Below are 118,192 nucleotides of genomic sequence, written 5' to 3' on the forward strand. Positions count from 1 at the left end.
GCAGAGGAGAAATCCAGGCCTGGACATTTGCCTGAAGGATGCTGCAGCCGAGCAAGAGTTACCGAACTCAGCAGAGGGACTGCGCCGTGATAATCGGGTGCTCGGAGCAGAGGAACGAGGGCTCCTCTGAATTTTAAAGGCTGTGAAACATCAAACTCTCAGGGTCCACGTGGAATGCTTGGAGCATGGTGTCCAAAGAGATTCCTGCATATCAGAGGGAATAACCAGGAAATATTGGGCACTCAAACATTTTCAGCAGTGACAAGGGTTACAACACACGTACATGTGACCTGATGGGACTGGCGGGACACAGCGAAACTGCGAGGCTGAAAGGAGCAGTTTGACGCTGCAAATGCAGGCGGCTTTAACTGCCTTTCCTAAGCTGCCATTTTTTGTTTGCCCACTTTTCCTCTCTGTTTTGCAAAATAAGATGCAAGCTCGGCGATCCTGCAGTCCTTTGATATCAAGATCAGTGTTTTATGTCTGCCTCTACTTATCTATCCCATTCAAATTATACAGTCTCTGAAGACCTAAATATTTTTTGCCTGGCACCAAATCTGGCTGAAACAACTGAGTACTGAAGACAGCTTTATGGCTCCTTGTCTTAGATTGCTCTTGTGGAATAGTAATGAGGGTGGGAAGATCATCCTGTTTTCTGATTTACAAGGCGCTCGGAGGTCTCCATTGTATTCCAAGCCCCAAACAGCAAGAAATTATTATAAATCATTGCCCCAACATCTCCAAAGACTTATCGACAGTGAGCGAGGAAAGGGGGATGCTCTAAGTTCTCGCTGGAATGATGTTTGTCATGGTGACATGCTGTGCTGATAGAAATCCGGCTGCGTCTCGGGCAGAAATCTCCATCTGACTTGCTGGCTGAGTAATATCCCCGTGATTTACGGCAGACACGCTCGGTGCGGTGTTGAGGAGGCCGCAGCGAGCCTTGCAGCTGCAAAGGTGAAGCTCGGCCTGGTGCGCCCCCACGGTGAGGGCACGGCTCTTCGGCACATGCGAAGAAATGCATTTTGCAAGCTCTAGACAGCCCTGTGAAACCCAAGACGGAGGTTTTGTGTACTTAAAAGCATAAGGGTGTTCCCAGCCTTACATTTAAGGTCGGGACCAAGACCATCACCCAAAATTGTGCCTGTGTGTCCATATCAGAGAGCAAAGCAGAAGAAAAGTTGACATAGCCCGGACGTGAGCTCCTGTGAGGTGATCGCCTTCGATCCTATGCCCTGAAACGGCTCCTAGTTTTTCTCCTAGAAAGAGGGAAACGTCACTTGCTTTCACCCTTCCCACAATATCTGTGACCCTACAGGCCTCTGTTATACGTATTTTATAGACATTTATAGGCATTGACTCGTATATACTGCGGCATTCTTAGCCTTGTGAAGTCCTGCTAACTCTTTGGAGCTGTCTTTAGCCCATCCCGAAATAATCTGGGGTTATTTTGAGTGACTGCAATGAGCCCAGAATGAAACACAGGCTATTCCCCTGGGCTTCGGGGGGAATAACCCACCAGCTTTGATTTCTAGCCAGCCTGGGGCCGTAGGATCTCATTTGCTGGTGAAGACGATGCACCAAGACAAGTAAAATGAAATTAGCCCCTGGAAGGTGATGTGGTTTTGGTTTTCTTTTGATGGGGACTGAGTGAATTAGTGCCTCTTGACAAACAGTGACCACAGTCAGAATAATGAACCTGAAACCCCGTCGGAGAAATATCCTAGCGGCGAGCGGGATGTTGTTTTCTCTCTGGTTTTAGTGCCGTTGAAGCAATAACGTGTAATGATGTGAGCCCTGCCATTTCTCTGCCGCCTCCCCGCAGTGGGGATGCCAGCTGACCTGAGGAGAAGCGGAGGGTGGCTAATGGACCATTAGCAGGCGCGATCAAATTAGGATTATAATCCAGTTTGAAGAGGGAAAATGAAACGTCTCAAATTGCTGGCCTTCTTAATTGCATCTCCAAAATTTGGCAGGAAATTAGCCCAGGAGATGCTCTCTTGAGCGGCGGCGCCACTTCGCGTTTCTTGCTTTGGACCTGCTGCGCGCTGTCAATGTCTCCTTTCCCATGTGCCCGTGTTTTGCTTGGTGTTTGGAGACGTCCTGGCTTTTCCTGTTTGCAAGGTGCAGCAAAATTTCTAAGTTGAATCGGTTTGAGGGGCTGTTGTATCACATCACCTTCCCTGCACGTTAGCTTTCCCCAGCTAGGCCCGAGAGGGCGATGGATGTGAGACAACGAGCGAGAGAGTCGTCATATTATTTTTGGCTGTTGAGCATCTGAGCACCTCACACATGTAAAAATAGAAATTAAAGTAATTCTCTCACCCTGCCACTGTCTGTGGGAAAGGCAGGCTGATTCATCTGCGCGTTTTTTTTATTAAGCGCCAGTTATACGTAAGAGGATTTGCTGCAAGTCCCTGCACAGGTTTCTGTGCCTTGGTGGCGCAGCTCAGGGGTTAACATCACTGGGACACGGATCTTCAGTGTTTTGGAGCTCATGGAGCGACTCGTTTGGGTAGCGGTGACTAGGAGTTGCTGCGAATTCGTGAGGATTATATCTTGTAATTCTGGGATCGCAGAGGCTGAGGTAGGTCTGGGCTGGGTGACGTGCAAAGAGCTCCAAGGATACCACTCTTTTCCAGGAGGCGTTTCTGTTTTCCCCAGTTTACAAAGCATTGCTTCCTTCTAATTCTTCTGGGATCAGCCCCAAAATGAGCTTTTCTCCAAGGTTTTGGGGCATGCCTGCAAAGCGCAGGAACCGCTTCCTTCACACAAAGTCTAGCTGCTCCATTTATCTGCCCGCCCCCGCAGAATATCCCTCGAAGCAGCACAAATTCAATGTTTCCCACAGCATCGGGCCTTTTTTACTACGTTTCCCCAAGGCTTATTTGCTGCCTGCTGATGAGAGCAGCCCTGGGGATGCAAAGAGGAGGATCCGGAGGATTTTCCTCTTCGGGATGCAGTCTGCCAAGAGCCCGGATCCCGGCGCCGGGCGCTCGCTGCGGTGAAAGACCCCAATTACCCTGTGTGGGTTTTCCTGCTGCCGTTCGCTCGGCAGCGGCGAAGACGTGACAGGCCACCACGTGCTCCAAGATGGATTTTTTCCGAGCCATTTAGCTTGTTTGCCCAGCATTACCCAAATGAGGCAAAAGCGAGGCGAGACGACGAGGACAGGTCCCGCGAAGCAGTGCGTCTCCCCGCCTCCTCTGTGGCTTTTGGGGACATCCGGGGGGGAAACACACCTGGACCGAGCACCCCCAGTGCACACAGCCTTCGGGGGAGGACGTCCCACAGATGCCGTAGACGGAGCAACCGAGCCCTTCCTCTCGGCATAAACGAGCCAAACTTGCGCAAAAAAGCCCAACTTTGGGAACTGTTTTTTCTCCCTGACTTTCCAAGCGGGGCATCACAGCGCCTTGAAATCAAACCGCAGGCAGGTGGCCGGGGCTGAAGGCAGGCCGCGGTAGCTTCGCCCACGTTAATCCCGTGGGCGATGCGTTTTTATTCCGCTCTTAAACACTTGCGAAAGATAGACTATATTCCTTTTTTTTGTTGTTGTTGTTGGTTCGGGCGAATTGGCTGCGAAACATCCTTGCTGCTGCCAAGAAGCGCAAGCTGAAGGCTGCAAAGTCATTCGCGGCCCCACGTTATTCCCGGAGTGTGGGTCAGGCCGCGTGAGGAGGAGGAGGAGGAGGAGGGCATGGTGGGGCGTGGGGGAAATGGCGTGTTTCGACACGACGGCGGCACCACGACGCTCCCGGCCCAGCTGCCGACCTCTCCCTTTTTGCTTGCCAGCTTCCCAACTGTGCGATAAAACGACAGAAAAGGTGTCCGCAGGGCCCGGAGGGCGCCCAGGGAGCTGGGAGAGGAGGGCAAGCGCCGCCGCGGCTCCCTGTGGCGTCCCCCAAATCCTCGAGGGCGGGTGCTTCCTCGCACCGTGGCGTACTTCAAACATTTTGTTTTACGATTTCTTTTAGCAGTGCAGATCCAGCGCCTTCGTTTTGGATGTGGAAAAGCCATTTCGATTTTAGCTGGGAGCTTTGATAAAAGGCAAAAATCCATCCCCCCCCCCCCCCCCATGAAGAAATGCCCCAAATACCTGGGTGTTTCGGCTTCAGGAACAGGCTCTCCCGGAGAACTGGGGAGTTGAACGCCGGCCGGCGCTGCCTGCGGAAACGGTGCGGGTTGGTGATGCTCGCCGGCTGGCGCCCAGGGGTGTTGGGGGGCACTTTGGGGGATATTGGGGGGCAAATGGTGCCTCAGAGGGGTGTTGGGAGTGAATGACGCCTCAGGGGGATGTTGGGAGGCAAATGGTGCCTCAGAGGGGCATTGGGGGGCAAATGGCGCCTCAAGGGGATGTTGGGGGGCAAATGGCGCCTCAGGGGGATGTTGGGGGGCGAATGTACCTTGGGGGGATGTTGGGGAGCAAATAGCACCTCAGGGGGTGTTGGGGAGCAAATGGTGCCTCAGAGGGGTGTTGGGGGGCAAATGGCACCTCAAGGGGATGTTGGGGGGCGAATGGTGCCTCAGGGGGGTGTTGAGGACAGATTGTGCCTCAGGGGGATGTTGGGGAGCAAACAGCACCTCGGGCGGTGTTGAGGGCGAACGGCACCTCGAGAGGACGTTAGGGGGCGAATGGCACCTCAGGAGGGTTTTGGGGGGCGAATGGCGCCTCAGGGGGATGTTGAGGGTGAATGGCATCTCGGGGGGATGCTGGGGGGCAAATGGCACCTCAGGGCAGATGTGGGGGGCAAATGGCACCTCAGGGGAGATTTGGGGGCCAAATGGCACCTTAAGGGGATGTTGGGGGGTGAATGGCACCTCAGGGTGGATTTGGGGGGCAAATGGTTTCAGGGGGGATCTGAAGGCTGCCTGAGCTGTCTGGGGGACACCTGTTTTTTTGGGGGGGGGGTCTGAAGGCTTCCTGAGGGCAGGGGGAGCCCAAACGGCACCTGAGTGGTTGGTTATCAGGGGGTCTGAACGTGCTGAGGGGACGTTGTGGGGTCTGAACGCCGTTTGGGGGGCACGGAGGGGTCTGAACGGTGCCTGAGGGGACGTTGGGGGGGCATGGAAGGGTGTAATGGTGCCTGAAGGGGCGCTGGGGGGGGCACGGAGGGGTGCGAGCGGTGCCTGAAGGGGCGCTGGGGGCGGGGGCTGGGCGGGCTCCCGCGCGCCGCCGGGGGGAGGGGCGGCGGGCGGCCGTTGGGCGCGCGGCGGCGGCGGCGGCCGTTGGGGGCGCGCGCGGCGGGGGCCGGCAGGGGGCGCGCGGCGGCGGGCGGCGGCGGCGGCGGCGGGGGCGGCGCGGCGCGGCGGGGGGCGGGGCGGGGCGGGGCCGGGCCGGGGGGGCGGGGCGGCGCGGCGCGGCGGGGCCGGGCCGGGACGCGCGGCGGCGGCGGCGGCGGTGGCGGTGGCGTGAGGCCGGTCCGGTGCGGCGGGGATTGGCGGCAGGTAGGCTGTCACTCACGGCGGGGCGCCGCGCGGGGGCGGGCGGAGCCACGCGCCGCGCCGCGGACAAAGCGGCCCGGCCGCCGGGGCACGTGCGGCGGCGGCGGTGGCGGGTAGCTTCTCTCCTCTCCCCCCCCCCCGCCCCTTTTCCTTTTCCCGGTGCGGGAAGTAACTTGCCGTTCCGCAGCGGCGCCGCCCCCCCCTCCCCTTCCCCGCGGCTCCCGGTGCGCGGGCTGCGGCGGCGGGGCATGGCGGCCGCGCGGCGCGGCGGGGGGGCGCCGAGCCGAGCGGGCAGCGGGGGGCACGCGCACGCCTTGCACCCGCTTGCAGTGCCCCCCCCCCCCCCCGCCGGTTGCAACGCCCGCCGGCCCGTTGCAACGCTTTCCATCCGGTTGCAACGCCCGCCGGCCCGTTGCAATGCCCTCCGGCCGGTTGCAACGCTTTCCAGCAGCTTGCAGTGCCCTCCAGCCGGTTGCAACGCTTTTCCAGCCGGTTGCGGTGCCCTCCTGCTGCTTGCGGTGCCCTCCGGCCGCTTGCAGTCCTCTCCGGTGGATTGCAGTGCCCTGCTTCCAGTTGCAATGCCCTCCAGCTGGTTACACTGCCCTCTGGCCGGTTGCAGTGCGCTCCGGCCGTCGCAATGTCCTCTGACCGGTTGCAATTCTCTTCAGCCGGTTGCAACGCTCTCTGTCCAGTTGCAATGCACTCCGGCAGGTCGCAGTCCCCTCCAGCTAGTCGCGGTGCCCTCCGACCGCTGCAGTACCCTGCAGCTGGTTGCATTTTGCGGGCACAAAGTTGTCCCTCGTGCAAAAGGTGGATGCACGCGTGGGGCACATGCGCAGGGCAGCAGAGCTGCCTTGTCCGCTGCTGCCCAGCTTTGCAAGGTGCCCTTTGGCCTTGGGGCGCCCACGGAGCGGAGTGGGGGCCGTGCCTTGGCGTCGAGGGCCGAAACCGCCGCCCGGGCTGAGGCGAGTGTGCTAAACCCGCCGTTTCACCCTGTTTCCGCCGCGGCGGGGTGCCCGCGGGCCTACGTTGCGATCTTTATTACGCAGGGGGGTGTGTGCACAGCGGGGGGAAACCTTAGCAGTTCAGCAGCTCTTTTTGGGGCGTTGGTGGGTTTTGCTATGGTTTTTTTTTTTTCCCTCCCTGCTTCTCTCCACCTTTGCATCTGCAGGAGATCCGCTCCGCTGCCGAGTTTTTGCAGCTAGTTGCCCGAGAAGTTTGCGGAGGCGCTGCGAGGAGACGGCGATGCCGCCGGCGGGCATCGACGCTCCACCTCGGCCCGGTTCGCTCGGCTCCCCGGCGGCTCTTTGTTCGGGCTGTGGCGGGAGCAGCCCTCCGCGGTTTCTCCTTACGCGGAGCTCCTCCGATGGACCTTTCCGCTAAAACCTGTCTCGCGAAAAACGCGGCCCTCCGTGTAACGAGAAACCCTCCGCCGAGCCGGGTATTTGCAAACTGAAGCCGCGGAGATTAGATTAAGTCTCCTGCGAACAGCTCCGTGCGGGTATTATTTTTGGCTGGAACGCGGGGGCAGCTGTCTGCTGGGCCGGGGGGGGAGGTAGGAATGAGGGCGGAACGGGCGCTTTTGGTCTTTCGATTTTTTTTTTTTTTTTTTGCTTTAAATAGTAAAAATGGACTGTTTGGAAGTGGTGACGTGCTTTGGTACGGACGTGCTTTGATTTCGCCGGGGAGCTTTGGAGCTAAACTTTGGAGACGCGGCCTCGCGACCGCGCCGCACCCTGTCTCGTTCCTTCTCCCGAGCGCGCTTTATGCCTCCGGCGCCGATTTGGCATTTTTTAGCTCTTCTTTCTCCGGCTGTCCATGAAACAAAACCCACCAAAAAACACGTGAAATCACTGAAGTTTTGCTGGGAGGCTGCCTGTTGGCAGGCAGCGACTGAGGAGCTCCCGATCCGTTGCTGCTTTCCCCGAGTGGCCGGCACCCGCGAAGCAATTTGGGTGCTGGGTCTGTGAATTAAAAACAAACAAACAAAAAACCCCCACGTCCCCATCGGGGTTTTTCAGCCACCTGGCTCTTCTGCAGGGCAGGCAAACGAAGGCGGCGGGCTTCCTCCTCTTCTCCCCCCACCCCATTTATTTAACTCCCCATGCTGAGATTCCTTTATTAGGGGCAAAAGTTAATTGATCAAGTCTAATTACGAGCGAGATTAATTCGAGACGTGGCAGCAGTGGGCTCGCTCGCTTGCAAGGAGCTGCCTTCGCCCGAGGCTGGTCCTGGACCTGACTGCCGTCGTGCCTCTGGGACGTGCCGGACTCCCCGGCCTGCGAAACGGGGCTCTTGGCGCCTGGCAGTGCTTAACGGGGGAGGTAAGACTTTTTGCTTCCCCTGGGAGGGCCGTCAATTTTTTTTTTTTTTTTGTAACCCTGCAGTGATGCATCGTTTTCGCCAGGGAAAACGCGCCGTACCCTTCGTATCTCCAAATTTTGAACCCATAACACTAGCCGAACCTCCCGGTTTTGTGTTTCCTTTGCCTTCCCGGTGAACTTTCTAATTGCTTAATGGTTTCTTCGGGTTGATTGACAGCCAGAGAGCTGCTGTTTGCCTTTCATCCCGTGCAGGTTTGGAGGAGCAGCCTTTCAGGAAGGGCTCGTCACTCTCTGAGCGCTAACAGCTTTTCCTGTGTGATGAAGCAGCACATTCGTCTTTCTCGCGGAAATGTCAGGAAACATTAAGTCGGACCGCGGTGTGATCCCCCCCTCTGGGAAAAGCGTTCTTTAGTTGTCAACCCTTGGGAAACGCAGGCTGCTGTGAACGCTCCCCGTGGAGGGACCCGCTGCGATACCTGCGCGGATGTGTAGTCCCCTGTTAACCACCGCGGGATCTGCTCCTTTTTCCTTGGTGGCAGCGGACGTGTAAGTGAAGGGAAACGCTGTGAATTTGTGCAGAAACGTACCATGCTGAGCCGGGACCCTGCCTTGCTCGCCCAGTTATTTTCCTCTTTCTCGTGCATTTCTGATAGCTGCTTCTGCTGCAAATATTTTTATAAAGAGGCTGCAGTGACTCCTGGTGATGGGATCGTCCTTCTCGGAGTTGGCGGGCAGGTCACGATGGTGACACCAAACTGGCCTGGGAGCCCAGGACTAACATGTCAGTGTCTTAAACCAGCGCTGCCAAGACTTTGCTGCGATGGGAAATGCTCATTTAACATCTCAAGCAAAAGGTTCCTTTCTGCTGAGCTTCCTTTCTCCTGGCTCCAGATGAAAAACCTCTTCAATGTGGTGTTCTTCCTTGCAGAAATACAAGATGAAAATACCAAAATGTGTTTTCTGAAAATACCAAAATGTGTTTTCTGAAGTTTAGAAGGAAACTTACGGGGTGTTTAAGTTGACGGGAGATAATCGGTGCAAGTCGGGGAATAGTTCCCTACCTCTACTGGGATGACTGTGTTGGTGAGATGGATTCCTCTGTCACAAATCTGGGAAACCCCTCAAAGCGCCCGATTATTTGAAATGGCCCATTGCCCTCACCCGTCTGCCCTAATCCTGCCAGAAGCTGACGTTCATCCTGCAGACCAAACTCAGGGAGACTTACTTTTTATTGAGAGCTACCAGAAGGTGATAAATGGTCTGAAAACAGCTTCTGCATCTGCTTGACACCCCGGACCCCAGCGGGTGAGCTCATTAGACATCAATATCTCCGCTTAGGCTCGAGGCTGCCCCGTCCGAACGTTGCTGGCGGAGCGGCGGCCTCGCTTGCGATGGGAAGCGCAGCTTTACTGGCGTCCGCCGGCGTGCCGAATGCTTTGGTGCTGCGTATTTCGCTCCGGGGCGCGAAAGGCCGTGCTTGTAGCTGGATGCGGATTGTGCGTGCTGCAAAATGCTGACCCCTTGCTGAGTCCTTGCTCTTCCTATTTCTGTAGTCGCTTAGGAGATGATCCTTTCCTACGCTTTTGTCAGCCGTGGCCTGCTGGCTTGGAGCGGTGAGGTCTCTTTAATCCTTGGCTCTCCGCTTTGGACGGGCCACCCTGGGAAGCTAATCATGCTGCTGCAAATTTTGCTGTACTTATTTTGCGGCCGAGATGAAGCCAGCAAAGATTGCTCGTAAACTTAGGTAATGGTGACCCTGAGAGACGCTTTCAGAAAACGCGAGGCAGAGCGGTGTTTTGGATTAATCTCTGGGGTGGGAAGTCTCTGGGCTGAGGCTCAGGAGAATCAAAGCGGATTTGGTCTTGGGTAGAGGAGATAGGAAGGTCGCAGCACAATATTTTGTCTCCTCACCAAAACACCATGCTGTTTTGTAGTGCTGGGCAGGGGTAGAGGATCAGGACCCTTGTGCGTCTTCAAAAGAAGAAAAATGAGTGGTAGGAGATTTTGGGAGAACAGCCAGATCGCCTCACGCCTTCTTATCCACGTAGAAAAGCGTATCCCGAGCAGCCCTGACCCTACATGTATTGGTGCATGTGAAGGTGCTGGGTGTTTCGTGCTGTTTTTTTCCTCTCTTTGGTCTAGTTTCTGAGCCTTGTATCCACAGATTTGCGCCAAGAGCCTTTCCCTCCTAGAAAAGGAGGACCAACACACTCACCTTCTGCTCTCCTTGCCTTTCTGTTTGCCCTGTGACGAGTCTAATCCTTGCTTTTTTGGTGGTTGTGGAATAATATGATGGAGCCAGACCTGTTGCTGGGAGAGCAGCGCGCTAGCTGGTATGATATTGTGTCTTGGCTGCAAGGGACTTCTTCCTAGACAACCAGTGCTAACTCCTAGCAGGTTAACCCAAGCAGAAATCGGGTGCATTTTTAATTGTTTGGGGTTAGGCTCTCTAGGTTGAAGTTAATTTTGCTTATGCCGTTGAATAACTCAGTTCTAAAATAATTTTGCAACCAGCCTTCATCGTGCTGAGGGTCGTAATGATCATTAGGTTGATCGTGGAAAGCTTTTACAGAGCTGTGGAGAGGACTAAATATGTTCTTAGTACACACAGAGCAGATTTCCCCCTAATGAGAATTGGAATTGGAATCCTGTTAAGAACAAATGCCCTCTAATTAGAAAAAAATTATTTCATGGCATCATTAGTCAGACTGTTGAGATTCCAGCTCAAAATAATAGTACGAAGGGAAAGTAATTACGGGCCCTGAGAACAACTGGCAGTCTTGTCCCTGGTCGGAGGCAGGACTGACTCATCCGCGATAAAATCGAGAGCCATTTCCCCCCGCTTCGTGGAGACCGATAGTGGCGAGGACCCGCCGGGCCGTTCGCGCGGAGCTGGAGCAGTGCTGGGGGACGCCGGTGCTCGGCGCCGTCTCCGTTGAGCAGGTAATTCCCTTCGGAAAATAACCTCGCTGAGGCTGGCGGGGAAGAGCGGCGGCGGTGAGCGCGGCTCTGGGCTCGCTTCCCCGGGGCCGGGTCGGACCTCGGCGACCCCGCGCGTAGCGGGTGGACGAGGCCCAGCAGGGTCCCCTTTGTGCAGCTGTAAATCTGGAGCGAGTCTGACTCTGCCGGACCAAATGTTGATTTGCAGCTGTGTAAATAAGATGAGAATTTGGCCTTGGCTCCATCTAGCTGATTACATCTTTTTGTGTTCCCTCCTTGCTGCTTCTGCCAAGAAGAGCGGGGAGGAAAGCAGAGAGCAGTGGTGGCGGATGAAAATAAGCGCTTGTTAGCATGTAACATTTGATGATAAACTTAAATCAGCATTTGTTAAATATTTGCGAGTGTAGCGAGATGGGACGCTTGTGGAGGGCTGTGTCTGGCGTATTAGCGTGATTATTTTTTTAAGAGGCTGCGCAGAGGCAAACGGTGCCTTTTTGGTCAGCATTGCTCACGCATGATGCTCTTTGCAGCTAACGAGATGCAGATGCTCGCGTCCAACTCCAAGCGGCTGACGCTGGAGGAGCGAGCTGGGCTTGCGGGGAAGGGGGGGACACGCCAGCCGCTTGGGATCCTTCCTCGATAATGCTGCGAACAGGGGAGCCAAATTAGGAGCAAAGTCAGGCGGAAGGCAGTATCGTTGGTTCCGCCGCTTCGAAAATTAGAGTTGACCGTCCCCGAAAATCGTGCGAGAGGTGCAATGAACAGCGAGATCTGAAAAGCGAGTTGGTTGAAGAAGGGCGTGGGACAGGGATGAGCTTTTTTCGTATTTCTCAGCTTATTCTCTTAACCTCCAACAACAGGCAGTCGGGGAGGCTTCCTGAACTAGAAGTTGTTTCTGCGACCCTCGATTAGGTTTCTTTTCCGGTCTGTCCTTGAACTGGTCTTTTAGTATCCACAGCATCTCGCGGCGGGGATTTCCTATGTGTCATGGGACAGGCCAGCATCTCCCATTTGCTTTGAACGTCCATGTGCCGACTGGACTGGAAGGAAAATACCAAAAACCCCGTGTTTCAGATAGGCAGTCCAACGCAGCAGCACGCAAATCTGGACTGAAACCGTGTAGAAATTCGCGGGAGAGATGCTTTGCGGCGATGCACGGCTGCCCTGCGCCAGCACGTGCCTCCCAAAAGCCAAAGCGCCTCTTCTCTGCGGCCGAGCTGAAAAGAGAGGCTTTTCCTGGACGTGACCGAGCACGGCCCTGCAAACGGTCGCCCTGCACCCGTGCAGCCGTCGGCTTCGAGTTTTCGGCACTGCGGGCGCCCCAGCGTGAGGCAGAGGCGCGCTCGTTACAGAGTTCGTTAAGCTTTTGCCGCGGCTGCCAGGTTTGTGTGCCGCTCGAAGGAGACCTGCCCTTGGTTGCAACGCACCGTAACGAAAAACCCCTCCGGCAGGTTTGCTCGCGGGAAGCGGCGCAGGTGGAGGAGCCCCCGCGGGTCCTGCACGTGAGGCTGGGAAAGGGCAGAGTGAAAAGGCCTGGCCGTATCGCCTTCGTGAGGAGTTGTAATGAAATACTACTTCAGTGGATTAGGAAAGTGCCACCAGTAATGTTATATATGTAGCTTTCAACTTTAATAAGGTGTTGCAAAAACTATGAAAATAGTTATAACTGAAACCACATTTTGCAGCGAGCACCAGCTCTGTTCTCCTTTGCCCCGGCTACAATATCTCGCTTTGTACTGTCGATAAAGCTGTTAAAGCCAATTGGAAAATGGTAACTGAGCGATCTGTGGATTTGGGGTTAATCTACGCGATATTGATAGCTGAAAATCCCAGCCTTATTTTAAACCCTTTCGACTGGTGAATGTTTTATTTTGCGTCAGTTGTACGCTTCTTAAAGAATGTGTTTCCAAACAGGATTTGGACCATTAAAATCGCATCACCCGAAGTCAGGAAGCTGACCTGTAATTGCTTCCTGTAGTAGCAGTGGCTGCAGTAACATAAGAGATGCTGCTGTTGCGCTAAAATTAATGCTTTGAATTTAGTTGTAAAGCTCTAGCCTCCCTGCATTTTTCCTTGGTAGAAAAAGTGGCTTTTTCCTTTGGACCCACCATCTGACTGCCTCCTGGCATCCCAGGTAATAAAACCTGCGTGTGGTGGGACGAATGAACTTGGCGTTGGCTGGCTCCCGGCCACGTGGGGCAGGATGCAGGGACGAGACCGTGTTAGGGTGACGTGAATAAAATGACCCCGGATGGCGTCCGGGGTTGCCTAGGCACAGTTAATTTCTTCCGCAGAAGCGGCGTTTTCTCTTACTCCGCTCTCCTCTTCCTGTTTCTGCTGTAAAAGCTGCCATGTGCGATCCAAACAAGCAAAGTCTAGGGTGAGATTTGGGTTTTCCAGGTGCTCTTTGAAGCCTTTTCCCATCACAAAGGGACTCGGTTGCTCCAGAGGTGCTGCACACCATCGCGACGGTAGTCCCGGACTAAACAGCTCTGTGAATCAAACAGCAAGTCACAACTTTTCAAAATCCTGCCTTTAATCCCTTCAGAAAGGAATATTTCATTTCAGTGGTTTTATCTGCGAGAACCTCGTATTATCTGATCAGCTGTGCGTTATTCCTCGCCTCTTATTTTTCGGAGACAGGACTAGTCTTTTTAGATATATCACTTCTAGGTTTGTTGGAAGGCACTTTATAGCTTTGTAAAGCCCTTAAAATGTTTTTTAAACACTACTCCAAGCTTATAAGGCTAGTTTTAGAATAGCAATTACAAGCTCCCTTATCCCCAAGCGAATTCCCGCTGTGATGGTGTATGTAAACCGTTTTAGACGTTTTTAATGCTTGCAAGCAATAAATTTGAAAGGGAAAGCCAAGCCACCTCAGCCTGTACAAATGAAAGGCGTACTGTCCTAATTTATGTGGCGCATAAAACTCTTGTGAAGTCGCCTTGCGTCTTTCTGCGGGGAAGTTTATATTTTTACTGATTCAAGCTGTTAATTTTTCCATTCGGCCGGCTGTTCCCAGGGTCCGCGCGGGGATGCGCGAGCCCCGGGACCTGCTGGGGGTGTTGCGGGGCCAAGGGTGTTGGTCCACCGGGCTTTGCTCTTATTTCTTGCGCCTTTCCAGGGATGAGACCGGGAACATTTTGGGTATAAAACAGCTCAGTCTCAGGCTTTCCCTGCCGCTCTCCTGAACGAGGCTTTGCGCTCCCCGTCTGCCACGCTGCCTCCCCTCTCCCAGCCGTTTGCCAGACCTCTTGCTCCTCCTTAGGAGTCACCCCTTTCAGACAAAGAGGGGGAAAAAAAATTCCCCCCCAAAACCCCAAACTCAGCATCTGGATCCTGAGTGCATTAACTTTCCTTCGCTTGGGGGGGAAAAAAAAATTGCATCTCAGTCCCAGAGAGATCACATTTGTGCAGAGTGCCCGGAAAGGTCTTTAATGCATTTGTGCAGAAATTGGTTTCCTTATATCTTAGTGACAGATCCAACATATCTAACTACGGCAATTAATTTAGCGGCATAAAAAATTAAGTGGGGCATTTTGTCAGCGGAGCAGTTGGCTGTTCGCGAGCTGTGTTTATGCACTGCACCGAGGCGTTCCCTTTGTTTCGGAGCGCGTTTAAACATTTAAAAATAGCATTTAAAATGCATTTTTAAGTTGCTCGCTAGATGAAAATGGTACTTTTGGCAAATATTTAGCACAGAAAGTGTATGCAAAAACTATTTGGCTCTAAGCAAACGCTCTATAAATTGGAGCGCTTTGTCAGCTTGACAGCACAGAACAAACTTAATAAACGGTATTGGTGGGTTATTTTCCTGTAAGAATCGGAGCTGTCATCACATAATAGAATGGGTAAAATAACCGGGATTAGGAGACGGATTTCTGGGCATAGGCTTAATTGAATTAATCTGGCACAGATTTACTCGGGAAATCTTGCCTTTATTTCGCGTCGCTCTGTGTCAGGCTTGAATGATGGGGTGGGATGTCTGCTCCCCCAAGGCCCGCATGTCCCTCTTTTCCCTGGGATTTGAACGGTGCCGTTGCCTTTCAAATCTGACGGATAATGCCAGGACGAGGAGGCTGCGGGAAAGGACGTGCCAGCAACATCTGGATTTGCACCAGTAAGTAGATAACATTTAAGGAGAGGACTTTTTTTTTTTTAAATTTCCCCTTCTTTTTTTTTTTTTTTCTTTCTCGGGGAGACGCGTGCGTGTTCGATTCCCGTGGCGGCATTGCCCGACTTTTCGCTGCCTGTTGGCAAAATTTGGACACGCAGGAGCTAGGAGACCCTTCGGTCTTTGCCTGGGCCTCCTCCCTTGAAGGAGCGATTCTGCGGCGGATAAAGGTTAATTTGATAATTGCTGCTCTCTTAATGAGCTAATAATTAAAACTTCTATCAGCGGTTGCAACCAGCCCCGTCGTGGCTCTCCCCGCTGCCTCGCTCCGGGGAGGCACGGGTGATTTTAGCGCTGCTCCCCCGGCTTTTTGGATAGCATCGAGGCCGAACCCGCTCCCCTTCCCTACGGGCTTCTTGCGATTTTGGCGGCGTAAACGCAAACCGAGCTCCCGAATCCCCCGAGAAGGGGCACGCCGCCTTAACGCGGGCCCCGCTCGAGCTTTCCGCCTTTGGCAGCCGCTCGGCTTTGCCCGCTCGTCTCGGGAGCCAACGCGCAGCTCTCGCCGTTAGGGAGCCTCTCCTTGTATTTAACGTAACCTTTTCCATTTTAATGACATCTTGCGCGCTAAATCGCTCCTCTTTATCCTCCCCGTTCGCACCCTGCGAGTCTTCCCAGACGGGAAGCCTTCGAGACGTACGTTTTTTTTCCCCCTTTTTTTTTCCCTCCCTACCCCCTTCCTCCGGTTTTAAAATCTAACATCCCCAGCAGCTCAGACGGAGGAGCGGGGGGCGAGAATACGTCTGCTAAAACCCACCAAATAAAGCTGTTTCACTGGGGGGTAGTTAAGCGAAACGGCCTGGTTTAGTAGCGTGGCTGGCAGAACACCTGGAAAGCGGCCAAGGTTATCTCAAGGTAGGCATCGGATTGATTCCCGGCAACCGCTTACGCTGGGATTTGGGCTTGTGCGGCGACAGAGAGTGCAGGCGGTCGCTCCTGGGGAGAATCGCCTCTTCGCGCTGCGCCTCCGCCGGCTCCCGCGCTCGTCGAGGCCGCCGCCTGTGTGATGAGTTTTGCGAAGGCTCAGCCCGAGCAGGCAAAGCCTCCCCCCCTCCCCGCGCTGCATTTAATTGCCGGAGGTGGAAAGCAAATCCAACCCTGGCAGGGAAGCGGCACCTGCAATGCAGGATGGTCAGGCGAATTGGGGTTTTTCTTTTCTTTTTTTTTTTTGCCTTTCCCTCCGCACCTTTGAATTTCGCTGCAAAACCTTTGGCAAACACAGAAGGAAAAAAAAACCTCGGCAGCGGGCTGTGCCGCGGCCTGCGCAGAGCAACGACTTTGGCTGCATCGACCGGGCTTTTGTTCGCCGTGTGTTTTTTTTTTTTTTTTTTTTTCCCCGGCCTGGCCATGCCGAGAGATGCGGCGGAGGCTGCCGGCGCGGCGGTGCGGCCGCTGGCTTTCGCGCCCTCGGCGCCGCTGACTCGAGACCTCGGCGGGCTGTTCGAACCAAACTTAAGACCGCCGTTTGCTGCCTCTTAGCGCCTGGCGGAAAAACCGTGCGAAGCCATCGGGCTGCTCAGGTGAGCAAATCCCACCGGCCTGGTTAGAGCGGGGAAGAGCAGAGATTTCCCTAAGCCATGAGGGGATTTAGGAGGAGAAACCTCGGCGAAAGTCGGTGCCGCCCGAAAAGGGGTGAAACACCCCCGAACCGTCGCTTCGCTTCAAGCCCGCTGAGCGTGAGTACCGGACAAGGGAGGTGGGGGAAAAAAAATAAAAATACCCCGAATGCGAGTTGCAAAATGCCCTTTGGAGACGGGCAGGGACCTTTTGCGCGGCGGGGAGGAGGGGAGCGCTGGCCCCGCTCCAGCACCTGGCCGGGACATACAGCACCCTTCATGAAACCAGACAGAATTAAACCCTTTGTTTCCTGTTTGCCGGCCCGACTTAGCGAGGCTGCGAGCGCTCAACAAACCCGTCTTTGTGCTAATTTAATTAATCGGCGGGGCTGAGGGCGGCGAGGATGAGAGCGCGGGCTATAAATACCTGCTTTTTCTTGGGGCTCACCCCAGGGGTTAAGGCGCCGCGTGGCCCCCTCCCGCCGCAGCCGACGGCAGCCCTGGAGCCAGCTCTCCCGGTGCCATTGGCTCCTTCGCCTGCGGCTTTTTGCAAATGGGCAAGGCAGGCCCGGCCGACGGCCGCCACCGCCACCCTGGCGTCGAGGCCGCCGGTGGTTCAACCACCTGGCCTGCCAAAGCCTCCGTCTGGCTGGAAACGGGCTTTTCTGCGAAGCTGGGACCCGCCGGCTGCGCAGGAAGGGCTGCGAGGCCGGGTCCCCCGTTGCGGCGGCGGGCATGGGTGGAAAACCCGCCTGGGTGGGAAAAATCTGCAAAAAAACAGGAGCCCCTTTTTTGGAGAGGGTGCAAAACCCCGGGCTTCCCCCGGTGCGTGCTGGGGCTGCTTATCAGAGACGCCGGAGGCTGGGACAGCCCTTTTCCCTTCCATTTTTTCTTCCCTTTGGAAAACCGCCTGACAAATCCTCTGCTTGCATAGGGAGGATAATCAGAAAATTGCAGAAAACCCTGCACCGAAACACCTGGGAGCTCAGCTGCCTCCTGGATCCTGGATCCATGAGGAGATGCCGGCAGCTTTTGGGGTGACTTGGGTTTTCCCCCCTATTAATATACTTAAGAGTAACCAGAGAAACTTCGTTAAGGGGCTGCAGGGTGAGCAAACATGCCAGTGTTATGCTGGCTTGAGCGTTACAGCAACTTCCAACTTTGTGTTGGAAGAAGATCGTTCGGATACGCGTGCCGGCACGCTCCGGCCGCGCTTTCTGCAAACGTTTGAGTGCTCGAGTGTCACCCATGTACATGCTCACGGAAAGCAAATGTTTAGCTTGAACGCTCAAATATTTGCAGAAAGCAAATTTGGGCTTGGACGCTCAGGGATAAAATTAGCAAGCCGCGCGCGGTTTGGGGTGGCTGCATCCCGTGAGCTCGTTTCTGGTGGCAGATTGGATGGTTTAAAGTGATTTACCAACACAATGCAAATGGCTCGTGGTGGCTATCATCATTTTCCCGCTCGGAAATTTGCCCTGTGCTGCCACTGTTTTTCGGTTAGAGGAGGAGTTTCAAACCGTACGGCCCGTTTGCATAGGAGGAAATTCGTCTAAGGGCGTGAGTTTGCTCCCCAAATTTGCAGGTACAGAATAATAAATATTTTCAAAATGCATTTCTGAACAAGTTTTAGGTGAGAAAAGTGAAATGCGCCTCCTAAGTTGCAAGTGATATCTAATTTCTGATACCTGATTTAAACCGAAAAATCCGCAGTGGCTGTTTTAGTGAAACTGTCCCTGCGTGTTATAATCTAATTAGTATTAGCTTGGTGGCGTGCACCTCATCTTTGCTGCTGCGTAGGGTAGGGAAGCCCGACGTACTTGGACGGGGGCCCGAAACCCTCACGAAAGGAGAGGAGAAAAACCCCCAAGGCCGAAGGCGCAGCGAAGGATCTCCGCGGCTGCTTCGCCCCCGCTGCCCCGTTGGACATTACAGTGGCGGAGACGCGTGGGTAATTTTCTGCGTATTCGGTTTCTTCCACAGCTACTTTTTTAATGCCTTTTTTTTTTTTTTAAAGATAAAAGAAGCCTTATTTGGCATGCAGGCTTAAAGATTTATGAGTGTTACACGTCTTGAATAATTCTACCTGCAGGATCCCCTTCGTGCTACTTGCTTTTCATGTTACCCAAGGCGTTTGAAGACGACAAGGCTGATAAAAGGAAAGTCTCTGAAGTCAGGTCGGGAATCGTTTCCCGGGGATTCACCACCCGGACTGGGAGCGGGGCCGGGCACCACGGTGCCTGCCGGGCTGCTCACCAAGCCCCGGCGCTTGCGTTCGCCTTGGGGCATTCAGTGCCCCCCGCCAGAGCTGCAAAATTTGCTCTAAATTATGAGATTTTTGAACGTAACGGATTTTGGGCTCCAGTCTGGCAAGCCGGCCACTTCGGCTTGAAAAACGTGATCCCGGCGTTTCTGCTTGGTGCCGAAAACACGCTCTGTTTAAAAAGCATGGAAAGTTGAGTTTCTTGGGAAAATCTGTTAAGGCGGATGCTGAAAAAAATCCCCCGGAAAATCAGGATAAAATGGAGAAATCAGCAGCACTCTCAGGGTCCCAAACAGATTTCTTTCTCAAACTTTACCAGCAGAAAAGCATCTGTTAATACATTATACAGGGCTGCACACATCCTTCACCTGCCTGATTCCCTTTCAGTCATTTAATTAGCTGAATTTCAAAGTGTTTTATGAAATATAAAGTGTTGCGGGCCTTTGGAGGGCTTTTATTGTCACTCCTATAAATAACAGACAATAAGAAGGTTTGGCAATAGAAATTCTTTCGGTGTCTGGGTTATGATGCTTAACACTTGTATTATTTCTCCCGCGTTCAAAACGGGCGAGCGCTTGCTCGTTTATTTTAGGGACAAATTTCAACACGGAGTGGGGCAATGTCATCCGAACCCATGAGAAATAGTTTGTGAAACAAGATCTCGTCGAAACCTTACTGGCCGGCTTAAAATAGCCGCTTTATAGCCTGGCAATGCAATCTCGCCGCAGAGATGAGCACCTGGCCGGAGCCTGCGAAATGAAGCCGTAACGTATCTCGGTTGATCCCTCGCCTGGCGTTCAGTCCCCCGGGGGGGGTTTCCCATCGGACGGACCTCTCCGACCAGCTCCCCGCGGTCGGAGCCGCGGAAAAGCCATGGGAAATGAGTGTTTCCCTGCGCCGTGCGGCATTTCCGCTGTTTGCCTCTGTCCTCGTCGGGCAGCTCCTCGGCGGTGTTTTACCCGCGTGCCTTCGGCTTCCTCTAGCGTCCCCCAGGTTTGGCCCCCAGCATGATAAATCCACGTTTTGGGGAGCAATAAATCCCCATGGTCTCACAGGCTTTTGCTCTGGTGTTGTTTTTTTGCCGGGAGGAGCAGGCTTTCCTGGGGAAGAGAAAGCACCAGGTGAGAAATGCCCTGCGGGGACGCGCTGGGACGATGCTTTTGCCTTTCCGACTTGGACTCCTCACTCACCAACCTTGAAATCAGGGCCAGCAACCTCAAACCGGGCTCGAGCCCTGAATTTGGAGTGCCGAGCCGGGCCGCCCACGGCAGAAACGCTTCCCTGGCCATGCCCGAACGCCAGCGCGAGAGCTTTTTATAGCACAACACGCGGCGACGTGATGTCAGTTGTAAATAAGCAGATAGCGGAGAGGACCTGCCTTTCGCTCGGGCGATGCCGGGTGAGACGCCGGGATTCGTTGTTAAAGGGGTATAAAAGGTGAGAGGTATTTGCACGGCCGTAGCCCCTCCCCAAAGCCTGCTGTTAACCCGCTTGCATAAAATTAGCATTTAATAGCGGCGCTCCAGCTCGCAGCGTAGATTCAAATGAAAATCCCTCTGCGCCCAGGCTTTGAACTGAGTCGCGCCGGCGGCTGCCGCGGCATCTTCCTGCGCTCGCCGGCTCTGATCGCCTTTTGCGGTGGCAGTTCGACACCGAGCCGCCGCGTGGGAGAGCGGACGGCGAATGTGGCCCTCCGGGCTTTCGGGATAACCTCTCTGTGCTCGGCGGGGACCGGCGTTTCGCTGGCGCGGTTCGGGGCCTTGCACCGTTTTTTTACCGGTGGTTCAGTTCCAACGTGTTTGGAAAACCCCGGGGTTTTTAACGTCGCATCCTGTATCTGAGCTGTTGAAAAGCACTTGTGGCATCGCGATGACTTTTAGCGGCTTTATTTACACGACTTTGTCTAAATACTCCCCTTCCGCTTTTAATCCTGGCTTTCCTGGAATTTAGACGGCTTTGCTCTGGCCAAAACTTTCCCTGCCCGTTTTGTTGGGCGAGCTTTTTTTCCGAAAAGAAAAGGCCGCGGTCGCGTTGCAGAAAGAAACGCTGCCGTTTCTGACCTGCCGCCGGTCCTCCCCCTCCGCAGTGACCCTTCTGCCTTGATTTCACGTTGCTTTTTTTGTTTGTTTTTATCTTGTTTGTACAACAAACAGCTGGGAAACGGGATGCTGCATCTTACGGAGGGCAGCCAAACTCGGGCTGCGGCTGACAGGCTATTTCCCTCGCCCGGTCGAGACGCCGTCGCCTTCCCAGCTCTCCGAGCCGTTTTTAGGAGGACGTGACTTCATGTTTTGGGGAAAACCATGCATTACCAGCAGCACGGTTTTCATAAACAAAGTGGTACCTGTAGCTTGCTTCCATGCACTGAGTCGTCTTGGCTAAGCTGTTGCAGCGGGGATGACCCTGAGTGAAAGCTTGGCTGGGTTTAAAAAAAGAAATTATTGGAGCTGCTGGAAGCAAAAACCATCAGCAGCGATTAAATGCTGGGGTTTTTGGGTGCTTTAACCGCGTGCCGAAACTGCTGGGCTGTTGCATTTCTGCAACTTTCACCCCGAATCTGCAAGATAACGTTTCCCTGCAGCGGGATCAGGGTGGTGCCGCCAAGGCAGCGTCCGATTGCTTCTCCTTTGAAATCCTTCCAATGGCTGATGGCGCTGCAGGCACGCAGCTGGGGGAATTTTGTGTTTTCGGAGGTTTTTTATTTTTATTTTTTTTCCGTAAACGTGGCGGAGGCTCTGCAGCGCGTTGTTTTGGCACTGTGATCTCCTTCCAAATCCCCCTTCCGGCTTGAAACTGGGAGCCAGCGCTCTGCAAGTTGCTGCAGCCGCCGAGGCCCGAGCATCCTGCGGTTCGGCGGCTACCGCTCTACAAGGGTGGGAATCAAGCGGAAACAAGTAAAAAAACCAAAAACCCAAAACAGAGTTATTTGTCCCTGCTTGCGCTTCCCAGCTATGTCCTTGGTGCTGGCCTGGCCAAGCCGAGCGCCGGCGGCGTGTCCTGCCCCATGTCCCTGGGTGCCTGGTGGGGAGCGCGGGGACAAGACGCGGTTGTGCGTGTGGGTAACAAGTTTTTTGCAAAACCTTTCTGGCCCGCCGGGCTCCCCGGAGGGTCGTGTGAGCTTGGCCAGTGTGTGGCCTGCTTTGCCAGTGATTAACAGCGGTGTAAGCAATCTGCATATAGAGAAAAGCCCCGTTGGTATTACATTATTCTATTAGAGTTTCAAAGCTGGTATTAAGTGGACATGATTTCTGCCCATGGTCCATTAATTTTGCTTTATTGCTGGCCTGATGGCCATTACCCTTTTTTGCCAATGCGTTCCCCCATTAGGTTTGTACAATTAACCAAATTTGAGCTGTTAAAGCCATGTGGGTAACAAGGGGATGGTGGGGGGGGGATCTGGCAGCGGGGGGTGCGTGTGGGGGCCGAGCACCCTTCCGGGCCCCCGAAATGCCCTGGCTGGAGGGGTGGACGTGGCCTGCGTGCTGCTGAGCCCTTGCCCGGCAAGGCTCGTGCCTCTGCGGGGTCCGCGGTCTGCTTTAGGAGCGCGCCGGGAGCAGAAGCGGCCGTCGTAATGCCACCTCCGTTGCCTGCCGGCGGCGGGCGCTGCCTGCGGTCTGCATCGCTGCTTGCTTTCTGCCTGCCCAGGCACCCAAATGAGCCAGGACCCTATCGAGGACCCCCAAATTAGCATGGGGAGGGCACCAACAACAAGCAAAAGTCCTAGGAGGACTCAAAAAATTAGCAAAAACTCTAGCAGGCACCAAAAATTAAGCAAGGCACCAAAAATGAGCAAAGACCCCAGCAGAGACCCAAAAACTAGCATTAGCAGGGCACCAAAAATGAGCAGAGACCCAAACGGGGCACCACATGAGTAAAGACCCTAGCAGGGTGCCCAAAATGAGCAATCATCCTAGCAGACTAGGATCCAAACATTAGCTTTAGCAGGGAACCAGAAATTAGCAAAGACCCTAGGAGGGCCCCAAAAATGAGCAAAGACCCTAGGAAGCTACCAAAAATTAGCAGAGACTCTACCCAGGTACCAAAAATTAGCCTAGCAGGGACCCAAAAGTTAGCGTTAGCACAGTGCCCCAAATGAGCAAAGACCCTAGCAGGGCACCAAAAATGAGCAAAGACCCTAGGAGGCCCCTAGATGAGCAAAGAGCCTCAGAGGGCCCCAGAAATTAGCAAAAACCCTTACAGGCACCAAAATTAGCGCTAGCAGGGCATGAGAAATGAGCCAAGACTCTAGCAGAGACCCAAAAATTAGCACTAACAGGGCAGCAGAAAATAGCAAAGACCCTAACAGGGCACCAAAAATTAGCAAAGACCCCAGCAGGGACCCAAATGGATTAATGACCCTAGGAGGGTGCCCAAAGTGAGCAAAGGCCCTACCCAGGCACCAAAAGCGAGCAAAGGATGCTAGCAGGGACCCCAAAATTAGCCCTAGCAGAGCACCAAAAATTAGCAAAAACCCTAGTGGGGCACCAAAATGAGCAAAGCCCTTAGGAGGCCCCCGAATGAGCGCAGCTGCCGTCGGCGGGTCCTGGCCGCTCTTGGCAGGCTGCTGGGCCGTGCCGTCCCCCTGGGTGGCCCTCGCCCCACTCCCTGGGGAGTTTTGGGGACCGGGGGCCACCACGGCGGCCGGCAGCTGCTGCGGGGGGAAAGCTGAGCGGAGCCGGGGCGGCGCAGCAAGCCGACGCGCACGCCGCCTCTCCCGGGAAGCCCCGGCTGACAGATGGTTGATCTCCGTGTTGACAGATGATCTCCCTGTTTCGTTTCCCAACTCCGGCCCCATAATTATATCCGAGCTCTTTTGCAGGAGAACCTGGAGAGGAAAATCAGCAGTTTCTGCTCGGCTCCGCCTGGGAGCCCAGGGGCTCCGGTGGCATTTGAAACGCGCCGCGCTCGACGAAATTCAGAGCAACCCGCTCTCCCCCCTCCTCCCCGAGTCACACCACGTGCAATGCTCAGAGGTTAGGATGATGTTACTTTATATTTTCACATAAATCAGCTGCAAACGGTTGTGCCCGCGGCTATTTTTCTTATCTAGCGTGCCGTTCCACCTGTTGGTCAGCGCTGAGCTCCCCTCTCCCTTCGGCTTTGGCGCGGGCTTTTTTTTTCTTTCGCTACAGCAGCGGCAGGATGCATGGGATTTGTTTTTTATTTGGTGCGTGAAATGCTCCCTCTGTCGCTTCGGGGTCCTTCCTGAAAAGCTGGGTGTCTCTGCACCCCCTCCGCTTGCAGCCTGCCTCCCTGGAGCCACCCGTTTGCGTTTCCACGCCGCGGCGCGGCTTTGGTGCTGGGGTGCTTGTGCTGCTCCCAGTGCGATTTGTATTTTTGCCATTTAAATTGAGGAAAGGAAGCAGCAGGAATTCCCTTTGCAAGCCTAGGAGCTTCCCGCGCTGCTCTTGTTTTCTTCCGTCGGGTGGAAACTAATTTCCGGGCACGTTCAACTTCCAAGGTCTGAAATTGCAGTCTGCGTTTGGTGCCGATCGGGTGGTTGTCGTCGAAAATGGAGCCAGTGCATGCCAAAACTGATTTTCTTAATAAGTGAGTCTAATAAAATCAGTTTTTCAGTGTTCAGCTGCAAGTTTCTGTCCCGAGCAGCGATGCAATCAAACCCTTCCAGGTTCATTACAATACAAAACTATTTTTCTGTGCCAAGGCTGCAAGCAGTTAAGTGGGTTTTGCTCAAGCTTTGTAGCGAATCTGTACTTGGACAGGAATCGGACAACGGAGAATTGAGCCCAAAAGGTGGGAACCTGATGAATGTTGCAAAGAATTTCAAGCTCCTTTTAAGAGGGACGCGTGCATCGCTCGGCCCTGCCCGCGACACAGCTGCTGCCTCTTTTTATCCCTCCTGCTCAACGCTCCTGATTTACAGCCGCCGTTTCGACCTCGGACCGAATCCGGGCCCGATTTCCTCGGGGGCTCTTCGGTGGCACCCACTTGCCGTTAACGAATGCGTAAGACCGGCTTCAGCTTTGTAATCAATGAACATAAATTATCTCCGGAGAGCTCATCTTCGAGCTGAGTCTCTCGTCCTTGTTAGCTGTAATTAGAGCTGCCGTTTTTTGCTCGTCATCAGCCCTCGCCCTAAGGACAGCGCAAGAAAGCGCCTTTTTCCCCAGGCTGGTGCCTTTTGGGCGACGGTCCGGCTGCCAGGCTGCGAAGCCTGGCAGGCTTCGCGAACCCCTTTCGGATGCCGTGAATGAATGCAATTTCCCTAACCCTTTGCTCGTGTAATCCTAGCCCTGCTCTGCTTGTTTTCCCAGGGTGAGCCAAGTCAGATCCCTCTGGTTTTCCCTGGCTACGGGGCCGACTGCCTTCCTGATTTAGGAGGGACAAACAATCCCGTCCTCCTGCTCCGAGACACGGAGGAGAGGCCCGTACGTGACACTGAGTTAAATCGGTTTGTTTTGTTTTTTTCTTTCCCCTCTGCCTTTCCAAAGCGTGACGCCAAGCAAACGGCACATGCGGCCCAAGCAGTTTTCCACCTGCGGCGAGAATAAAGCGCCCGCCTCCCCTCCGGTGTGCTGGCGCCGGGGAGCCCTTTTGCTGTCGAAACGGGTTTTCGTTTGCCGACGAGCATAGCGGCGCTGCTTGGGGACCGACCTGCCTCTTCGCCGTGGGGATTTACCCGCCCGGGGTGGTTGGTGCTTATTTTGGGGTTTTTTGCTCCGAACCCCATGGCTGGGGGTGAGCGGAGGAGAGGGTGGACGACAGATTAAGCTCTCCCGTGGTTCAGAAAGTCAAGGAGCAGCGGGGACGTAAAGTTGGCTTTCAATATCAAGGACGTCGCCCAAAGGTGTCTCTCAGTCCTGGCCCAGCCACCGCTGCTTCATGCGGACCTGGGCATCTTTTCGGGCCGATTTGATGAAATCACGCAAGACAACAGAGGACTTTCTGAGCACGTCTTGTTTTTGGCGACGGTAAGGAATCGCTGCTCGACCCCAGGCTCGGGGCACCATCTCCCTTTTACGTGGTCCCTGGCTAAACTTTTACTCCCTTCCCATCATCTCCTGCCCTTTGCGGGCCGTGCCCGTTCCCTGGCGCTTTAATGGGACAAAGCGCCACGAATAAAAGTATCAATTAGAAAATAAAGCAGGGCTTTCCAGTAACTGGTAATTCCACTAAAGGCTCATTAAACTGGGGACAAAGAGTAAAGTTTGGCAGCTTTCCCTCTCTCCAGATATCGCTCCTTCCGAGACCTCGCTCAACTTCTTTGTTGCGAGCTGCTGGCTCCGGCTCGGCGCGCGGGCTGCTTCCTTGGCGGCGCGGGACGTGGCCGAGGCACGGCGCGACGTGGCAGCGTTTACCCGGGGGTAAAAGGGCCGACAGACCTTTGCGATGATTTTGCATGCCGCCGGGAGGAGAAGGCGAAGCGGCGATTCGCACTTCCCTCCTCCCCGTGCCGGAGTCGCTGCATTTCCTTCTCCCAGCAGGATTCATGGGCGTCTCTTGCATACTTTTCCTCCAAACGGTCCGGGAAGGTTTGGGGAAGTTTCATGCGATAATCTTGGATTAGATTTCTTTTGCAAATGCAGCCAGTCCTGCTCTTCTTACCCTGCTAGCCCTGGGGGAAAGGGGAGGTTAAAACAATAGTAATTTAAAAATCTCCACTCCAATCTGTAAGCGTTTTTGTTAAATGCTTCGCTCCCCCGGTGGGAAAAAGGCTGGTGAGCTTCAGGGTGCTCGAGACGCCGATACGCGGGGTGTGAGCGGAGGCGAAGGGGGGCTGCGTCCCAGGCCGCCGGGCAGCTTGCTCCTCCTTTGCCCATGCCTCGCGCCCCGTGTGGCGTTTGTCCCAAAGCGTCGTTTTTTTTGCCGTGATTTCTTGCTCAATTTGCGATACGGTTCTTTATATAAAAGGCTTCTTTAATGTCAGCAGGTACCTTCTGGGGTCGCATCCTGAGGCTTCGCTTCCCTCCACGCGCAGCTACCGGAAAGGGCCTGAACCGTAAGTAACTTTGATTGGCATTTTCTCTTCTCTTTCATCGGGGTTACGGGTTAAAGCTCAGGCCGGGAATTTGAGATTCGGCTGTGCTGCGTTATGTAAAGAAGCGTCCAGCGGCGAGCCGGCTAGAATCGAAAAGCCGGCGTCCTGCCAAATCGATTATGTGCCGCCGAGGAGCCCGGTTGAAAAGCATGCCGTTTAATTAATCCTCGTTGATTATGCACGAAGGTAGACCTCATCACTTACAGGTGTGATTAACTCCCCGGCGGTAAGGGGATGGCCATGGCTCCGCCAAGCCTGATGCTCTTGGCCGAGGCGAGAGGCTGCCGCGTGCCAGCCCTCCTGAGGCCTCTTCCAAAACCAGCGTCCGTTGTTTGCCGCCACTCCGCTGGCGCTTGCCTCGCTCTCCCTTTTAATAGTACGTCGGCTGGCCCGTGGAGTTGGAAATGTTAAAAACGCTCCCGCTGAGCGTCGTCGCCTCGGTGTAAAAATAGATCGGCTGCGCTGAGTGCCTGAATAAATCAGGAGAAGGGCTGACCCGATAGCGTCTTAACGGCGTGCAGACGGCTGGGCACGAAGCGTTCGGAGCCTTCCTGCCCTACGGCTCCCCAGTTCCCGGGCTCACCGAGTTAGCGGTTGAAGGTTGGGCTATGCCGGTGCGCGTCGAAAAACCCTGCCCTTGAAATCGTCTGTAATTACAGCAGTGCCGGAGTAACTCGGACGAGCTGCCGTGTCCGGGTAGGTTTGTCGGATGTCCCTCCTGCTGCACTCCCGTTGCGTTTTAACCCCGCGGCCGTTTCGCCTCGATCCGCTTCCCCTGCCTTTCGTACTAGCCCGGCAGGAGGAAGAGGAAGGAGTTTCGCCTCCGGGATGAAACTCGGCTCCCTTACTGAAGGCTGGCACGGTGCCCGAGGTTCACCGGGCGCAGTTTGGTGCTCGGCGATGACCTCTCTCTGCGCAATGGGAACATATGTAAATATATATATATACACACACATATACACACACACACACACACACACACACACATATATACAAATATATATATATATATTGTGAGCTGGCGGCTGCTGGCTTTGCTGTGCATCTTCCCTCACTGCGGATTTAGCCCTTCATCGATGGCAATGGAGGCGGGCTGCTTTCAACATATCCCAGGGAATTTCTCCTGCGCTTTGGGGGTCAGCGCGTCCCGTATACGCGTTTGCGTGCGGTTGAGTTGTTGCTTTGCTGCAACTCCCTGCCTGCATAAGGGTGTTTTCTCCCGGTGTGGGGAGCGGGGCGTTGTGGCAGCTTCTCACCGACTGTATTTTGGACCTGCTGCGTGGGCTCTTTCAACCGTCATCTTTCACCACATCAGATTTCACAGCTTTCCCCTAATAAACCTCTCCCGAAACAACAGCGTGGGATTTTCCCCCCTGCGTTGCTAACCACCGAAACCAAGACGCTTATTTACTCCTGTTTTCCCAGGCGTTGCGGTTTTCATTGGTAGGACGCGTTTACGACGGGTAGCTACGGAAGAAAATCCCTTTCTCCCGTATCACCTCTCCTGGTTTATCCGGGAAGTCTGGCAGCGCGATTGCCCCTTGCAAGCAGCACCAAAGGACCTTCCTGGCTGGCAGGTGCATTAACCCAGTTTGGGGAACGGCATTTTTGTAGCCTCCCCTCACTTTGGACACATCTATAACATCTTCCGATGCGAACGGTGGCTCGTTCCTTGTTATCCCGGTGTGGAGACATGCCACCAGCTACGTTATAAACTTCCCAGCGCGGTGCCGAAAGATAAGCTGAGGTGTGCAGCAGGGTGCAGGGCGGAGGGGTGAATTGCCAGGAAATTTTGCCGCACCAAAAGTTTTCTGGCCAACTTCTCAGGTGTCAGCGCTGCCGAGATGTCCCCCCAAAGGCAAAGGAAGAAAGTCGTTACTTGAACGTCCCCCTGCGGCGTGGGGAATGCGTTAGGCAGGACGGGGCGGACGTAATCTTGCTGCTCTCCTGAAAACCCCGAGCGCAATGAAGGCTGCGCAGCCTGGGGGGAGCTGGCACCCAAAATCTCCGTTGCAGCGGCTCCGATCCCTTCCCGGCGTCCCGGCCGGGTGCTGCGTGCGTGTCGCCCCTCCGCGGCCGGCCGGCCGCTCCGACGTGCCTCGTAAAGCGAATGGGGTGGGCCAGGCCGGCAGGGGAGCTTGCAAAACTATTTGCTCCGTGTGCAAAGCGTCGGCGCTTTTGGGAAATTGGGATTTCCTAATTACCTGCTGGGGTTTTTTGTTTTTGGGTTTTTTTTTTTTTGCATTCCTCCCCTGTCTTGCAGCCGGCGGGCCACCCTCCGGGCCGAGGCAGGGGTCCTTTTGGCTGCCGACGGGGACAGATAGCTTAGTTGGGGCAAAGGGGGCCTGGGCGGCTGCTTGGTTTCTATCCGTTTGTGGTGCTGCGATTGCAAAATGTATTTCCGCTTTCCTCCAAACATTCCTAGAGGGGAAAAAAAACCCCAAAAGCAGCATTAAAGCACCATTAAGAAACAGCGATGGAGCTCTCAGAAGCTGGGAAACGCCGAAGAGAGGCGGTTCCCGGGGCGCGTTGGCTTGGTCGCCTTGCGTGCGTGCCTGATCTGCCGCAACCCCTCCCTGAATCGTCCCTTTGTTCCTAAGAGTGGAAACCGGCCCGTTCGGCAACGCGCCTGTTAACCTTGCGGGGGGCACCTTTCCCTTCGGCCGTTTCTCCTGCTTCGCTTGCCGTGTTTCCCGGCGCTGCTCCTTGGGGCGCGCGCCTTGGAGGGTGCGTGGTGGTGTGTGTGGTGCAAGGTCTCCGGCAATTACTGTCGAGCAAGCGTAATAAAACAACGAGAAACGTCCGGCTATGTATAAACTCAAAACATGCGCAGGGTACCTATTTTAATGAGTTTCTCCCCCCCTCCCCTTTTTTTTCCCCCCAAACGTGTTGCGGAGTATTTCCTGGAAAAGGGAAGGCTCCTCTTGGCATGAATTGATGCTTTTTATAGGTCACTCCATAATATACTAATAAAGCGAAAGGTTAAAAGAACAGCCACATTTCTCTTTTCTTATCTAGTCAGTTGTTATAACATCGGATTTTAAATCATGGGAAATTATTAAGTACAGCAGCTTGTGCTATCAGCTCTTTTAGCTTTCCCTATAGTGCCATGCGTCTTCGGGTCTCGGCGCCGCTAAACGCGCGCGCTTAGCATTACTGCGCTGCTCGAGTGAAACCGCCTCGTTCGGCATCGGGGCCGCGCCGTGCTCTGTGCGTACACAAATGCCGGATATCATTCTTTGTATATTTATTTTAATCTTTGGCTCGTTTAGCTTGAGACGGTCTCCGAGGCGGGAGGCCGGGCGGCGCGGCGGGCATCGCCCCTCGCCGGCGGGCCGGCACGGCGGGCGCTTCTTGGGGCTGCAGATCTGCCTCCTGAGCGTCGGCGTTTTGCAGCGCAGTTAAAAACCGAACCAAACCGAACCAAACCAAAAAAAAAAAAAGAAACCGCGGCAATAGTAGATTGCAATTTGCATTATGCAAATCGACGTTATGCAATCAAGGCGCTCCAAGGGAAAGCCGGCAGGGCGAGCGCGCTGATGAGCCGCAAAAGGGCTCGAGCCCGGGGTTGCGCCTTCCCCCGAAAGCTTCGGAGGCCTCTTCCCGTTAAATGCCTCCCCCAAAAACCCACCCGACCTGCTCGGCTCAACCCCGGAGAGGTAAAATGGAGCCAGCGCCAAGCTGAATGAATTCAGTGAGCTGTTGGAGCCACTTTCTCAATTAATGGCTTTGTTTAATCGTACCCCCTGTCCAGAGGAGTATTGTCTTACGGATAATTTCGTTTGCCTAACGAGATTTTGCTAATTAAATCTCCTTTCGGTCGGTGTGACTCTCCCTGCAGGGTAGGGGAATGTTTGTGAATCCTTCTCCGCTGCCGGCTAAATAAACCTTTCCACTCCGCTACCGGAGAAAACACAGGAATTTCTCTAGCCAAACACCGGGATCGGATTTAATTAGCTTTCGCAACCCTGAAAAGGCGCTTTGTGGCGCGTGCGGGTGCGTGCCGGTGCGCGCACGGGGCTCTCTAATAGCATCGCGGGCCTGACGGGGGGCTTTATCGCCCGGCGGCAGCCGGACCTGCGATTTTTTCCTTTTTTGCTAGAGATTTTTTCTTCTTTTCCACGGCGGCAACCGCGGCGGCAAACAGCCTAACGACAGCAGAGGCGCTGTTTTTCTTCTAAAAAACCAGCTTTGGCCATCCAGCTTTGGGCTGCGAGCGGCCGGGTGACGTCGTAAGTCGGGTACCGCGTTTGTTGCCCATCCCATCCGAGGCCAAAAATAAAGGATTTGCGGTGCAAAACAAAGCTCAGAAGTCGATATTTGCAACTATTTTTTGCAACTTATGCAATAAGAGATGGCAACATGTCTTTAATATGTTCGCTCTATGTTCTCCGTAGGAGAGGGGGAGAGCGGGAAAAGGGCATTTCCAAGCACACACCGACTGGCGGAAGACTTCCAGCCGTGACGGCGATCCCCGGGGATGGGGACCTGGACACAGGTTGCCCCGGCTTAAATAAGGTCAGAGGCCCACGAGCAAACGAATGCTTTTATTAAAGCCGCGCGCAACCGGCACGGCGATGCCCCCGAATATCAAAAACGGGCGCTCCCTTCCTGCCCTCCCGGGTAATTGATTTGCGCAGCAATTTCTGAGTAAATTCGCTTAGCGGTGAATTACGGCTACAAATTACTCGTGGGGCAGTATCGCTCCCATGACCCTTAGAAGAAATCCCAGTACCGTCGCTAAACGAGGGGAAATAATTCGGTTTTATTGAGATGCCGCGTTTCGTTGGGGGTCGCCACGAGCTGGCGCGCCTGGGGAGAAACCGGAGCGGCGGCGTCTCCTGGGGCTCCCGTTTGCTCCTGCTTTGCTCCGGGGAAAAAACTTTGGGATCTTTTACAGCTTATAAATGGGATCTTTTAACGACCAAAGGTCTGGCGCTGCCCATGCTTGGATGTCCCCCCTCAGCCCTTTGACAACTGACAACTCTGGTGAAAAACCTCCGAGCTTTGACTCCGCCACCTATTTAGCACCTGCTTAATCGCCATTAAACTACTTGGCACTAGCTGCATTTATGCTAATAGTGACCCAATTAAGCAACAGTCATTACCTTTCACTGTCATTCAGCTAAATCATTTTTCCGGAGAGACGGCCCAATAAAATCGCTGTCCCTTTCGCCAGTGCTCCGACCAAGAAGAATAAACTGTATTAACACTGTATATTTATTGCGTGGCCTTTTCCACATTAACGCGCTTCACACGCGTCTTAGTTTGAGCCGGGCTCAATCGATATAGTCCAAAGCATCGAAGGCAGCGGAGCGACACTGAATTACTCCGGCGCCGTGCCGGGCCCAAAATATCCCAAAACGCACCCAAAAACCTATTCCCTGGGATGCAGAGCGGCCGCGGCAAGATTTGCGGCGAGGAAGGGGAACTCCTTGCAAAGCGCTTTTTAATGCAAAACCCTCCCAAAACTGTGCCTTGGTTTGTGGGCCCAGTAATACGTTCAACGTGTCGAGGAGTGAAAAGCCGTCCCCCGAATCGCGCGTCTTGCTCCGACAGCTGTCAATCAATGCAAACCGCCGATCGGGGCGAATGCGAGCAGGTTGCGCCTGGTCACCTAAAGGCAGGGGGAGGGTTTATCAGCAAAATTTCAGCTGGCGGCCCCGAAAGCTGGGAGCTCGGAGGGCGTTCGGGTGGGGTGGGGAGGGGAACCGCTCGGGTGGGCTTTTAAATAAAGAAGGAAGTTTTAGTTTTTTTATCAAAAAGTGAGGAAAAAAAAAGTTAAAAATGGTTTAAAAATTCACTCCTGCTCTCTCCCTGTGTGCTGCCCTGCTTTTTCTTCCGCTCGCATCTCGCTCCTTGCTGCCGTTTCATGCTTGGAGCATCTCCCCTGCGTGCACCCATGCCCCCATATGTGCACCCGTGCGTGCACTCGTGCACGCTGGCTCTCTGGCCAAGACCTAGGCACCATCCAGACCCTCCAAAATCGCCTTCAGCTGCCTTTTCCGGAGGTATTTTGCCCGTTTTCTTCAAGGGGACGCGTTTCACGATGTTTATTTTAAAGCAGCAAGGGGGCATAAAAGCCTTTTAGCTGTGGCTTTTCTTAAAAAAAAAAAAACCCAAAGGGGTCTGTTGGTGCGCGCAGCCTTGCAGGATATTTAATAACCTGATGCAGCTAAGCTGGAGCGTGGAGATCATCTAGGAGGAGATGAGGATCCGGCTGCCCGTGCCCAGGGCGCTCTGAACGCTTCCTCCGAGGCAGCAAACCGCCAAAAGTTACGGGAAGCACGCGGAGAATTGGGATAACCCCTGCGAGAGCGAAATAATTGGCTGCTAAGGAAAAATACGGAAAACGAGGAGAGAGAGGGGAAAAAAACCCCCACGTATTAATGAAACATTAACTCTCAGTGCTGGTTGACTTCCACGGGAGCGTGGGGTTTGCGTCGCTGAGAGCCGCGCCGCAAGGAAAATAAAAGAAAATAAAAATGATCTCTTTCTGTGATAATGGTCGCAAGCGATTTTGAAATAGCAGTATATCCCCCAAAAAACAGCAAACCCCCCCGCCCCGCCTGACGTGCATGGTTTTTAAATTAAAGTCGTCTTTGGTTTTCGACCGAAGGGAGGAGAAGAGAACAGGTCTGTGTAAACACCGCCTTGGCTGTTATTGAACATCTCTCGCCGGCCAACTTTTCATTATTTCTCCGAGGAAGAAGGGCTCCGTCCTCGCGTCGCCGCCGCCCGCGTCGCCGTCGTGACGCCTTGTGTTAGCCCCAGCAATGAGCTTAGCCGTCATCAGATTTGGTAAAATCAACAGGATAGATATCGGCTGGCTTCGTCGGGTTGGGTACCCAAAAAAAGGATGTTTTTTTGGGGTAAGATATTGGGTATCCTGCCCGGCTGTCGGGGTCATCCTGCGAGTCGGCTCGGGAAAACTCGTGTTTTTTTTTCCCCCCCCCCCATCGAAGCCGAAACGTGACGGAGCTAAACGCCGCCGCGAGACTTTTTTAACCCCTTTTTGCTCCTTTTGCACCCGTCTCCTCTTATTGCCAAGCCCGAGGCGGACTTCCCCTGCTTTTCCGGCTGGCCCGCGGACGGTGGGACGGTCGTTAGCCCAAATCCCGAGGAAATCCCTGGCTGTAATCTCCAATAAGAAGTGGGAAAGTCTGTCGCTCGTCGGAGGCTTTCGCAGAAATGCTTAGCTTGGCCGCCGGCCAGGCCGGAGCCGGAGCCGGCCCCGTTTCGCTTTGCCGCCCCGGAGACCCTCAGCTCTGTTCTCCCGTCCCGCGGGACTTTGGTTTTAATAGAGGGAATAAAAAGGAGAGCCCAAACCTGGGGCGTTAACTGGTTTCCTGGCGTTTCAGCACGCGCTCGGCGGATTGCCTCGCCCTGCTTTGTTTTTGCTGTGAGCGTGTTCGTCGCTCCCTTGCCGGCAGAGGCCGAAGCGCATCCCTCGCTGCTCTCCCTCTTTGCAAGAGAGCGGCGGGGAAACACCCGAGCGGCCGGCGGCCGGCTCGACGGCCCGTCGGGCAACGCCGCGGTTTGCCTTTCCCCCGGCGCCGCCGCCGGTTTCCAGCGGCCGGGCCGCCCCGGCAGCCGCCTCTCCGAGGGTCAGCCCGGCCCTCGGCGCCAGTAAATAACCAAGTTGGCTGCACTTTTTCCCTCTTCCTGCGCGTGTGGAGCACTTGCCACCCCGCTGTCTGTTTTTCCTTGCCAAGGTTCAGTTCTAATTATGTTGATTTTCTTCAGCCCACCCCCTCCTGGAAGCTTATTAGGGTGAATATTTTTATTTATTATCATTTTGCCCAACTCCTGCCAGCATTTCCAATTACTCTCGCCGCTTCCTTGTAATTGTCTTTCTGTAATGGCTCTGAAACAATTGCGCTAAATGAGGTGTCTCCAGCAAGATGAGGGTTTCACTTCATTAAAGGCTAATGTATTCTCAGCTCCGGCTCTGTGGGGCTGGCTTGGAAAAAGAGACATTTAAACAGCTTCTTTTATTTTATAGGGAACAACTTTCCCTGGCAGGAGAGTCTTTTGTGTGTGCACACGCGCGCGGCCCGCTGATGATTTAAGGGAAGTTTATCGCGGGAGCTTGGCGCTGGTAAATCTTCAGCTCTTATCTTCGGGATTCGGCCACTTTTGGCAGAGCCTGCCTTTCCGTCCGTCGGGCAAGGGGGGGAGAAAAAAGGAGTTTTTGGGAGTGGGAGCGTTGATTTTTGTTACAAAGGCGAGGTATTTATTTATTTCTGTTTGCCACGTATATAATTTCAAGGAGGGCAGCTTTTCCGGAGGGGAACGATTCGATATCAAATTGCACCGAAGGGCCGGAGCGGAGGGAAAAGGAGGGGAAATCGTTCAATCCGCAGGATGCCGGGCGGGATTTAATGAACTGTGATTTCCAGAAGGTCAGACTTGATGATCTTGATGGTCTCGTCTGGCCTTGAGCGATATGAAATCGTAAACGCCGTGAAACCGAGGAGCGCTGGAAGACCATTAAAGACAAAAAGAGGTTGCTCGTCTCATCGCCCGACTCCTGGAGCCGGGGCTTTAACTGTGAAAACAAAACAAAACAAAAGGAACACAAAACGCATTAAGGCGATTTCACAACAAAAATTCACTAATCTTTGCCCTTTCCCTGCAAGCAAAGATGAGCATAGCGGCAAAAATCCCAATTTGCAACCAGAGACTGAACCGCCGGTAGCCGTCCAGGCTGAGAACGGCGGCTTTTATTCACTTTCCAGTTGACTCATATTATTTTTGCATCTTTGCGGAGTTGCCTCTCTTTTTCCATCCTCCAGGCCCGAATGCTTTCCGTTGGGCAACTTTTTAAATCCGTTTCCTTTCAGGCTGCAGCTCGCAGCTGGTTTTTCGCCACCTTTTCGAGCCGCGCTCCCCTTTCGGTCCCTCGTTACCCAAACGGAGAGCAGGAAAAAAAAAATCCCCGCGGGAGCACCGGGGCCACCGCTGTGACGCTGCGTGGGAAATCCTCGCCCTCGGAGGATTCGCTCGTGCCCGTCCCAACCGCCTGACCAATTCAGGTGAATTTGGGAAAAAGGCTTCACCCAGCTGCCAGCGCCCTCCCGAAAACCGAGCTGACGGCGGTCTGCGGAGGATGGCGTGGAGGCCAAGCACTGTTTCCCCGGATGAGCTAGCCACAGGTCAAAATAATAATAACCCCCCCCGCCAATAATGCCCCAAATACCCCCTCCCCCCAAATAATAACAATTATTTCTGGAAAACACCTTTTTCTCTTAAAAAACATTTTAGTTCCCAGCAGCCGCGAGGAGGTGCAAAGGTTTTCGCTGAAACTCCCAAGGGTCTGCGGGGATTATTTTTCATAATCTGCTATTCTTTCAGCGCTCTTACTTACAAAACTCCTTTTTTTTTTTCCTTTTCTTTCCCCACTTTTACTGCAGTCTTCCTCGCCGTTTGCCCGGTCGGGAGCTGAGCGAAGATTTCGGCACCGTTTGCTTTGTTCGCAAGGCCAGTGGTGGGGTTGCGATTTGGGGATTTTTTTTCTCTACTTACTGCAGCTTTGCACTTTATTTATTTAGGCCCTGATTCAGCAGACTGCCTAAACCCCACCGGACTTATGCACATGCCTGTTTTTTTCCCTTTTTTATTTTTATTTATTTTTTACTAAACGTGGATGGAGTCCAGGCTGCACTCCAAGTGAAATGTGCTCTTTTCTCCGGCGATGTTCGGGGAGGCCCCAGGGCCCAAATCTCCAACCTTGGCTCACGTTTAATTTCTGTAGAAACCTTTCCCGGTCCAGCAGGTTTCTTCACTCGAGGACGTGTTTCTCAGCTTGAGCAAACAGTGCCCTTGGAAGCCGGTCTTGGTGTTCGGTGTTGAAGTGCCCCAACACCAACTGCCATTAAAACAAAGCAACTTTTGCAAAGCAACGTAAAATTCAGGTAGAAAATAGTGGGAAACGGCTAGAGAGAGCGCCATTTAGGTGGAGCAGGACTAAGTCGGACCGCGACCAAATTTACAAGTGCTTCGGTAGATGTCTAAACAGGGGTAAAGCCTGGTTTTAAATTGAGTTATCGCTTTAATAAGCATCATGGAAAGCTTTCGGGAGAAACATAGGTTTCCCCCTGCTGCGGACAGCGGGGTCGGATGTGCCCTGGGGTGCCGGGGTGCGATTCGGGAAGGGGTGAAAAAACGAAGGGATGGGGAATATTTGCGAAACGCTAGCCATGTGCCTGAAACCGGCATGCGGTTCAGATCTTCCGCGGTCTCGGCAGCTTGGCTTTTTTTTAGCAATGGCTTGGCCTAGTTAAAATGATCCTCAAACCTGCTTAGCCAGCGATAACGTCCCCTCCTTAAAATGAGGAGTCCCCCATCCGTCAGCTCTCCTCTCTAATGGGGGATGCTCCATCTTGTTAACTCAAAGTGTCTTCCCTGAAAGCTGGTTACACCAAATTAAAGGAAAAAAAAACCCCTCTTTTTGCCATAAGGTGAAGATTTCTTGTTCTAAACATGCTTATCTTTTTATTTTAGCTGGGTACGGATGTGCCGCTTAGCTCCAACCGCTGCATGCAGCCCTTTGCCAGGTATTTCCTCCCCTTTTTACAGATCTGGTAACGCAGCAAAAGAAACTCTGAAGCTCAGAGTTTAAAAGCTAGCTCCCGAAACCGAAGCCCTGCGCATCGCTGCAGCCCGGATGCTCTCGGAAAGACCGTCGCGTGCTCGCATAAATACTCGAACAGCCAATAACGGCGCCGACCTCCGTTTTTCTCCCTCTGATTGGTGCCAGCAGCAAGCAGACCGTTTGGATTTGACGACTTAGGAATAAAGCGAGCGATGATGAAGTGCTCTTCAGCAAAAGCGGCCGCATCGGAAATTAAACGGCAACGTGGGATGGAGCTGTCCCCTTGCTGGGGAGTGAGATAAAGACAATCCCGTGCAGATTTTCGGGGTTTAATAGCAAAAAAAAAAAAAAAAAAAGAAAATAATTACGCAAGATGAATCCAGAGCTCATCAATTAATGATGGCTTTTCTCTTCTAGTCTACAGTCCTTTGTTCTTTGTCGCTACAGTTGTGGAAATACTATGAACTGTGTAGCCTTCGGGACTTCAGAGATGTGGCAAATCCTAAGTGGGCTATTCCTGCGGCAGCCCGAGCTGACTTTCACCTGTTTTCCTTCTCTAAAATGCAAGGAGGTAAAGTATAGTAAAAACAAACCAAAAAAATGCAATTGAAGTGGATCCTCTGAAATACCTGTAGCCCCAATCCGGAGGAGAGAGACCCTCCCTGAATCCCACCACAGCAGAGAGATTCAGGGGTTCAAACACCCCCAATTTCCCTACGGCAGTTTTTTTTAAAGTGGGTTTCTGCCACTATTTTAAGTTTCAACCTGTGCCTGCGTTTGAGCTGCCACCTCCGCGGATGGTGGCGCTAATTTGGGGCGGGAAGCACACGTTTGCTTAACCTGGCCCAAACTTCACAACGTGCATCGAGGCTGCTGAGAATCCCCGACGGTGGGGGGAGATTAGGAAGGGGCAAATCCTCCAAAAAGCAAGCGGAAAAAATTAGTCACGCGCCGCGGCCGTAGCAGTTTGGCCAAAGCAAAGCTGAGCCCTTCTGCAGGTTTGCAAACAGCCCTCGCCGGGTCCAGACCACCCCGGCTGCCTCGGTTTGCAAACCGCCGGCTTTATAACCCCGCCGTCTGCGGCGGGAGTTGCGTTTCGGGCGTCTCGAGCGTTGCTTCGGGGGCCGGGAGGGCGCCGCGTGCCAGCTCTGCCGCGGCTGCCGCCATCTGCTGCCGCGCGGCTCGATTAACTCGCAGCAGCGGGATTGCGGCAGACCCACGGTTAGTTAAGTTTCTGCCTTGCTGGCTCCGACGGCTCCCTCTAATCCCCGCGCCGTCCTTCTCCTGCCCTTCCCGCCCCGGGAAATCCGCCGCTGGTGGAAAACCGAAAGATCGCCTCGTGCGTGGAAATCGCTTTCTTCTCCGCTGGCAGAAACGAAGCTGCGGGATGAAGCTGCTGATGATGCCAGTGTCATTAAACGCGGAGCAAACGGCTCTGCGTTTGCAAACCTCCTAAGCCCGCGGCGTGAAATGGTTGCCCTTGCGCAAGGAGAAAGCTTGGCCTGGTTGCGCGGCATCCCTCCGCAGGTCGCCCGAGACGCGTCTTCATCAAAACGATTACAAAACTATCGGGAGACTGCCCTAAACAGTAGGCAGAGGGGCTTTTCCATCACCTGTAGCTTAAATTGTTTTCAAGGTACAGCAGAAGAAGTAGTAAAACATCTTCATTTGCCTTCAACAAAGGAAAGATTTTCTGTATTTCTGTATTTCCACTTGGCAGCCAGCCCTGAGCGTCATTTGGGAGTGCGACATGTGGCTGGGGACGGTTTTTTCTCTAGCTTTTGCATTTCTCGTGCATTTCCTGGGGAAACACCCGTTTCTCCGTCTTGCTTTGTCCTGGAGTTACTTCTGTGCATTAAATCCAGCCGAGCCGTGCTGTGGGAATGCCAATCAGTCAGACCTGGCCGATATTTCTGAGAAAACTAACATTTTTGTTCAAATGCAGGATGGAATTTCAAAACACGCAACATTTCTTTTTGCTGGTGGGTCAAGGAGACAGTTTACAAAATAGCTCACCCAAAATACTATATTTGAAGGTGAGAAACAACTTCCGTCTTCACACCGCAGTGCAGAGTGGTTTTTTTTCTTTTAACCTGCGGAAAACCCATCTTGAGTGAAAAAAGCCAATTTCTACTGTAATTAACCTGAAGAGGATGCGCTCTCTCAGGGAACTGAGCGGCATTTGCTCTTTGCTTTTAGGAGCAGAGGGAAGGCCAAAACCTCACCCGGGCAGCAGGAAAGCCGCCGTCGCTGCTGCATTCAGAGTGTCCATGGTTTGGGACCGGGGGAGAAGTTACCCGATATTCAGTGGCTGACGGCGTTTGTAGACAAACACAGAAAATACAGGAGCCTGGGGACAGGATTGGTTTTTTTGGGGGGAGCAACCGAGGATAATTAGCTGTTGGGACAGATTCCCCAGAGATTTGGTCGGATTTGTGTTGTGTGAAGCCTGCAGACGAGACAGGATGCCGCTCGGAAAGTGGCGTTGTCACGTACCCGCAAAGCCCCGCGCTCGGTGCCGAAATGACTTGTGGACCTGGCCGGCCTGTGTTTTGCAAGAGGTCTGAGAAGAACAGCGCCAAGCTGTAAGCCCAGTTGAAGAGAAGGAGCAAAATCCTTCTTGGAAAAAAACCAAAACCCAAAACCCACAAAAAATAAAACCACGTCATGGTAACGAATACCCCATGGGTTCTTTGGGGAGTTGAACTGACTTAAAGGCAGGTCTGTGCAGCAGGAGGAGCGTGAGGCAGACCGCCCGGGGCCGCCGCCAGCAGCGGGACGGACCTTCGAGGAGCTGCAGAAGAGCTCGTGTGCCAGAAAGCCTGTCTGGTTTTCTCAGCGACATAGGTTGGGCTAATAAAAGGTATTTTTATCCCGCTCGCTGTGGAGCACATGGCCTGCCTCACTCGGAGGGGCGAGAGAAGTGGTGAAGTGATGGGGGCTGTGGAGCTGCGCCCAGCCTCACCGTGTGGTCACTGGTCGCCTGGCCCTGGCACTGAGGCAGTGGGTGCTGGATGCTGTGGCACCCTGCCTGCATCCTGCCTGACCTGCTGAAAGCCTGGAGAAGCTCCAAATAACGTTTGTTTTTTTGAGGGATCAAGATGGAGAGTCACGGAGCACTGGTTCTAGCCAGCACCTGTGGTTCAATGTGCTTCAGCCCTAGCCAGTGTCTTCGGTTTATTTTAGCTAGCATCCATGGTTCGGTGTTAGCTAGCATCTGTGGTTTGGTGTTAGCTAGCGTCCATGGTTTGATATTAGCTAGCGTCCATGGTTGGTATGAGCTAGCATCCATGGTTAGGTGTTGGCTAGCATCCGTGGTTTGGTATGAGCTAACGTCCATGGTTTGGTGTTAGCTAGCATCCATGGTTTGCTATTACGTAACATCCATGGTTTGGTATTAGCTAGCATCCAAGGTTTGGTATTACTTAACATCCACGATTTGATATTAGCTAGCGTCCAAGTTATGTTAGCTAGCGTTCATGGTTTGGTATGAGCTGAACTCCATGGTTTGGCATGAACTAGCATGCATGGTTTGATTTTAGCTAGTGTCCTTGGCTCAGTTCTAACCAGCATCCTGCATTGTTCCTGTCCAGCATCTTTGGCTCAGTCCTAGCCAGCATCCTTGTTAGCATCCTTGTTCTGATTTTAGCCGGTATCCATGGTTTGATTTAGTTAGTATCCTTGGTTAAGTCCCAGCCAGCATCCTGCATTGATCCTGTCCAAAACAAAGCACTGGTGACTTCAGGCAAAGAGTTGAACCTGGGCATTTGCCCTCTGCCCAGTCTCATTTTTGCAGAAGTTTTTCAGGGCAAACTCTGCCCTAGTAGACTTTGCGCTCCCTTCATTGGGCGGATATGGCTGAAAATTTGTGTCTTCATTCCTGGTTACTTCAAATTTTGCACAGAGATTTAGTGAAAAATCAGGATGAGAAGCCCAAACTCTTAGGCAGAACTAACATTTTGGACAATTCATGCGCCAAAAAACTCAGTTTAGGGTTGATTAAACAATTTGGCCGATCCTTAACCAACTTCATGATTCATTTGGAATATGTGGAAAAAAACACCCTGAAAAGGTTGAAATATTTAGGGAAATTTCATAGAGCTGTTTCCGAGGGAGCTTCAGGCCAGATCTTGCCTCTGATTGCAGCACGGGGCGCCCAGCCAGTTCCTACCTGCAAAAATTGACTTTCTTCCCCAAATCGGTGACCCTGCTACTGCGAAGGCAGCCATGGGCATTTCCCCAAATTGGACTGGTGACTGCGATTTTTTTTTCCCCTTTGAGACATTTTGTCATATTTAGCCATTTATTCACAAGCTCCAGCAATCCTTATCAACCCTGCAAAAATTATTTCTGATTATTTACGCTGTTTATTTTCGGGTGGGGGCTCACTTTTCGGTGAATTGGGGCCCAAAGGGCGCACCTGTGAGCGTGAAGTGTGCCAGCCCCTTCTCGAACCCCTTTTTCCCTGTGCCTCCTTCCAAAGCCGCTGCATCCGCTCACACATTTTGCATCGGCAGATAATTAAGTTGCATTTCTGCGCGTTGTTTACCGTTCCTCTGAACCGGCAGCTCTTCCCCAGAGACTCATCGCGGGCTCTTGCAAGCCCGTTTGCAGCCCATTCTTCATTATGCTTCGGTTACAGTTTTAATTTTGCTGTTATTAAATCTTCCCAGACACTGCCTCATTATGTGCCTTTGAGCTGAAATTCCTGAATTGGGGACTCACATCTGGGCTTGTTCAGCGAATGCTTGCTCTCCCGTCCAAAGGCGCAGACATTAAAGCCGACCGGTGAAACGCTTTTCCGTAACTCCGCGGGATGCGTCTGCACAGGTAGGCGTCGTAACGCGAGCCGTATGGGATGGGCTTGGCGCAGAGACGAACCCGAAAACGTGGTTAATCCTCCCGCAGCGGTGAGTCGCCAAGAGGCCTCGCCTCGGCTTTGCTGCTCGGGTTGTGCCGCCGGAAAGAAACGCTTCGGAGAGGGTCGCAGCCGCCGTGGGGCTTGCAAAACGCGGCACGAGCGCCCGCGCCGGGCGCTGCGGCGCTCGGTGGGGCCGTCCCCACCGCTGCTGCCTCCGTTTGCGCTTGTTTATCTTTTCCTTGCTGAGCTAATTTAGCCCCAGGGGCTGCTTCCAGCGTCCTTTCGGCTGCCTCCGCTTGGGTGCTTTTTTGCAAGAAGAGGCGAATCCTGGCGACCGGCGAAGCAGGGGCTCTGCTTCTACTCTGCTCTGGGAAAAATTGGGCGAGAAAGCAGGATTGAGGGTCAAATGCTCATCAGCCTGGGGCAGGTAACTCTTGGCGATTGAAACCTGTTTTTCACCGGGTGACTTTTTCCCGTTGTGTAGCCAAAAAACCAACCCAGCCAGGCATCCGGGAACTTGTCCGTGCAAACATGTGCGTAACACAGGGATCCGCCTAGCACAGATATAAGTATTTTTAAGTATATAATGTAAGTGTTTGCCTGCTAAGACACATGCACGGGCACAGACAGGTGCCCTCCTATGCGCAGATACCCTCACCCGTTTGCAGAAACACTGATTTACACACACACACACGCTATAACTTTCTCCTGTTCCCATTATCTCTAACCCATATACTCCAGGAAGTTTAATTTGTTCTCGCTAGTAATCACCATTAAATAGAAATTGTCTTTTTCTGTGTAAACACGTCATTAGTGAAGCTGGTTTCTGCAGGGTCCGGATTTCATTTTTATTAAAATGAAACACTTTTCGGCTCCTCACTGTGGCCAGAGATGAACGGGATCGTTTTAACCCGTCGGGTTGGCCGCAGATAATTGCGCCGGTGTTTGATTGGGCGATTAGGGGAAATTTCCGCTTTCCGCGCAGGAGAATTTGCATTTTTCCCTGACTTCTGTGAAGCTAAGTCATGCTTTCGTACCCAGCCCATTTTAATGAGTGTTATAAATCCTAACAAATATAGTTTCGTGTTCATTTTTTTGGCTTGTTTTTATTACTGACGGTCTAAAAAACAGGTCCAGTTAAAAACCTGCCGAGGAAATGATTGCGCAGTTTAAGTTGGTAAAAAGCACTATATTTCTCGCCGTTCCCTTCTCTGTAACGAGGATCACTGTGAATAGTAAGTCTCCTCTTTATGCCATAAAAATCATCTGAATTTTTTGGAGCACCTAAAGCTTTTTCTCCTCAGTGCAATCCCTCCCTGAAATGAAGCAGTAGTTTTGGTCGGAAAAAAAAATGTATTTGGTGTCAGGGGCTTGCAAGAGCACGGTGGGGAGCTGCTGGCGGGGTTGAAACCTGGCGTTGCCGTCAGGCTTTGCCTATTTTTACAAAAATAAGAAACCTAAAACATCTGGACGGATTGTATCCCTTGATGACTCTATCCCCGTTCATTCTCTTTTAATTTTTTGTCTTTTTTTGACATTCTTCTCCCTAAAACCCATACCTACTTTCTGCAGCCCCCTCACTGATCCCGTCCCACCGTGCCATCTCCGCAGAGCTTTTGACCCGTCTCCCCTCCAAAATAACCAGCATTTTTTATACATAAATGCCAGATTTTTGTGTAAGTGGCATGGTGTTTCCTCAGGGTGGGCTAAGACCAAGTCCAACTGGAAACTCGATTCACTTATATTTAACTTTCGTGTCATTCCAGTCATTAAATACATCTATAAAGTGTGTTTTTTTGTTTCTTGATGTAAAAAAAAAAAAAAAAAGCAGTAATTCCAAGCTGTCGATGTCGCAGCCCAAAAGTCAATGGGCTCGGCCAGCATTACTGAAGTATTATTATTAGAATTTAATATTTGTTAAGTGATGTCAGTGTATTTTGAGCAAATAAAAATCATCCCGTGCCTGCTCACAAGTGCTTGTTTGGCTGGGACGACTCGACTGCCGAGATGTCCTCTTCCCTGGGTAAAGAAAACCCCAAAGTGAGCAAAAACGCCAGTGCGGAACTGAGATTTAAGGACGGGAATTAGTGCAAGGTTAATTCCAATATTTTAAAACTCCAGAGTTTGTGTTCCCATGGTAACGGGTATTTTTATCCTCTTAGTCCTGTGCATTACAAGATTGAGCCATCAGAAAATATCAGCCGTCTTGGCTCCTGAGACCCGGGAAGGCGTTGGGGTCGAGGCGGACCTGTGCACAATAATTCCTCGAGGAGAAAGAAAAAAAAAATCTCTTCAGCGCCCAAAATATTGCTTTCCCACCTATTCCCAAATAACTGGCACAGCCTGACCGCGGCTCTGTGAAACAGCCCCGAGTGGCCGTGCTGCAAAAAGCTCCAATTTTGTCCCGTCCTCCCCATCTGAGCGACTTTTTCCCCCTTGTGCCACTCAGCAGCATGCCATAGACCCCTCAAAAGAGGTGGGAAACATATTAGAAAGGAGCATTTGAAACGCCTGGGCCTCCTTTCCTTGGCACAACGCCGGTGTCTGCTGAATTCCCATGGGGTCTGGGCTGCTGCGAGGAAAAGCGGTGTCCCCAGGCCAACTCTCATCCGACTCTCAAAGTCAGCTCTCGGCTCTGCTGCTTGAAAACGCGGCTTGGGGAAAGTACCGTGCGGATTATTATACTTCACTAGCTTGGAAATATTTAAAAAAACACCCAAAAAACCCAAAGTGAAATTTTTTGGCCAGTTGGTGAATTTGGTCCATTCCTGTTATAAATCACCTGCTGTGTCCAGCATGGGGCACGTCCCCAGAGGTTTGCCTTAAATAATAGACAGGATGGACCGTGTCTTTTCCCTTGAGATGCACCAATCTAAAATTTCTGATTTCCAGCAAAGATCTTCCCCAAAAACGCAGGAACTACTACTACAAACTGTGTGATACCACCCGTGTCTTTCAAAACGCTCCTGTACGTCCGCTTTGGGATCCTCGCTTTAGGGGCTAAGTTTGGGGTGGGGAAGGAAAAATGGTTATTTTTCCAGCTCGCTGCAAATTTGGCCGTGGGAGCACGCGAGTTTCAAAGCCAGTAACTCCAACAAAAAATCCTGTTTGCTTTTTTCCTAACATGCCTGTTGGGAGGCCAGCGGCCTCAGGGCTGTGTTTGCAGAAGTAGCTTAAAACACCGACAGAACTGAAGCGCTGGAGAGAGTCAAATCCGGCTCGCTTTGGGTAATTTTTTGCAAGAGGGAAACGGATCTCTCAAACCTTCAATTTAATAAACGAGACGTGCTCCGAACTTCCTTCGTCCAGGGAAATGAGCTATATTGGGCTCCTTTTACTTTGCAAAAATGATCCCGTTGTCCGTGTTTACTCACCTCTGGTTGAGGGAGCGCCCTCGCAAGCGTGTTATTTTTTAGCAATTTCTCCAAATCTGAAAGAGTTCAACTATTTAATGCCTTTTTTTCTTCTGAGGGAATCTGCTTTTGGTCCTCCTGCAGCTTTCAATGAAACAGGAATGTGAAAGTTACAGTGCTTATATAGAAAAGCGTTTCACAGCATCACACAGAATCACAGAAGGGTTGAGGTTGGAAGGGACCTCTGGAGATCATCTAGTCCAACCCCCCTGCTCAAACAGGGTCACCTAGAGCACATTGCCCAGGATTGTGTCCAGGCAGGTTTTGAATATCTCCAGTGATGGAGACTCCACCACCTCTCAGGGCAGCCTGTGCCAGTGCTCTGTCACAGGAAATAAGTTTTTCTTCATATTCAGACAGAACTTCCTGTGATTTCATGTGATTTCCTGTATGTTAGTCATCTCTGATTTCCAGGGTCTTTGTGCTGTAGAAATTCCCCCTGTCCAACAGCGGGGAGCTTGTGAGATTTTCTTGCGAGATCTGAAATGGGTCTCTGTCCTTCCTGTGTCCGCCTGCTTTTACAGAATCCCAGAATCCCAGAATGGTTGGGGTTGGAAGGGACCTCTGGAGATCTTCTAGTCCAACCCCCCTGCTCTAGAGCATAGTTCCCAGGATCGCGTCCAGACGAGTTTTGAATATCTCCAGGGAAGGAGACTCCACAACTTCTCTGGGCAACCTGTGCCAGCACTCTGTCACGCTCACAGTGAAGAAGTTTTTCCTCAGGTTCAGATGGAACTTCCTGTGCTTCAGTTTCTGCCCATTGCCTCTCATCCTGTGACTGGGCACCACTGGGAAGCCTGGCCCCATCCTCTTGACACCCTCCCTTCAGATACTTGTACACCTTGATGAGATCGCCTCTCAGGCTTCTCTTCTCCAGGCTCAACAGGCCCAGCTCTCGCAGTCTTTCTTCATAGGAGAGATGTTCCAGTCCCCTCATCATCTTTGTAGCCCTCCGCTGGACTCTCTCCAGGAGTGCCATGTCTCTCTTGTCCTGGGGAGCCCAGAACTGGACACAGTACTCCAGGGGAGGCCTCCCCAGGGCTGAGGAGAGGGGCAGGATCACCTCCCTCCACCTGCTGGCAACACTCTGCCCAATGCACCCCAGCAGACCATTGGCCTTCTTGGTCACAAGGGCACACTGCTGGCTCATGTTTAACTTGTTGTCCACCAGCACTCCCAGGTCCTTCTCGGCAGAGCTACTTTCCAACAGGTCAGTCCCCAGCCTGTACTGGTGCGTGGGATTATTCCTGCCTAGGTGCAGGGCCTTGCACTTGCCTGTGTTGAACTTCAGGAGGTTCCTCTCCGCCGAGTTCCCCAGCCTGTCCAGGTCCCTCTGAATGGCAGCACAGCCTTCTGGGGTGTCAGCCACTCCTCCCAGTTTTGTATGTGTTTGATTTGAACAAAACTGAATGGTTTTAGTTCTGGAAGTGTTTCATTATTTTTTCTTTTTAATATAAAATAAATCCTCTGATTTGGTTCACGTGGTTGTGATCAGCATGTTGTCGAAGTATTGCAAGTCAGTGTTCCCTAAATATCAGTGTAGGTTGGTGATGCAAACCGGTACAAATGGGAAATTTGGGATTATTGTAATTTGGTGCAGTGAAATTTTTCCGCAGTGGTTTCCCAACGACTGCAGTTCATGGCGCAAGAAGGGAGACGGGATCGGCAGCTTTTCCCAGGTTAGGTTGACCTTAAAATTGCAGGATTTTCACTCGACGCTGGGAATTTGGATTGAAATCCAGCTACTGATGGAAGACACCGAGGACAGTGGGACCCCTGTGCTGGCTAGCTGTAGTTACCACCCTCTTTCAGTTATTTCAGGACCTGAAACACATTAATTTTTGCTGGGACGGGGTTATCTGCCGTCTGGTGGCTCATGGTGATCCGACCCCTCTCGGTGCAAAACGGGACGTCGAATTAAGTGAAATTAAATACGTTTTCCCGCGGTATTTTTCTCTTGGCTGAATCAAACAATGCTGTTGTCATAGAAACAGCCTTTTTGTGAAAAGGTCACCTGCGAGGAACTGTGTTTTAGGTGTAATTCAAGGAGATTACAGGAGATTAGGCACACACACATATAAAAATATATATATAGGGTGCATATGTACTCGTAGTGCACATGTGCCCCTATATAATATATATGCATGTGCTATATATGCATACATACACACATGCACATGCACAAGCATCCCCCTAGATATATTTATATGCATTTCTTTAAAGGAAATATGATAAAGGAGCAATATCCAACTGAGCTGGAAGGTTCTCTTGGTAAATTAAAAAATCGGTGATAAAGGTTTTATTTTCCTTTTTTTTTTTTAGCCGCATGCAGTGGGGTGATATCTGAAATAGTGATTCTCCTCTGTGTTTTTCCTTGGCTTTAATTAAACCTCAGCCAGGGCTGAAAAATGTGGTGAGACGAGATAATTGCGCTATTCCCACCGCGGTTTTGAAACTCCGGCTCGGAGACGCGCCTCGGGACGACGCGGAAAAAAAGGAGAAATTTGGGGCGATGCAATCCAGGAAGGCAGCGACGGCGGTTACCGAGCGCATCCGTCGGGGCCGGTGCAGCGTTTTGGGCTGAAAAACCCCGCGTTTGCAAAAGGCGCCCTTTTCGTCGACATCGCCAAAAAGTCTGGCTTTCGCCCTGTTTCTCAGTGCTGCGTTTTTGCGACTTCCAGAGCCGGACGGGAAAGCGCTTCCCCCCCCACCGCTGCCAGTTGGAGCAGCGGGGTCCGATGGGTTAACGGTCGAGAGCTACCGTGGAAAAGCCAAAAAAAGTTGAAACTATGCAATTTCAGACAACTGGCCCATGTGCCTGAGCCCCCCTGCAAGGCAGTTATTTCAAGGGTGAGATCACTGGAACATTTCATTTAACATAAACTGCCTTTCGATCAGTTAAGAAAATATCCCCCTGCACCTCGGCCCCGCGCCGAGCACAGGAAATAACCGCGCGGTGACGTCCCCGCCGGCTGCCCCAGCCCCCCGCCAAAAAACATGCGGGGAGCCTCAGAGGCATCCCAGGATGCAGGAGGTGTGCGGGAAAAGCCTTTTTTGAGGGGGGCCAGAGAGGCGGAGGGGACAGCTGGCAATGCGGCGTTTTTCCGAGTGCTCTTTATCCGCGGGTGTAGCACCGAGCCAAGCCGCCTTCTCTATAGGAGACAAAAAGTCTTTTTTTCCATTTCTTTTTTCCTAGCATTAAGCCTCCTCTTTTTTTAAAAAATAAAAATTGAATCAGCGTGTTGCATGTTGCTCTGGCTAGCGGAGGGGCATTTTCGCTCTGTCTTGCTTTAAGTCGTCTCCGTGCCCCGGGATGCTCAAAGTCCCGTGAGCGCCACCGGGCTGCAGATCCCGAACGAACAACCGTCCTCAAACGTGCCACCTTCATTTGCACGTTGCAGAAGAAGCTGATTTCCAACCCCATGGCACCCGCATGCACCACTTTCCCGTTTCCCCGCAAACTGTGGCAAATCCCACTGCGATTTTTGGTGATTTGGGCAAAGCGGGAAAGTCAAAATTTGCATTTATGCTCCCTGGGCTTGTGCTCCCCAACATCATTCCTGTTTATCTGTCAAGAAAAGAAAAAGGCTTCTCAGCCCCCTGATTTCACCCCGTTGGGAAAAAAAAAAAGGGAGAAAAAGGCATTGCCACATTGTGGAAATGACCGACAAAGAAAGGGTTCAGCCAGAACACGATAACGAGATCGCTGTTTTTCCTCTTCTTCCTGTGTATCTATAATGTAGTAGCAAGCATTTGGTTCAGATTAGTTTTTGGTGATTACAGCTTGTCAGAAAATATTGTTTGCATCCTGGAGGAAATATTATATTTTAACTTTGTTTTCATTCCTAGAAGTCAAAATATTGATTTTTTTCTTTTTTTGCAGGGTAGAATTCCAAAGTAATTTCTGTTTGGCCACATGGAGGCAAAAAAATATCGGCTCTGTCTGCAGAAATGAAATGTTTTGACATTTTTAAATGTTAGTTTCAAATTGACATTTCAACTTAAAATAGCATTCAAATGGCACAAAGTCAAGCTGTTGATTCAAACAAAAATTAAATTTCATAGAGGCATTTCAAAACTTTGCGTTTTTCTCCATTCTAAACTCTTGCTTTGCAGAAAGGAACATTTTACTGCACTTAGAGCTGTTCCTGCCTTCAGAGGTGGCTGGACTTTCACAAAGAATATCAATTATGACCATGTTCCCCCCCGCCCCCCCAGCTTTGTTATTAAATAGTTCTAGCCCCGCTCTTTGCTATTCTGCACAAAAAAATGCCCTTCCTTCTTGACAGGTGAGCAAGACTGCAGAGTAAATTGAAAAAAACATGCTCAGGATAAATCAGCCGTGCTTGAAGAGTGCCGTGCTGCGATGCAGGGGCCGGGATTTGGCGAACTCCTTGGGCAGTGTCAAAAAAATTTACTTGGGTTTCCCGCAAAGAGCTGGCTTTTCCACAGATAGAGGCATCTTGCCTCCCTTTTCCCCCAAGCAGGGAGCGATTTTGGGGTAAGAAATTGCCTGTCCCAGCACCCTGACGCCTGCCTTCGCCTCCAGCATTAATTACGTGGTAGCTGAACAAAACCGGCTTGCTTCCTGTACGGCACGTCCCAGTGGCTGGAGACTCATGTCGTGACACCCTCCGAAAAAAAGAGCACAATTTGACATAGCGGTTGAGTTCTTTCCAGAAACCCCCTTGACAGAGGTCACCCGCAGCAACAATTTGTCAAAAACATATTGAATGTTTTGGATTTGTGCCTAACGGCCAAGTGAGATGTTTCTCCACCAGACTGGAGCTGAACAGAGATTTCAGAACTTGCATTTCTCTCCTCCTTGGCTGATGGCAGATACCAACGTCCGCCCACGTTGCTGCAGCTGGGGTGATGGGCTAGAGCGATTCAATCAGCTTTTTCAACGGAGACTATAAAAAACTCTGCGAAACTCAAATAGCTTTTACTTTATTTGTCCCAAGGGCCCGCAGCTCCTATTTCAAGGTAAATAAAGCCAGGATGACCACTGGACATGGACAGACAAGCTGCCTCCAGCCCTGTTGTTCCACGGCTGCCTCTGATTTGTCCCTTGTTGGCCTGCTTTGCTGAGAAATGGTGGCAGAAAGGCCTCCTCCGGGGTGGATGTCTTTTTGGGTCATAGAAACATCCTTTCTGAATGCCCCAAATTGATGCGGAGAAGAGAAAGGTGAGCGCTGTCCGCTCATTGGAAGATGGTTTTGCTTCTCAAGGTTCTCCCTCCATTGCCCCACCCAAGAGTTACAGAAAAACACCCAGTTTTGTCTGGTTTTGGGTCCTCCAGTGGTGCAAATCAGTGTCTCTGGAGTGGGCATCCTCAGCGTCCGCTATGAAAGGCTCATTCCTGCCCTCCGTCTTCTTGTAGATGACCAGACCTTGCGGTCGTAGACCTTGCAGCTGCTATTCACAGGCTGTAAATATTTAAGAGAGGAGAACTAAGCTTTGGAAAAATTACTATTTCCGTTGGGTTCTTGATGTCTGTTTTAAAAGATCTGCCCTAATTTAAGAGGATTGATGGCTGAGGCTAGCATTGCAGACTGGCGTTTACAGCCCAAATTGCCAAACTAGATTAGAATAGTCACTTCTGGGGATTTCTGTTAATATATGAAGTCATTTTATAGCAGTTTTTGGTCAGTCCAGTTGAGTCGTCGATGTGGCTCTGGATGCGTTTGCTCTCCTATGAAAGCTCAACACGTTACTGATGGGCGTTGTTTAATAAAAGATCAAATACATCCATGTCAGTGGGTCGTTTCTGACCACAGCTTATTTTTAAGGGTGTGCGGGAACCAGAACATCCACGTTGCAAGGGTTTTCAAGAATTTGCCTTTTTCTCTTTCTGAATTGGACTAAACACATGCAAATTCTCAACTTGCATCGAAATGAAAGTTCAGAACGATCCAGGACCATCCAAACTTTCAGTTTCCTTAGTGTTATGCTGCTGTATTTGAACTTCATGGCTTTAACTAATTTTCCTTGAATATGAATCACAACCAAGTGCAGATCGGTACCGATTAACAGATCAACGGCGCAGGGTAGCACTGCCTCAAATGCTGCGTATGGCAAACATCCTGTGAATGCTTAACCTAAAATCACCAGATCCTGTAAATACACATCTTTCCATGAGAAATATCAGCTTTCCTGAACCTGGGGTTCTAATGGAAGACGTCTGTGGTTTTTTGATACGTTCTCTGTGCGGACTTCGGTAATAACACCTTGTACTGAAGCGCCTACAACACACGTGGCTCAAATCTATAACAGGCTTACTGCAGGCTATTAATAGTTTATTAACTCCATTTAAACTCTGCCTAAATGCTCCCCGAGTGCCAAGCCTCTCTGCGTAGAAATTATTTAGAAAAGAGCTTTTAAGTAGAATTACAGAGGGGAGCCAGGGCACATATGCAAGCTCCGCTATGTCCTGCGTAGCAGCATTTCTGCAGATACCTGCTTGAATTTGGAAACGGTTTGGGACGTGTCCTGTCTTTCCATAAAGATTCAAGTGATGCTGGAAAAAACGCTTTGTAGGAGCTGGTTTTTCCAAACTGGGCAACAGATTATGGATGACTGGTTGAATTTTTATGCCCTGGAGGTGGGAACCTCCTATTTATATTTGCTTTGATTTCCGATGCCCACCGACAGAGAGCCCGTCCTCTGTCTTCCAGCACCCTCCCTTCCTTCCAAACTTGGAAATAGCTATTTTTCAAACTGTTCCCTTTGCTGGGATGCTGCTTTGCCTCTCGTCGGTCCCTGGGAATCGCGCGGCAACTGGGACATTAATATTGATGCACACCTCAGTTAGTAGGAGCCGCGTTTCCGAGTGCGCCGGCAGCATATAAATACGATTACCGGGTAATTAGTGAGCATCAAGCTGAGTTTGGGTTTAGCAGGGCTTGGCGTCCTACTTTCACATTTTTTTTTCCACCAGCTTCTTGGAGTTTCGCCCTGAGTGGCAGCCAAGGACCAGGATTTCAGATGGATGCTGTGACACTTGGTACTCCTCCGCTGGCGGCCCAGGAGCGGGTCCTCAGCCTTGGTGGAAAGGGCCTGGTTTTAGGAGCAAGGCGCATTTCTTTCTTTCAGCAGGTTTTGAGCTTTTAACTCTTTTGTCAGAACCACCCCCCCTGAAATCAACCTGGATTAGATTGGATTAAATTTCAAGTTGTGTTTTTGCTGCCTGTTTCCCAGTCCTCATCCTCTTTAGGTCTGTTCCCCTCCTCCTCATCCATTGCTCCTCCTCTTTTTTTTTTCTTCCCTAAAAAAAGAGGAAAAACAGGAAGAAACAATCTTTCAGGGATTTTCTTTATTGAAAAATGTGTATATTTGAAATGTGAAATTGTTTCAGACTTTCATATTCATTCTGCCCCGTTATTGGCTTAGATTCCTTCTTTACCACAGAGAGTGTCATAATCAGGGTGGGATTTTCTTGGTTTGGCGTTTTTCTTTTTCCTTCCCATCCCATACTTTAATTTTGCCCCTCCCATAACTGCAAATTTTGGAAAAGCTTCAGTTGTGGCCAAAGGACAAATGAAACTCTGTCACTCTGCCACTTGCTGTTCGCCAAGAAATTTTGCAGTTCTCGCAGCCTCCCTAGCTGGTGAAAATCTTGCGCTTCTGAAAATTGTACAATGTAAAAAACTGAATAATATGAGGGAGGGAAATTGCAACCCCCCCAAATTTGAGCATGCCATTGTGGAGGTGTGTTGGATCTGTCGTCTGGCTTATTGCTTCTCATTGCGAGGGATGCTCGCAGCAGGAAAAATGGGTGCTCCTTGTGGTACCTCGCTCTCAGTCCTTTCTGGGTCAGGGAGATTCCTTTATTTTATCCTCTCCCCCATTTCCTTCCTTCCTGCAAATGCAAAAAGGGTTTTCCTTCCAAGGAGAGACAAGGAGACAACACAGGGGTCATGGCTTTGTTGCCAGATCCTCTGCTTTATCATTTTCCTGTGCCATTACCAGCTTAGAGTGAAACGCCTTGTGAATAATTTAGGGGTGTTTTACATCTTTTATACCTCTGAACTTTGACTAAAAGGAGTTTTGAGAAAGTGCTGTCTGTGAAATAAAGTATGACTGTGTCTGTAGGCGAAAAAACTCAATCTTGCATGAGCTAAAGAGGATGTGGCTTCTGGAGGCAGGTATTGCCAGGGATGGGGGGCGAAGGCAGCGGGCTAAATTCTCTGCTGGGGAAACCTGCAAATGCGGAGAGCTATCAATCAGAAGTGTTTTAATGCATGGTTTTAACTCATTACCCCTTGCATTGGACAAAACGCCTCCATTCGCAGGCCAGGGAGCAAAGCTTTGCTCTGTTTTTGCGAATGTGTGGTTACCCTGGCAGCCTTTCCCTCCTTGGAGGTGTTGGGAAGGGTGGGGACTTCGGGGGGTTCATCGCTCTTTGTGGGCATCCGTCTGATAAATCACTGCAGTTCACTGCATTGGGAGTGAATTGCTGCGGCTCACTGAGCCCAGGGTAAATCACTGTGGCTGACTGCATTGGGGTAAATCACTGGCACCTCACTGTGTTAGAGGTGAATCACTGGCTGACTGTGTTCGGGTATAAATCAGTGTGGCTCACTGCATTCGGGTAAATCACTGTGGCTGATGGCTTCGGGGATAAATCGCTGTACCTCACTGCACCTAGGTGAATCACTGTGGCTCACTGCATTGGGGATAAATCACTCCACCTGACTGCATTTGGGAGTAAATCACTGTGGCTGACTGCATCCAGGGTAAATCACTGCGGCTCGCTATGTCGGGGGTAAATCACCACGGCTGAACTGTGGGTAAATCACTGCATCCAACAGCGTTGTGGTGAATCACCGCGGCTCACTGCATTGGGAGTAAATCACTGTGGGTGACTGCTCTGGTCAAATCTTGGCCTGAATTTGGGCCCAAATCATATTTTTGCGGGACTTTGTCCTTACTCACAGCTTGTTAGTGTGCTGGGGTGGCTTTTGGGGCAGACGCTGCTGCTGTGGGGCTGGCTGAGGCCCCAGGGGGTCCCATCGGCCTCGTTAATGGTGCGTTAATGGGGAGCAACCGCAGGCCTCATCCCTGTATCCCTGTCCCCCGCTTTTGGATGCTCGCAGAGGATCTTTGCTTCGGGGCTGGTGGGTGAGTGGCTGCAGCCCGGGGCTGTGCATGCCGCAACATGTGGGCTTTGGCAGGGCGTCTACGTCAAGCTGCTGGAAAGATTTTAAATTCCCGACTAATTTCTTTTCCGCAAAACAAATGAATCTTCCGAAGGGCCTTTCCTCGCAGCTGCTAAGCTGGTTAATTTATCTGAGTCATTTACAATTTGTTATGGGGCTGTTAATGGCCTTATGTGGGGATCAACATCACTTAAAGACTTTGGATTTTTGGTTTTTCTTTTTTTTCTTGCATTTTTTTTTTTTAATTTATTTCTGGATTTTCCCCCAGAGGCCTAAAGCTGTGTTTGGAAAACGTCAGCTCTGTGTCCCCAGCCCCTTTGTCATGTCAGGGCAGCTTTGGCTGAAAGCACAAACCGCAGCCCACCCAGGGGGATGTGCTGCCCTGCTACTACTTACTGCTTCAAAGTACCTGTCTGTGATATGAAACATGCCATAAAACGAATATATTCCAGATGTCCCTGCAAATTCCCCTCGATTTCACCATCCACCTGAAGGCTACCGACGCGGCGAGGCTCCTTGGCCCCAGTCATCCTGCTCCTGCGGGGCTTTGCTGTCGTCCCCTCATGGGACAGGGGCTTGTGGGGAGTGTGCGGGTCCCTATGATATGGAGTGGGGGCTACCGCCAGGCAAGACTCATGGGGTGAGGACTGTGGTTGCCAGCCAGTGAGGTTTGGGGGGAGGGAGGGGAGCTGGAGAAACGACGTTCCCAGGAGGGAGGGTTCTCCGAGGTGGGTGATCTCCATCCTTGGGTTTTGGGATCTCCAGCCTTGGGGCTGGGGGGAACCTCCAACCTAGGGGTTGGGGAGCCTTCATTCTTGGGTTTTTGGAGGGTCTTCAACCTTGGATTTGGGGGGAGATCTTCCTCCTCAGGGTTGGGGGGTGTCTCCATCCACAGGGTTTTGGGGATCTCCATCTTTGGGGTTGGGGATCTCCATCCCTGGTTGGGGATCTCCATCCCTGGAGGATCTCCATGCTTAAGGTTGGGGAGTGTCCAACCTCAGGTCTGGAGAATCTCCCTCTTTGGGGGATCTCCTTTCTCGGGGTTGGAGGATCTCCATCCTTTGGTTTTGGGGATGTCCTTTTTGGGATGGGGGAGATTTCCATCTTTGGGGTTGGGGCATCTCCGTCTTTGAGGGATCTCCATCCTCAGGGGATCTCCCTCCTTATGTTTAGGTGTATCTTGTAACTTGGGGTTTTGGGGATCTACATCCTCAGGGTTGGGTGGTCTCTGTCCTTGGGACTGGGGTATCTCCATCCTCAGAGGATCTCCATCCTTGGGGTTGTGGGGGATCTGCATTCTTGGAGGATCTCCTTCCTCCATCCCGGCCCATGCCATGCCAGCCATCTTGTCGGGGGAGGGGGGTGGGTCTGGCTAGCAGCAGCCCCCTTTGTGCTCACGCCCTTGGGCAACTGCACTTTTGGGATGATGGGGACCTGCTCGGCTGGTGAGGACTCTTCTACAAGCAGAGCCTACCCTGTGGCCAGCCCAGGAAACAGGAGCTTGATTTGTTTGAGCTCCCCAGAGAATACATGGCGGGGCAGTGGTAGGGGCGGAGGGTTAGTTTGGTGTTGGATGGGGCATTTTCAGGAGATATGGGCAACAATTTATTTGGTACCCTCAATATTTAGCACCTCATGGGCCAGGAAGACCATGTAAAAGCCAGAGTGACAGTGGTATGGTAGGTACAAAAAATAAAATTACTATTCATTGCTAATATGTTGCATGACACTAATTAATTTTTAAACAGACTCACTGGGGACCTCATTGCTAAAACATGATGTTTTCTCCTCCGGCACAAGAACTGTTAATTCAAAACAAAGCAGAAGAAAACAAAAAATAAAGCGAGACCGTGCTGGCCGAGAAACGAAGCGTCCCCTGAATTTTCTGCCCCCCCTTCCCCGCCACGTAATGCTGCCGAATGAAAAGTCCCACGAGGGGATGCCGGAGGCGATTAATAAAGACCCGTCTGTTTGCAGCACCTGGATGCCTTTGGGGAAGCACTTTTTTGAGGCCCCCTTTCCTCCGCCACGAGGCTTTGCACAGACCCGGCATTGATCCCCGCGCTTCCACAAGCGCCCCGCGGCCTCCCTCCCAGCCTTACATGGAGCTCTGCCGTCCCAAAAGCCGCTTCGCTGCTCCCGGCCTTGGGCTGCAGTGAAGGGAAAAGCTAATTTCAACTCCGTCTCACTCTCTCCATGAGAGCGCGTGGCTTTTCCAAATATTTTTAGTCTGTTTTGCAAGCTCCAAACCGGGGGGGTGCTCACGTTGCACCGTTAACCACATATAAATTATTTAACTCAAGTGGTCTTTGGGAGCGCTAAGAACAGGCTTTCCTAAACATTTTCGGTGTCGCTGATATTTAGATGGAAGGAAACATCCAAATACAATTATTTGAAGCATCCTGACACGTGATAAACGGAATATTGCTCCTAAAATGGCAAGAGTTGAAACCACTTTATCTTCAATTTGCGCCTAATCCTTATTTATTACTGAGCCAGACCCTTCGCTCGCGACCACCTTGAGTTGCTGGGCTCTTTTGCTATTAAATTTTCCGTGCAGGAACATTTTTCTGGAGGGAGAACAACAAAAAGGTCCAAAAAGCATTTTGCAGGCATTTATTTCTGAGCGTGGCTGCAAAGCGGGAGCCTGCTTGGCATCAGAGGGGGTCCAAGCCCCAGCCCCAAATCCATCCCTCTATGGTGCTTCCGCGCCCTGAGACAGAAGGATTTTTCCCCACGTCAAAGGGATGTGGCATCTGGTTTCACTCCCAGCAGCTGGCAGCTTGAAGCCTGTGTTTTCTGCGGTGCAGAGTAAAGAGAAAATAAAGTGTCGAATTGTTTGGCATTATCAAGGATTTCTGCTCCCCAGGACTCCTGCATAAAGAGATGGAAATTTGAGCTGTCGGAGCCAAGAAACACACAGAAGTGTATGAATTTATTACATTTTATCTCATTCCCCTGCAAACAGCGCTGCAAATGTCAAAAGATCATCTATTGTTTCATCATTTATAAAGAATTTTTGTTTTCGAGTTGTAATTTCTTTGATGCGTGGCTGTGGGGAAGAGAGAAATTGGAGCAGGAGACGGGAGGGCTCTGGCAGGTTGAACACGTGGCTTGCCTGGCCGCAGAGCTACGCGCATTTAAATTTCTCCCATTCCAGTTTTTAATTTAACAAATGTAATTAAGGCTGGGGTAGGTACTCGGATTATTCATTTACTCCAGATGGAAAAAATTAAATTGAATGCAAATTCCGCAATCAGACATGAAGTTGAGGCCGTCGGACGTGATGGGGAAATGGGGAAGTGGCAGCACATTAATCGGACCGCTTTCCCTAAACAGTGCCCAAATCTAGACACTGGGATTATTTGAATAATTGAGGTGGCATTTGATAAGATATCTGATTGCTGATACCTCCTTAAGACGGAGCCCTAATTGGAATTCTCCATCAAGAGACAGATTAATCTGCGTAACAGGGGGGCGCGCTGGGAATTGCGGTGGGCTGCCGTTTCTGCCTGGCTGCCTTGAATTTTGGGCTTTTGTTGAGGTCGGCCGCTCCTGATGGTGCTGGTGAGCAAGCTGACAAAGCATGTGGCTTTTCCCTGTTATTTCCAACATGCTGGGATGCCTCCAGGGAGCAAGTGTTGGCCCTGAGGATCCCAGTGGCTGGGACCTCCCATTACCCATCGCCTCGGAGCTCGATCCTCAGCGCCATTGGGGCAAGATGTCCCAAAATTTGAGTGTTTCGATGCGTTTTCTTGCCCTGTTGATAGCGAGGACTCCATCATGACTCCATCCCGACTCCATCTCTGTCATAGCTCCTCTACGGACCCATCCCCGGTACCTTCCGAAAGCCATTGAGGTCGATGGCCATTGACTCCCAGCTCAACCTGGACCAGGACAGCAGAGACTTTCCCCTCATTACCACGGCACATGCTCAGTCATCACTGTAGACCTCTTTTTCTTGCGTTTCCCACCAGTTACTCATTCTCTTCGGAGAAATTACATTTTTGAGAAGAGCCCTCTTGGCTATTGGCACCTTTTGTTTCTCTTCAAATTGGGCGTCGCAAGACAGCGAGGTGGGAGACAGGCTTTGCTTTGTGAATCCTCACTGCATGCTGGTGTCAGAAATGATTAAAAATAGTCACTATTTTCAATGAAAATGCCGATTTTAGAAAACACATCCTTTAATGGTGAATGTCCAGGCTCGTGAACCAGTAATCCCCAGGGGATTTCTTCCTCACCTCCTATATCTAGCAGCAAACAAAAGAAGAGGGGAAAAAAAGATGAAAGAGGGCGAAGGGGTAGAGCTTGAAAGAATATTGTGGTTTATTTTTGCAAGGGTGCAAATTTTAAGAAAAAATGTAAAGGCAATACAAAAAACATGCTGAGAGAAAACACTTAGGAGCCCTCCCTGCAGTCCTTGGATTGCCCAGCAGCAAAGACAGCGGCTTGTATTTCTACTCATATTTCTCTAAAGCAAAGCCAAGTGCGAAGATTTCTTAATTTCTGATTTTCCTACTTTCCTGCCTCTGTGCATGGCCATATCCTAGTGTCGGTTCCCACTGAACGGGCTCATTAATCCTTGTGGAAATGCTCTTTTTAGCCAAGCACAGCTGCTCAGGACCTGCTGGTGAACGTTCCATCTTGCGCTCTGCAGCCAGAAAGGCAAGATTTTCCCCCGAAACTTAAATCACTTCAGCTAAGTTGGGCGTTAGCTTAAGGCTGCAAATTGCTCGTTTGCTCCTCCAGCTGGAGCAGTTAATTCAGAACAATTAACGTACGGTTTAAAACGAAAACAAAGCATATGGCAACGATCCCAGGGAAGAGTCTCTTTAGCGGCAGAGTGGGGTTGGGAGCTGCGACATGAGAGCTGCTGACCCCAGCACATGTCGTCGTGGAAAAAGCCAATGTGTGGCTCCGTCTTTCCCTTAAGATAGCGGTTTTAAGATGCTGTTGCAGCAGGTGACATTTTTAAATCTATCTCCTTGCATGCTGTTTTCATATCTTGGTTTTCCCCTCCAATGCTGCCTGGGAAGAAGACCTCCTTCGCCTAACAATCCTCCATGCATTGCTGACCATGGCTTTCATCTCGATGGCGATTACATGAAGCGATGTCTGGTTTGTTTGACAAATATAGCTTGTAGAGCCACAAAATGCCACTCTGGCATCATCCTTCAAGCCTTTTTGAGCACTGTTTTGCTTAGGCTTATTCTCAAGCGTCTGTTTTTCAGCTTGTTTTGCTGATCGCTACCTTTTTTTGATGCAGGTGAAAAACACAGGCGTAAAGCCAGAAATAAACCCAAAATTATGCTGGGCCAGGCAAGCAAAACCCATTTAAAATATTTCTATGCTGAGGAGCAATGAGGCAAGTCCTGAATTTTGTACAAGGAAATAAAGTGCTTTATTAGTTGCAAAAACCCTCACACCATAGCGGAAGATGTTGCATTTTTGCAGGCCTGTGGCTAGATGTGATTTCTGCAGTGATTTTTGCAGCTCTGGTGGACCCTAGCAATTGTGGTTGAGCTCATCCAGCTGGGCTTTGCGAAAAATGTTTACGGGACCCTAGAGGAGGATTGGGTTTTGACGTACCCAGGCACCGATGGAGAACGCAGGAGACCTTTCCCCAGAGGAGGGCTCCAACAAGGTTGTTTTTTTTTTTGTTCTACCTTTAGTAAATGCTGGTGGTGGCAGGGAAAAAGTTCGTAAAAATATTATGTCCCCCCATAAAAGCCTTTTCCTTCTGTCCATGAATCCGTCCATGCATGCATCTATCCAGTGCATCCATCTGTGCATTCAGTGCATCCATCCATGCACCCATATATGCATCCAATGCAGCTACGTAGCCAACGCATCCATACATCCAATGCATCCATAGACACGTCCAGTGCCTCCAGCGCATCCAGTGCATCCATCCATGCACCCATGCACTCATCCAGTGCATCCCTGCATGTGTCCAGTGCATCCAGCCATGCGGGCATCCACCCAGTGTATCCATGCATCTATCCTTGTGTGCATCCGTGTATGCATCCTTTTGGGTTGTATTGTGACATGAATGTGATATTGTATGACACGTAAATAGTCAGGTCAAACTGCACCTGGACAGAAATTAGATTAAAGGCGCCCAAGAGTTCATTTTTCACATGCACACGCGAAAATGTTCTCGCAACTCTTTATATGAATCAGTGTGTCCCCACATATATTCTATCGCGGTGACTTTTCTCATCCCCACAAATGATAGAAAAATGAGCTTTTCCCTGCAAAAACTGGGGCTTTCGGTTTCAGTTTCTGTGAGCATCCTGAAACCGGCGGCTGCAGGGGCTGGAGTTGCTGCGGAAGCAGAGCAGGTCGTCTTTAAGAGCTTTGCTGCAAACCCTTTCCCGTTATTCCCCCACCCGAGCAGCGCAGGCAAATCTGAATAACTAATCAGAGTCCTCATTAACCCCCTGCCGAGATGCTCAAACATTCACTTTGCTGTTTGTGAAGCAGAAAAAAAAAGGGGGGGTGAACCCCCTCCCCGCATTAAAATTGATGTGTTATTAATCCCACTGTTCCAGACCGCATGGGCACCGAATTTTCCTCCGTTTTGCCCGAGGCTGAACAGTGTGGTGCCACTTCTGCGGGCCACTTCGGCTTTCTATTATTTATCAGCGCAGTGGCGTGAAGCTGCCTTTGTTCCCTGGCCGCTGCTGGCGCACGCCCAGATGTGCACCCATGGGCACGCTGGGCTTTGTGGAACTGCGGCCATATGCCCCTTGCCAGGCAGATCCTCTTCTCCAGGCTCAGCTCGACTCCCGGCCCGCCATGTGCAATCCAGCAAAATCGTTATTAGCGATTGCATCACTCGTTGTTTTGGCTTAATTTGGAGGGGCCAGCATCAAATGCTTTGTTAAATACCCATAGCTACAGCTTCGCACCTCCGAACCGCTGACGTTCAAAGTATTGCTACCTGCTCACGCTGGAAACAAGAAGATGACACGCCAGAAGAAAGCCTTCTTGCTTTGCCGGAGCTTAAAAATAAGGGGTTGAGTGCTAGATAGTTTTTCTTGCAGCTACCAACATGGTGTCTGGATATATTGCCGATACACAGCTACAGATTCGGGTCCTCCAATCATAAAAATTAGCTTAATTTGCATTTCCTTACACAATTAAAAAGGTAAGTTTTGCGTATGCAGCAAGCCCAAATGACAAAAATCTCTCCAAGGGGAGGAAAAAGTCTTCACAGCGACAAGACTCTGGGGCGAAATGCAAGCTCTTCACAGCAGTGTCAGGACAAGTAGTCCCAGATGCTTGATGTGTAGTTGACCTGAGCACCCACACATGCTCTTCCTTGAAGCCTGAGCCTGTAGATTTTTTTATTCCCATCATAAATATCCTTACGATATTTAAGTTACCTTTTTGGTTTTGGACTTGAGCCCCGCCTGAGCGTTTCGTGCAGCCCGGATTAAGTATCTAAGCCTCTCTGAGGGACCTAGACCTGCTTGAGAAGTCAAGAGCACTCTGCCCTTTCATCCCCTTCATCAGACTTTCCAGGTTTGGGGGTTTGGTCCATCTTTTGAATAGAAAGAGTAAATATTGCACAAAGAGCAGATGTCAGAACATCCACTCAGAGTGTGGGAAAGCTTGGTGCTACTGTGGGCCATCTCCTTGAAACACGCTGTGCCAACTGGGGTCTCTTCTGCGTTGTCAGCGCCCAGTTGTGCGCCAGCATCACCTGGTTGCTTCCAATATCTGTCCTTGGCCAACAGCCTCAGTAATGTCTAGGTTTCCAGGAATGGCACTTCCAATGCGCTCCTTCACATTTTCCCATGTCTTTCGGGCTTTGACTCCAAGATCTCCTGGCTGCGATCAGTGTACAAGGGCAAGAAAATGCATTGTTATTGTGATATGTTGGGGAAGGAGTTAAAACCAGGGGAAACCATTATCTTTGGTACGTTTATTGCTGTGTTTTGGGGAGCTGCCATATGACGGCGAACCAGGACTCTCTGGGTCCCTGGTTAGAAAGGGAGATAGGGACTCACCAGAGAGGCGTAGCTCTCTGGAGGTGACATAATTCAGGTCTATATGTCAGGCTTATATCGGAGATCTGAGGAGCTCTAGAGAGGTGATTTATTTCAAGGTAGACGTGTATTGAATCAAGGTGCATGTATCAGGTGGATATCAGAGATCTGAGGTGATCTCTAGAGGTGATGTACATCAAGGCATACATACATCAGACAAATGTTGGAGATCTGAGGAGCTCTCTAGAGGTGATGTACATCCAGGTAGATATATCAGACATATATCAGAGATCTGAGGAGCTTTCTAGAGGTAATGTACATCAAGGTAGATATATCAGACGTATATCAGATCTGAGACACTTTCTAGAGGTGATGTACAACTAGGTATATATATCAGACAAATGCTGGAGATCTGAGGAGCTCTCTAGAGGTGATGAACATCCAGGTATACATATTTCAGATATATATCAGAGACCTGAGGAGGTTTCTAGAGATGATATATATCAAGGTACATGTATCAGACAACTATTGGAGACTTGAAGAGCCGTGGAGAGGTGATGTATATCAAGGTAGAGATACCAGACATATATTGCATCAGTGTGCATATATCAGGTGGATATCAGAGATCTGAGGAGGTCCCTTGAGGTGATGTACATCAAGGCGTACATATATCAGATGTATATTGGAGATCTGCAGAGCTCTCTAGAGGTGAAGTATATCGAAGCATGTATATGTCAGAGCCTAACTCGTTTCTCACAACATCTGTATGGTGGCTGCGGTGTCTTTAAGCCACGATTAAAATTGCTATGGCCTCAACGCTTTTGGATTTAAAATCATTGAAAAGTTGCAATTGCCCTAAAGCTGGAAAATTCAAAAACTAGGACACTTACACTGAGAATTGTAAGAAAGAAAGAAATGACAATTTATTAGAGTCTGGAAATGCACATCTGGGACAACCCTGTACTTCCCCTGGACCATTGTCCCTGTGAGGTATCAGCCCTGCCCCACATTTAATTGGCTTTTTAGGAAAAGACTGATTTTTCCTTGCTTTTTTTGCTTTGATCTTATGACAGAGGGGGACACAGATGAGAAAAATGTTGAACGCGCCTTTCCTCAAACCCTCATCGGCAAACTGCTGGATGAGAGAGGGACCGGTGCTGCTGCCCTGACACCATGCACATGCCTGCACGTGCCTGCACATGCGTGTCGAAGGCAGGTCCTTTGCCTTGCAGTGACCCTTGTCAGTTGGGTGCATCTGGGCTGTGGGACCTGCCAAAAAAAAGCATGCCTCGCGCCTTCCCGGGATGGGAAAAAAGAGCAAGAACAAGATTTGCATATTAAATCTGGGAGGGAGCCCCTTGCTTTGCAGAGAATGCTGTGATGGAAGTTCTCGTTCCTAGCTAACACTATCTAGGTCGACGTGTGAAAGCACACTTACACCTTAGCTTAAGTTATAATTAATGACCAGGTGCAAAATGGCTGGGCTACTTCACCTATTTTTCCCTTGATTTCTCCTTTGCAGGTTGCACCGCTAATCCCACGTGAGAGGCCTTGCCGGGGATCCCGCCACCCTTGCCCATCCCTGAGGAACAGAAAGCGTCTCTTTGCCTGTACAGGACGGCACTACATCGCCCTTCATCCCCACAGGCGCCACGGAAATACTGGTGACCAGCTTGGGCCAGCATCAGATCCAGGATCACCTGCGAGAGGAGAAGGCTCGCTGCGTGTAAATCTACATTGCTTGGCATTGCTGGTGCTTTAGGAACATTTTTGTATAGCTTTAAGTAGCTTTCCTAGAGTAATTGCTGTAGGAGGGCTTCCAAAAACATCTCATTCATGGAGTCACCATTTATGTCACTTTTTCCATACCTATCTTGATTTGGCCTCTAAAAATCGGATTGGTTTTTGCCCTTCCTTGGAGATACTTGGACCTCACCCAAGGTTGCTGGCCTAGCTTTAGCACCAGTCAGGCTTTCACCTCCTGGGGCCATCCCCCCTGCATTTTTACCTAGATCCTCCCATTTTATGCACTCTCCGTGGTTTCCCCCACTGCCCTGCAAAAAAGTGCGTTAAGAGTGGACATGTGCTCGTCAGGCAGCCTGCGATGGCTTCATTCATGCTGTTGAAAGACCTTCCCTATGGCACGGAAAAATTCAGCCTTAATATTAATTCATATTTCATCTTTTTTTCCAGCTCGTGACTGATACCCAGAAGTTTTGCTTTTCTGGCAGAGGGGAGGCATTTGCAGGACAGCCGGCTCCCAGAGCACCCCCCAAAAAGTAAGGCTGCTCCTCTGCTTTCTATTAATTGGACAAGTAAATGCATGAAGGCAATCACTTTACAAGCAGGATGGGTGTAATTATAACACCCCTTCTCCTCCTGCACCCGGCAGTGTTCATTCGTGCAGTGAAATGCGTTAGTCAGGAGCATCACACAGATCGGGCCACTGGATTTTGGGAGGAGGACAATATAAGAAGGACAATGCAGTGTGCATTTTTAAAGGGGAAAAGAGCAAAATCCTGGCTAATAGTAGCAGGGTTTGTAGTTTTTTGTTTTTTTTTTAAAGAAATCAGGCTGTGCAGAGCCTGATTTGTTTCTTTAAATCTCAGCTATCATAAGTGCGTTGAAAGAGTCCTGCAACCGGCCGGCCTTGAGAAAAACACAGACTTTTCAAAAATGCCCCTAAATAGGGGATGTTATCACTGTGAAATTTTGGGAGATAGTAGGATATGACCTGGTGAGAAATCATCACTGGTTAAAAATAACTTCAACGCAGACCGTAAAATAAGTTGCATGTGAAAACAAGGGTCTAACAGTTCTTTGTTCAACACAAAACGCTGCACTCTGGGGCTGATGAAGTGCCAAATTTGTCTATTTTGTGCTGAAACTGTAGGCACTCAATGGCTGACAAAGAAAATGCAAACCTGTCTTCTGCAAGTTTCCTTTGCTCCATCTAAAGAAGTGATAGAAAACAACATTGGTCATTGAACAAAGCCTGGCATTTAGCCTGAAAACAGAGGTGCAGCCTTCAGATTGTGTAAATGTCCTTAAAAGGTGCATCCTAAATCAGCAAGGATTAGGGTGGGCACATCTCAGGTTAAAAACCAAAAAGCTATTTGTGCTCTTTCAGCTGATGTGAAGCTTCCTTTGACTCACGGCAGGGCACAGCACAAGATGAGACCTTTCTTTTCGTGTCTTTGCTTTGAATAGCCCCTTCTTGCCTCTCTGAAAGCCCTTTAAATAAATGCTGTCAAATAACGGCAGGATTATTTTCTGCCCTTTCAGCCCTCATTCTTGGCTATGACCTTCCCTGGCCACCAACCTACAAAGAGGATTAAGGATCTACCAACAGGGCATGAGGCTAAATTTTATGTTATTCCAGATTTTGTTCCATTCCTAATAAGAGAGTCTCAGCTTGTCCTGCAGGACCGAGGTTTTAATCTGAGGAAAGGCAGCGCTGTGTTTGCCCTCTGCTGGGTTACAGGGCACCTTGCTTTCTCTGTGGGGGAAGAATCAAGTTACAAGTTGGGCACACCTGGAAATCACTTTTCCAGGTGCGTTTGTGGGGGCTTGGTATTGATACTCCCTTACGTAACACTCTGTGGACTCCTCGGGGAAACTCCATGCCTTGATTCCCTCTTTCTTCCCTTGCTCATATCCACGAGTATTTCAGAGTGAGCTGCCTGGTGCTTGCATGGAAGGGCTTGGCACCCCACCAGGCATGGTGGGCGTGTTGGGTTCCTCCTTTAGAGGAAGCTAAGCCTGTAGAGGACACGAGCGCATGCAAGGACAGCATGGCCTAGCCTGAGAAGCCTCCCCAGCAGGAAAACCAAGGTTTCTCCTCAGCAAACCATGCCGGCAGTTCCATAGTGTGAACACCAGACATGGTATAGAAAGATGTGACGTTGTAGAAAGATGTGGTGTTGGGCATGTGTCAAGGTGAAAAGAAGTGACGTCGGGCTTGTGTCAAGGTACAGAAAGACATGACAGGGACCCGTCAAGGTATAGAAAGATGTGACATTGGGCATGGGTCTAAATCCTGTCCTGGACCAGAAGCTGCTTCAGGCATTGCTTCAAGTGGTTAATAACGGGTAGAAATGATCCATCCTGAAGACCTCATCCTGTGAGAAATACTGGGGTCCCTTTGGCATTCTCCACCCTGTGCGTATATCACCCCATTTTCCAGGCATTTTTGTGTTTTCTCCCCCTGCAGCCCATACATCAGTGGAGGGGCAGCTCAGATGCTAGGTTGCCCCTTTCGTCGCCAGGGCCCAGCAAGTTGGCATGTCCTTCTCAAATCCTGAACTCCTCCCTGGTCCTCTTTGTCCCTAATTCCCTTCATGTCGAGTTTGGATCAGGCTTTTAACTCCATCTCACGTATTGCATGGTCCAAAATTTGGAGTAAACACAGGAGACAGCATGCTAAATATTAAACATAATTAAGGGAGTTCAAAACTACCTGTAATTCCCTAATTAGCTGATGTTTTGTGTAAGTCAACCGTGCAATACCTCAAACCAGTCTTTTGTCATGGAGGATGTCAAGAGACTGAAAATTGCCTTCAAATGTGCAAAGAAAGGTGTTTAAACTGGTGCAATTAATCTAGCAGGTCGTGTTGCAATTATTTGTGTTGTGGGTTAATTTTTGGGAGCAGAAACTGTGGTTTGGTAGATGAGGGCTCAGACAGGGAAGGCACTCAGGCAATGCTGGAAAGCCTGGCCTGTCTTTTCTTAAAGGAAGATCTCACCATGCCTTCTGGTCCTCAAAGCCATTTTTTGTCGAGAGTTTTGCATTTTAGAAGGGAATTCACACCAATTTCAGCAAGGAGGATAAGACCGAGAAGAACTAGTGAGCTATGGGAGAGGGACGCAAGCTGTAACGTTGCTAGTAGAGAGCTCTGATTTATCTGCCATATGGGAAGGAGGAAAACAGCCGGCTCCAAAGGGATTTCTTTCCCTCTCCGTAAGGAAAAACAGCCGTTTGCAAATACGTTAGTGGAATAAAGCAAGAAAAGAGGCAGATTTATGTAAGGAAAGGGTTTTATCGGTGCAGTATCCCTCCTTATCTCCATAGCACTGTGTGAATGGTGTGGCTCTTGCAGCCACACGGTGCAGTGCATTGCAATTCCTTCCAGGAGCATTGGGAGCTTTGCACCAAAACTGAAAGCAAAACCACTCAAAACTTGAATCGCGGAGTATAGCAGTTTGTAGGCTGGAAGGCATGCTTTACAATGTTTGCGCCTGCCTGAAGATTTGCAAAGCGCTACAAAATTGTAACCAGCCAGTTTGGGACCAAAAAACATGGCTAACTTTAAAGCTTCTTGATGGGCAGGACTGTATTTAAGAGACTTCCTTCTTGGCAGCCAGTCCTTGAATCAGCAGTTCTGACGCTGCATTTGTCAGTGGTGCACACCAGAAAAGCGCAAATCTGCTGTCTTCAGAACATCTCTTTCATCCAAGACCCATACTTACCTCCAGCCTCTTGTTTTAGTGGTAGGGCTTCTCTCCAAAATTCATATTGTTTATTGACCTCAGTCTTCCTTTTCCTGCAGAGCACCTCAGTGATGAGGTCTCAACCACTGGCACCGTTGTCTGCTGTTCAGGATCTTGGGGGTCAAAATGTTCTAGAGGCTCTTCACAGCAGCTCAGTCTTTGTCAGATATCGCCTTTGGCCAAAATAAAGCCCTGCGGCAAAAAATTAGGTTGGCTTCATATTTGTTGAGATGTGACTATCGATCTCCCTTATCATCTCAGTTCTTCCATTTTGAGCAATATCAGCTCTGAAGCAGTTTTGTGGTCTTTTTGGTTCAGCCTCAAGAGGTTCTGGGGCATTTTCTTAGGACGCAATGAAGGCTTTAATCCACAGAAGTCATTTTTAAGGATGTTTTAAGAGAGAAAGGCTGGGACTTGTATTAAACTCACCCCAGGCATCTTGCACGGAGGTTCAGAAGGTGTTTGCCACCTTCACAGCTCTGGTGGGTTTTAATAGGAGAGTACATTGGTGAACCAGCGACGAAGAGCTAGGGAGGAGAGAGAACAAGAGCTTGGTGTTGCACAGATACATGTAGTTTTATCGGCAGCCCTCCAACCTTTCTGAGGGAGCTGCGTTGTTCGTCTTGCACAACTCCACGTCTTGCTGACAGGCCACTTTCGCCCAGTATGGGCATGCAATTGGGTTGAGGGCTTTTTCCTCGCTGGGAAGGGTCCCAGCTATATCCTAGTCAACTCTGGTGACCGGGGTCAACCTCACGCAGTCCTGTTTTCTCTGCAAAGCTTGTACAATGATCTATATTCTCAAATCCTGTCAAATTCCTGTTGCTTTTTCTCAGCTGAAGTTAATAGCATCCAGCTCACTTTGTCTCAATTCCGAGATTTTATCCCTTTGTATCCCTTTTACTGTCTAGGCTTGAATCAAGAGATTCCAGAAACACAGAAAAACTGCACTTTTCCAATCTAAATTTACCCACCAACAAACTGTTGGAGCTTTAAATTTTTTCCTCATTTCTCTCTCATGTGGAACTGGTTCTTCTCCAATGCAAAAGTTTCAGGAGCATGCAAACCCTCAGAGCATGGAGACCTGAAAAGTGGCTTGTGCCTCCTTATAACCATGTTCCTCCTAAAGCTTTCTTTTGACAGGCTCAATGAATTGGAGTGTTTCAGGACTGCAGCAGGTATTTTGCTGTGGCCCTCTGATAAATTTTCTTCTCTGCACCCTCTTCAATTTTTACCCAAAACTGTGGCCTCTTGGATTGCTCATGGACCCCCTGAGTGGAAAAAACCCATGAGAAAATTAACAGTGCTGAAGCCAATGCGAGATTTAGGATCTCTAGGTGGACAAAACTAGAAATAAAACTCCATCCCGGTATTGGGCCAGCGGAGTCCTCCAAAACCCTGACTTTTCTCCCAAACTACGTGGCATTTTAATCCATTCTTCAGGGACACTGTTCATGGTTAGAAGGCTCACATTAACTTTGCTCTACCAGAGGATGGAGAGCTTGAAAATATTATATGAACGTTTAGAGCTAGAGAGGGTTTTGTCTGTGATTTTTTTTTTTTTTTACCTTTGATTTTTTTTGCCACCAAACATCCTTCAGCAGAAGTTAGTATCTGATTATCTTCTCCTTAGGAGGAGGAGTTTGGGGGATTTAAAATTTTTGATTATTTTTTTGAAGTGACCACCATCTCATCTTCACCATGCCAAAGTGGGAGAACCTGATTTTTGTCCTCATGATTCTTCTGAACATCAGTTTATAGACATCTGCTTTTGAATTTTGAAGCTTTACGTGTTCTGTGATTTTCTCATGCAGCTTATTTTAAGCAAAATCCAACCTCTGTTGCAGCACTGTGGAAAGTGATCTAAATTTTCATGAAAAAAAAGGAAAAGTCAGGAGGGGATATCTGACTGAATAAAAAAAAAGATCCCTAAGTGAGTGATTCGAATGACCCACATCTGTGATTGTGCTTAATTTTGGTCATGGCCAGGGAATTAAGGTGAAATTGTAGAAGATGCATCCCAAAAATCCCCATGGAAATGTTTTTTGATATTTTTTAACAAACCTGTTTTCAAATAAGTTGCAAGACTTTTGTCATTGTATCTGGGAAATGTTTGTTTGGGGCACGTTTTGTGGTCATGGAATTAGCAGGTTGCAATCAAATATTAAGTGCACAAAAGAAATTTTGAAAAGCATCAGATAAGATTCTTATTATAAATTATTCACAATTAATTGCTCGGAGTAAAGAACTATTGGAAAATTAATCCCCTAACTATTCTTGGTAATACTCTCAAGGAAATCAGAAACTTCTCCTGAACAATTGATGTCCGGCAAGAAGTTTGCACAGTTTTACCATCCTGAGCTATGTTTCACTTCAAAGCTTTTCAATTTGCCCTCCAAAAAAAAAAAAAATCGCCATTCATTCTTCTGGGAACTTTTGCTGGGCCGGGGGCTGTATCACAAAAAATGCAAGTATTTTCATGTTACTTTGAAGAAGCCTCTTTGATGTTTTCCTTTGCCAGTTTGTTTTGCGAGGTACTTTAATGGTGTCTCTCTATAAAAATAACACTTAAAAATGTATGTAGGTATCTCAGCTCACCACTTAAAAAAAGAACAAAGTTGCTTAATGCTGCCGTTCAAGGTACATTAACCTTGTCTACTAAAGCTCTGACTGGCTCTTGCGGGTTTTATTCTGTCGTTTATGTTGCAGAGATGTCCCTGGAGCATTTTAGTTGTCGACGGTGATGGGTATCTTTGGCAAGGAGGGAATTATTTCGCGGTAATTGTTGTTCTCGTCAGATATGCACCGTAGCAGCTCCCCTTCTCTCGCACCTACTCTTTTTTGTCAAGCCGGAGAAGGTGGATCAGAAATGCAGACTCCATTCATTTTCTATTTATTGGGAATACTCAATAATACAATGCCAAGGAGGGTACGATACTCTGGCTTTGGGCCGGTGTTGAGTTAACTGGCATCCAGGCTGAGTGTGAAGGACGTTTCCGGCACGGAAACCCTCCCACGGGTTGGATAGAGAAGATTTGGCCACCATGGATTGCTAAAAAGCTGGAAATGTTAGGCAGCCTGGTAGTATTTCTAGCACTAATTCTTCTGACATCCTCTGATGAGTGGTTTCATGCAAGCGTGTATGGTAGCACACAGGAGCACAGACGTGAGAACCGCCAGAAAATGGGTAATGACTTGAAAAACAGGATTCTTCCCCACTTCTGGCAATTTAGTCGCATCAGTCATGCTTTTTTTTCAAGGACAGGAGAGCTGTCCTTGACTAACTTGCAAAAAAATGATGTTTTTCTGCTTGTCAGAATTTTTGCTTAAGTGCACAGGGTGAATATGTGTAAAAACAAGCGAGGATGATCATGGTTGGTGGAGGGTAAGATGCCACCAGCAAACCCTGGAGAGCTGGGGAAGGGGCAAGGAAGCACAAGGCAGCCGGGCAGGCAGCAATTTTTAGAGAAATCTCCAAAGTGGGGGATTTTTTCCGTGGGGCTGGGCCTGGATTATACTGCGTGCTGCTGCGAATCGCTGGAGACATTAGGCTTGCCTCGGTTACCTCAGAATATGGCGATCCTTGGAGGGAAATAAACCCTTCCTTGGGATTTAAAATCCCTTTTTCTCCAAGAGCTCAGTGCTTTTGCTAAATGCATGGTTTTGCTTGAAGCTGTCTTGAAGTGTTGGAAATGCAAAACCTGAAATATGGCGAGGGGGAAGTGAACCAGGCAGCACAAAGTGGATGGTGTCTCCCCCAGAATCTGAATTCTCGCTGAGTTCCGAGGACGCTGAAGACCATTTCAAGGCACTCATGGGCTGATTTACAGAGAAGAAGTCAAAATTTTCTTTGATGTAGGCATGGAAATCCTCATCCCCAGGGAGGACCAGCTGCCCCAACTTGCTCCTGCTCCTTTCGTTGATCCTCACTTCAACCTCAGAGCTGCTGGCGCAAGGTGGGAGCTCAGTGCTCTTCCAGTTGGGTTGATGCTCAACTGAAGAAGAGCTCAAGGCTGTGACTGCGGACTCCACGCCTTCCTTTCCTTGGTGAATTTGCACTGTTTGCAGGATGAGGCAAATCCGAAGACTTTACCCCTCCCCTACATGCCAGGCAGACTCAACAGCAAGGAAGAAGTGGCTCTTACCGTTGCCAAAAAGCATATAAAGAGGCTTAATACGGCTGTTATCCCTGATGGCTTCGCCCAAAAGAGGGCCGCTCGCTCTTTTATTGATGAAAGCTGGTAACCTTTGCAGCGTTTTTTCCATCAGAAATGAGAAAATGTGGGGGTGAACTGCATGTGGCCTCATTTCAGCACATAAAAATTAGATGTTCAAATGTGAGATAGTTGCTCCAGATTCACTTTATGGTCAGTGGAGAGACATTGTCACCCGCAGAGGGTGAATCTGTCTTCGACTTACATTTCCGAGTGAGATATATGGTCCTCTGGAGGTGCTTGTTCCTTTCCATCAGCGATATTTCTTCATTTTAACTTATATATATTCATATAATGAATGCATATATCATAAAATTCAGCATACACAAACCCAGTTGTTCCGCTGTGAAGACTGTAACATTAAAAACTTCAAGCATAACTCACCTGCCATCACTGGAAACGCTACTCCATCCCGTCTTTATTATACTTAAAGAAAAAAAAGCCTTTAGAAAGGCGATCTTCTACTAATATGCAAAAATATCTTCTAATAACTGGAAAACATTTTCAAACGCAGACTATGCATAACCATCTCCCGGGGACATGCCTCAAAGTTTCCGTGTGCAAGAGGGGAAAACAGATGTCTCTAATAATTCTGAAATTTTGGGTAGATGCGGAAAAGTGCTTGAAAACTTCACTCATATGATTTCCTGTGTTGGATCTTCCCTTATCTTCGCTGGTCTTGCTGCAGTGGAGAAGCCGGTGATTTAGCTAGAAAAAGGATTCCCGCTTATTTTCCGTTGATTTAGAAAAAGAGAGTTGTGTCTTGCAAAACTGATGTTAACATTATTAGCTCTATATGATAACACATAGTCCAACAATGTCATTTTTTTGTGTTCGGTGATACTTCTAATACTATTTTATAGCTATTTTGATAATCAGGCAGGTCAGAGAGTATTTCCTTTTCGCCTTGTAATGGCAGACGACTGTCAGAGATACCTTGAGTTTTTAAATGTTTTGAGGCATCAGTGACTGCACTGAAAAATGACTTCTCAGCTCAAGTCTTTAATTATTTTTATTTGAAAGAGGAGGTAATATACTGCTGGCAAAAAAGCATCAGAAAAATCTATCCTGGCTGTGACTCTTTAAGGTAGACTCAAGCTCTTTGGGAAATACATTTCCAACTTAATGGCAATATTGCAATGGTAGCTGAAACAATTTTATTTCCGAAGGAAATTTAGGACACTTTGCTCTTCAGTTGCTGCCAAAATATAAAGTGCTGCTGTTTCCGGAAATGAGAGAGCCTTTATCAAAGGTCTTTCAGCTTCATTGCTCACAGTTTCTTTGGGGGGGGGGCCGAGGCTCCAAATATTTGCTCTTTGCCCGGAATTCAACCATTTGGTGGAGCAGATCCATAAGGGGCTGGTGGCGTTCGGTGTCACCCTGCTCCATGTCTTCTGTTTCTTCAGACAAATCAACCTGGAAATAGCCTGTAAACTGATTTAAAGGGGTAAAAATACAGATTATTGCATAAAATTATTACCTAAAAGGCCAGCAAATCACTGCAGCTCTCTCATGCCCTTTTCAGGCTGGTTGAGCCCCAAAACACGGAACTATCAGCAACGAAGGCCTCTCACGTTTCTTTATTTTCACACTGACTACACGTCCAATTCCCTAAACAAATCCAAACCTGTAAAGTCTTGATTATTTAGCGAATGGGTTATATTGTATTTGGCAATTAAATTGGGCCCTGGACTGCTCCACACTCTGTAATAAATTGCTGAGCACTTTGCATTTGCTGTCTTTCCAGCGTTTGGTTCATGGGATGTTGGATGCCGGGGCAAAGTGAGCAAGAAGTAATTGCACTTTACTTTTTTTAAAAAAAACATTTGTTTGTGCAAAATGAATAAAAGAGCAATTGATGCTCTGCCTGTGCAGACAGCCCTCAGCTTTCCGTGGGGGCAGGCTACGATGTGTTTTCGTGAGACTGGTGCCTGCTGGTAGATGTCAAACCCAGCGGAGAGGTCTTGGGAAGAAGAGCAGAATGTTTGCAATCTGTCCCCAGATGCTGGTAGTGGCTGAGCCGAGTATGCCAAATCGCATCTACTTTTTCGTGGATAGGGTTGGCGTCCCCACTTTGCCACCTTACACTGGAGTGTTTCTTCTAAAAGCAGCAGCTTTTTCATTACAGACAGCAGTGCTAAAGCTATGAATTGGCATTTCCCAACACAACTTGGCATAACTTTCCATTTTATGGGGTGCCGGGGCTCTTCTTGTGACAGGACACCATGGGGCTGCACGAAGCAAAACGGGCAAAACAGTGGGCTTCGCTCCAAAAATCACTTGTGGCTTTGTTTGATGGGAGAAACGCCTTTTGGGAGACTTGGAGGAGATTTTCCTAGGTCATGTTATGAACTTGCTAAATCTTTCACTCAGTAGTGCAGTGACAAACATGGCGGATCCAAGGCAAATTTCCAAGGAATGGATGCACCTGAAAACGTAGACTTTGGTCCAGGTCTTGCCTAATGCAATAACAGCCCTTGCACCTAGGGATAGACCTAGGACGGAGCTTTTTGAGGATTTTAAACAAGACTGACGACTCTTCCAGAGTGTGTTTTTTCAGCTGCGGGTCCACTTTTCCTCCTGCAGAGCTCAAGGGTTTAGTGGACATCACCCATGCCTCAGGACAAGGGTGGACTAGTCTACCAGGTTTCACATCGCCATCTCCTAATGACCCTTGCTGTCTAACGAGTTTATTTTTCAAGCCTATTGGCAGAGGATGGCTGTTAATATCATAGAAAAAGAGTTAGCTGGGTTTTTTTTGGAAAGGCATGCTTTTTTGGTTACACTTGGCCACCAGGTCTAAACCTTGGGAGAGCTCCAGCCAAGAGCTTTTCTGCAAGGATGTCCCTTCCCTGTATCTTTCTGCCTTTCCCATCATGTTGGGGCTGGATGGCCTGGCTTGAAGATACCCAAAGAAGAGACACTCCCCCCCCCCCCCCCAAAAAAAAAAGCTTTATTTTTACAGAAATCAGAAAGTTTCTGCAAGAGAGACTGAGGACAGTGTGTCTCAGATCACCTCTTGGAGTCCATGAGTTAGGTAAGTGGAGGTAGATTCTCAAAATAGATCCCTCCTGGGACTTGAGCTAGTAACGCCGGCAGACAGCACTCCATGGTGGCCAAAGGCAAAGAGGGCTATTTTTGGTGTGATGTAGGGAAACAGAAGCTTTTGCATTTCTGAGTTTCCTTCCCACTTCAAGATTGTAAGGAATAATTAGAAAAGGGATGGGAATCCCCACTTGGACACCACAGTTACAGGCATGAGGAGTGGAAAACGAAGTCATCCGTGCACTGGGGTTCATGTGGTGGAAGTACAATGCGCTTCATTGATTGCAACCATCATTTCCAAGAGCTCTGCCCTTGTCTGTCCTCTGTGCAGGCAGTGTCTCCATGCAAGCCACCTTCTTCTCTTCTCCCCAATGCATTTTTCCTCCCAAATCCCTCACATAATCTTTAAATAATGATCATGGGCATCAAATAATCTTAGAATTTTCAGGGGACATTTTGCTTGGAGGGTCTGAGCATCCAGGTAGGTCTTGCATGGTCTTGTGTCATCCATGTAGGTATTTGCATGCTCCAGGGCCTGTTCAGGGAGAATTTTGGAGGGATATATCTTGTCACTTGTATTCATTTTTAATTGTCTTCTCTGGCTGGTCGAGGCAGCTTGTGGTGAAGGATCCTCTAGGTAGGATGGTCTGTGGGGATTGATTTTAGTGCCCTCAGCGTGCTTGTGGCTAGACACTGCTCCTCTAGATGCAATTGAATTTTGGAAATATGTCTGGGCTTGCGAGCCGCAGCCCACAGCGGCAGGGCTGCCGCGATGCGCCAGAGAATCTCAATTCAATAAAAAGGAATGAAAACCAACAAAAAAGAGTACGAGACAACAAAAATTGCCCCTGGCATGGGAGGGAGCCCTCTGCATCACTGCGAGGGGTTGAGTGGGCGGATGTGATTTGCAGTGGGGCTCACAGGAAGGGGAACAACAGATGTCTCTTCTTCTTTCTGTCTTTTTTTTTCCTTTTTTTTCTTTTATTAGACTGTTTTGGGGGGGGCTAACTCCACTGCATTTCTTCTACCCGCAGCTTCTCGATGTGACGCCCACCCAGGATGCACCATGTCTCCCCGGCGCCGGCTCTGACAATGATGGCCACCCAGAGTGTGCCTCCTCCCCCTTACCAGGACACTCCACAGGTGAGTGTCCCGCAGCACCCACAGGACCCCCCCCAACCTTCACGGGACACCCCAAAATCCCCCCCGGACTCCCTTCGCTGCATGGTACATCCCCCTGCTACAGGGCTGCTATTTTGCCATAAAATGCCCTTCCCAGCTAAAAATGCACTAAGGGAAATGCCCTGCAGGCTCAATCTGCCCGTACGGTGCTGATATTTGGCGATAAAGTGCCTTTCCAGGCTAAAAATGCACCAAGGGAAATGCCCAGCCGAACTAGTCTCTGTGAACAGTGCCCGATATTTTGCAATAAATTGCCTTGCTAGGCTGAAAATGCACCGAGGGATATGCTCAGTCTCCCCAAATGGTGCCACTATTCTGCAATAAAGTGCCTTTCGAGGTGAAAAATGCACCAAGAGAAATGCTCAGTCTCCCTGAATGGTGCTGAAATTTTGCAATAAAGTTCCTTTCGAGGCTAAAAATGCACTAAGGGGAATGCCCAGCCTACCAAACAGTGCTGATATTTTGCAATGAAGTGCTTTTCCCAGTGAGAAATGCACCGAGGGAAATGCTCAGCCTCCCTGAAATGTGCCAATATTTTGCAAGAAAATCCCTTTCCCAGCTAAAAATGCCCAGGGGTTGCTCTCCCTGCCTCGTAGGTGCCGGGTAACCGGGTGGGAAACTGAACTGTCTCACTAAATAGGACTGGAGAAAGAAGATTTGAATGGTGTTTTGATTTATTTTGTGGGTTTTTGGCGAAAAAGGGAAAAAAACAGCTTCACGTATAACGTTGCCCTAAGTGTTGGAATAACCTTCCCCTTTGCGAGCGTAGTTATGGCATTTGTTATTTCAAGGAACAGGTTTTTCCATGGGCAACTCTGCTGCAGCACCCTGATGTGCTCACCTGGGGGGTTGTGCGTGATTTCGGTCGGATTTTGGGGATGTTCCTGCCTTTTTTGGTGCAAACCCACTGCAGGTTTCCAGAAGCGGCAGCAGGAAGCCTTTCCCCTGCATTTCAAAAAAGGGAATAACCTTTTTGGGCTGAGAATTTGAAGTTTTGGGCATGCTGCTCTCACACGTCGTGGCAGTGAGACGTTGCCTTTTGACAACACTACGGGGCGTGCGTTAAATATTGCTGATTTAGCAGGTTTTCTACCCTCAAACCTTCACCTTTTTCTTTCTCTAGCATTGACCTATTTGTCCGTAGTCTTTGAAAAAACGGCAAAAAAAGGGAATATCCTATTTTGTCACAAACTGAGGTTTGTCCGGTGAGCGAGCATTAATTTTGGTGAGGGATTTGCCCCGCCAGGAACGGAAAATGGGAGTGCGACTGCAAGAAATGCACGTGGCCAAGCAGAATTTGGCTCTTCCTGACCCCAAAATCGGTTTTTCTGGCTCAAAACCTGGACATGGGTCCCTTATCCAAAACTTTGCTCTGCATTTTTCACTGCAAGACGTTTTTATCCATGAAGATACACTTTTCCACTGTATTTTCTTGCATCCCTACTGCTGGGAGGAAATGCGAGAGCCCCAAAAAACAAAAACAAAAACAAAAAATAAATAATAAAAAAAGCCTGTTTTCGCCCAGCAAGGTACAGAGGCAATGGGATTAATGCAGAGGAAAAAGTAGAAAATAAGGAAGTGCTGGAGAGACTCTAACTTCGTGGGTTGCCCCCAAAATCCACCTGCCATTGCATGCAAACTACGAGAAGAAAAAACCCCAGAGGGGTGTAAAAATGAAATTTGCTCCTCTGTGATGTAGCACATGGGAAATAAAGAGCAAGGGGACGAAAACGCAGATAAATCCGCATTTTTTAAAGGCAGCGAGCGAAAAAAAACTTTGAGGCCAGCCAAATTACGAGTGCTAAAAGAGATTAAAAAACTCTGAAGCAGCAGCGAAAGGTCAGCCAGGAGATATTAAAGTTAAACATTTTAAAACCAAGATTTGGGCCCGCCTTGGTTTGCGTGGAGCCGCTGCTTTTAATCCAGGTGAGAAAGTGGCTTCTTAATGCCAAAACCAGGAATAGGAGGGTGAGTTTGGCTGAAGACAGGTTAGCGCACATATATACATATGCATTCATATATATTTCTAAAAAACAGGCAGCAGGAGAAAGGTTAAGGCTGAAATATTATAAATATTTCTGAATATAAGAAATATGAAGGAAGGTTAAGGCTTCCTTTTGCTGCCTGCTTGAGGCTGAGTGAGGGTTTATCCAAGCAACCAGGCAAATGCGTATTTTCACAAAATTTTGCCAGATGTCCACTCTATGTTAAAATCCCCCCATCCGAAAAATGCAGCTGGTGTTGCTTTCTCAGCCTGGCCGCTGGGAAATTGCAGCCAAGGGTCTGAGAAGGGGCATCCTCAGAAATCCAAGGACAAATGAGCAGTAATTAGGTGCTAATTAATTTTTTTTAACAGGGCAATTTTGGTGACTATCCCAAATTGGGAGCTGCATGTTTTCAAATTTGGGGTTGGCGCTCAGGTGTGCAAAGCGCTTGGGGGTTGCGCTTGGTTGGTGCAAAAGCAACAGCAGCACCGTTTCGGGGCAAATTGGACTTAAAAGCATGCCACAAAGCTGCGGCGGTGCTTGCAAAACCCAAAGGGGGCATGGGAAAAGTTGCAATAACCCCCTCCGTTTTAATGCTCTTTTTAATTTCTCTTGCGTGACTGCGTTTCATTTTGTCTCCCTGCAGATGACGGCCACGGCCCAGCAGCCGGCCAAGGCGCAGCCCGTGCACGTCTCGGCTCCGGCGGGCGGCAGCGCCCCGGTGCCCAGCGCCGCCGCCGATCCCCAGGCCCAGCTGGAGGCTGACAAACGGGCCGTCTACAGGTGATGCCTCCTTTTCGCCCTTTCCCTCCTTTTTTGCAAAAACGGTGGGTTTCTTTTTTTTTTTGCTTTTTCTACATGATGCTTTTTCTTCCTATCAGGAAGATAGAAGGTTTCTTTATATTCTCTTTCTCTGTATTCCTCTTTTTTTTTATTTGGAGCATCTAGAGTGCAAAATAAAAGATGCACAAAAGCCTTAAGGGATGCATCACCCACATGTAGCCTTGGGGCCCTGACGTGCAGAGAAATCCCCCTGGGGTTGTATGGGGGGAAAACAACCCCTTACCACCCCAAATGACCAAAAAAAGCCCTGAAGCCCCCCAAAAACTATTGCTATCATGTTGCAGCAGGTGCTGGGTTTGATTTTGCATGAAGGCGGCACCTTCAGGCAACTGTCTTGCCCCAGATTGGAGCCACAAGCGTCTGTTTTGGGCGAAAAAACCCCACCCAGGAACATGAAAGCAAAAATTGCATTTCTTTGCATCCCAGCAAGACTTGCTGCTGTTTGACCAAGAGGCCGAACCAGGCCTTAATAATACATACTCTACTTCAAAACTGGGGGTTGGAGCCAATCTCTCCGAATTGGGCTGTGTGGGAGCTGATCAGTGCCACCAGGATTTGTTGGCCGCGAGGACACCCATGGTGAAACAGTCAAACTCCAAATTTCCGTGAACGGGGCCAAAGAGCGAACCTAGCCAGCCTGGCAAGGAGGGCAAAAAGCTCACAAGGGGACGTTCCCCAAAGGGATGGAAATAATTCTCTGAAGACATGGGAAAAAGAAAGAAAAAAGCCTTTTTGCTGTGTGCTGGATTGCAACCTAGTGGATTTTTTGCAAATTGCATTTTTTTTTGTGCAAATATTGCGTTTTTTTGCAAAATGCAAATTTACAGATTTTTTTTTTTCAACTGTGTTTGTTGCAAATCACATTTGTTGTAGGCTGCACTTTTTGCACTGGTCGTAGGCACTTGGCGCAGTTTTAACACCAGGGTGCCTTTATCGCGGGGTTCACTGGGGAGGCTTCGGGGCACCCCGAATTTGCAAGTGGGCAAATGTCCTTGTTCCTTTGCGTTATTTTTTTTCTTAAAAAACCTGCAAACCGGGGCTGGGCTGGGCGGTGTGTCCCCCCCCGCCGCTGGGCTCGTAGCAGAGCGCTGCTGAATGTGCAAAATTAGGCCATTAGAGGAATTCATTTCTCTTTATTAGCCCGTGTCAAATCCTTTTTATTAGCGGCTGCCAACGACCTCTCTCCTGCAGGAAAATGTCAGGCCGGTTCAGCCCTTTTATTTGTTCGGCGCCAGCGAGGATCAAACTCTCCCTGGATCCGCGCCGGCGAGATTTATTTCTGATGGCTGGAGAGGAGGGAAAGGGAGTGAAGGAGCGGGCACTTGCCTCCAGCCTTGCAAAATCACCTTTTGCAAAACCCTCATTTTCTAGCCTCAAATCCTTTCTGGTGAAAATCCTGCTTGCCTGAAAGTTAGGAAGCATCCTGGTGATTTTGCTTTCTTTTTTCTTCTATTCATAACTATGTTTTTTTGACAAAAAAATCCAAGTCCTGTGGTAGACGTGGGTTTTGCTGCTCCTTGACACTGCTCTGCCTCTGGGGCCTTGGTCCTCTCCCTTAACCCAGCTACACCTCCACCTCATTTTTCTCCCTTTTTTTCCCTCCCAAACAAGCTCGAGATCTCTTCCCACCCCCCATCACACCACACTCAGTTTCCACATCCTCTGTGCCCTGGGTGCTGCTGCAACCTGAATTGGCGGTGGCCAAGTGCTAATAAATCCCCTTGACGGGTTAAAAATCACTCTTTTCCACCCTGATTCGGGGCCGATTTGCCCCTCTCGATTGAGGACCTACTGAAACGGCGGCTGGGTACTCGCACCGCAATAATTCATAACGCTGCCTGGAATTTGCCTTTCATATCCCTCGGCTAAGCCACTGCCTAAATTACGACTGCTGAGGCTTTTTTTTTTTTAATTTTTCCCTCCTTTTCTCACCCCCTCCCTCCGTTTTCTGTTCCGGGCTCAGCGAATCTTGCATTAAACTGGGATCAGGCAAGATTAGACTATAATATGCTGCAGTATTAGTAGCTGCAAATGAAGATTTAGCCAAGGGTTTAACCCCTTCGACAGTCTCCAGCTCAGCACCAGCTAATCCGGCAGGTTTGAGGAAGTGTCCAACAACCAGCTTTTCATCAATAAAAGTGCAATTACCTGGAGGAAATGGAGTCAGCATGAAATGGCAACCCCAAAATGTTGTGCATGCAAAATTATGCAATTGAAATCCTAATTATTACGTGGCTGGTGCATGGGAAATTACAGGTGTGAATTACAGCACAAGCAAATTTCTTCCCCTTTTGTTCCTGGCTACCGCTTTGCCGTCCTGCCCCAAAATATGACTTGTTGTGGAAATCCTTCTTGGGCTTTGCTGTGGGAATGAGGGAAAAAAAAAAAGAGTTTTGGCATTTTCAGCAAGGACCTCTCCTGCCCGAAAACATTCTTTGGATTAACCCCCATCATGCACCTTGCACCCCATTATTTCCAGTGCCAGGGATAAGCTACGAGGTTACTTTTTGGGTGCAAACCCTAATCCTGTGACATCTTGATTGGATTCGCACAAAATGGACGAGAAGCAGAAACATGGAAAATGGGGAGAATAATCCTTGATGTGGAAAAGATCTACAAAAAGGGAGAGATTGGAAGAGATCATCAGCCCCTCCTTTGGGCCAAAATTGTTTTTTTCCCAGTCTTATAATATTTTTTATGTCATTTCATATTACTGGTAATCCTGATAATGCCATGGTGAACACCCAGGGGTGTTGCTTTAGGGTGATCATCCAAAGGAAAGAAAACAGGTCTCGCAAATCCCACTGCTCATGCAGGGAATAACTGGGGTGCAGCAGCTGTGGCTGCTGGGGAACAGGCCATGCAGCAGCATTTTGCATTTCTTGCTTCCAAGTCACTGGTAATACTCCTATTTTAAAAAATTGCATGCATGGAAAGGGTTGTCTTCATTTAGGGTTGCACTAACTGCTAGTCTTCATGTTTTTCCTATGCTGAGTGTGATGCACATAGATGTTTTATATTGCACTGATTTAGTGTTGTGATTGGCGGGGAGTGCTGAGAATAGCAAGCCTGTTTTGGAAGAGGGAGCTCACGGGAGATATGGGTGAAGAAGTGGATTTTTTTTGTTCTTTTATTTTGTGTGCAGTCACAGATCTTCTCAAAGGTGGTACAGAGCCCTCCCAAAGGGGGGCTTGTCGCACAGAGCTGCTTGCAAATAGAAATAGCAGCCTCTTCCCATGCGCAATCTCAAACTAACCCACATTCTGGGATGAAATGGGCCACTTGATGGGCTGCAAAGCAGTCAGTGCAGATTTAGGGGTCGTGCTTTTGGCTGTGCAAGGCATGAGGAGATCTCTGGAGTCTTCGTGGAGTGGGTCGTCATGGGGCCCAGTCTCAGGGCAGATGTTGGTGCCCAAAATGCAAAAATGGAAAAGAGCATGAAAAGCAAAAACAGAGGAGAGCACGAAATGCAAAGATGGAGGAGAGCACAAAAGGCAAAGGCAGAGGAAAGCACTGAGAGGAAATCTTTGCTGTGATGATGCCAAACCTCCAAGATTTCCCCCAGGGATATCCCCCCAAGGTGCAGCAGAGCAGGGCAGCGTTTGCCCAGCAGAAAATACTGCGGAAGTGCCCTGATGCGGTAGTGGTGCACCCTTTCTGCAGGCTTTCAGTGTGATGCAGAAAAGCAACAAGATGGGGGAGAAAGCGTACCTGGAGGAGGGGATGATGCACTTCTCTTTTAGGGGGTTTCCATCTTGCAGGGAAAAGGTCTAGCTGGAGTCATACCAAGCTCCAGCACGTCATCAGGGAGATCAGGCTTAATTTTGGTGCTGGCTTGGTGGAGGTGAGGTTTGCGTGGCTGGGATCTGGCAGGGTAGGCAGGTGTCTGGGGGTGTCCAGTGGCAATAACGGAGGCCCCCTCTCGCTTCTGCAGGCACCCACTCTTTCCACTGCTGACGCTGCTCTTCGAGAAGTGCGAGCAGGCGACACAGGGCTCTGAGTGCATCACCTCAGCCAGCTTCGATGTTGACATTGAGAACTTTGTCCACCAGCAGGAGCAGGAGCACAAACCCTTCTTCAGTGATGACCCCGAGCTGGACAACCTGGTAAATTGGGACGGTAGTTGCCGGATGCTTTTTGTGTTTGTTTTGGGAGGGGCAAGCAGGTGGAGAATGAATTATGAGCGCTGCCACTTGGACAACATCTTGGAGGTCCACTTGGCTGCTCTGAGTGCTTCAAAAACTGCATACCCCAAATTTATAGTGCTGGCCTTCTTGGCACTTCTCTCAGTAGACCTTGCTATACCTTCCCAAGCACCTTCGGCATAAAAGCCAGCAGGAATGGACCTGAGCCCATTTGTAGGGTAGTTTTCTTCGCAAACGTTGCAGGGCCAAAGCATTGTATGGGAACTGGCAAGCCTGTGGGCCGGTTTGTACCCCAAACTTGGAGGAATTAACTGTTTTCTTCAGTGCAACATAAACCATCGTGTGATTGGATTTGATTGCTGGGTGTGTTGATTGTGTTGGGTTGGGTTGGGTTGATTTGTTGGAGTGGTTGATTGGGTTGAGTTGATTGATCTGGTTGGTTGGGCTGGGATGGTTGGGTTGGGTTGATTGGTTGGGTTGGTTTATTGGGTTGGGTTGAGTGGATTGGGTTGGCAGTCAGCTCAGCTCACCTGCAAGAACGTCTCCAAGAAACAGGGCAAAACGAGACCTTTTCCGAAAAGAGAGATACATATCAATGTTTTGGGCCACTTTGGACAGTTTTACCCAGATTGTCTCAGCTGAGCTCTGTCTAACGTCTCCTGCCATCTCAGCTCAACCCCTGGGTGCTCTGCAAGCACGTTTTAAGGTCAATGAGGTCTTGAAACTCTTCCATGTCTTATGGCTGATGCCAGTTTGCAAGCTGAGGCGGTCTTGAAACTCTTACGGCCAGTTTCAAGCCACGGAGGGGGGTTTGCAAGATCTTGAATTCGAGAGCAGCTCAGTGGAGACATCACCAGTTTGGGGTATGCACCAAGCTCCCTGCCACCAAATTACAGGGTGCGCAAAGCCTCGTTTGCAAATACCAGAGACGTTTCGTGACGTCCAATAGACAACATCAGAAGCTACTCTGGGATGATGTGAAGTTGTCACAGCCCTCCTGAAGGCCGAATCGATGTTAGGCACATAAAACAGATCAATGAGGAAGAAGAATTATTTATGGTGGCCGCTCAGAAGATGCTCACGCTGAGAGTCTGGAATATTCATTATCTTGTATACCTAAAAGCTGGCCTGAATTAATACGACATTACAGTAAAGAGCTTGGAGGGAGGCCCAAGCCATGGAGAGCAGGGAAAACCTGGCCTGGCTGAGCCGGGGGCAACCTAAAACTCAAAAAAGCAATGTGTGGGATTGTTTCAGGAAAAGTGGTGTGGGTTTTTGGGCTGAAAATGCGTCAAACATTGAGCAAAAAAACTCCGTAGTGTTAAATGCGGTAAAAATAGATCCAGCGGTCTAGCAAGGATGGAAGGATGCTGGAGCTGAGCAGAAGTCTAAACTTTTGGGAAGGAAAAGGTATTTCCCTGTAGAGCAGAGTCTCCAGTCTATTTTGACTGTTTTCTGGGTGGTTTCTCGTAGGAAAACTGATCAATTGTGTTTTCTGGGCCTGAAATACTCTGTTTGGGAGCAGCTCTCCTGGGTTGCTGACGAGGTTAAACCCACCTGTGGTGGGTTGCACGCAGGGGGCTGCTGGACCTAAAGAGTGGAAAATCTGACCCAGGATGGCACTGACTTAATGTTTCCACCCGTTTGAGAGCCCCTGCGACCTGTCGGCTGAAATCTGCACTATCCGGCTTATTTTTAATTTTTTTTCAAACACCTCCAGCTCCCGGGGAAGGGGCCACCGCAGCTCATGGCAAAGCGGCGCCGAAAAGGCCAGCGGCGTTAGCGATCATTAGAATAAGAGTCATGTATTCCTCGCAGCCGAGATGCACATAATTAGAAATTAGAAAAAGGTCAGATCTCCCCATTATCAACTCAATCAGCTGCTGAGTGCCACACAGTCAATTAATTCAGCATCTGTATTTTTTACAACCCCGTGCACGTACTCTATCGGACTGTAACTCTTTATCCGGACAGATATACGGCGCAGCGGAGCAGGGACATAAAATGAGACCCTAAGCAAATGAGCTGAGATAATTGAGAGATTTATTTTTGAGACGTCGATGTGGCAGGTCGTCTTGCCTTTGCCCTTGAATAGTGACTTTCACGGCCGTGACCACCGGGGCGATGCGGAGGACGCAACTCTGTCCCACTGCCCCTCACGCTGAGGAAGAAAAATAAGTAGAAGGAGAAAAAAAGCAAAATGAGAAAAAAAATGAGAAAAAAGTTCTTTTCCTGGCCATGCTGGCCCTGGTGTTTGCAAAACGCTTCATGAGAAACATTGTCCCCCTGCAGGGGAGCCAGCGGCCGAGGCTCGGTTTTCGGGGAGCTGTTTCCAGACCTTGGTGACTAACAGTTTGTAAAGATGACCACTAAAATTTGCAAGTTGAAAAACACCCTTTGAAATGCAAAGACGTTTTGTTACATAAAACTGACTTTATTGCCCCAGAGTGAATAGCTGAGATTTTATATATTATGCAAGATTTCAAACAGCGGCTGTAAAACTTAAGGTTTCAGCTCCACGAGAGGAATGGTTTATGTGTAAATTTTTTAACATTTATGGGGTACATTTTAATGAGGCTCAGGCTTTGCACCGGCAATGGCTTATGGCAGTGGTGCAGCCCCATAATCTCGTTATTTCAAAAGAGTGGCCTGCTGAGGATAAAAAAACACTCTTTTGCATCCGGGCCTTCAGCTCTGACTTTTTGGGGGCATTTCCCAGAAAGGCAATGGTTAATTATTGTCAATTTTCACCAGCTAGGTTTGGGGGAAAGGAATCTGAGATTTCCTCCTTGGAGGTGGATTTTGGCCGAAATCTTTATTATTTGGCCTGGCAAGCAAAAAAAAAAAAAAAAAAAAAGCGTTTCAGTGTGTTAATTAAACAGGTGGGTGCCGGCCTCTGTCTTTTCCCTCTTGTTTAGATGGTGAAGGCGATCCAGGTGCTGCGCATTCACCTCCTGGAGCTGGAGAAGGTGAATGAGTTGTGCAAGGACTTTTGCAACCGCTACATCACCTGCCTCAAAACCAAGATGCACAGCGACAACCTACTCAGGAATGACCTCGGCGGGCCATATTCGCCCAGCCAGGCCTCCCTCAACCTCCACCCCCAGGTAACACGCGCCCACATCTTTGCCTTGTCTCCTGACACCATCCTGCGAGCCCTGGAATTTAATAAAACAAAAAATCAAAAAAATTAACGATTAAAAAAAACAACCATATCCCTCTCACACAAAGCGTTGGGGGTTATTATTACTTATTTTGCATGGTTTTTGTTGGAGAGTGCTAGCAAAACACAACTGTGATCCTCGCTGTTATGCCATCGAAGGGATTCTTTCTTAAAATTAAAAAAAAAAAAATCCTATAAATTGGGGTTTATTTGCAGTACCTGGTGGGAATCAGAGGAGCCTCGGGCAGGTTGGATGGGAACCGTGGGAATTTTATGTTGGCTCCCTGCAAAAGTCTTGAAAAAAAATGCTATTTTTTTCACAGCAGAGCAGAAATGCTGCTATTTCCTCTGCTTCTTTTGTCCTGTCTTTTTGGGGCCTCTTGGGCAGCTTTTGGGACGCGCTGCATCTTGGCGCCGTCATCTTGCCAGGGCAGGGCACTTTGCTGGCTGCCCCCTGGGCCATGCTGTAATGCTTTTTGCATAGTGACCAAATTTTTGTAATTAACATGGAACGGGACTGCATGGTGTTAGTAAAATGCTGATTTGCATAATTAACGAATGGCACATTTGGTGCACGGGCCATAGCTTGGAGAGCCAAACCAGTGGTGCATCCAATGCAAGTGTGAAAGTAAGCGGAAACGCCAGAAAAAAGGGTTAAAAAAAGCAGCAGAATGCCCCAGGGATGCCAAGCTGGCCGAAGAAAGGCCGAAATACCAGCAGAAACGGCCAAAGCAAGTGGCATCTGGGGGCAAAAATCCCCAAATCTTCTCTCTGCATTGAAGTTCCCAAGGGGGTTTTTGTGTTTCTTCCAAAAAACATCCAGAACATTCGCAGACAGTGCTTGGCATTTTCTTACCGGTCTTTTAAGGGCATTTTTAATGCGAAAGAGTTGTTTTCAGCCACTCGGCATTGCATGCTACCAAGTGCAAAACTCCTGCAGCAGCATTACCAGCCGCTCGCCGCTGGGAGGAAAAAGGACCAAAAAAAAAAAAGTTTTATTTCTTATTTGGGTTTCCGGAAAGAGCCAAACCACTTAATCATTGATCTAAAAACCTGGCCTCTCTCGATTTTCTCATCATCTCGAGAAACGGACTTATTTTCCCTCTGTCGCTTTATTGTGGCGTTCCTTATGATCAAAATTAGCGAGATGCCGGCATAAAAGGGAACAATAATTGCTCGACGAGCATCTCGTTTGTAATTTATTAGTTTCTATTATTGTGGGTTGTCATGGCAACGGCTCGCATCCAGGGCGATGAGAGAGATGTTAGATATGAGCCGACGAAGCTCCAAGTCCCAGCAAATGGAGATGCCCGGTTTTATCAGTAATTTTCCTGAAAATAATAAGTGAGGAGTTAATGAGATGGAAAGCCGTCCTGTGGCTATTGTGAATTTTCTTTCTTTTTTTTTTTTCTTTTCTATTTTTTTTCCCTCCTTCCTTAAAGTGTTGATCTAATTAGAATGCATCGGTCAGGAAAAGTAATGAGGATTTAGCGGCTCACAAAGAGGTGGGGATCGTATCAGAAAATTAGCATGAGCCTTTGGAAAAATATCAGCCCTGGGGAGCAGCGTCGAGTGCCCCCCTCCCAGCACCTCTAATTTTGTTGGCGCCGTTTGGAGTGGGGACGGAAGGTCGAGAAACCGGAGTGAGACTCAGAGGCTGGTTGGGAAATCATAGAAAACGGGGAGACTCCGGATTTGCCTGCTGGCTCAAAAGGGAAAGGTTTCGGTAAAAATGAGCAACAGGAGTTGGAAAATTACCAGTGGTGGCCGAACAAGCTGCCAACGCTGTAAAACTTGGATGAGGAGGACATTTCGGTGTCGATAATAAGGTCAGACTTTTTATTATTGTGCAACTAAACCATGGCTAGCACCTGAGTGCTTCAAATCATCGAGTATCCTTGAGTTTGCCTGAAAGAGACTTAAAAAAAAAAAAGGGTTAGAAACGCTCTTTATCCAGGGCCGTTTGCATCTAATACATCTTAAAAGCTGGGGATCTTCCAGAGATGCCATCCTGCAATTGGGATTTAAAAATGACAAAGGAGATGACTTTGCTAATTCCTTTCCTATTAATTTCCTGCTGAAGGGAAGTAAAAGAGCTAAGCGGCCACTCATTTAGGAATTAAAAAAAAACTAAAGGCTGGAAATGTGATTAATATCAATCAATGAGGTTTCTTAGAAAACAGCATTTTTCAAGGGTATTTATATCTGTTATGTATCAATCATCTTGCAAGACTGACCAGCCAGTTGCGAAAGTGAGTTGTTTTAGGTTTTTGCAAAGTTTTTGACCATCTAACAGTGAGCTTGAAAACATGTGGGCTACTCAATAACCCATTGTCAACCAAAACAGTGGGAAAAGCTTGCAAAATGTCCTTGTGGGAGAATCTCTGTTGGGTTTCCCTGGAGTCTCCAGAAAGGATGGCCCATGGTCTGGCGTTATTCGGGCTCGTGCGATGACAGAGAGTAGAAAAGCACAGGGAGTACTGGCCTAACTGGATAGACGCTGTCTGTTGTGAGGAAAAGCCACGTCATTTCTCCTGCAGGCTAATGCAAGGTGCAATATTCGCCATGCGGCTTCTCCAGTGACTCTTGGACTTGGCCGAATTCAGATGGAGAGTTGGGTTTTTCCTTTCCCCAAGCCTTCAGTTACCTTACAGGCACCTTTTTACCTCATTTTCTAGATCACTTTCTTATTTTGCCCCCCTCTTCGTGCTACAGAGGAGTTTTAGCCTCTTTATTGTAGATTATGGACTTGGGATGTGCAACCCTATCTCTCCTAATTCAGCAATTACCCTTATTCTGTTTTTTCTTGCTCTTTTTCTCTTCAATTTCTCCTCCACGGGGTTGTTCCTCTCCACTGAGTCCTCCTTGGACCTTTTATAATTCCCTTCCTTCTTATTTTCCTGCTTTTTCGGACGAGGGGAGGAGAAGGAGGCTGCTTGTTGCATGGTGAGGAGAAAACCGCCCATCTAAATCAACTCTTAAAAACTAACTCAACTCATGCAGAAACTCTCCTTGGACACCAAAGAGCCCTTTGATGCTCCCAATGCTTTGCTCCCCAAAGCCCATCCCTGCTGCGTTGGGTGGGAATCGAAGTGCTACTGAGGTCTCATTCAGGTTAAATCTTCTGTTTTTTTCACTCCCATTTGGAGCCAAAGCAGCAGGCCCTAGTGGTGGCCAGAGGGGCACTTTCCAAATGGATTTTCCTCGTCTTGCACCCATCTCTAGTTCCAGTTGTAGGCTAATGGCCTGAGTTGGATTGGCCTGACTCAAGGCAGCTTTTTCCATCTCTGCTTTAGTCTGTCCATGATTTGCAGTGTGGAGCAGTATTTATTTCTCTGTTACTTCAAGCCAACACTTCTTCATCCCTTTCCACCCATCCATCCATGTGGAAAGAAGCTCTCTCAGTCCTTTGGCCTGTGTTCAAGTCTGGTCAGCTCTTCCTTGGCGGATGCACAATTTTTTCCCCAATATTTTAACTCTCACTCAAATAAATTGCACAAAGTTAGGAAGAGTTTTTTGCATCTATGGGCCCTCCAGAAATAAATGATTGTCTTATAAAGAGCCAGCAGAAGGACGTTAGTCCACTTGGTTGTTGACACTCATCTTCTTTTGAAAGAGGACTTTTTTTATGCCATGCAATAGCAATGAGATCGCCTTTCTTGTTAAAGCCTCTTTTAATTTGGACAAACAGCATTTTGCCATAGAGCCATGTAAGGATTGGGTGCCGAGACAGATCTGCAGAGACACCTAGTGATACATTTTTTTATACTAAAGTGTCCAAATTGCCAGAAATTTTTCAACTTCTTTGAGTCCTTAATCTTAAAATAGGAAACATTTTCCAATGCGATGGAATAGCAAGCATAGCACAATTTGGCTGGTGTTCATGACCCAATGTCGTTAGGACGCAAACCATATTTTTTTATACTCCATGGAGGTCTGTCTGTATTTATTTTACTGCAGAGCATCCACTTCCTTTGGGTATCCCTAGTTTTGCATTGCTAGGAAGACAGAACGGTGTCCTGCAGTGAAGACATGGAAATGCCATAAATTTTTCTCATTTCCTTTTCTTATAATTCCTAATATTCTGGCTTTTTTGCATGCTGCTGAGCCAGTGTTTTAGGATGACTCTCCTCTATGCCACCAAAATGTCTCTCTGGATGGTTGTATCTCCTTGAGAAGACGGTGGCCCACCTGGATGGGAGCACCTGGAGATGGGAGTTTCTGCTTCTAGTGTTGGGACATCCCCAAATAATTTCCTCCAAAAATGGTCTTCCAGATGCCCATCTTTTTGGGTGAATCATGGAAAAACGAGGTGGGAGAGGAGCGCTGGAGGCCGACCCAAAGCTCTGGTTGCTCCCAACCGCAATTCGAAGCTCTCCGAGGAGCATAACATGGTTTTATGTAAACATGTAAGTATTTCCACCCTGTTAATCCTGCGGCAGCTCAGAGGCTTTGCAAAAGCTTCTAGGTTTTGATTTCCTTATGCTGAGGATGCCTCATTTTTTAGATCACACCAAGAAACGCCAGAGCCAGGAGAAGGATACATATATATATACATATATATATATAAAACTAAGGTTTTACTGGCATGCTTGTCATTCGTTTTGGTGGCATTGTGAGGGATAAAAAAAACGCAGCCAATATTTTCATTTCAAAGGTGTGCAGGCAAATCAGAGTTTGTTCATAACTGCTGCACAGGGGAAAAAAGATTAAAAAAAAAAACTAATGAGAGAAATGTTTGTGCTGGATCCAAAAAAAAAAAGCGCCAAAAAGGGCAATTTTTCCCCAGCAAAGGGAAATGCTATTTCTAACTCCACCCCACTCTGCTAAACGCTGTGCCTTCCCTCCTTACCCTGGCATCCTTTGCTATAAAATTAATGGCTTTGTGTGCTCAAAATTACCATCTTTTGTTTTATTGCAAAGAAAAAGAGGAACTACGGCTTTTTTCCAACACGCTTTGATTTTCCGGTGTTGCTGCCTCTTGGAAATAGTGCAGAGAAATCCTCGTTTCTTAACCCAAGAAATATGTTTCTCAAAGAAACACATGCAAATGAATTTCAAATTGAATAAAAAGGTGAACGGGAGAATGAGGAGCTCCTTGCGTTGGTGTTTTGTTCAACAGGGAGACGTTGGGGAAAAAGCGAGGCCGAATGGGAAAAAATGGGTAGAGAAGGGGGGGGGGTAGAAATCCTGATTTTATTACATACAGTGCGTGCAGTTTTATCTCCATCGCAGCTGGGCAAATTATAGATATAGCGCTATCTCGGGCTTCTACTGAAATGATAATTACATAAATATCACTGGCATAACGCACAAAAAAATCCTACACATCTGGGATGTGCCTTGCTGGTTGCAACGCCTCAGCCCATATTCACCCATCTCCTCCCACCGTGGCACCCTTCCCTTCCCAATATCTGATTTTATCATGAAATACTCAAATAATTCTTCCGTTTGTGCTTTTCCCAATTCCCGCTCACATGCAAAAGCTAACGTTACGGTGCCAGGGGAAGAAAAATCCTTTTTTTTTTTGGCAAGAGGTTCCTTAATGGCACCAGGAATGATGGCAAACGAGGGTTTATTCTAGTGGGGCCATGCTCACCCATGGGCACCTATATTGATGATGAGCAATTAATTCCAACTGCCAAAACCAGCAGCCCAATTTTATTATTTTTTATTTGAAAATTTTTTTTTAATACTTCTAGCCAGACAAATCACTGCTATTTTTTTTCCTGCGACTGCTTTTAGTGGCCCATGGCTGTTTGCACATTTAAGATTTTGTTTCCTCTTCAAACGTGGTGCCAACCTCATATTTTTACAAAAATGCTCCTTAATGTCATTGCAGCCAAAGGACAAGAAAGAAGCATTCATATTTTAGAAGAAAATTCCTTTTCTCACTCTTTTCCCTTAATGGAAATAGTGGCTGGGCAAAAGGGAAGAGTTTGGGAAGGCAGAAATTGGCTGCTTTGCAAAGCATAATCCCTCTTTTTCTGATTTTTCCACTTGCAGCAAGGGGGAAGCTCCTTTTTTTTTTGCAATTTCCCTTGTGAAATCTACAGGAAAAAATGAAAGTGGAAAAAAGTGTTATTGTAGGCATCCAAAACGCCACCAGTGAGTGCTCCCAGACAGGCCACTGGTGTGGGGGGCTGCTGCGTCAGGCGTTTCCATTGCAATTTTGTTTTTTTTTAAACTTTTAATTTTAAAAATATATATTTTTTTGATATCCCCCCCACAGGAGATGCTGCAGAGCTCGCCCGCGGCATTGCCGGCTGCCTCCAACCCACCGCCAGGCATTGTGGTGCCGGCGGCCGCCCTGCCACCGGGCAACCTCGCCATGAGCGCCGGAAGCTCGCCGGCTGTGCCAGGTATTTTTGGGAAATGAGGAAATCCAGAAATTGTGTGTTCTTTTTTCTCCGTTTCCCCTGCATGAGCTCTCTTTCCTGCAGGCGGAGCCCTGTACCAGCCCGTGACGATGGTGACGTCGCAGGGCCAAGTCCTCGCCCAAGCCATCGCCCCCGGCACCCTGCAGATCCCCAACGCCCAGGTAAGACGCCTGAAAAAAATCAAATTTCCCTTTCCCAGCATTTTTGCAGCTGCAGAGACACCGGTGGCTTCTAAAACATCAGGAATTCACTGATGCATTTCCCAATTTGGGGCAAAAATTAATTAAAAGGGCCACAAACACCTGGGCAGCACCCAGGCACTGCTGCGCTGGGACTGTGGGAATTGCAAAAGTGACTGATTTTATCAATAAATTCAATCCTCAGATGGTCCCAAATTTTTAATTAGCAAGAAAGGCTAATTAACTCCATCTGCAAAGCTCACTTTGGGGTCATTCCCCACCTTTTTCTCCTGACATCCACCAAGCTTTTTTGCATACGGTTTGGGCAGAAACGGAGTGATTTATCTCTTTAGGCAGTGGCGAAGCGGCAAAGGAGCCATGCCGAAACATGGCAGTAAATAAATATATCTAGGCCATCACCGGCAGGTATCCGTCAAATCTACAGGGGGTAGGTGGGCCAAAATTCCCAGATTTTCCCAAAAGGTCGAATTAAAGCATGGGCATGTTATGCTGTGGGAAACATTGGAGTGAAGTGCAGATTATGAAAAACAGTGATTTGGAAAGTGAGCTCCATCTTTTGGGGATTTTTTTCCTTTTTTTTTTTTAGCTGAAAATTGAAAATAGCTGTGTGTCCAAACGAGTCGTGGCACCGGCACCACAGTTTGGTCTGGCCTCTGGCTGCACCGACGCAAATCTCCAAAAAAGCATGCACTGATTGTCAAAAATCAGAATGTAAAGTGGGTAAATAGTGTAGAAGGGCTTGAATGCAAATTTGGAGGAAAAGCTAGCCAAACCTCCTAGAAGCCTCCTCTTCCCTGGCCAGTGCCCACTCTCAGCAGCGACACCTTTTTGGTTTCGCGCTCAGAACCCTGTCTGGGGCCATTTCGCCCAGTTTTGGCTGCAGCTCAGGCATCCGTCTTGCTGGCAGGTGAACCTGGATCTCACCTCACTCCTTGATGGCGAGGACAAGAAGTCCAAGAACAAGCGAGGCGTCCTGCCGAAACACGCTACCAACATCATGCGCTCATGGCTCTTCCAGCATCTCATGGTGAGGACCGCGGCGGGCATCGCGGCCCCTGACAGGGTGCTTTCGGGCTGGCGAGAAAAGAGATGCCCAGCAGGGCTGTAATTTGTCCCACTTTGGGGCAAACCCAGGTGGGTTTGTTACAAAAGCTGCCCCCGCAGACACCATTGGGTTTATCTCAGCCTGTTGGCCTGCCCTGTGGTGAGAAACTGAAACGCAAAATTGGCCCATTTTACCCTTTCGGCGGTGCACAGGCAGCTAGCGAGCCAGAGGGTGTGACCCTGTTTGGGTGCCAGGAGCCCACTTTGCCTGGGACGGGAGCAAATAGCTGGGAGCATGGCAGAAAACTGAACTCCCTTCCCCTTTTTCCTGCATAATCGGGCTAAAAAAACTCAGATGCTAGTTGCATGCGCGGGGGCAGCTGCCAGTGTGGCATCATTGGGTTCAGCGGTGTGCTGGGGACCTTGCAGGAACCAGTGGGATTTTTTTAAGAGAAACTCAAATTTTTTTAAGAGAAACAGCTGGGTTTACCCTGAGAAAGCTTTAGCCTTATTACATTATGGTGAAACAGCTGGAAAAATTGATGAAAAAAAAGCATCGTTGGGTTCAGCCGTGAGCACCAAAGCTGATTGCAAAGAGTTTTGCAAGAGTTTCTGCAAGTGGGTGAGGGAGTCCCTCAGCATTGAGTGTTTTTAGCGCTCCAAATCACTAAATTGAGTTTTTCAAGTTGCATGCGTCACCTGCAGAGGAAAAGGTCCTTCCATAAGTTCCTTCAGTGAGGAGGACATGGTGGAGCCTCATCACCTGGATGTGATCACGCACTGTTTCATAGGGCTCCTACCGGAAGACTGAAATTTCAGGTCTCTGTGTTGGGTGTGGCCATCTAAAAATGAAAAATAATAGGCCAAAGGGTCAACACGGGGAAGATCATGGCTTAGAGGTTGTCCGCAAGACGTCCTGCAGCTAGTGGCGAACTTCTTGCCATTTCTCATGGAAAATCTTGGATTGTCTGAACCCAGGACCAGGGGGTCACCATGTTGGGTGGCCATTTCATGCTGCTGCCATCCATCTCCCACACCATGCTGGTGTTTCAGAGGGCCTGGTTGCAGTTTTGCCACTATAAAAAAGGATTTGGAAGATCAGAAGCTGGTTCCTCCTTGGTACCACACTGCATGAAATGGGATGGAAAGCGAGGAAAAAAATTGTTCTTCTACCAGCAGAGATGCAGCGTTGGGATAGGCTCTGCACTCCCACTAGTCCTATGGCCAGCACATGGTTGGGCTTCCCACTAGGCTATCTCCAGCTTAAATTACTCCATGATCCTGCTGAAAAGACTTCCTTAGTTTGAATATTTTCTCGGAGCTCTTTCTTGCAAGAGGGACTAAAAGCCACTTTGCAGATTTGCCTGTGTGCCATTTTGCCAGGCAACTTTCGCTGGTTGGGACGATGAGTAACCTTTGGCCTGGGGCTCTGGGAAACAACTGGCTTGAGTGAAATTTGGGGTTCAAAAGGGAGGATTTTAGCACAGTATAGCTTTTTTTTTTTTTAAGCAGAATTAGAAAAGGATGGGAAGATCACTAAGACTAATGAAAAATTTTCTGTTACTTCAGGAACAGTGCTAAAAGGGTGCCAGGGAAACAGTGGGATGCTTAGCCACTGATCAAGTCTTGTGTCTTGCAAATGGGAAAAAATGACGGATTGGGGGTGGGGGGGAAACAAAATAACACGCATTTTTTTGTTTCCGGAGCTGCCGTTTCTCCCCGTGGGGGTGTAACGTTGCTGCCGTCTCTCTTCTCCCAGCACCCGTACCCGACAGAGGACGAGAAGCGGCAAATTGCGGCCCAAACCAATCTGACACTCTTGCAAGTCAACAACTGGTGAGTGCATTCTGCGGTGTGTGACATGCAACCGGGGCCTTTTGATTCCCAGTTTTGGACAGTCATGAGGCCTCCACCTCATGCAGATATGCCAAAATCGCTGACTTCCCATAAGTCTCTTTTGAGAGGGGATGCTTAAAACTATCCCCCTTCCTATTTTCAGTACTCAGCATTGCACCGGATACAGCAGAGCATACTAACGGCCCCGTTGCGTAGCCAAAAATGTAGCCTTAAAATCGCTTAAACCCAAAGTCCGGAACAGGTTTTGCAATTTATTTAGGCTCTGTGTAAGGTGGTGTGGGATACGAGACAGGGCTTGGGTTTATTTAAGGCATTAAGTTGTAGGCGTTCGTTTGCGATGGCTCAGTGCCCTCTCCTGGCCAGCCTGAGATGTAGCAGCCGGTATTTTCCTGCTGCAATTAATAGCTGAAAGAATCAGTGCAATGGTAGAACAAGCCACAAACAAGTGAAGCAGGGTAAAAACCAGCTTTCTGGGCCGCCCAGGCACTTTTCTAAAGGGTTTTGTATTACGATTTATTACGTTTTTATAACGACTATGATTTATTGGCGTGCTCTTGGCCATTGTGGCTAACTTCTTGCCCTCTGTCTCTCCTGAAAAAGGTTTATCAACGCCCGGCGGCGCATCCTGCAGCCCATGCTCGATGCCAGCAACCCAGACCCAGCCCCAAAAGCCAAGAAAATCAAATCGCAGCACCGGCCCACCCAGCGGTTCTGGCCCAACTCCATTGCCGCCGGGGTCTTGCAGCAGCAGGGCAGCAACTCCGGGACAAATCCTGACGGTAAGTATGGCGAGACAGCCTGGGGTACGTACCAGCTTGGGCTGCTGCACATAAAATTACGACCTGACATTGGTAATTAAGGGTATTTAGAGCCCTTGCTCACCAAATCTAGTAAGAGGTCTGTGCGAGAGGTGGTCTTCCACTTGGCCATCACAAGTGCATTGCCAATGGGGCCCTTGTGCGGCAGCATCATGGCCCTGGTACCCAGCTTGCTGTTATCACCTCAGCCTGGGAACATCCCTGTTTTCCTCAAGGATCTCCCCAACTTTGGGCATCACCCTGGAGACCTCCTGAGGAGCTGGGGAGAGGGTGGAGAGGACTGGAGGAGAGGCGAGCAGAGGAGAAGATGAAGAGAGATGAGAAAAGAGGGAAGATGAGAGAGATGAGAAGAGATGGGCAAGATGGGAAGGGAGCAGATGGAGAGAAGGTGAAGAGACAAGGATAAAGAGGAGAGAGAAGATGAAGGAGAAATGAGACAAAATATGAAGAGATGAAGAGAAGATGAGAAGATGAAGAGATGAAGATGACCAGACAAGGAGAGAGATGAAGAGATGAAGAGGAAGAGGAGAGAGGAGAAAGAGAAAATGAAGAGGTGAGACGACAAAAGATAATAAGATGAAAAGATGATGAGGTGAAGAGGAGAGAAAAGATGAAAAGATGAGTAGAAAAGAGATGAGAAAGATGAAAGAAGATGAAGAGACGAGATGAAAGATGAAGAGACGAGATAAAAGAAGCTCAAGAGGTGAGTTGAGAAGCTGCAAGAGAAATGAGGAGACTAGACAAGAAGAAGGAAGATGGAAGAGAAGACGAAAAGATGAAGAAAAGGGAAGAAAATGTGAAAGAAGGTGAAGATGGAGGAAGAGAGAAGAAGAGAAATGAAAAGCGGCTAGACAAGAGGAGATGAAGAGGAAATCAAGATGAACAGAAGAGGAGAACAGAAAGGTAGATAGGGCTTCCCGCTTGGGATCATAGAGGCACAGGGGTGGCGAATTTGTGTTTTTCCTCCTCTTTATATGAGTGGCAGGGCATTATTTTAATTTTTTTTTTTTTCCCCACTGCAGGCTCCCTCAGCATGGACAGCCTGCAGCCTCTCTCCTCAGCCACAGCCACCATGGCCATGCAGCAGGCCATGCTGGTGGCCCATGACGACTCCCTTGACGGTACCGAGGAGGAGGAGGATGAAGAGGAGGAGGAAGATGAGATGGAGGAGGAGGAAGACGAGGAGGAGGAGCTGGAGGAAGAGCCTGGCGGCGCCCTCGGCTTGGACCACAGTGACTCGCTGGAGTAGCGAGGCGCCTGCCGTACCGCAAGGAGGACGCCCGCCCCCCAACCTACCGAGAAAGGAGACAAAAGGGGGGGGAAGGAGATTTTTTTTTTTAGGAAAAAAAAAATGCTAATTTCAGCCCCTCATGAATGTCCCATTGGGGAACAACGGGAGTGCGCCAGGCTCTGCTATGATCCTCTGGCTTATTTAAGTGAAGGACACGTTTACAAGGCACATATTGTGGCCGGTTTTTTTCATTTTTTTTTCTCCCCTTTTTCCCTTTCTTTTTGATAAAAAGCAGGTCCATTGGGCAAGCCGTTTCCCCCGCGATGGCTGATCTTGTGTGGCGCCGTTTTCTTCCCCCTGCCACCAGCTCCGTTCCCACCGCTTTGATTTCCTGGCACAGAAGGACAGATGCCTCTTTTTTCGGCTTTTTTTTCTTTTTTCCCCTGAAAAAATGTCGGACGGTCGCACCGATCGCCACTCTCCGTGCATGGGAAAAGCCCTGAGTGCAAACCGGATTTTCAAACGGTTTAATGGCCCAAAACCTTCACATCTGGGGACTTGATATGTGACTTGCTGGAAAAGGCCAACCCCCCCCACCCCAAATCCTTTAATTTATGTGCTAAAAACCCAGTGAATCTGGAAAAAAAACCCACCCTCGTTAATAAGGGCTGTGATTGGCTACAGAAGCAGGCAAAACCTGCTGTAAGCAAGACTTTCCCATGGCGTTTTGACACCAAGTCAGTAAAAACGATGAAAAAAACAGATTTTTTTCACTCAAAACACAATGGCGACCTGGAGAATCACCCAGGTGGAAGGAAATTAAAGTCACAAAAACAAAGATTCAGCCCCAATATTGCTCCCTCCATCCACTGGGAAAGACGCGGGCAGGATAATGTTTTTTTTTCCCCTCAAACGCCCCGAAGAAGCCTGGGGGAACGCGACCCTGCAAAAAAATGCCATTTTGAGGGGATTTTTAATGGTATTAAAATGGGAAAATTTGCCTTACAACGCAGCACAGGACGGAAGCGGTGTCAGGGGCTTGCTTTGGCCCCCTGGGGAAAAAAAATTGCGTTTTTCTCCTGCAGGTTCACCCCAAAAAGGTAGGATTTATTCGCTTATAAGGATTTTGCGGCTGGGAGAATCACCCTTTTTTTTTTCTTTGGCCTTTTTCTGGCTCTTGAGGAGTTGAGAAGAAATCACCGCTGTGGGATAAAAGGGGCAGCGGTGCCACGACGTGATGCAATGGGCTGAAACGCCTGTTTTTCGATACTGATTCTGGCGTGAATGTAATCTGTAATTTCATAAAGAATTCATTGTAATTTAGTATTAATTCATGACCATTTATTATAAAGTGCTACGAGACGACGTTTTTGCCCCTGTATTTTATTGGGCGCTTCTTCTGCTGGGGCCGGTGCAGATGGAGTGAAAACAGGGGAATTGCCCCCGAAATGCATGGCTCCCCGCTGGGATCCACAAAAAGCTGGTGCTTGCTCAAACCAAGCAAATCTCACCCGAAATGAGCGATGCACTCTGGAAATGAGTGTTTCTAAAAATGAGATGCGCCTCCCGCCCCACTGCCGAAATGAGTGGTGCTCCACCAAAAAGGAGTGATGCTCCCCCAAAATGAGGGACGTAGCCCAAAAATGATTCTCCCCACAAATGAGCAATGGAGCTCAAAAATGAGCGATTCTCCCCAAAATGAGCAGTGTTCCCTCAGAATGTGTGATGCTAGCCCCAAAAAGAGCAAATCCTGTTCAAAAAGAGTGATGTAGCCCAAAAATAAGCAATTAACCCCCCAAATGAGCAGTGCTCCCCCAAAATGAGCCACAGACCCCCTAAAACGAGCAGTGCTCCACCAAAGTGAGCTGTTCTCCCCCAAAATGAGCCATGTCCAGCAAAATGAGTGCTTTCCCCCCAAAATGATCAGTGCTCCCCAAAAGGAGATGCTCCCCCCAAAAACTGTGATGCTCCCCCAAAATGAGTGCTGTAACCTAAAAATGAGCAATTCTCCTCCAAACGAGGGATGTACCCCAAAATGAGTGGTGCTCCCACAAATTGTGTGACACAGCCCAAAAATGAGCAGTTGTCCCCCAAAAGGAACATCACTACCCCCAAAATGTGAGGCTGCCCCCAAAATGAGTAATTCTTCCTCAAAATGAGCAAGGGCAATGCTCCCCCCCATTGAGTAATTCTCCCCCTACAAATGAGCAATGCTCCCCAAAAATGTTATGCCCCCAAAATTCATGACTCTCCCCCCAAATAATTTCTCCCTCAAAATGAGATATTGTCCTCACAATGAGTGATACTCCCCCAAAATGCATGTTCCCGAAATACGAGCAATACAGCCCCAAGGGGATGATCCAATGCTGCAAAAATCTGCAATTCCCCCTAAATTCGGTTTTGAGGGTTTTTCTTTTTTCCCCTCCATTTGCAGCTTTTCTGTAGCATCACTTGCAGCAAAAGTCTGTCCTAGGTACCCACAGGCGAGTGGAGGACGAGGCAGGAGGTGGGGTGGTTAATTAATTAAACGAATTAATTTATTTATTTCCCGGCAGTGTGTGGGGGGAGGGGTGAGGGGCAGCGGTGGCCCGTTTTTCTCGGGTTTGGCCCCGGTTTCGGCAGCGCTGCGTCAGGTCGGGCAGAGCACTGCAAGAGAGAGACCATCGCGAGCGGACGCGAGGGGGCATGAGGGTGCACGGAGGACATGGGTGAATGCACAAGGGTGCAAAGGGGGATGCACAAAAGGTGCAAGAACAATGCACAGGAATGCACAAGGGATGCATGCAGTTACAAAGGGGGGGGAATGCAGAAGAGATGCAGGAGGGTGCAAGGGGGGGTGCACAAGGGCTGCACAAGCATGCAAGGGGGATGCAAGAGGGATGCACAAAAGGTGCAAGAATGATGCAGGAGGGATGCACAAGTGTGCAAGCTGGATGCGTGGCGGGGGTGGAAGAGGGATGTATGAGGGTGCAATGGGGATACACATTTGCAAGAAAGGTGCAAGAATGATGCTTCAGTGATGCATGAGGGTTGCAAGAGCGAGGCACAGGGTATGTATGAGGGTGCACGGGGATGCACAAAAAGTGCAAGATAATGCAAGAATGATTCACAGGGGATGCACGAGGGTTCATGAGGCCACCTGGCACAGGCTGGAGGCCACGCAGGCGTCCTAATGAGACAGCCGTCATTACCTTTGAGGATGTAGTCCGTCAGCAGGGTTGGCACCTTCTCGTTCCCCTCCTTCATGGCGAAGAGGACTGGAAGGGGGCAAGGGGCTGTGAGGAGGCACCCACTGCACCTGCCCCCCCATTAATTACACACGAGCTGCAAGCCAATTAGGCAGCCCCACTGCCACCAGCTCCCGCCCTTCCAAAATGTCCCTTTCCCCCTTCTCCATAGAAAATCAGGTATTTTTACCCCAAATCAGCTGTGCCAAGGGTTGCAAAACTGCAGGGGTTGCCTCAAATTGACCATGCCACAGTGATACAAAATGGGTGATTGCACTCCACATTGACTGTGCTGCAATGATGCAAAACGAGCCCCCCCCCCCCAAACTGGCCATACTGCAGTTATGCAAATATGAACAATTGTGCCCCAAACTGGCCATGCTGGGGGTTGCAAACCAGGTGATTGCATCCCAAACCAGCTGTGCTGCAACGATGCAAAATGGGCAACTGCACCCCCCAAATGGGCCACGCCAGGGGTTGCAAAATGGGGAACTGTGCCCCAAGTGAACTGTGCTGCACCAATGCAAAACAAGTGATTGTGCCCTAAACCACGTTGCAATGATGCAAAATGGACAGCTGCACCCCAAACAGGCTGTTCTACAATGACACAAAATGCGTTATTTCATTCCAAATCAACCATGCTGCTATGATGCAAAATGGGCGATCGCACCCCAAATTGGCTGTGGCACCCCAAAGCTGCCCAAGCGAGGACTCACTGTTGGTGAGCATCTGCAGGTCCTCGACGGAGGGTGGCGAGCCCTTCTTCTCGTAGGGGATCACCGTGTTCAGGTACTGCAAAAAGAACAACCCCAAAACCCATGCAAAAAGCGATAGCAATTAAAAATGCATTTCCTGCACTGCCCCGAATCAGTGCAATTGCAAGCTTGTGCGATCACAAGCTGCCGCTTTTTTTGGCTGATGCAGCAAAGGGTTAATTTTAATTTGCATGGGGTTTTTGGTTGTTTTGGGGCAAAAAAGGGCAAAAGGGAGAACCTGCTTGTCGGCGGTGCCAGAGCCGAAGGTGTGCCGGATGCCCGTCTGCAGGATGCTGGAGATGCCCTCCATGCTGAAGCGCTGTGGGGAGCAGTAGCCTGGTCCCCACAGGTCCCCTTCCACATCCCCACATCCCCTCCCATGTCTCCGCGTCCTTGTCCCATCCCCATCCTGGTCCCCACATCCCTGTCCCCATGTCTTCCCCCCCCCCCCCCATCTCGGTCCCTGTGTCCCCATCCTTGCCCCCATATCCTTGTCCTGGTCCCCATGTTCTTGTCCTCTCTTGGTCTCCATATCCCCATCCAAGTCCCTGTCCCCCATCCCAGTCCCTCTGTCCCATCCCCATCCCTGTCCCCATCCCCATCCTGGTGCCTGTGTCCCTGTCCTGGTCCCCATGTCCTTGTCCTCACTGTGGTCCTGTATCCCCATCCCAGTGTCTTCCACCCCCTCATAGTCCCCATTGCAGTCCCTGTTCCCACCTTTCCATGCCGGTCCCCACATTCCCGTCCCCATCCCCATGTCCTTGTTCTCCTCCTGGTCCCTGTGCCCCCATCCTGGTCCCCAAGTGCCCATCCCCATGTTCCTGTCCTATCCCATGCCTGTGTCCCTCTTCTGGTGCCCCCATCCTCATCCCCATCCCATCCTGGTCTCTGTCCCCATGCCAGTCCCTGTCCCCATGTCCCCATCTCCAACCTGGTTCCTGTTCCCATCCCGGTCATCACATCCTTGTCCTCGTGTCCCCATGTCTCCACCCCCATGCCTACATCCCTACATCCTGTCTCCATCCCCAACCTCAGACCTTCATCCCTGCCGCCATGTCCTAGTCCCATCCCTGTCCTGTCCCTGTCCCATCCCTGTCCCCAGGCCTGGGGACACCCCTCACCACGCGGGCACCCTCCCACTGCCCACCACCACCCACAATGCACAACTGCTGCCTACTCTGTACAGCCGCAATCTTATCCCTGCAGTTGTGATTCTGCAATCACTATTTTACCCATGCAATTCCTGTTTTTTATCTGTGCTATCGCTATTTTACCTGAGCAATTGCTATTTTTATCCGTGCAATTGCTATTTTATTGATTCAGCTACTATTTTATCCGCTTGCTATTCCAGCTTTACAACTACTATATTATTGATCTGACTGCTATTTGCTCTATGCAATTGCTATTTTATCTATCCAACTACTACATTACCTATGCAACTGCTACTTTATTTGAACAACTGCTAGTGTCTCTACCTGCTTGCTATTTGCTCTACGCAATAGCTATTTTATCTATCCAGGAGCTACACTATTAATGCAATTCCTATTTTATCTGTGCAACTGATATTTTATCTACTTGACTGCTGTTTTATTTATGCAATAGCTATATTACCTATTCAACTGCTATATTATGTACCTGACTGCTGTTTTATCTATCCAGGTTGCGTTTTATTTATCGAGTTGGCATTTTATGAGTGCAATTGCAATTTCATCTCCCCAGGTGCTCTTTTCTCCATGCAATCCCTCTTTTCTCTCCCTGATTGCTACTTTTTCTATGCCATGGCTATTTCCCCCGTGCTGGGGTCGTACCTTGCGGGGCATGTGGGGGCCGCGCTCGGGGCGCCCGCTCTGGAGGCTGAGCCCCTTGTCGCGGCGGCGGCGGCGGGCGGCCTCACGCTGCTCCCGCTGCTCGCCTTGCACGGCCAGCAGCGCCCCGATGAACGCCGTCTTCACCTCCTTCTCGAAGGCCAGCTCGTCACGGCGCGCCAGCTGCGCCACCAGCTCCGCCGAGAGCGCCCGGCTCGCCGCCTCTGCCCTCCCTGCCGCCGCCGACAGCTCCGCCGCCGATAGCCGCCCCAGGCCTGCCGCACACGCATGGCGGCGAAAGGCATGGGGCATTGCGCGAAATGCAGGGTGCAATTAGCAAAATGCATGGTGCAATTGGAGAAGCGCAGGGTGCAGTTGGAGAAATGCATGGTGCAACTGGAGGAATGCATGGTGCATTTAGCCCCTCGCACGGCACATTTGGGGAAATGCACAAGATATCTAGCAAAATGCATGGTGCAGTGGGGGAAATGCATGGTGACTGGTGCATTCAGTGATACGCACAGTGCATTTGGCAAAATGCACGGGGCAAGCAGAGAAGCACATGGTGCACGGAGCACTTAGTGAAACGCACAGTGCATCTAGCAAAATGCACAGTGCAATGGGGGAACTGCACAGTGCATGGAACGCTTAGTGAAACACACCATGTGTTTGGCAAAATGCATGAGACATTTAGCAAAATGCACTGTGCAAGCTGTGAAAGGCATAGTACATGGTGCATTTAACACACACAAGGCATTTGAGGAAAGGCATGAAATGTCTAGCAAAATGCCTGGTGCAATCAGTGAAATGCCTGGTGCATTTAGCAAAAAGCATGGCGCGCCTGGGGAAAGGCACAGGGCAATCAGTGGAAGAGTGGTGCATTTAGCAGCATGCACAGTAAATTTAGGGAAAATGCATGAGACATTTACTCAAACGCACGGCAAAGTGAAATGCATGGTACACGGGTGTGTTTAGTGAAATGCACGACTCATTTAGCAGCACGCACGGTGCACCTGGACAAAGGCACTGTGCAATCAGCAAAATGCATGGTGCACGATGCATTTAGCATCACATACGATGTTTAGCAGCACAAACAGTGCATTTAGGGAAAGATGTGCCACAATCAGTGAAAAGCATGAGATAGCAAAATGCACGGTGCATCTGGAGAAATGCATGAGGTTCAGCAAAATGCACGGTGTAATTAGTGCACAGTGCATTCAGCAAAATGCACGACACTTTTAGTGGTTTGCAAGGTGCTTTTGGGGCAATGCACGGTGTGAGCAGGGAAACTACACCCGCAGCAAAAGTCAGGGTGCAATTAGTGAAACCTGCAGCACGCGCAGGGTGTGTTCACTGAAACACTAAAAGCAATATCCCCCTCAGGCTCTTTTTTTTAGGCAAAGATCCTCCTCCCAGTTCCATATCAGGCGAGCAAACCCCGAAGCCTGGAGATCCCTCCAGCTGGAAAAGCTCGTCCTGATTACCTGAATGTACAAGATTTTTTCCTAATTTTGGCTATGGGACAGGCCTGCAAGGGAAGACGCCACTTTGGGTGGAAAAAAAACATTTTGGCTGCACAGATGCAGCCCTCGGCTTTATTTCCACCCCGTGGCATTGAGATTTGGTTATTTAACATGGGAATGAGGGCGTTTTGCAAGCCAGTGCTTTTTGGTTGTCCAGTCTGGTGGGAACTGTCCCCCAAATGGGCCTGGCTGTACCTTCGTGGGAGCAGTTGTTGTTGAAGGCAGGGGAGAAGGTGCGCAGCTCCCGCAGCAGGATGGGCTCCGTGCCCCCGCCATCGCCTGCCAACTCGGCCTCAGCCTCCTCCTCCTCCTCCTCCTCTTCAGCCTCGGGGTCGGCCTCTGGGTCGGGTGAGCTCTGCATCAGCTCCTCCAGCTCCTCGATGACCTGAGGGACCACGGAAAGCTGTGTCCTGCCTTGCACTCTCATCTAGATCCTGCACCCATGTTAGCACCTGCATCTGCACCCACATCTGTATCCTGCACCACATTTGCCCTAGAATCCACACTTGCATCTTGCACCCACGTTAGCACCTGCACACGTTTGCACCTGCATCTGCACCTGCACGTGCATCTGCAGTAGCATCCTGCATCTGCATTTACATCCTAAATCTGCACCCACATCTGCATCCTGCACCCATATCTGAATCTTGCGCAGGCAATTTCACCTGCATCTGCACCCCACACCTATAGCTGCATCCTGCATATGATTTTGCACCTATATCTGCCCCCACACCTGCATTCTGCATATACATTTCTATCCTGCATCTGCACCTACATCTGCATCCTGCACCTGCCTTTGCACCTGCACCCACATTTGCCTCCTGCATCCATGTCTACACCCACACACAAACCTGCAACCTGCACCTGCATACTGAATCCTTGCCTGCATCTGCACCTGCATCCACACCTGCAGCCTGCATCAGCATCCGCATGCAGGTCTGCATTGATGCCTGCCTCCACACCTCCATCTGACATCCACACCTCTATCTGCATCTGCATCCTGCATTCACCCCAGCACCTGCATCTATGCCTATATACATACCTGCATCCTCCATGCACACCTGCACCCACATCTGTATGCTGCATCCACGTCTGCATCCGTTCTCTGCATCCACACCTACATCCACGTGTGCATCCTGCATCCACCTCTGCACCGTCTGTTCCAGCCACCAACCTCCTGCATCCACATCCACAACCACATCTGCACGAGCACCTGCACGATGCCTCGACACCTGCATCCTGCATTGCCCCTGCACCTGCATTTTGGCCTGCATTTGCACCTGCACCCACATCTGTACCTGCATCCTGCATGCACACCTGCACATGCGTGTGCCCTGCATGTACAACCACACTTGTGCCTGCATGCTGCATCCACCAGTGCATCCTGCACCAGCACCTGCATCTGTGCCTGCATCCACACACACGGCTGCATCCACATCTGCAACGACATCTTCTCCAGCTTCTGCATCAGCCTCTTGTATGCACATCTGCATCATCTGCAATGGCACCTGCATCCACATCTCCATCCTGTGTCTGCATTCACATCTGCATCTGCACCCTGCCCCTTGCAGGCCGTTCTACATCTGTGCGTGTAGCTGTACCCTGCATCTACCTCCTGCATATGCAATTGTGACTGCACACTGCATCCACACCTGCACCCACATCTACATTTACTCCTGCACCTGCAACCTACATCCTCACCTGCATCTTGCATCCCATATCCATGTCCTGAATTCCAGCTTCATCTGCATCAACACCTACACCTGCGTCCTGTGGCCCCCTATGGCCCAAAACTCAAGATTTGGCCCTTTTTTGTGCTTTGGGAAGACATCGTGGGTCCATGCCATGCTGGGGTGCCTCAGCCCGGTGCTGGGGGGATGTGGGACACAGGGGTACCTGCTCAGCTGTCAGCAGCGGCTCCTCGTTGATGCCGGAGTCGTGCTCGCTCCTCTCAGTGAGCTCTTCCTCCTCGTCATCCTCCTCCTCCTCCTCCTCCTTCTTCCCGCAGAGCTGTGAGGACACACAGGATGTTGGGGCATTGGTGGCACGGCCCCGTGGAGCAGCCACAGGGAGAGGTTTGTAGCAGAAAGGGCTGATCGGGACATCGGATGCGGATGTTGGATGGGGGGGTGTTGGACAGGGATGTGGGACAGGGACATGGGATGGGAAGAGGCTGGATGGGGACATGGGATCGGGAGAGGTCAGATGAGGATGTCGGACGGGGATGTTGGATGGGGAGAGGTTGGACAGGAATGTAAGATGGGAGATGCTGGATGGGAACGTTGAACGTGGATTAGTTGGACAGGGATGTGGGTTGGGAACCTTGGATGAGGAGAGGTCAGAGAGGATGTTGGACTGGGAGAGGTTGCATGGGGAAATGTGGAATGGGGAGAAGTTGGATAGGGACATGTTGGATGGGGACATGGGACTGGGATATTGGATGGGGAGAGACTGGACAGGGACATGGGATGGGGAGATGTTAGATGGGCAGAGGTTGGACAGGGACCATGGGATGGGGAGAGGTTGGAGGGGGACATGGGACAGGGATGTTGGACAGGGCTGTTGGATGGGTACCACCCTTTTTTCCCCGCCTGTGACGATTATTTCCCCTTTTCCGCAGAAGTTGCCCCCAGGAACATACCTCTTCCGCCCTGAATCGCGATGGACTCATGAACATCCCAACAGGCTCAAGTCGGCACCTTTTGGGGTGGTTTCGCTGCCCTCCCGCAACCCCGACTGCAGCTCATGGCATGTGCTCACTATAGCAGGGAAAACACCTTTTTCTCCGCCCAAACGCACCACCTCAGCCCAGTGGAGCCCCAATCTTTCCCTTTTTGGTGTGGTTTCCCCCCAAAAGGGGGATGCCACTGTCCAAAAATGATGAGAAATTACACGTTTTGGTAGTCCGAAGAGCCCCCTCCCCAACGGTTGCTGGGCTTGGGGATGGATTGACAGCTGTCAATCATCATGGTGCAGGATGCCGGGGGGGGCAATGGCTTCTGGGGGGGGGGGTCCTGGGCATACCTGCAGGTCGGCACCATCGGGGGCCTCGGCGTCGGGGAGCAGCCAGTGCCGGGGGGAGCCATGGGGGGCGAAACCATCAGTGAGGGCATCCCAGACCCTGTGGGGAGGCAGGCGGTGAGCAGTGTCCCAAAACGCCCCTGAAACGCCACCTTGGAACACCCCCAAACTCCCCAAAATGCTGTTTGGAAGCATCGCACTGAAATACTCCAAAACACTCCCCAAATGCCACTCTGGAACACCCCCAAATGCCCCAAAGTGCCATCCCAAAATACTGTGCTGAAATACCCCAAAATGCCCCCAAAATGCCGCCCCGCAATACCCCCGAACACCCTGAAACACTGTCCAGAAACACTGCACCAAAATATCCTCACATGCTGCCTTGAAAACCCCTCAAATGCCCCAAAATACAATCCTGAAACATCACCCCAAAACACCCTGAAATGCGCCAAAACACTGCCCTGGAGCACCCTGAAATGCCCCCAAACACCATCCTGAAACATCATGTCAGAACGCCCCCAAACTCCCCAAAACGCTGCCCCAGAATACCCTGAAATGCCCCAAAATGCCACTCTGAAATGTCATGCTGAAACACCCCCAAATGCCCCAAATGTCCCCTAAAACACTGTCTCAGTGCTCTAAAACACCCCAAAACACTGTCCTGGAACACCCCAAGGTGTTCTAAAATGCTATCTGGAAACGCCAGCCCAAAATACCCCACAATGCCCCAAAACGTCACCCTGAAACACACCAAAATACCTGAAACGACCTGAAACATCCTGAAATGCCCCCAAGTGCCATCCTTCCCAAAACACTGTCCTGCAACACTGCCAGAACTCCCTGAAATGCCCCAAAACACCTGGAAATGACCCTAAATGTGATCCTGAAACAGCACTGCAACCACCTGAAATGACCCCAAATGCCACCCTGGAACAGCCTGGAATGCTCCAAAATGCCATCCTGAAGCACCCTGAAATGGCCAGAAACACCCCAAAATGCCATCCTGAAATACCCCAAAATGCTGCTGCAATGCCCCCAAACACCCCTGAATCGGCCCAAAATACCACACTGAAACACCCCAAACGCAGCCCCAAAACACCCCCAAATGGCCCCAAAACCCAGCCCCGGGACACCAAAACCTGCTGCCCTGAAACACTCCCAAACTCCCCCCAAACTGCCCTGACAGACCCCCAAACACCCCAAAAGGGCCCCAAAAAACATGGAAACGTCCCCAGAACACCCTGAAACACCCCAAACACCCTGAAACGCTGCCCTGAACCACAGCCCCAAAACACTCAGAAATCCCCCCACCAAACTGCCCTGAAACACCCAGAAACTGCCCCAAAACACAAGCTGCAGCACTGATGCCCCAAAATGCAAAAAAAAAAAAAAAAAAGAGAGAAAAGGAATAAAAGAAAAGAAAAGAAACACCCCAAACTATGCCCCTCCATGCTATTTTGCCCCTGTGCCTCTGGGGTGGGATTGTTTTTGCCCGGTTTCACCCCCAAAATGGGGAGTGGGGAAGACAAATGAAAGAGAGGAAGGGAAAAAAGAGGAGGAAAAAGGCAAAAAGGGGAAAAGAGACAAAAACAGAGGAAGAAAAAAGGAAAGAGGAAAAGTAGAGAAAGGAAAAAAGGGAAGAAGGGAAAATGGGGAAATAGAAGAAAAGGGAAAAAAAGGGAGGGGGGAAAAGAGGGAGGGGGGAAAAGAGGGAGGGGGGAAAAGAGGGAGGGGGGAAAAGAGGGAGGGGGGAAAAGAGGGAGGGGGGAAAAGAGGGAGGGGGGAAAAGAGGGAGGGGGGAAAAGAGGGAGGGGGGAAAAGAGGGAGGGGGGAAAAGAGGGAGGGGGGAAAAGAGGGAGGGGGGAAAAGAGGGAGGGGGAAAAGAGGGAGGGGGAAAAGAGGGAGGGGGAAAAGAGGGAGGGGGAAAAGAGGGAGGGGGAAAAGAGGGAGGGGGAAAAGAGGGAGGGGGAAAGGGAAAAATTAGAAGGGGAAAATTGGAATTGAAAAGGGGAAATATAGGAAAAGAGGGAAATAGTGAAAAAAGGGAAAAAGAAGAAAAAGGGAGAAAAGAGGGAAAAATGGCAAAAAAGAGATCGAAAATCTCCCCCCCACACAATTTAAGGCAAAACCACCAATTTCCCTCTTCTCCCCACCTTTTTTCATGGCTCAGATCCCCCATTTTCCCCCAAAAGAGTTCCCTCAGCCTCAAATCACCAACAAAACTACTCATTTGGGGTTATTTTTCCCCTCCCTGGCCCAACCCAATTTTTAATTTTCCTTAACTCCCACTTTTCACGCATTAATGCATAAAAATGCACTTGTTAAAACAACCATATTCCTATATGTAACAAAAATGCAGTGAATAAGGAACAAGAGGACAAAAAGAGCAATTAGCTCCAAAACTGGCTTTTTTTCCGGTCTTAAAGTGGCTAGCCACTGCTGGCGTTTTTTGAGTTAATCATAGCCACAATTGGTTAATAATTCGGAAAAAACAGTGCTTTTCAGCCCCAGCCCATCCCCCCCCCCCATGCACACAGAGCTCATTCAAAACTGAGGAAAAAAAGCCCTATTTTGCCCAAACCGACCCAAAACAACACACTAAGCAGCACAAAGCGGCGATGGCGGCGCTCCAGGCACCGGGCCAAAAACCCATTTCTTTTTTCCTACGAAACCCCACCGATTCGGCTGCTTACAAAAAGCAATCAGGCTAAAGGGCATTTGGGTGCAGAAAGCCAGGATATGGGGGCTTTTGGGTGAAAACTGACCGTGTTGCTCAGAGAAAAATGAGCATTTTGGGCTGCAACCCAGAACCCGGCCTCAGTCAGGCAAACCCCCCCACCCCGTGCGGGACAGGCACAAATTGAGCAGCCCCGCCAAAATTTGCATAAAATGGCCCTTTTCAGCAAAAAAACAAAAAAACTAACAAAAAACCCACCCCAAAACCACTGGAACAAAAACCATGCGTTTTCACACAAGCGCCGCTGGGGCAGGATTTGGTGCGTTTTGTGGCTGGGGCCACTCACGGTTCCCTCCACCTTCATTCATAGTTTACTCAACTGCAACTCAGTTTCCTGCACCATCACTCATAATTCACTCCACCGCGACTCTTTACAACACGACTTAGCTTACTACACCGCGACCCATGGTTCCCTCCACCACCACTCATCGTTTACACAACTGCAACTCAGTTTCCTACACCGGGACTCAGTTTCCTACGCTATCACTCATCATTCACTCCACTGCAACTCAGTTTACCTCACTGCCACTGTTCACAATGTGACTTAGCTTACTACACTGCAACTCATAGTTCCCTCCACCACCATTCATCGTTTACTCAGCTGCAACTCAGTTTCCTACAACACGACTCATCGTTCACTCCACCACCTCTCAGTTGACTACAACGCGACTCATCGTTCACTACAACGCCGCTCACAGCTTACTACAATGCCACTCACAGTTCCCTCCAACGCTGCTCGTAGCTTACTCTGCTGCTACTCAGTTCATGCCACCCGTAATCACTCTACTCTGCCGGTACTCATAGTTCATGCCTCCGCCACTCGGAGTTCACTCCGCTGCTGCTCATAGTTACAACATCCCCATAATTTTCTACACCATAACCCAAAGTTTACTTCACTGCCACTCATAGTTTACTCCACCGCAACTCATGGTTCACTCCATCCCGACTCACGACTCACTCCACCGCTATTCATAGCTTACTCCACCGCTACTCATGGTTCACTCTGCTCCCCATAGCTTACTCCACCACCAGGCCATGGTGCTGGGCCCTGCTGGGTGCGTTGCCGGCGGTCGGGGACCTTACTCACTCCTCGTCCTGGAGGCGCTCCTCCTCCTCCTGGGCCTGCAGGCGGCCCCGCACGGGCGCCAGCGCCTCGGTGGCGGCGTCGTAGTTGCGGAAGCAGACAGTGAGCTTCTCGTCGAACTCCTGCACCAGGTCCTCCATTGACTTGAAGCTCATCATCTCGGCCGAGAAGCTCTCGAGCTCAGCCAGCGCCGGGTCCGTGGGGCCCCGTGGGGGCCCCCCGCCGCCGCCGCTGCCGGGGCCCTCCTCGAACTCCTCCTCCAGGCTCACCAGGGGTGCCTCCATCCTCGCCACCACCCGTGTCTCCGCCTTAGCTGCCAGGAGAGGGGCCCTGTGAGGCTCATGGGGCTCCCTGGCCCCCAGGAACCAATAATAACCTAGTAATAACCTGGTAATGACCTGATAGCAACCTAGTAGTGACCTGGTAGTAACCTAGCAGTGACCTGGTAGTAACCTAATGATAACCTGGTAATAAACTGGTAGTAACCAATAGTACCTTACCACTGCCCTTGGAGCATCCTAGCAGCGTTGTGAATACACCCTGAGAGCCACTCCTGTTGTCCTGCTACTATACTAGCAGCATCTTAGTAGTAGCCTGATAGTACTAATACACTCCTTGCATCCCAAAAGCACCAGAGTGTTGCCCTGAGGGGGGCCCAAAAACATCTAAACACCATCATTTTTAGTGTCAGGCCAGTGTCTGAGTAGCATCTTAGCAGGGTGCCAGCAGTTTCCTAGTGGTGGCCGGATAGTTATCAGCAACGAGCTGCTAGCATCCTCACAGTATCTTAGCACTCCTCTAAGAGCATCGCAAAAAACTCTGAACACCGTTTCTTCTAGTGTCCTGGTAGTGTCTTAGCAGTATCTTCACAGCATGCTGGAAGTGTCTTGCTAGAACCAGCAGCATCCGAGTAGCATGCTAAGAGAATCGTTGCGCTACAGCAACAGCATCTGCAAAGTGGAGCTCTTTCCAGTGCACTGGTATCTTAGGGGTATTCGGACAGTAACCTGAGGGTACCCGGACAGTATCTTAGGGGTATCCTGATATTGTTCTAAGGGCATCCTGAGAGTATCTAAGGAGTATCCCAACAGTGTCTCAGGAGTATCCTGATAGCACCTTAGGAGTACCCCAAAAGCAACCTAGGAGTATCCTGATAGTATCTTAGGAGTATCACGAGAGTAACCTAGCAGTATCATTATAGTATCGTAGGGGTATCCTGAGAGTATCCCGAGCATCTCAGTAGTAACCCGGGAGTAACCCCATAATAAGTCACCTCTCTGCTAGGAAGCGTGTTGCTACCCCAGACCACCCCAGGCCTGGTCCTGCTGCCACCAGGGCTGGGGGTGACTACACTCAGCTTTTAGGGGAAAACCTAGCCAGATGAGGAAAACTGTTGTTGCTGCCTTTTTTTTTTCTTGGATGGGGGGGAGGTGCCACAACGCCACCGCTGTGCGCCCACCTTCGCGTTACGCTGGTGGGGGTTAAGTGCAATAGGGCACCCTCAAGCAAGCCTGGCACAAACCCCATGCAAGCCCCATGCAAGCCATGTACAAGCCCTGTGCAACCTCCCTGCAAGCCCATGCCACCCCTGTGCAAGTCTTATGCAACTGCTGTGCAAGCCCAGTGCAACCCCTTTGCAAGCCTGGTGCAAACCCCACGTAAACCCTGTGCAAACCTAGTGTGATTCTGTGTAAACCCGGTGCAAGCCCCACATGACCCCTGTGCAAGCACAGTGCAACCCCCTCACCCCACCCCACCCCTGCCAGCCGCGGCGCAGCAGCGGGACCCTCGCAGGCTCTGCTGAGTCATCTGCAGAGGCATAGCAGCACAGGGCTGTGCAGGGTGCACATACACGTGCACCAGCGCAGGCTCCAATGCAAGCATCACCTCCCCAGTGTGCACCTCTGCACGCCGTGCACCATGCAGCTGCATACAGGCACGCACCACTACCTGGGTGCACTGGGCATGCATGCAGCACAGACACGTGCATGCACCCTCGCACGTCTGCACTGCACAGGCATGCACCCCCACCCGGGTGCATTTGAACATGTGCACCCCAGCGCAGGCATGCACGCGCCCCCCACACGAGTGCATGCGTTCACCCCGTGCATGCATGACTCCCCACACACATGCACCAACACACATGTGCTCCGCACATGCATGCACCTGTGCCCTCATGCATGCAAGCCAAACGTGCACACTATGCATGCACGCACACACCCCATGCATGCATCACTCCCCCCACCCCGTGCACGTGTGCACCTCCGCACCACTGCACCGGCAGATGTGCACCCCATGCGTGCATGCGCCCCCGCTCTCGCGCACCCCCGTGCACCACCCCCGTGCATGCATGCAGCCCCGTGCACGCACGCACCCAAGGTCTGCACCACCTGATGCGTATCCCCCCCGAAAGTCCCTTGCCCCCTCCCCACCCCGCACCCCGCAGTGCATCCCACAATGCACCACGGCTGCAGGTGGTGGTGGGGGATGTGCAGCGCAGTGCCCGCTGCACCCCTCCCGGGGCATCCCCCCAAAATCCTCCCCGCCCACAATGCATTGCGCCGCCCGCATTCCCCCCCACCCCACCCCGATGCAAACCCGGGCTGCCCCCTCCCCGTGCACGGAAAAGCAGCACCCAATGCACCCCCGCAGCATGCACCGCCCACCTTGCACCCCCCCAGAGCCCGGCCCGCCGCGCACCTCTGGGTGCCCCCCCAAATCTCTCGAAATCCCCCCAAAACCCCGCGCCCCCCCCGCCCCCACCTGCGGCCCCGCATCCTCCCGCGCCGCCGCCGCGCGCGCGCACCCACGGGGGGGAGGGGCCGGGCGCGGCGCCGCACTGCGCACGCGCGGCCCCCGCGGGCGGGGGGGAGGGAGGAAGGGAGAGGGCATGGCGCCGCCACGCGCATGCGCCCCCCGCGGCACGGGTGGGAGTGACGTCATTGCTCCCCTTCCCTCCCCCACTATGCCGGGTAAGGTGAGGGGGGGCCCCGGTGTCCGGGGGGGCCCCAACGTCCGGGACAGGCCTGAAGGGACCCCAGCGTCTGGGGCCCCATGGAGGCCGAGGTCCATTTTCCCCCCTCCGAGATGCTGGGGTCCCTCAGACGCCCATGTCCCTTTAGGCCTTTCCTGGATACCTGGGCCCCCCAGATGCCTGGGTCCCTCTGTAGCCCTGCGCACGTGCGTGTGAGTCCACGGCCAGCTCCCTCGTGGCCCCCACGCGAGGGATGTGAAGGGCACCCAGGTGGGCTTCCATAACTATGTCAGCATCACAGCCATGTGGGGCAGGGGACCCGGCGACCAAGGGCAGGGAGGACACTCAGCTCTTCAGCACCTCCTCTGCCCCATTTTTTACTGGTGAGGTGTCACCATGGCCTGCTACATCCCCAGTCCTCCCAGCAGCAGCCATGGGAATGAAGCATCACCCACTGGAGAGGGATGGAGGCAACTGAACCTCACCATAAACCTATTTTCCCTTTGAGGATGGTCAACCATGGGAAGGGGCTGGTGAGAGGTGTTGAGTTGTGGTGTTGCCATCCATGGAGTTGTCACAGATGTGGCTGGACATGGTCCTGAGCCACCTGCTCTAGGTGGCCCTGCCCGGAGTAGGACAGGCAGCATGGGATGATGTTCAATGTCTCCTTCCAACATCAGGGTTTGGGTCACTATGTGAAGATCCCATTTGGGTTCACCTCAGCCAGGTGGGCCCATCACACACCCATGGGACCAGAGAGGCTGCACCCATGGGTGCTGGAGGAGCTGGCCCATGTCATGCTGAGGTTGATCTCCATCATCTTGGAAGGAGCAGAGCCATCAGGGAGGCTCCTGATGGTGGTGAAAAGGCCACCATCAACACTGGCTTCACTCACTCCACCACAGTCCCCAGGAAGGGAGTGCAGCAAAGCCTCCTGGAGCTGCTTCAAGGCATGGGAAGGACAACCAGGAGTCAGTGAACGGGCATGGACCAAGTTGGGGGGGAAATGTCTATCCATCCTTGTCACCACCTGTGAGAAGGTACATGGCTGCATGCACAAGGGGATGGCCACAGATGTTGTGTGCATCACCAGTATGAAAAAAACATACAATTTTTATGAAAAAACACTGTAAATTTTGAAAATTAAGACCTTCTTCAATTATAGATGGTATATGGAGAGGTTTTTTTTGTTCTGGGGTTTTTTGTTTGTTTGTTTGTTTTAATTCCTTTCCCACTTTTGTCTAAAATTGACATTCAGAACTTAATCCAGTTGCCCCCATAGAGGGGGTTTTTATGCCTCCAAGATGTTCTGGGGGAGCTGAAGCCCCACTGGGGCTGGGAAACAGAATCCAGGACCTGCCAGAGCCCTTGTGGAGCACAAGCTGGTCCCAGGCCAGGTGCCTGTTGCCAGTGCAATGACTGCTTCATCTCTGGTAACAGGACGGGGAAGTCTGGACAATTCAGCTGGGTGTGGACATCTGTGCCAGCAGTGTCCAGCATTGGAGGAGGTCAGCCTCGTATCTGCCTCCTTTATGACAGAGTCACCTGTAGTTGTGGGAGTGGGGGTGGATGGAGGAGAGATGCCTGGAAGAAGTCATCATCGCACAGATCTGCTCAGACTGGGACAAATGTGGCCATTCCAGACAGCGTTTTTGGCCCTGTCACTCTCATTCTCACTTTTGGCTGAGGATGCCCATCACCTCTGCATGTGACCTGTGTGACAGAGTATGACCCTGTCCAATTCAATGTCTTGAATCTCACCGATCTTTCAGGCATTTCCTAGATCCTGATGCAAATGGTCATTTCGGAAGTTGTCTGACATCAGACTCACTGGACAGCTGCATTTCCCACTCTCCACCTAGTTTTCCTCCTCCAGTTCCTCTTTCTTCCTGCAGAAACATCTCAGCTACTGAGGTGCTGCTCGCAGCTTCAGTGAGGTTAATGCTCACCTGGTCTTTCAGTTGTTCCCCCAGTTGCCTCCTTTGCCAAATCCTTAATTGTATTTGTATCTATCCTCTTCTATGTATGCATCTATCCATCCATCAATCTATCCATCCACCTATCTATCCATCTATCTGTCCATCCATCTATCCATCTATCTATCATATTGCCAGTGAGGTTATCCCCTGTGGAAAGTGCACTTCACAGGAGGCAAGTTGGACTTTATGGACAGCTGAGGAACACATTTTCTTTTTTTATTGAACTATGACTTCATTTTTTTTCCTGACCATTAAGGAAGAGCCTAGTGTGACTGTGCGCAGCGAGTTCTCCAGGTAACGCATGTGAGAATTGATGCAAATGAGCTGTCACCGTCAGCTGCCAACCTCAGTGGGAAAAGGTTGGATTTTGGAAAGAGTGAGGTAAAGCCCATGTCGATGATGAAAGACCTGATGGGGTTGGGGTGCATGTGGAGAAAGACCATGCATGTGCTGTCTGACCTCAGGGTTCTTCCTTTTCCTACATATCCAGGCTTTGTTAGGAGACCCTCAGGATCAACATCAACTGGAGCATGTTGATATCACTTATTCTGATAGTTAGAAATAAGAAAAGCAGGACAAAAAGGGCATCTTTGTTTATTGCTGTTCACTGTAGAATGTTCCAATTTTGTACAAACAAATCTCTCCAATTAGCCACACAGAACTTGCAGAACTGAAGATAATTATGCAGAGACAAGGCTTGTCAACATTTTGTGTCTTTGTGAGCCCTCTGGTGCCAAGTCCCTGAACTGCACACACTGAA

The 118,192-nt window shown here is 50.1% G+C and overlaps 2 protein-coding genes across 15 annotated transcripts; one reads left to right on the forward strand and one right to left on the reverse strand.

Moving 5' to 3' along the window:
• Positions 1 to 5,360: 5,360 nt before the first annotated feature.
• On the forward strand, positions 5,361 to 99,691 carry PKNOX2 (PBX/knotted 1 homeobox 2). Of its 10 annotated transcripts, XM_068916644.1 has the most exons (16): positions 5,372 to 5,448; positions 26,591 to 26,662; positions 31,099 to 31,219; positions 41,972 to 42,128; positions 64,253 to 64,456; positions 64,924 to 65,009; positions 76,514 to 76,622; positions 79,293 to 79,429; positions 83,424 to 83,595; positions 86,553 to 86,741; positions 93,030 to 93,159; positions 93,241 to 93,338; positions 94,285 to 94,404; positions 96,181 to 96,257; positions 96,879 to 97,057; positions 98,119 to 99,691. In XM_068916644.1, exons 7-16 carry the CDS (start codon positions 76,539 to 76,541, stop codon positions 98,343 to 98,345), a joined length of 1,413 nt encoding a protein of 470 aa, XP_068772745.1. In that variant the 5' UTR covers positions 5,372 to 5,448; positions 26,591 to 26,662; positions 31,099 to 31,219; positions 41,972 to 42,128; positions 64,253 to 64,456; positions 64,924 to 65,009; positions 76,514 to 76,538; the 3' UTR covers positions 98,346 to 99,691. The 10 variants fall into 10 exon arrangements, with proteins under 10 accessions (XP_068772740.1, XP_068772741.1, XP_068772742.1 ...); XM_068916640.1 differs by lacking the exon at positions 31,099 to 31,219 and having other exon boundaries at positions 5,363 to 5,448; positions 26,594 to 26,662; XM_068916641.1 differs by lacking the exon at positions 31,099 to 31,219 and having other exon boundaries at positions 5,366 to 5,448.
• FEZ1 (fasciculation and elongation protein zeta 1) lies at positions 99,524 to 115,317 on the reverse strand. 5 transcript variants are annotated; one of them, XM_068916649.1, is made up of 10 exons: positions 115,243 to 115,317; positions 112,483 to 112,792; positions 108,662 to 108,758; positions 107,534 to 107,647; positions 105,833 to 106,022; positions 104,118 to 104,389; positions 102,548 to 102,628; positions 102,271 to 102,346; positions 101,519 to 101,584; positions 99,524 to 99,618 (listed from the first exon to the last, which is right to left on the reverse strand). In XM_068916649.1, the coding sequence occupies exons 2-10, from the start codon at positions 112,761 to 112,763 to the stop codon at positions 99,524 to 99,526; spliced, it is 1,272 nt and encodes a 423-aa protein (XP_068772750.1). In that variant the 5' UTR covers positions 112,764 to 112,792; positions 115,243 to 115,317. The 5 variants fall into 5 exon arrangements, with proteins under 5 accessions (XP_068772750.1, XP_068772751.1, XP_068772754.1 ...); XM_068916650.1 differs by lacking the exon at positions 115,243 to 115,317 and adding an exon at positions 114,854 to 114,875; XM_068916651.1 differs by lacking the exon at positions 99,524 to 99,618 and adding an exon at positions 100,843 to 100,973.
• Between the last annotated feature and the right edge of the window lie 2,875 nt (positions 115,318 to 118,192).

Source organism: Struthio camelus, chromosome 22 (assembly GCF_040807025.1).
Source record: "Struthio camelus isolate bStrCam1 chromosome 22, bStrCam1.hap1, whole genome shotgun sequence".
NCBI classification, from domain to species: domain Eukaryota; kingdom Metazoa; phylum Chordata; class Aves; order Struthioniformes; family Struthionidae; genus Struthio; species Struthio camelus.

Coding starts and splice junctions, on each gene's coding strand:
- PKNOX2 (XM_068916639.1), top strand. CDS start 76,539: ATGCACCATGTCTCCCCGGCGCCGGCTCTGACAATGATGGCCACCCAG. Junction 93,160..93,240: donor AAGCTCGCCGGCTGTGCCAG/GTATTTTTGGGA, acceptor TCTTTCCTGCAG/GCGGAGCCCTGTACCAGCCC. Junction 96,258..96,878: donor CTCTTGCAAGTCAACAACTG/GTGAGTGCATTC, acceptor CTCCTGAAAAAG/GTTTATCAACGCCCGGCGGC.
- FEZ1 (XM_068916649.1), bottom strand. CDS start 112,763: ATGGAGGCACCCCTGGTGAGCCTGGAGGAGGAGTTCGAGGAGGGCCCC. Junction 102,629..104,117: donor GCCCCCACATGCCCCGCAAG/GTACGACCCCAG, acceptor TGCTCCCCACAG/CGCTTCAGCATGGAGGGCAT. Junction 99,619..101,518: donor GACGGACTACATCCTCAAAG/GTAATGACGGCT, acceptor ATGAAATTACAG/ATTACATTCACGCCAGAATC.